At 43.2% G+C, this 144,179-nt stretch overlaps 1 protein-coding gene across 1 annotated transcript; it reads left to right on the plus strand.

Moving 5' to 3' along the window:
* The first annotated feature begins 51,949 nt into the window (after positions 1–51,949).
* SLCO4C1 (solute carrier organic anion transporter family member 4C1) lies at positions 51,950–89,995 on the plus strand. Its single transcript, XM_028749298.2, has 13 exons — positions 51,950–52,462; positions 58,016–58,279; positions 66,786–66,983; positions 68,490–68,586; positions 69,081–69,202; positions 71,339–71,448; positions 72,265–72,409; positions 74,240–74,435; positions 77,454–77,610; positions 79,544–79,725; positions 83,070–83,134; positions 84,675–84,812; positions 86,588–89,995. Exons 1-13 carry the CDS (start codon positions 52,225–52,227, stop codon positions 86,710–86,712), a joined length of 2,037 nt encoding a protein of 678 aa, XP_028605131.2. The 5' UTR covers positions 51,950–52,224; the 3' UTR covers positions 86,713–89,995.
* The last annotated feature ends 54,184 nt before the right edge of the window (positions 89,996–144,179 follow it).

Genomic DNA, 144,179 nt, shown 5'->3' on the forward strand with positions numbered 1-144,179 from the left:
CTGCCGCGGGGATTCGAACCGCCGACCTTTTGATCGGCAACTCCTAGGCGCTGAGGCTTTAACCCACAGCGCCACCCGCGTCCCCACACTAGAGAAAGCTCTGCCCAAATCAATGGGGGAGCAAGATACGTTGGAGTACTAATACTGTGAACCCTTTTGGATCAGAAAGGCTTTCCCAGCTGTATAAATAGGTCTTTACCATGAGTGTCTTACTTTGTTAGGGTTTCAGCCTTGTTTTAAATGTATTTGCTGTTTGGTTTTTTTTTTTTAAATGTTTTTAATATGTGTAAATTGCCTTGTGATGGTTGTTTAGAAGGTTGTTTAGAAGGCGATTAATAAATCCATGATGATGATTGTCAGAGCTGCCCGAGGTCCCAGCTCACAAAGGACCAACGCCAGTTCGTTGTTATATACAAAAGTCTTTATTGAAGTTCAGTTTCGCTTTCACAGCCGCGGCGCGCAGCTCCACGTCTCAAACTCTAGACCGCCGAAGCTCCGTCTGAATCTCCTCCCCCCAGACACCAGTTTAAGACTCTAGCCTTGCTCCACCTCTTCCTTTGCTCTTTCCTCCTCTGGTTCCGCCTGTCCGCTGGGGTCTTGCCCTTCCTAGACTCTTCTGACGCTGAGTCCCCTGAGTCTTTCCCCTGCCTCCGGCGGGCTTTAGGACCTGGTTCCCAATCCGGGTTTTCTGCTGTCCCGCGCGCCTGTACATTCGAACTTGGCGCGCGCGCCCAGCCGGCAACCTTCCTCCTGACCGTTACACTGCTCCTGTCACTGCTTCCCCCTTCGGTGAGGCTAGCTGGACCTGACCTCCCCTCCGTTCCCCCACTCTCCGATAGAGGCGTGGTCAGCCCTGACTCATCTTCTCTCCCTGCTGGAGGAGACGCTGGCCCTGACACATGGGACTCTTCCCCCCCACTATGCTCTGGTGGGGAAGCTGGTCCTGATCTCCCGCTGCTGCTTTGGGAGTCCCCGCTGGCCCCTTGTTTCTGGTGCGTCCCCCCTGGGACCCCCCTTGCCCTGACCATCGGCGCCCCCTTCTGGGAATCTTCTGATTCGCTGGAGAAGCTCATGGAATCTCTCGGGTCACTGTCATACTCCCCTACGCTGCCCTCAGATTCTTCTCCTTCGCTCTCCATTTCCTCTCTCCCCTGTGCCTCTGCTCCTGAGCCCCTGACAATGATGAATTTCATCTTACATGCAGCCTGTGAATAGTGTAAATAAAACCTTATATCCTAAATATTCCATTGGTCTCCAGTAGGGATGTAATCTGATTTTTGGTACTGGTTTGGATTACGATTCAACAGACACGTCACACATACGGTTTCCCTTCACTTCTCACGTCACTTTTTAAAAATTATTCCTGATCCAGTGCTTTGCTTTTTGAAAATCATGCTATTGTTTATGTTTTTGACAATGATTTCAGAGCTGTCTGCAAACTCAGTGAGCTGGCAATTGCCTATTGAAGTATGCCTCTTGCCTCAGGGTTACTGTCTGTTCAAGTGAGCATGAAGAGGTGATGGACCTCGCCACTCTGGAGTTACTGTTCTTTGTCAAATTTTTTCTTGTCAGGTAGCTGGCATATTAACAACTTACAATGTCAGGCAAATAAGTGACCCGTTGCATTGATTGTTGGTTTGTATTTTGCAAAATGAAATCCCCACACCTTCTCCCAGCACAGAGACTGACTCTTCCTTGAGAATGACAACTAAAGTCGGGCCTCCCTTGCACTCTCGTTCAACGTCAATATTTTAGGATAGAGAGATTTCTTCTTTTGGTCATTGCACACTCAGTCACTAATCATCATTGATATTTCCCCTGCAGTTCTGACCAGAAAGAGTGATGGCCACAGAATGTGGAGGCTCCACTGGAAACAATTGTTTTTAAGTGGTACTACTGGAATGGTAATGAATTGCAGGGAGAGTGGCTTAATGGCTAGGAATCTAGTAGGGTGATTTGGGGAAATTAACATTGGCTGAATTTATATATAAAAATGATTGCGGGCAGGAGAGAGCACCTCTCGGAAATTGTACTGATTTTGAGGATGAACTAGTGGCAAATGAGTGGTGGTGAAGAAGGCAGTAAAATGAATTTTATAGGGGCAGGGCAAGTGTGTTCCCTTCACCCCCGCCCACCAAAGAAACCAATTAGTTCTAGAATGAGATAAATTTCAGGGTCCTGTGTGTTTATGATTTCCCTCCATATGCCCCCGCTACCACAAAAAATCAGTTCACATTGTTCAAGTATAGCTTGCAAGGTATGCTTATGATTCCTGACACAACCCATTGTCAAACTTTGCACAGAAAAAAAGAACAACCCCATCACCACCTCAGTTTGTATTTTTGCATGGATCAATAGTGAAAAGTAATAGTTAACCATTTATTATAATGTTAACAGATTATAATATTATAATGCTAACAGGTGGCGCTGTGGGTTAAACCACAGAGCCTAGGACTTACTGATCAGAAGGTCGGCGGTTCGAATCCCTGTGACGGGGTGAGCTCCCGTTGCTCGGTCCCTGCTCCTGCCAACCTAGCAGTTCAAAAGCACGTCAAAGTGCAAGTAGATAGATAGGTACTGCTCCGGTGGGAAGGTAAATGGCATTTCCGTGTGCTGCTCTGGTTCGCCAGAAGCGGCTTAGTCATGCTGGCCACATGACCCGGAAGCTGTACGCCGGCTCCCTCGGCCAATAAAGCGAGATGAGCGCAGCAACCCCAGAGTCGGCCACGACTGGACCTAATGGTCAGGGGTCCCTTTACCTTTTTATAAATAATGTAATAACGTTACTACAAAAGAAATGCATCAGACCTTCATTTTAACACTCACAAAACCCCCATAAAACCCATTTCTGGTTACATTAACAAATATCAAAGATTCACATTAAGACATAATACGATGACTACGCTTTCTGTGAGCGTTTTGTTAAGTCACAGGGGACCAAAAAGGAGAGAGAAAGGTTAACAATAAAACGATGAATGTTAATGGTGGTTAATGGTTAACATAATCACTTCAACAGTGAATCAATGAGACAGAAGTTAGCGAATGCACATTTCAGCAGTACCTAGTTAGCACAGTGAAGAGCAAACATTGATGATGATGGTAGGTGACTAAATAGTATTGAAACAAATGGAATCATATTTGGAAAATCCCCTTCCCCTGCAACTTCTCTACATCCCCTCCCCTCCTGGAATTGGGAATTACTCAGAAAGTCAATGCACGCAAGACCACTTTGCAAAGAGAGTGGGCGAGCAGATCATGGACCAGTTTGATGTTGCCTTCTGTTTGCAGTGAATTTTTCCACCATCTCTTGTCTCCAGTGACCTTCATTCTAAGGAAAGCAATCCAAGGGATTGGGGTGAAATCCCTGGAACCTGCTACAACTTGGAGTCTGGTACACATAATAATACAGAACAATCTCTCTCTCTCTCTCTCTCTCTCTCTCTCTCTCTCTCTCTCTCTCTCTCTGTGTGTGTGTGTGTGTGTGTGTGTAAAACCAATAGCACCTTTGTGTGATTTCTCCTTTTTCTTCAGATCCTCTATACTTCCCCTTCGTCTTGATAAAAAGTAAAAACACAGTGACAACAAATACACATTTTGGGAATCCTCTTGCAGTAGGAGTGCTTTACTTCGCAGGGACCCATGCCTGCTAAAAGCCTCCTGTGTGACAGGAACAGGACCAGTGTGTGCCCTTATCCCTCCAATCCCTGTCATAGCTCCTTCACATTTGGATTGACCTTAATGTAATACAATCCTTTAATGGAACTTTATCACCTCACAATTGATGGGTGAGATTGCTTGTATGAAAGCAGCTTTTCATCCCAGTCACACACCGGGTGAAAAGCTTATATGGCGGACAAACATTTAGCCTTCTCCCTGATGTATTTATTTCAGGGTTATGATTTTGACTGGGGAATGAGGGTGTTATGAATCAGTTTCTTTAGCTCCTACCTTCCTTGTGAGGTAGAACCACTGGAAGATGCAGTTTATAAATGATCACCGCCCACGTTTTATTGCAATAGACTGAACACATAGAAATTCAAGCTTACTGTGTCTTAAAGGGAGGAGAGACTGGCCTGTGCCAGCTCTCCTCTTAGCAGTTCAGTTGGCAGAAAAGTCAGTGTGGGTGAGATTGCCCAAGTGAAATCTCATTACTCACCTCCAGGTTTCTGATTTAAGGCATTTATTAAAGGTTCACACGCAAGGCAGATGAGAGAAACAGTTGCACTGAAACAAACAAAGCAGCCCTTTAACGAGCTAAGCAGAATGCCTTTTCGGTAGTGGTGGCTGCCCTGTGAAACGTCCTCCCAGCGGATGTCAAACAGATAAACAACTATGTGATTTTCAAAAGACATCTGAAGGCAGCCCTGTACAGGGAAGTTTTTAGAGAGTGATGTTGTATTGTGCTTTTGCTGGTGGCTGGGGCAACCCAGTCAGATGGGCAGCATATTATTAATGATGATGATGATGTTCTAAAATCAAGTTGCTTCCAGATGGGGGTTTAACACTGGTTCTGAAACATTTGGCTCAGTGTCTGAATCTCCATTATCCAATCCTCTTGAAGTCAGATTATCCTGTCATTGGCAGCAGGTTGTGTGTGTGTGTTTTTAAATCAGATTTCCCCCGGAAAAGGTAAAACTGGAATAAATGGAGTGGTGGTGGTGATATGGGCTGCTACTTTGATGATGACAACATAATGTGGATGCTGCAAAAATCTTGCATGCATGGGGTTCAGCAATCCCACAATGAAACCCATCTGGAAGCACCCTCAGTTCCTGTAATGTACAGACGGTTGTAGCCAATGTTCATCCAACTCAGAGTAGACCGATGCAAAATCAAATATTTGTCTTCCAAGTAATGTTTCCAGTACTTGTACTTTGTTTAGATGAGGGATGGGGAACCTCTGGGCTTCCAGATTTTTTGACTCTATATCCTATCTGCCCCAGCCAGCAGGGCCACTAGGTAAAGGTAAAGGACCCCTGGACGGTTAAGTCCAGTCAAAGGTGGCTATGGGGTTGCGGCACCCATCTCGCTTTCAGGCTGAGGGAGCTGGCGTTTGTTCACAGACAGCTTTCCGGGTCATGTGGCCAGCAGGACTAAACTGCTTCTGGCGCAACAGAACACCGTGATGGGAGCACGGAAATGCCGTTTACCTTCCTGCCTATTTATCTACTTGCACTGGCGTGCTTTCAAACTGCTAGGTTGGCAGGAGCTGGGAGAGAGCAATCGGAGCTCACCCCATAGTGGGAATTAAAACCGGTGACCTTCTGATCAGCAAGCCTAAGAGGCTTGGTGGTTTAGACCACAGCACCACCCGCATCCCCGCAACATCAGGAGAGCTACAGATTCCCCACCCTTGTTTTAATCTCTATACCAGATGTGCAGTTACAATGCAGATAGACTTTTAGGACATCTGAATATAAGAAGAGCCCTGCTATCTTAAACCAGACACCAATCTATTCCAGCATCTATTCTCACAATGGCCAACCAGAAGGCAATGGGAAGCTCACAAGTAGGAGATGAGTGCAATAGCCCTCTCCCATTCTCAGTCCCCATCACCTAGTATTTAGAAGCAATATCTTCTCTGATAATGGAATTAATATTTAAATATCATGACTAGTAGCAATTGATTGCCTTATTTTCCAGTGTGGTGTAGTGGTTAAGAGCGGTAGACTCCTAATCTGGGGAACCGGGTTCGCGTCTCCGCTCCTCCACATGCAGCTGCTGGGTGACCTTGGGCCAGTCACACTTCTTTGAAGTCTCTCAGCCCCACTCACCTCACAGAGTGTTTGTTGTGGGGAAGGAAGGGAAAGGAGAATGTTAGCCACTTTGAGACTCCTGAAGGGGAGTGAAAGGCGGGATATCAAATCCAAACTCTTCTTCTTCTTCTTCTATGGTAAAGGTAAAGGTACCCCTGCCCGTACGGGCCAGTCTTGACAGACTCTAGGGTTGTGCGCCCATCTCACTCTATAGGCCGGGGGACAGCGCTGTCCGGAGACACTTCCGGGTCACGTGGCCAGCGTGACACCGCTGCTCTGGCGAGCCAGAGCCGCACACGGAAACGCCGTTTACCTTCCCGCTAGAAAGCGGTCCCTATTTATCTACTTGCACTCGGAGGTGCTTTCGAACTGCTAGGTTGGCAGGCGCTGGGACCGAGCAGCGGGAGCACACTCCGCCACGGGGATTCGAACCGCCGACCTTTCAATCGGCAAGCCCTAGGCGCTGAGGCTTTTACCCACAGCGCCACCCGCGTCCCTTGACTTTGTCTAGTCCTCATTTAAAGCCATCCAAGGTAGTAGACATCACTATATCTTGTGGTGACAAATTCCAAGCGTGTTGTGTGAAGAAGAATTTATTTTTGTCTGTCCTGAATCTCTCAACAGTTCTGGCCATTTGTGGTGTCTCATTGAAATATGTTTCTGAGTGAGGCTGGCCAGTGTAAGACTGCATATGCCAGAATAGACTCCACCACTTGCCTTAGAACATTGTTCCTCAACCTAATAGGTCTCCCTGGCTGGCAGTCCCCCCCCCCCTATAGTAAACTTACATTTACTTTACAATTTCTCATCAGTTAGTTTCATGTTCAGGATCTTAAGCTGTTTCATCCTGTTCCAATATTTACTTTTCAGATTTTTCAGGGGATTGTTTGAAGCCAACAAAAAGACTCATCAATGCTATGTAAAGGGAAAAAAATTAAGCAATGTCATTATTATTTGTTTTTAAATTACAATATTTGGATTTGTTCTTTTAACTTCTCCAACTGTCCTTTGCATTCTTTGTATAATTCTAAATAGCAAAATTGGTTCTGCCTCCCGGATTATCAGGGTGAATTTAAGAAGGCATATTTGACCAGGTAAAAAGATATAGGAAAAGTACTTTACAGTGCGCACAATATTCTCGATGCTGCTTGATGTTGGAAATTACTTGCATAAAACATGGACACGTTCCATCCATACCCAAATGGGTGCAGCTGCACGAGGAATAAGGAGGTGGCCTTCTCAGGCAGCAGCTGTGTATGGAAGGGGAGGTGGGAAATTGTCCAGCTCTTCTTTGCAATGGCAATTGGCCGGCTGCGGGCTAGCTCTGTTTAGCACATGTGGGGTAGATGGGGAACATCAGCTAGTTGATGGAGCTGTGTTCAGGGCCTTCATTATCCCTTGAACAGCAAGATTCAACTGCTAGTCCAGTCGGCTTCTGTATGTGGAATGAGAAGGAGGCACCTTCTTCACAGCAAGCAGCAAAAAATCTTGGGCAGCCCGGTAGTTAACACATTGCTAATATGCTGCCAAGAGATAATTATATTGCTAGGAGTGTCTTCAGTGAAAGCCTTTTGTTGAATTCAGCTACCTGATGGGCAGATGGAGAGGGATTTCGGTGGTACAATTAAAGCCAATAGCAGACTGCAACAGGATCATGGCTAAGCTCAATCTAAAGAAGCCACAATTCATTTTCAGGATATTTAATGGGTTACTTTGCATTTAATTTTAATACTCAATTTGAATAATGTATCATGGTCTGAGAGAGTAATAACAATCGGCCTATTGATCTTCTTTATCTGGATGGAATAAAAATGCTGCAGCTCTTTGATTATGAGAATTGCAATTAGGAGTGGGTTTGTGTGTGTGTTCCTACTGGGACTTCAGACACTGAGAATTATATTGCTTTTATGTTAAGCAAATCAAGTGACACGATATTTATTGCACAGTTGGTGACAAGAGGGAATTTATTTGAAACATTTGTTGTTTTAGAATGACTGTATTGTTCCTTCTGGCATGACTGATGGAGTTCAGATAAAAAATGGTTCCATCCGTGTTTAGTTTGGGTGTAAGTGTCATATGTACAGATGTTATACAGTGGAAAAAAAAACCCACAGCCTTAATTGCTGTTATTATTGTCCTTATCATTTTTAATATCAGCTGTGCTTAGGATTGGAGCGAAAGTTAACTTTGATTCTGAGCACAGATCAACTCTGTAGGAAAGAAAGAAAGAAAGAAAGAAAGAAAGAAAGAAAGGGACACATGGAATCATTTTATTACCAATATTAGATGTAAATGATAGTTTTTATCTTGTAAATACAGAAAACTTGTTAATTTGCCCACAATTATAAATAGCATGATAATAAAAAGAAATTTTCATGAAATGCAGTAATAAACGTGCATGGTGTTGCGCACAATTCTAACAAATAGATCTCTGCTTGCAACTCCCCAGGGTATCAATAGATAAAAACAGAGCAAAAAGAAGGGAAGAGTCAAGTTGGTTCTTGAAACAGTTACCTTCTACCCTTGCTGAAGTCAGCAGCAGGGTTTAGGAACTGGCATTTCTTCGGCCATTGAATTTCAACTGCCAATTTAGGATTGCTCTGCTTGTATTTAAAAAGGAAGTTGGAGTGAGCAAAAGTTGTGGAAAGGAGATTAAAGACAGCCTTGGGGAAATACAGGAACGAGATACAGTGGTACCTTGGTTCCTGAACGGCTTAGTTGTTGAGCAAATCGGCTCAAAAAAGCTGCAAACCCAGAAGTAAGTCTTCGGGTTTGCGACTGCCTAATGTCTGACGTGGCTTTTGCGGGTTCTGCTTGAGCACAGGAAGCTCCTGCAGCCAATCGGAAGCTGCACCTTGGTTTTCGAATGTTTTAGGAGTCGAATGGACTACCGGAATGGGTTAAGTTCGAGAACCAAGGTACCACTGTATATCAAGGAGCTCACTCCATACTTTGGAGTGGCATGTTCATATTGGTTTGAAGGACTGGAGGAAAAGGTGCATCTACATCCCTAGCTAGCTAGTTGGATGAAATAAGAGTCTGGGTTTTTTGTTTGGTATCACTTTGCTAATTGCTGCCCCAAGCAACAGTCTACACCAGGGATGGGGAACTTGTTGCCCCACAGATGTTGGTTGAACTACAGCTCCCATCATCACTGATCATTGGCCATGATGGCTGGGGCTCATGGGAACTGTAGCCCAATATCATTGGAAAGGCCACAGGTTTCCCATCTCTGGCCTAGACTTTTCTAGAGGGCATTCTTGCCTTGGTTCAATAAACAGACTGTCATTTGTATGCATATGTGATCATTGTGGAATGGGTTTTAATGGGTAGGAAAGGATATACAGTATTAATTGCAATTGATTCCTCCAGGTGCTCATGTGTGGGGCTTAAAGAGAGTTTTAAAATCCCACGCTTGGCAGCAAAGTTGTAAAGCGTAGGAATTAGTCTGCAAAAGTTTGTTTCAGAAAGTCCAACCATGAAGTTATTTCTTACCCTGCTTAACACAAAACCAGGCAACAACTTAGGAAGTAAGTTAAAAAATATAATTCACTGCATTGGTTCACAGCAATGGCAGCAGTAAAATCTGTGCAGGCTAAATACTTATATTTACAGTATAACTGGCTTTAGGCATGTGCCTGGAGCTGGAGCAAGCACAGGGCACATCTGCCCTCCTGGCTGGTCAAAAGAAAAGAGAGTGAGAGGAACAGGAAGTACTTTATGCTCATTTCGCTCCAGGAAAGAAGGGGAAATGACATCACACAGAGCCCTCTCTACCAGTTGTATTTCTATGGTCTGAGCAGCTGCCTATCAGCAATTCAGCTCTGTGGACTTAACCCATTCTCATGCTAACTAGCAAGAACAAGCATTTAAGTTTGGCTGCTAATCTCCCTCAGCAGTTGTACATATTGAGTGCATGATCCTTTGTCCTATACATATTAATTCATTTTAGCTGACAGTCACACATTAGTATATATGCTCCTCGAGAATGAGACTGTTTTAAGAATTCCGCATCAAATGAAAATCAAATCTATTCACATGTGGGTATGTTGGAGTTCAAAGCTGGTGGCATTTTATTTTCTGTGTTGCCAGATGTTTGAGTTGAGCTGAGTACTCATTATCCAAGGTAACAGTCTCATGTATACTCAATAATAGTGACTGGGCAGCAAAACGTACCAGATTGTTCAAACCTAATGTCTCCTTAGACAATTCCCTAGTACCCCAGTGGTCACTCTTAAGTATCAAGCCACAAATATTGCTTTTAAAGTATAAGACATCCCACCCATCCATACAGGTGCCAATTTAGGGTCGTCTTCTAAGCTATTTCATTGCTGCACCAAGACCTATAATTTGAAGGCCCTCTACTGAGCTTAATCTCTAATATTCCATACAAAGGGGGCTCTTTGTTTTCAAAACAGTGATATTCTGCAATAACACTGGCTTGGGGCTGCCGAGAAACCTGGTTGTCCTTTGTGCAAGTCAGCTGAATTCAAGGGGTTTACTTCTGATTTGCATCTGAATAACGCTGGATACGTATGGCTGCATTTTCCATTGTAATTTGACTTTTTTCAAAGCTACCATACTGTGGCGGAAGATGTGGAAAACTATTTTGTGAATGAATTGGACAAACGTGGCCATTCCACTTTTTCTCTTCCTGTTGTGATTTGTTTTTTGTTTTAAGCTTAACGTGGCTCCTTTACCTCAGAATTCTTAAAGGAAACATCCCATTGTGGAAATTTATATGGAGTATATATGAGAACGGGACGCGGGTGGCGCTGTGGGTAAAAGCCTCAGCGCCTAGGGCTTGCCGATCGAAAGGTCGGCGGTTCGAATCCCCGCGGCGGGGTGCGCTCCCGTTGTTCGGTCCCAGCGCCTGCCAACCTAGCAGTTCGAAAGCACCCCCGGGTGCAAGTAGATAAATAGGGACCGCTTTCTAGCGGGAAGGTAAACGGCGTTTCCGTGTGCGGCTCTGGCTCGCCAGAGCAGCGATGTCACGCTGGCCACGTGACCCGGAATTGTCTCCGGACAGCGCTGGCCCCCGGCCTCTTGAGTGAGATGGGCGCACAACCCTAGAGTCTGGCAAGACTGGCCCGTACGGGCAGGGGTACCTTTACCTTTATATATGAGAACAAGGGCCTGTATATTCTAAAAGCACATGCGATTCTGTTCATGAAAGCTTCTTCTCTCTGAAGAGGCCCCTGGCTCTCCCTTGCAGGTTTGACCAAGACACTGAACTGAAAGACAAGCAGAATTGTTGATCCAGAGAAGTAGAGTGAAGCCAACTTCCCAATGGTAGCCTTGACCAGGTGTGGACAGAAAGTTGTTTGGGATCCACTGGTATATCTAGGGGTGATTGGCAGTGTAGATTGGCAGTGTTTCCGACTCCTGATGGCTTAACAAAATCAACAACGCAAAAACTCCCTCCCATATTAGATTGCTGAAATGAAGGAACTTTCAGGGTAGAGAAGCAGAACTGTCTGTGAAAGGACTGAGAGAAGAGTTTGGATTTGATATCCCGCCTTTCACTCCCTTTCAGGAGTCTCAAAGCGGCTAACATTCTCCTTTCCCCTCCTCCCCCACAACAAATATTCTGTGAGGTGAGTGAGGCTGAGAGACTTCAGAGAAGTGTGACTAGCCCAAGGTCACCCAGCAGCTGCATGTGGAGGAGCGGAGACGCGAACACGGTTCCCCAGATTTCGAGACCTACCGCTCTTAACCACTACACCACACTGGCTCTCTGAGAGATCAGTTCTTTGCTTGAAAACCAGTTCCAGGGCTGACTATGTGCTTGGAGGCATCATGGTCTTTAATTTTAAGCATGCAGACATTTACAGTGTATTTATAATATGCATATTTAAGGTAAAGGTAAAGGTACCCCTGCCCGTACGGGCCAGTCTTGACAGACGCTAGGGTTGTGCGCCCATCTCACTCTATAGGCCGGGGGCCAGCGCTGTCTGCAGACACTTCCGGGTCACGTGGCCAGCGTGACAAGCTGCATCTGGCGAGCCAGTGCAGCACACGGAACGCCGTTTACCTTCCCACTGGTAAGCGGTCCCTATTTATCTACTTGCACCCGGGGGTGCTTTCGAACTGCTAGGTTGGCAGGCGCTGGGACCGAACGACGGGAGCGCACCCCGCCGCGGGTATTCGAACCTCCGACCTTTCGCTCGGCAAGTCCTAGGCGCTGAGGCTTTAACCCACAGCACCACCCACGTCCCAATATGCATATTTAGCCGGCTTTAAATATTTGCAATATACACATGCTTTATATTGCACATTTGCGTTATTATTATTTTATTATTATTTAGTGAACTTATAAGTGGCAACTTACAACAATAAATAAAGCAATTTAAAAATAAAAATAAACACATGCATTGAAACAGAGAAAAGTCTAAAACAGAGAAAAACAAGGCAGAGGAAAAAAAATCTAAATTTTGTGTGTGTGTGTTTGTGTGTGTGTGTGTGTGTGTGTGTGTGCGTACGTATATATATATATATATGCATATTTGCAGAACAAATATGTATCATTCTCCTGGCAATAAGACACTTAATTCTGATGGCTATTTTCTACCACCCCTGGGAGTGGCTGCATGCATCTGAATATCAGTTGTTGTAAACTTCAGGAGGAGGTGCGCTCTTGTGCTCATTTCTAGCCTATGGGCTCCCCCTGGGCAGCTGGTTGGCCACTGTGAAAACAGGATGCTGGACTAAATCCAGCAGGCTCTTCTTATGTTCTTATGTAAACAAACAAGTGGGAATGAGAATATAGGTGACAGAATGGACCGTGCTATTTTAACCTGTACGTGGGGAGACCACATTTTTAACGACTCCACATGAAAGGAAGCCATTTGCCACCCAACCACACTTAAAGCAAATCGAAAATTTGGATCCTTGGAATTCCCCTTCTGATGTGCAGCAGTCTGAAATAGTCAGGATCTAACCTCTCCCGGCTTTATTTGCGAATACTGAAGCTTTGAAAACATTGTGTCTTCTATTCAGCACTCCCAAATTTTGTAGAATTTGGCAGGGGGTGGTGGTTACACCTAACCTCCCCACTTCCAAATGAGGCAGTAGGGTTTCATTCACCAAGCCTGTGAGTTTCACCTGAAGACCTTTTAAGACTTAATAATATGTTGCCATCTTGTGGCTAGTAATGAAAGTTCAACCCTTTGTGTAGCCCTTGTTCAAGTCTATTTTGTTGTTGTTTAGTCGTGTCCGACTCTTCGTGACCCCATGGACCAGAGCACGCCAGGCACTCCTGTCTTCCATTGCCTCCTGCAGCTTGGTCAAACTTATGTACACTGTCCAACCATCAAGTCTATTTACATATAGAGGGGGGGGGGAGAAGAGCAGTGCTTTAAATACTGAACTAGGAAATCCCCAATTGCTTCTCTTCCCCTAAGAAGAAGGTGGTCACATTCCCGTTGGGTAAGGGGAGTACCAAAGGTTGGCACTCACCAGCAGCTGTTTCAGACTGCTCCCAATTGGCAGATTACTACCGTGACACTTGTGGAGAGAATACCGTATTTTTCGCTCTATAGGGCGCACCAGACCATAGGGTGCACCTAGTTTTTTTTGGGGGGGGGGGACTTCCGCCGGTCTCCCAAGGCTTGCGGATAGCTTCCTGAAGCCTGGAGAGCGAGAGGGGTCAGTGCGCACCGACCCCTCTCCCTCTCCAGGCTTCAGTGAAAGCCTGCATTCACTCCATAGGACCCACACACATTTCCCCTTTATTTTTGGAGGGGGAAAAGTGCGTCCTATAGAGCGAAAAATACGGTAGTTCATTGATGTAAGGATTGTGGTTTGAAAACCTTAGCTCTAGACCAGGGAGAAGGAACTTGTGGCCATCCAGACGTTGACAGATTGTCATCTCCCACCAACGCTGGTTATTGTCCGTGCTTTCTGGGGCTGATGGGAGCTACAAATCCAACCACATGTGGAGGGAAACAGCTTCCTCTTCCATGCCGACTGATGACGATGTTAAAACTCATGGAGGACCAATAAATGGAGCGGGGAAGTATGTGTAATGCCTCCACTCCTCATGATGTTAGGGGGAGGAGCTGTAACTCAGCCTTACAGTGCAGGTTTTGCATGCAAAAACTTTCAGGTTCAATCGTCAGTATCTCCAGGCAGGGCTGGAAAAAGACCCCTGTCTTAAAAGTGCTGTATATTTGTTAAAAATAAATAAATCTAGTAGTAGAAGAAGAAATCAATCAATCAATCAGCAAATAAATAAATAATTTGTACCCTGTTCATCTGACTGGGTCGCCCCAGCCACTCTGGGCAGCTTCCAATATACAGTGGTACCTCAGGTTACATACGCTTCAGGTTACATACGCTTCAGGTTACAGACTCCGCTAACCCAGAAATAGTACCTCGGGTTAAGAACTTTGCTTCAGGATGAGAACAGAAATCGTGCTCTGGCGGCGTGGCAGCAGCAGGAGGCCCCATTAGCTAAAGTGGTGCTTCAGGTTAAGAACAGTTTCAGGTTAAGAACGGACCTCCGGAACGAATTAAGTACTTAACCCAAGGTACCACTGTATATAAAAGCATTAAACATTTTTTAAAAAAACTTCCCTATAGAGGGCTGCCTTCAGGTATCTTCTGAAATTTCTATAGTAACTTATCACCTTGATGTCTGATGGAAGGGCATTCCACAGGTTGGGTGCCACTTCTGAGAAGGCCCTCTGTTTGTTCCCTGCAACCTCACTTTTTGCAGTGAGGGAATCCCCAGAAGGTGCTCAGAGCTGGATCTCAGTGTCTGGAGTGAACGATGTAGGTGGAGATGCTTCTTCAGGTATACCGGGCCGAGGCCATTTAGGACTTTAAAGGTTAGCAACAGCATTGTGCTCAGAATCATACTGGGAGCCAATGTAGATCCTTTAGGACCAGTGTTATACATATCATATTTCTGTTCTGAAGCTATTTGAATATTGCAAATGATTTACTCCTTTCTCTTTTAAGAAAAAAGATGAATAGGGGAGTTGTTACTCCTTTATGGTAGTATATATCCTTCCACCCGTGTACATAGAACCACCTGCTTTCCTTAAGGATGCTTACCAACTTGGATAGCTTTAAAAGAGAATTAGACATATACATGGAGGACAAGCCTCCCAGTGGCTACTAGCCATGGTGTTCTACCTCCACTGTCATAGCGACTTACTTCTGAGTGATATGCTTATTACGCTTGTGATATGTAATATTGTTTTATTTTTTTTCATATTTTTACCCCGCCCTTACTCCCAAAGGGAGCCCAGGGTGCCTTACGGTAAGAACCAGAAACAATATTAAAATCCGTAAAACAAGTAACAGTGCGACACATCTATAAAGCCATAATTAGGAAAAGTAATTGAAACAGCAGCAGAGTGCATACTGTTACATTCTCCCCAAATGAGCAATTTGCATGTACATTTAAACGGATCTGTTCGGATGACAGCAGTAAAGTTCTTTGAGGATACAGCCAGGCACTTCTGGGTAGTTAAAAGCATACATGCACCTACCACTGCAAAGTGTACACAGGGAGGAAGCGAAGAAGAAAGGAAGGAACAGAACAAGAAAACACAAATAATCATCAAGCCATGGTCTACTAGGCTTTTTCTGTCAGGAGCTTCTGTGTCTTTTCACAGGCTGTGAAATTTAACCAGTCACGACAGTCTCAATCTGGATTTATAAGTACAAGCCGCAGTACAGAAGATTGAGTTTCTGGTGCTATGGCATCAGTAAACTGGCTGAGTTAATTAGATCTTGGAGTATTGGCTTCTGACATGTGGTAGCTTGGGAAACCAAATTAATATCGCCTGCTAAACACTGATAATGTGTTTGAATGCACAAACCAGGAAAACATTGTGCTGAAAAGCCCAGGCTTCTGAATCTAGATGTACCGGAAAGGTAGTGGTAGGTTTCAAGCAAATCACAAGAAAATAGCTACTTCAATAACATTCCGTCTCTCTGTACTTGGTGGGGTAGGAAGGGTATCATAAATTGTTAAAACACCTGCTAAACAAGATAAAGCAATGTGAAAGAACCAAAATTATGTCTGCGCCTTAGTCAGATGTGTTTAATAGCATGCAACTGGAAAGAGACTTTGTTGTTTTATTTATTTCTGCAAAGCATAAACCTCTCTTTTATTAGGTGATCCTTTAACTGGAAGTAAGAGTTAAATCTGTCATTCAATATATTTTTTTTTATATTTTTTTTACAAAAGGCTAAGAAATATGTAATTAAGCAGAATCACTCTTTTGCCTTTTTGTTTTTGTAAAAATATGGTCCAATTTGAGCGTTTTACACCAACCCATGAAAGCATCTGGGTTCTACTTACTACTGTGACAAATCTAACCTGATCGGGCAATTTCTGCTAGAAGATGGATAATGCCACATTTAATCAGGAACTTACCCATGCAAGGGCCGACTAGTGGAAAGCATGGTAGAAAGTCTGGGATTGAGAGATTTGGTGACTTGTATATTCAGAAACAAACAGTTGCAACTGGGGAACGAGCAGCAGACTAAAGTTGGGCATACTTCTGATGACTATAACTATAACATGCAGACTTGGACAGAATATCGATGACTGTTCAAACGTACCTGTGGTGTTCTGAAATTTCTTGCTTATCTACTAAGATGGAATCTACACACATATAAAAACCACATTTTAAAAAGCGTTTTTTTAAAAACACATTTAATTTTCCATAAGGCTCACCATCGCCATCTGGTGGCACATTGTATATTGCACTTAAAACACACTTAAAATGTTTTATTTGCAGCTGTATAGCTGAGTCCCAAGTCTGCTTGTCATTATGTATCAGTATCAGACAGTACTGTCTTGTTCCTTTTAAAACAGACTCTGGCTGGCTTATGCACTATGTAAGCATTCTGATCTGAAACCCATTTCACAACCTGTTTCCTACTCAGTGTTTCATGCTGGTGTTTTGCTGAATGAAATAGAGGGTTCACTCCTCCAAAGCTTCCAGCCTCCCAGGTGCGTAATATATACACTTTAGAATGTCTTCATGCTCTGCCACATTGCTTTCTGATGCAGATATGGACACATATGATTAAAACAAACCATTTTTATTTACCCATATGTTAGAAACACACACATGATGTTTGCAGCTTTCAGGGCTCACATGAAAAGCTGTCCTAAAATAACCACCATTTTCTCCATGACTAGTATTCTGTTTCAAACTTTTCGGGTTAAATCCATAGGTTCAAATCCTGCATTTTATATTGTTATATAAGCAGGTGATGTACCCAGGGGTCCTTCGGAGAGTTCTTATTCCTCTTTATGCCTTGGTAGTCACTAGGAAGACCAATTTGCCCAGGCATCTCAATGCCCTACCGTTGATACGGAAATGAAACCCACAGTTTAATAACCTGATCGATTGTTAGCTGCCACCATCTACGGATTTTAGAGAAGTTGGTGAAAAGGTCTGGCACAAGGATGTGGGGTGAGATAGCATCTGGGTGTTCTGGCTGCTTAATTTTTGCATGTTTGTTTTAGTCTTGGATAAACCAAGGGCTTTAAAAATACATAGAATAATACAGTAAATGAAGGGAGTTGGACTAGTGCAGGAGTGGCTAACGTAGACTACAGATCCCATAATCCCTGGTCACTGGCCATGCTGACTCAGATTCAGACTGATGGGAGTTGGGCACAGGTCAGGCATTCCTGCTATAGTGGCTTGGCATGACTGAGGACATCTTGCGGCTTCTAGTAAAAATAGGACATATAGTAAAGGTAAAGGGACCCCTGACCATTTGGTCCAGTCGTGACTGACTCTGGGGTTGCGACGCTCATCTCGCTTTATTGGCCGAGGGAGCCGGTGTACAGCTTCCGGGTCATGTGGCTAGCATGACTAAGCCGCTTCTGGCGAACCAGAGCAGCGCACGGAAACACCGTTTACCTTCCCACCAGAGCGGTACCTATTTATCTACTTGCACTTTGACGTGCTTTCGAACTGCTAGGTTGGCAGGAGCAGGGACAGAGCAACGGGAGCTCACCCCATCGTGGGGATTCGAACTGCCGACCTTCTGATCGGCAAGTCCTAGGCTCTGTGGTTTAACCCACAGTGCCACCCGTGTCCCTTAGGACATATAGCACTGGTGAGAAATGACTGACTTAATTGCTCCACAGCTTCATCAGTCATGTTGTTGAAGGGAGTTTACAAAAAGTTGCACCCATCACATGTCATGGCCTGATACTCACCAAATATTGCAGTTTAGATTCCTAGCTACTAGGACTTCTAAGGAAGAACATCCTTACCCCTCCAGCATTACTGCAGGATGACACATGCCACTTTTGGTACAGAAGCTCTCTTCTCAAATTGGGTGTTGTCATCTTCCGCATGCGGTTCGGCTCAATTGTTGCTGTTTTAATTAAGTGAAGTGTTTTGAAACCACACGGTTGTGTTTCCCTTTCATCTGCCTATTATTTCTCTGAGCACCTGTGCTATGTCATTTCTAGATTGTTATTTTCACAGATAGGAAACTATCTTTGCCTCATTGTTGTGATGTATCTGGCTTATTTTTTACACTCAATATACTCGCGGTGATTTCATCTGCTTTTGCTCGAAGTGGCCCGTTTGTTTAATTCTTTGTGGCATGATTTTGTTACCAAGGAGCTGTTTCCAATCTTCTCATCATCAGCAACCTATTTAGCAATTTTAGTTGTAGCTGGGAAGGTTCAGAAAGTGAATGCACTGACTTTGCTTCAGCTCTAAATTATCCTGCATGAATGGTGCTCTGTTACGGCCTATAGAATCTTCTAAACTCTGCCATTTACTCCCCAGATTCAGTTTCCCACTCTTACGCCTACCCACATATTAGCTCTATGATTCACCCATCACTCTGTTACTTCTTTTACACCCACTTCTTTTTTTGTTATGAAGGTAGAGACGGTGATACGGTGACCTTTGAGGAGATGAAAGCAAATTGAATCAGTAATCCCTGGTCATAATGTTTCTGAAGTTTCCAATTGACTGTGGCAAACAAAGCGGCTCAGGCTTTCATCTATCCTGTCTAAACATATAAATTGTATTGGGACGGGGAGAAATTCTAGCTAAAACAAGGCAACTAGTCATGGCGGCTATTCTTTACTTCCAGGAACTGAGGCAGCATTCCTCTGAATATCTGTTGCTAGGCGACAGCATCACAGAGGCCTTTTGCCATTTTGGGAAACAGGTGCTAGACTAGATGGGCTAATCCAGCAGGGCTCTTCTTTCTTATATAATGTTGCACCCATGATTCGGAATCTACCTAATTCTACCACTTGGAACAGCCTTCTCCAACCAGGCAGCTTCCAGATATTTTGGGTTACAACCAGTGTTCCCCCCGCTTAAAGAAAAATAGGTGCCAGAACTCACCATAAAGTTCAGGGCAGCCCTGAACAGATGCCGGTTTGACAACAGCCTCGTTCACCACCCATGAAGGTGCTAAGAACTAAAGCAAGCTATCTCCCTAGCTGGTTTGGGGGTTGCTCCTGGCTCTGACGCAGGCCAAATAAATGTACTCCCACTGCCTTCGTTAGATTCTGGCAGGTGGCTAGGGCAACTCGCCCCAAAACTCATGTGTCAATGGTAAAGGCATGGTTTGAAAAGTTAAAGCCCACCGCTGCTACATTGGAGACAGATTGAAGAGAAGGAAATATGAATGGGCCCCACCCCGTAGCTTGACCAATCACAGTTAGGTGCAGCTAGGAGATAGGTGGAGTCATAGATCTAAAAAAAAGTGCAGACTTGCATAAGCTGGCTAGCCTCCATTTTGACTTGAAATGTTTGTTTGTTTGTTTTGGGCTTCTCAGAGGTACGTAAATGCATGAAATGGGCAGGGGGAGTGCTGGCCTGCAACAGTGTCCACCTGAGAGTTGCCAGAACTGTGTTCTGGTGTGCTCCGGCTAACAACAAAGCACTGGTTACTACTCCCATTGCCTCAGCCAACACAGCCACGCTGGCTAGAGCTGATGGAAATTGTAGTCCAAAACATCTTGAGGAGGCTAAGTTGGGGAAGGCTGCTTTAGACCTATGATTCATGAATAGCTTTATTTTTTTAAGTCGAAACCTGTGGCACACAAAACTAATGAACACCTGGTGAAAGTGTCCTCCTACCTTTTCATTGCAGATTCTGCTCTGTTTTAATACTGTAGCATGAACTTGCCTCTATGCTCATGGGAAAATAAATGACTGCCCCATGTCCCTTTTGTTGGGTTTGTCTTCAGAACAAGAGACCCACTAATTCCTTTCTCTTATCTGAAAGGGGAACTTTCATGGCATACCACAGAAAAATGAGGGAGTCGCAGTTCCTTAGGGGATTCTTCTTTATTCTTTTGACCTCTGTTGTCTTTCTGTCTTCAGCATCCAGGCTCTTGTTTATTCCCTAGCCAAGCCAGTCTGTTACAGCAAAACCAGCAAAGGATCTTGCAGAAACTTAAAGACAACGGGTGATCATTCAACTAAATGTAGGCTTACTGAAATTCTTAATCATTTTAGTGCAAAATTCTTCTAAAAAAATCATTTTTGACTAATAAAAACATGCAAACAATTTCTTCTACTAAAATGCATTTCTGTATGTTATTTTCACAACTGTATTCAATTTTACGCACACTTTCCACCAATATATGTAAATATTGGTTGGTTGGAGAACTGCATCGCAAATTTCGGACATTTGCGAATTTCAATCGTTGGCTGTGTTTTGGTTCTCGTATTTTTTCCAGAATGTGCGGATTTGATAAATCCAGCTCTAAATGAGAACTGCTTTTAATTTATTCTGCATTCCTACTCCGTTCCTTGCACAACTGTCTCTTGCTCCCAGGAATCCGTTCCAGAAGTCCGTTTGTCTTCCGAAATGCTTGGGAACCAAGGCACGGCTTCTGATTGGCATGGCATGGCTTCTGATTGGCATGGCAACTGGAAGCCATGGAAGCCATGAAGGACGTTCAGGTTCCAAAGAACATTTGCAAACCAGAACACTAACTTCTAGGTTTGCAGCATTTGGGAGCCAAAACATTTGACTTGCAAGGCGTTTGGCTTCCGAGGTACGACTGTACTACTTTCCTGCTTTGGCCACTAGAGGGGAGTGAGAGGATATCCACTAGCCTGGTCAAAAAAGCAAGGTAAAGAAATGTTGGTAGGTTATGGGACACCCCAGGTTTCCAAAAGTTTTGTAAAAAAAATGTTTAGGAAAAGGAACCCTACAGAGGTAGGAAACAATGTGGTGTAGTGCTTAGAGGGTCAGACTGGGACCTGGAAGATCAGGTTTCAAATCCCCACTCTGCCATGAAGCTCATTTGGTGACCTTGGGCCAGTCACTGCCTCTCAGCCTAACCACCTCACTAGGTTCTTGTGAGGATAAAATTGGGGGGAGGCAAGACCATGTACATCATCCAACGTTCCTTGGAGGAAAGGTGGGATACAAATGTAACAATAGACACATGTTCAGTGGCTGAAGAATGTCAACCAACAGTTTTGGGGGAAGGATAAGAAAACAGGAGGAATGGAGTGTAGTATTTTAGAAAATACTACACTTGAGAGTCCCATGGACTGCAAGAAGATCAAACCTATCCATTCTTAAGGAAATCAGCCCTGAGTGCTCACTGGAAGGTCAGATCCTGAAGCTGAGGCTCCAGTACTTTGGCCACCTCATGAGAAGAGAAGACTCCCTGGAAAAGACCCTGATGTTGAGAAAGATTGAGGGCACAAGGAGAAGGGGACGACAGAGGACGAGATGGTTGGACAGTGTTCACGAAGCTACCAGCATGAGTTTGACCAAAATGAGGGAGGCAGTGGAAGACAGGGGTGCCTGGCGTGCTCTGGTCCATGGGGTCACGAAGAGTTGGACACGACTAAATGACTAAACAACAACAACAACAATAACAACATTTTAGAAAAGGGTGTGACTGGCTGGCTGGGATTCTGCATAGACACTCAGCACTACAACATTTTGTTGTTTGCCGGTCTCACTTGTATACCACTAATACCAATAATGTAATATGCTCGAGACAAACACACTCTTTTGCGTTTCCCCCGGAATCAATAATCAGCAAGTTGCCCCTCTGTTTTGTGTTCCTTAAGTGCACTAGCATTTCACACACCCAGTGACAGAATAATGCACTGAACCGCTGACATAATTCAGGAGATGCTATTTGGATAGCATTATTGCAAATCCTGTGAGACAAAAGAGAGTATTCCACCAGCAGAAAGGATGACATTTGTTCCATTACTGCTGACAATGTGACGGCAGAAAGCCAGGCACTTCACTCTCTTGGGAATGGTGATCTATGATCTCTGCAGCAGAAAATATTTCCTGAAACTTTTATTACTGCAAACTTCTCACTCTGTACAATATTGCCTTGTCGTGCAGTCATCATTTATACTTGCAGGTCATGTCTGCATACCAACCATCATGTTTATCCTGTTCATTATCATTCTTATAAATAAAACATCCTGCCAACAATTAACCCATTTGCCACCAAAAATAACGAAGGAAAACACCATCAAATGTCAAAACTGGGAAAACTTGACTGCAGTGAGACATTGCAGGATTGGATTACTGCAATACGCCTGATTCTGAACTGCAGTTAGTGCAGAATGCTGTGGCACAGTCGCATATAACACCTCTGCCCAGAGATGTGCATTGGTTGCCAATTTGCTATGGGGTCATAGTGTTATATGGTCCTGGTAGCCATTCCCAGTCACCGCCCTGGCAGATTAATTGTAGTTTCCAAGTCACCTTCAAAGGTAGCCCCATGTAGAGCACATTGTAATAATCCAAGTGGGAGATAACCACATAATGTATCACTCTGGTGAAGAAATTCCTAAGCCCCATCCCTTATTGTTTCAGGGATGGGTTCAGGGCAGGTGACATAGGGCAAGTCACCCTGATCCAGGGGCCACAGATCAGGGCTACAGGGCAGATAGTGGGGTTCCCTGTACAGCTTTATCATGTATGGAGCTGTCCAGGCTGCCATTAAGGCCTCACTTCACCTCTGTATTGCTGAGGATGCTGCTCAAAGCACAACACAGTGTGGACTTCTTCTGTTCAGGGTTCCAACTACTCCATTCCATTTCCCTTCCCTCTTGGTTTTCCATTTTTCCATTAGCCCGCTGTGTCCACTCATCACATCTATTATTGTCCAGCCATGATGCCACCATCAGGTGCCTCTCCAGCACAACTTTAAGAAGATTGGGAAATGACAAGCTCTGGTACTTGAGCGAACTGGCTTGGTGCTTGGAGCCAGGGTGGAATAGCCCACACTGGGTAGACAATGGAAGTGTCTATTAGCTTGTTGCTAACATGCTTATTACTTGTTGTAGATCTTGTTAAGTTATGTTGCCCAATTACTCCATTCCATGTTTCAAGTCTTCATTCCTGTTATGGAGGAAATCATGGAGAATCTGGAGGTGATCTTTCTCCAAGGAAAGGTGTTTGTAACAAGTATCATACCTACATCTAGTCCATATAGGGTGCCTCCAGCTGTTCTTTTTATTTTGTCTGGGTGGCCCTGCAAGGCTGACCAGCAGCCGGGGTAGCCCTGACAGAATTCCTCGCCTAGGGTACTATTTATCCTAAGGCTACATATATTTGGTGTGTGCACTGGGTTTTATTCTTCTGCGGTCAGTTATTTTTAGAAAATCTAAAATGTAAATGATACATTTTGGGCTTACAGGCTTCACATCTCTGACCCAAGGGAAATGAGAAGGAAGAGAATTTAGCTTGAAGTTAAACACATTGTGATGAAATATTCTGAATCTTAATTGAGAATGATTATCCCAGATAGCTGGAGGGATCTCCAAGTTAGCCAACATATTCGCTTTTCTTTTTGTATCCTAGCAGACAAGATCCCAGAGGAACGATGCAGGCGAAAACGGCAGCATCATTAGTGGTTTTGCTGCCTAATGAGTAGCTGAATCACACGTCTGTATTTTAAATACCACTGTTTGTCACAAATACAATATCTACTGCTCTGGTATTTTAGTGTGATGGAAAGTATTTTATTTATTATTGACAACCAACGATCCTTGCGGTACATGAGAACCTAGGTTTGCTTTTATTATTAGTCGCAGAGGAACAAACTACTGTAATTGAACTTGGTCATTCAAGAAATAGAAGTTATTGCTAATTTAGATGTAGTTTAGTTCCCCACACAATTCCTACCAGTTCTAAAGGATCATATTAAAAGGTAAAGGTACCCCTGCCCGTACGGGCCAGTCTTGACAGACTCTAGGGTTGTGCGCTCATCTCACTCTATAGGCCGGGAGCCAGTGCTGTCCGCAGACACTTCCGGGTCACGTGGCCAGCGTGACAAGCTGCATCTGGCGAGCCAGAGCCGCACACGGAAACGTCGTTTACCTTCCCGCTAGTAAGCGGTCCCTATTTATCTACTTGCACCCGAAGGTGCTTTCGAACTGCTAGGTTGGCAGGCGCTGGGACCGAACGACAGGAGCGCACCCCGCCGCAGGGATTCGAACCGCCGACCTTTCGATCGGCAAGTCCTAGGTGCTGAGGCTTTAACCCACAGCGCCACCTGCGTCCCTAAAGGATCATATTAGCTGCAACCTATTTTCCTAGAAAAAGAGGTGCTGGAACTCACTATGACCACCTCCCTTGTTCTCTTATAATGGCAATGGTGCCCACCTGAAAGAGGTCAGAACTGAGTTCCAGTGAGTTCCGGCTGAAAAAAGGCCCTGGATGTGACTTCTATAATCCCATTTTAGGTTCCAGCAAATTCTTAAGGGTTATCTACTATTTTCCCATTCCACTTCAACTCTTCCACCAATTACTTATTTGTTCAACCCTGCGTCCTGGCTGCCTGCCTGCCTGCATTTAAATTACCAGTTAATAATAAACCTCCATTCACCCATTGGGAACTGTCCTGCTCTCTGAAAAGACCAAGGCCGACTGACTACTATGACCAGATCTGAACCCAGATTGGAATAGAGCTAAAGAATGTGTCATCCCAAAATACTTGCAGCTCCTCCACCGCAACCCTCTGCACCCACTTCCCCAACGATTTGCTAGGCAGAAGGAACAAATGAAACAGTACTGAAAGGATTTGTTGGGGTAAAGGCGAAGTTTTTAGACGTCAAGTTAGAGATGTTCTAATGAACAGAGAACAGCATGCTTTAATAGATAGGGAAATAGACATCTGCATTGGAGAGAAATTTTGGTATCTGCTAAATTCATTTTCTTTTGTATAAGCCAGTAGTGGACAGTGGTCAGTCACAAACGAGGCAGCAATGAGGTCAGTATGGTGCAAGCACACAGGCAGAGTCAATTTGGTGCTCCTGCTGTTGCATTTGCACCACACCAGCCTTGCAGCTGCTTTGCCTTTCCCCCTCTACCTCTTGGTAAGAAGCAGCAGTATGACTGACTGAAGGTCAGGTGAGTGGTGACCCCACCACACTGCTCCCTGCTACTATGAAATAGGATTTATTCATTTTTTATTTTACTGTGGTGATGAAAACTTATTAGCATAGTTACTGGAAATTCCATTGGGGGGAAAATGAGACTTATTAGTCATCCATTTGCAGCAAACATAAACATGCACTTCCTAATTTCAGTAATGATTTGAATGAGATACAGTAGATTTGCATAAATGAGAAAGGGTGGATAATTACAGGGGATTGCTTGATATGATTAAATCATTGGGCACTAGTGTGTGTGTGTGTGTGTGTGTGTGAGAGAGAGAGAGAGAGAGAGAGAGAGAGAGAGAGAGAGAGAGAAAGGTTTGATATACCGATTGTTTGGTATTCTTCATTTTAGACTTAAGAAATATTCCCAGATATTGTAACTTTTAATCTTGTCGCCTCTCAATGACATGTTAAAATATTTGAATGACCATTCATGTTGTCCTCTGCCCTTCAAATATAAAATAAAATAATAATAATTTTTTAAAATTCAGGAGAATTTCATGGCTTTATTTCTACATTAAATCCATCTGTGGAATAATGTTCTGTTTTCTCCTCTCACCCTCTTTCAGCCCAGCAGCTTGACAGAATTCTTTGTACTGGCAGATGTAATGATGTTTCAAAACATCCTCTAGTTAACTTTACTTTCAGTTTGCTAAGTTTTTACTCTGCCTGCACTGACTTGGTTGGTACTGGCTGGAATTTGCAGATATATTCAGAGCTTCCCCCCCTTTTAAAAAAATATTTAGGGGTACTCTCATTTTCCTATTCATATTGAAATACTGCTCCTCAACGAGGCCAAACTTAGATTGACAGAATGTTTAGGGGTATGTGTAGCCCGCGTCCTCCCAGGAAAAAAAAGCACTGGTTATATTACATATTTGCCCAGAAAACCGTAAGAGCGATCCCATGGCAGTGGGGGTAGGAGATCCTGCCACAACTGCTGGAGCAACTGCCACATCTGAAAGCCTGCCAGCTAACTGTGGCCAGGATGAGATGTGGGTGGTGTGTCCTTTTCTCTCCCCTTCATCTTCTTCCCCTCCTTTTTCTCCTCTCCCCATTGACTCTGAGATGCCCTTAGAAATAAATACTGTAAAGACGTACCAGATTTTAACACAGCTGTGATCAGTTTGCCCACCCCCAAACAAAGACTGCCAAGATAGCTCAGTTGGTAGAGCATAAGACTATTAATCTCAGGGTCATGGGTTCAAGCCACACATTGGGCAAGAATTGCAGGGGGTTGGACTAAATAACCCATGTGTGCTCCCTTCCATTATGGTGTAGTGGTTAAGAGCGATAGTCTCGTAATCTGGTGAACCAGGTTCGCTTCCCCGCTCCTCCACACGCAGCTGCTGGGTGACCTTGGGCTACTCACACTTTTCTGAAGTCTCTCAGCCTCACTCACCTCACAGAGTGCTTGTTGTGGGGGAGGAAGGGAAGGAGAATGTTAGCCGCTTTGAGACTCCTTCGGGTAGTGATAAAGCGGGATATCAAATCCAAACTCTTCTTCTTCTTCTTCCAACTCTACAGTTCTATGATTCTATGACTGTGGTCCCTGCTCTTTATAACTCCAGTTAACTCTTCCCCTCCCACCTGCCAAATAAATGTCACACATAAAGTAGGGAGGAGGAGGTATTTATTTGTAGAAAAAGAGATGCAGACAGTACTTGCGTGCTTCATATCCCTTGTACAAAGCAAAGCTTATCAGTTATTGATGAAGAGTTATGAGTTGCACTGTACAAACATTAACATAGACCTGTGCTTGGAAGAATGTCTAAAAGTGTGTGGGGGGAATACCTTAAAGACAACTTCAACTGCGTCGCCTACTAGATCTTGTATACCCTGTGTGATGCGATTCCTATGCATGTTTTCTTGGAAGGAAGTCCCACTGTATTCACTTGGGAGTTTACTCGCCTAGTAAGTGTGCATAGGCCTGCAGCATCAGTGACTGGGGCTGCACTCCTAATATCCACCTCATTCAATTGAGCTTCTTGTATAAAGTGGCCATCAGATCAATGTTTCTGTTTTGTTTTTGGCTTTTTGCCAGTAGGTTTACCTGTCAGTGGCTTTCTTTGAGGCGAAATCCCAGATTATTATTATTTTTTTAAAAAGTCTATCAGACAACAAAGACACATGGCAATTAAAAAAAATAGTTGAGAACTAGCTGACCTATATAGTGTAAATTGGGGTGGGACCTCCCCATTTGGTCCATGAGGACATTTTGCCAAGCTACCCCACCTGCCCTTATATCAGGTGTGGGTCAGGTAAGCGCAGGGCTTGACTGAAAGAGTATTTGCAGGCATTGCTGACAAGCTGGTTGAAAGTGTTTGCAAAGGCTCTTTCAAATCGCAGAGCAAGATAGTACTTTGAGAGGGTCTTCCAATCACCTGGTGTCAGCTCACTTGTCAAACTTGGCCCAGGAGAAGTGGGGTGTGTGTGTGTGTGATAACAATCTGGATTGCTGGGCTAGAAAAGTTCTCCATCCCAGTGTAAGTGTAAGCTCAGTTCAATCTCAGTTTTCAAACGATGCTCAAAACAGATGCTACGAAAGGAAAATTGACTTCCCTTTTATATGATTCCTCTTTCTGCTGCTGTTTAAGTAGGCTTTTGCGAAGTAAGCTGGTACTTGCAACAGAGATATATTGCGGTCTGTGCAGCAGAAAGCCAGGAGCTATATCTGAGACTTTGTTTGGCATCTATTAGGAGGTCACTTCCCTGTAGCTAGAAGATTCTGACTGCACAAGATTCAGTTTAACAGGCAGAGAAAGACAAACCTGAGCACTGTGTGGCGTTAGGCAGGAAGATAGATTAAGAATGAATGTTATCTGTTTTACTCATGTCATTCTAATCACTACTTAGGACCTCTCTCTCAAATGGAAATAATTTATTAGAGATAAGAGTAGGTTAACAAAGTACAATCTTTTATATTTGAGTGTTTCAAGGAGCAACACAAAGCCAAAGATCTTCCAGGGGTTGGCATAAGTGGATCTCTGCCTGGGTTAGGGCCACGCCAGCTGAAGTCCCTCATCCCAACTCAAAGATATGCCGGCATAAATCCTCCATCCTAGCTCAGCTGAAGGAACCCTCCCTGAGCTGAAGCTAGGGTAGCCAGGGTCCTAAAAGAGCAGGATGGGCAATGGAAATTGCAGAACACACAAAAAACATGTATATTTCCACACTCCTATTCCAAACTATCTTCAGCTTGGTCACATGACCTAGCAACTCAGTGGAAGTTACACTGGCAGAACAGGTGGTATAAATACATTTTTAAGAGTAGCTCCATTCCTGAACATAGTTTGCAACTGAGGTAAAGTTACACATAGTTTAACTCAGTGTAAATTTAGTTGGCTTCCTATAGTTTGAATTGTTGTTTGTTGCCAAAGTTTAGTCACCTGCCAGTGTGAGGGAGCCTTGAAGTATCCAGGAACTTCATTTTTTTTTTTTTTACCCTGGAGGTACATATGCAGAAAGAATAAGAAAGAACTTGTATCTAAGATGACAAAATTTACACAATCAAAAAAGTATGTTAACTTTGTTAAGAAAATATCAACATGTTAATCTCTTCTTTTACAAAATAGCTTCTCATTATGCTGAACTGCCAGTACTATTTCATAAAGGGGATTACTAGAAGGCAAAAATTGCTTCATGTCTTTTAAAGGTTCACCTTTCCCATTGGATACTTAGGTACAAAATTATATTGTACAGTCGAAGAGGGGAATGACTTTTGCCTAAATCTACATGAATGAATAGTTGCAAGAGCCTGGAGAGTGGATTGCACAAATATACTTACAGCAGTGCCATATCTTTCAACTTGTCAAACAGGGCAAGTTTGTCCTGCATGCCAGTTTGAAACCTCATTATAAAACATTATTGCTAAATGTTAGGTGTGTCAAGTTGTGCCAGTGGAGGCAACGCAACCTACTCATAGACTGCATCCCAAAAACAATCTCTTCACCACAGCTCTTGTCTCCCAAATGTCTTACGGCTCTGCATTCTCTATTGCATCATCCAGATGATGAATGCATTTATGCAATTCATTTGCTAACATAACACTGCATAAAAAAATGTCAATGGGTGCCAGTTTTTCTTGCTTTTGAAGCAGCTACTCACAGTAAGCTTGTAGGTAGTTGAGGCACACATTTCATCCCTCCTTGTAAATGTCTTTACCTAAACCACATCTGGCATTTGGTGACTCAATCGACAGCACAAATGGCCTGCTCATATTTAAGCTGGTTAACTACAGTTGACTTACATTTAAAATCTTTTTACCTGCTTCCACACTGGGCATTTACTGTGGAATAGTCATGCTTTATTCATTCTCTTTTACAGGACATCTGAACAACACTGTGAGCAAAACACAGCCCTCTCCCAATATTTTTTTCAGTTATCAGAAAATTCAACTTTTAATTCAACTTTGTATCTTAATCTTTTAAATTGCATTTTAATCAACTTGTTTTTATTATTGGTTGTTAGCCGCCCTGAGCCCGGTCTTGGCTGGGGAGGGCGGGGTATAAATATTTTTTAAAAATTATTATTATTATTATTATGAAACTGAAAGGAATACTGTAGTTATGGAATTTCCTCATGGGTAGATGGCTTAATGTGCTGCTATTCTGGTGGATTCTAGCCCTTTCTTTCTCTGTGGTCTGTCTCTCTTTTCTAGGAATCAACACCCATCTGGAAACAACTTCTATCAAGAACGGGTAGACTTTCACAAAAGTTATGTATATATATCTCAGTAGTTAAGATTGTTGTGGCATGCATCTGCCTCAAGGGAGAATGGAGTGCACCCTCAGGGGTGAAGTCAAACCGCTGTGTTAACCGTACTGAAGTGAACTCCCCAGGATGCAAGCCTGGGCAGTGTGTATGGAGGTCCTGGGCTGCCCAGAAAAGACCCCCCCCCCCTTTCAGTCTTGCTGATGTGGTTTAAAGGAAAGCAGAGCAATAGGCTTAGCACCAGCTCGGCTGCAGAAGTTTCCAGAAGGAGGCATACAAGATGCCATCCAACTGCCTGAGGGACTCCACTCTGGATTTGTGTAGGGTTTATTCCTTAGCCTTTTCTTCCCCCAAAGATAACCCGTAAGCAGAGGAGGTTAAGGATCAGAGTTTTCCTTCTCCTAAATAGGCCACCTTCCCAGTTTGCAAGCCCCATTTGTCACTCATTTCCCTCTACAGCACATGCAGAAACTACCTTCTTGACCACTGGTCCCACCATAGGGTCCATCCATCAGAGCCTGTCATTGCATGCAGGGGAGGTCCTTAACGCATCAAGGCTACCCTCACCTGGTTAAGCTGGTCAGTCAAAGCTGTTGCCAGGATGTGGCCACTGTTGCATGTTGACAATGTCTAGGAGTCACAGGTGAGAGCTGAGTGCAAGGAGGGGACCAAAGATAGACAAATTACCCCAGAAGGAGCACAACATGTCCCCCACCAGAGGTACTACTCCACAGTGCTGGATTTACATATAAGCTAAACAAGCTATAGCTTAGGGCCCCAGTCCCTTGGGGGCCCCCAAAAACTTTAAAGGAAAAAAACACACCCTGGATATACATTTCCAAAATATAAGATAAAAACAAATAAAATAAAACCTACATACAGCAACAGTGTTTTGTGTTGTGTAGGCTCCTATGATGATGTAAATAATGGGCCCCGCCTGCTAGCCTGCCCCCTAAAATATCACTGGTTTGCTCATTTCTATATATAGGGTGCCTACATTCTGCATGGACTGGTTGCATGGTGACATGTGCAAATGGCTTTAGATACCTATTAGGTCCATAATTTACCATATACAGTGGTACCTCGGGTTACAGACACTTCAGGTTACAGACGCTTCAGGTTACAGACTCCGCTAACCCAGAAATAGTACCTCGGGTTAAGAACTTTGCTTCAGGATGAGAACAGAAATCGTGTAGCAGTGGCGTGGCAACAGCAGCAGCAGGAGGCCCCATTAGCTAAAGTGGTGCTTCAGGTTAAGAACAGTTTCAGGTTAAGAACGGACCTCCAGAACAAATTAAGTTCTTAACTTGAGGTACCACTATAGCGTATATTCAACACAAAAAACAGTGACAATTTGTTGATGACAAAGAACAGGTTGACATATAAAGGGCCCCATTACCTTCAGTAGCTTAGGGCCTCATCAAACCTAAATTCGGCCCTGCTACCTCTCCTCTAATAACCCATACATACTATAGTGTGTGCTTTATGACACAACTCTACAGGGGTTTTAAAATGAACCAAAGATTAAACCAGAGGCTTTTCTCCTGGGCATGGTGGGCCAATTGGTGCCAAGGAAGGACAGAACTTTTTTTATGTATGCTACCACAGCAGCAAGAATTCTTCTGGCAAAGTATTGGAAGATGCAGCAGCTACCCACTCTGGAAGAATGGCAAGCGAAGGCGATTGACTACATGGGAATGGCAGAGATGACCGGCAGAATCCGTGACCAGGGGAGTGAGACAGTGGAAGAAGATTGGAAGAAATTTAAAATATACCTTAAAAATTGTTGTAACATTGAGGAGTGCTGAGATGTTATGGTGTTAAGAAGCAGAGAATTGCAGCTGTAAATCATGAATTTAAGGGAATTATAAAGAAGATGAGTTAATTAATTAAATGGAGGGTTGCTGTTAAAAGGAAAAATAAGGATGCAGAAAAAGGGAGGTATGGGGAAGTCCGGGAAATAAGGTGAAGGAAAATGAGTTTATGAAATTATACATGTTTATTTGTTTGTATGTTTTATTTTGTTTTACTGTTTGTTGTTATTACATGTTTGGAAAATTAATAAAAATTATTTTAAAAAAATAAATAAAATGAACCAAAGATTGAAAAGCAAAACGAATAAAGGAGAGGCATGACATCGAATACTTAAGCAACTTAAGCTACAATATACATAAAGACAGAATTTTCTTATAAGGGCAACAGCTATTTTGTCAGATGCATTTTAAACATGACCTTCTGTGCTTTTACTAGACTGTTTCAGAAAAGTGACATTTTCATGCTTACTGATATAGATCTAATTTATTGGCAGATGGGCAGGATTATAAGAGGTGACCTGCACCGCTTACTGATTTGCCCTTCTTACTATCTAAGTTATATTAGCTGGATGGTTACAACAGTGCCATTGATTTATGCAATGCAGGGTGCCAGCACATTATTCACATAAACGCATTGCTTGTCACTGGACATTCAGACACACTGAACATAAAAGCCACCCAACAAGTTTGCTCAATACCTCTTGCTGTTCTTCCAATGAGGAACTTGATTTCACCAGCTCTTTCTCTTGTCAATGCCAATGAACAGGGCCATCTTATCCATAGGTGCTACAGGTGCGGGGCACCCGGGCGCCGGGCTGTCAGGGGCGCCAGGCCGAGAGTCCGGTGCCTGAGAGTTGAGTCCAAGGAAGAGCCCGTCTGTCAGTCAGAGCGCCACGGCGGGCTCTTCTGCTGCTGCCGTGATTTCAGGGGCGACTGAGCCAGTGAGGTGCTGAGGCGGCTGGCCGGTTCCGCCCTCCTGTGTGCCTGGGACTGGGCATCCTGGGGGGGGGGCGCCAGGTGGATCTTTGCACCCCGGCGCTGCATATGCTTAAGACAGCCCTGCCAATGAAGAAGAGTTTGGATTTGGATTTGATATCCCGCTTTATCACTACCCTAAGGAGTCTCATAGAGGCTAACAATCTCCTTTCCCTTCCTCGCCCACAACAAACACTCTGTGAGGTGAGTGAGGCTCAGAGACTTCAGAGAAGTATGACTAGCCCAAGGTCACCCAGCAGCTGCATGTGGAGAGCGGAGATGCGAACCCAGTTCACCAGATTACGAGTCTACTGCTCTTAACCACTACATCACACTGGCTCTCAATGAGTACTTTAAATCTGGTAGAAAGGGCAACATTGTGGTTTTATTCCTTTGCACCAGTGGAAATTGAAGGCTCAGGGTGGGGGTAGCTCTCAGTGTGAACTAGTTCAAACCAAATGCAAGTATTGCTTTTCAAACCCTTTTTGTATCTTCCCAATATTTAGCTGTAATTCTTGCATCGCAGGGGGTTGGACTAGATGGTGCTTGATATCCCTTCTAACTCTACACTTCTCTGAGTCGTTGAATTTTGAAGGATCTGTAGGGTTGGTCAAAGACATTTTGTTGACTTGAGGTGAAGTTTAATCTTACTTCAATACTGGAAGCATCTTCCACATGTATAGGCCCCAATGCTCCTAGGGGCCAAGGCAGTTTCAGCTCCCCTTTGTATTTTTTTGAGGGTGCTGGGCCCCTCTATGATCAGAGGATGTTCAGCTCCACCCCTTGGCTCCTCATAATGTTGCACATGCAATATCACAACATCACGTTAGAGCCCCTCAATCAACTAGATGGATATCAGGTTAGTGTTCGGGGCTCAGGAGAGCATGGTACACACACCTCTCCTCTGATTCCTTGCTACTGTTCCTTCCCCTCCCCAAACATCTGGCTAATGGTAGAGTCTGCCTGGTCTCTTTGCCACCTACACTTGCAGTAACTTTTTTGTACGGGCCACAGTTCCCAAGATTATACTGGATGGATTCACTTCCACAATTCTGACCGAAAATGAATGAATTTGGCCAAGAACAGATCCAAGCATGTGTTTGTTCTGTACTTATAGAAGCAGTTTTGCCATACACAAATTGTTCTACAATTGTACTGATGCTCAGTGGATTACTGCAATCCTAGAAGGCAAAGCAATTTCAGTGCACTGAACTGGCAAAAATATGAGTGTTTTTCCATATTGGGGGGAAAGCAATGTTCAAATTGTTCACTCAAACACCTGGATCTTTTCCCTACACCTTTTTTAAAAAAAATGAAAATGCCCTATTAAAAAAACTCATTTCCTTGAGTTTTAGGGCTCGGCTTAAAAGTTTCTATAAAATGCAATATTTCAAAACAAGCTAAAACATTTCCCACCTTTCACCACACTGCGCTTGTGAGGATGAATCATGTCTGTGTGCTATTTTCATGCATGCCCCTCCTCTGTATTGCTTTAGCAATGTTCTCCAGCCTGTGTCTTGGACTGTGTGCAGATGTGACATTTTCCTTGTGATATGAATGTGTCACCATTGCCTGCAGCAGTTCCTATTTACATTTTTTTTAAAATCATCTTGCTGTGGTGTTTCTAGCATGTTTCAAGCACTGCCTGCAGTATTCTGGTTCATTCTTCCGGAAGAAAGAGGAAGTTTGCAGGTGTCTCTTGGTTAGTGCCTGTGACATCACTGCAGCTGAGAATAAGGAACATTGAAGGAGCAGTTTTGCAACTGTTTTAAATAATAAAATAAAACCCTGATTCTTTTTTTAAAAGTAAGATGAATAAATAATACATATGCATTATAAAAGCACCGGGCCTCCTTAAAAAATGGTACTAGTGCAAATCTACCCATTCCTCAGAATGCCCTGAAATTTTTTCATTTAATTTCCTAAAAACTACAGTATATTAACTAAGCAGACTATGTTTCTCTTCTCTGAGACTAGAGCAGTTGTGGGGCTTGCTATAAGGAAGGAAGGAAGGAAGGAAGGAAGGAAGGAAGGAAGGAAGGAACTGGAAAATGAACAAATGAACAAACTTTACAGCAAGAATCTCCTGTATTATGTTTGCCTAATTACCCAGGTAGGGGTTATTAGTAACTAGGTATAAATTATTCTTATTCATCTGTATGACTCTGGTTTCCTTTGGAAAGCAGGCATAGACTGGAACTGTACTGTTTTCTGATAAATCTTTTTAAGTTGCCTGCCAAGGTTGTTCTTACTTATTTATAAGCTACAGCACACAATAGACCCAGAATTTCAGACTCTAGACCTGAGAAGAGCCAGTGTAGTTGTTAAACAAGGACCTGGGAATGTGGGGTTCAAATTTGCACTTGGTCATAAAGCTCACTGGATGACCTTGAGGCAGTCACTGCCTTTCAGCCTACCCTACCTCACAGGGTTGCTGTGGGAATTAAACCAGGAGGGAAGAGAACCATGAGCGCCACCTTGAACTTCTTGAAGAAAAAGATGGGCTATAAATGCAATAAGTAAGAATTAGAATTCCCACCCATTCAGGCCTTCTTCAAATAGCAATTATGTTTTAATAATAATAATAATAATAATAATAATAATAATAATAATAATAAACTTTTATTTATATCCCACCCTCCCCAGCCAAAGCCAGGCTCAGAGTGGCTAACAACAGTAAAAATAGCACAACTTGCATAAAATCACAGTCAATTAATTAAAATACATTCTAAAATCAATTCAGAATCAAATGAATGGCAATCATTGGGCTAGAGTTCTATGAGGATTACCGAAGGAGGGAGTCAGACTGTGCCTTGGCCACAGGCCTGGTGGAACAGCTCTGTCTTGAATGCTCCGCAGAAAGATGTCAAGTTCCGCAGGGCCCTAGTCTCTTGAGACAGAGTGTTCCACCAGATCGGGGCCATGGCCGAAAATGTCCTGGCTCTGGTCGAGGCCAGCCTAACCTCCCTGTGGCCCGGGATCTCCAAGATGTTTTTATTTAAAGACAGTAAGGTCCTCCGTGGGACATACAAGGAGAGGCGGTCCCGTAGGTACAAGGGTGCTAGGCCGTATAGGGCTTTAAAGGTTAGAATTAGAAATTGCTGCCTCTGTTGAGGTGCTGCTTGACCTCTCACTTCCTTGAATGAAGCAAAAGGGAGGAGGCTGATACTGGGTGGTAAATCACATACATTTTCATATGAAACTCTCAGGCTCAGCCCCTGACTTCCTTGGGAAGGGCTGGGCTGCCTGAAACCCTGGAGAGACAGTGCCAAGTCAGCGTAGACAAAACTGAGCAAGACGGACCAGTGGTCTAAGGCAGCTCCCAATGGTCCATTCCACCCTACTTGAAACCAGTTAGGACTACATGTTACTTCTTGACATGAGAGGACCTCTGGATGCCTCTTCATTAACCACATTTCATTGTGTGGTTCTTCATCATTGTATTAAGTGTTTCTGTTTCAGTGCTGCATGTGCCAGTGGTAGATACTGCAGATGTGTTGAGATGGATATGCTGATCTTCCAGCCAGTGGGGGAGCATTCCTTGCTGGTGCCCAGGGCAGGTGTGTGCATGTGGCACACCATGGGGGCAGAGTGCCATGGAGCCATGGCAGGTGTGCCACCAGAGAAACCCCTGTCCAGTGGAGCTGAGTGGGGCTGCACCTGGGCCCTCCAATGCAGTCTGTGCCACCCTGCTTTGAGGGATGGACTTCTAGCACGCTGCGAGATCAGCGCCGCTTTGGGAAACTTGCAAAAGTGGCACAGGGTTGGCAGGGCACATGCCTGTTGTGTCCTTCTCGAGCCGCCCTCCAGGTGGAGAGAAGGATGCCACAAAGGAATGTGCCCCCCAAAAAACCCTGTGCTGTGGGTGACATCCCCCCTTCCACACTATGCCTCTGTGTACATGGAAAAACCACATGGAGGCAGTTCTAGCTTGCAACACCTGTGCACCTGTGTGATAATGAAATCCCTAAGCTGACACATATTCTTCCAAGCTGAATTCTCAGCTCTAACTTAATAGCTAATTAGTCGAGTTGCTGGATCTGCCCAGTTGAGGGAATCTCCATAACAAGTTGAACTAGTGCACGTGCAGTAACACTGACCCACCCCGAATGTGTGTCAGTGAAATGGCCCAGCAGCGCAGAGGCAAATTTCAATAACCCATTGCTACTCCCTCTTGATTATCCCCTTGTGACTCAGTTTTTGGTTTCAGTATTTTCATGCATCTTTCCATTTCACCCTTCTCTTCAGTACTGAGAAAATGGGGATGGAGGAAAGAGAGTTTCTCAACCTCCTCCTCACAGATTATCAACACCGTGACTCAGCTAAAGAGTGCCTGTTCCAAGGCAGTGAGGGTGGAAGACTTGGGCAATTGTGGCAACTGCAACAAAATGCTTTCATTAGCCTCACCCACTAAGAGAATTCCAAGAAAACGCTGATGAGCTAGCCAGCTAATCAAGCACTCCATTAATATATGACAAACTTTAAGGGACTTGAGCCAGTGGTGTAGTGTGGGTTGCCAGAGCCCAGGGCAAGGCAAGTATTGTTTTTTTTTTTTTCTTTTTTTTTTTTTCCTTTTTCTTTTTATTCCGTAAATACAACATGCACACAATTCATCAACAGAACACAAACATGTAAAGAAAATACAAAAATTCTCAATCGCAACAAACAAAAAAAACACACAAACTTCTTATTTCCGTAATTTTTTCATAACATATTTCTTTCTTTTGGGACTTCCTTCAGCCTGACCGCGAATCATACGGAGTCAATAGGTAAGGTCACACGTTTCATCCTTTATATTGTCATTATATCCATTATTGATCTCTATTTTCCTTATACAATAACCTTAGTCTATCACAATACTCTAAACCCCCTTAGCGTTATTTGCCCATCACTGATGTTTTCCAGATAATTTACATATTTTTCCCAATCCCTGATAAACACTTGGTCTTTTATATATCTGATCTTTCCCGTTAATTTATCTAACTCTGCATATTCTGTTAGTTTGCATCTCCACTCCTCTACTGTTGGGGTTTCCTCCTGTTTCCATTTTTGGGCTATTAAATTCCTTGCTGCCGTAGTCGCATAGTATATCATTTTGCAATCCTCCTTCCTTATCTCTCGTTGTAATAATCCTAATAGGAAAGTTTCTGGTTTTTTCCTAAACGTGTACTTTAATATTTTTTTCAGTTCTGTGTATATCTTTTCCCAGAACTGTTTTACCTTTCCGCACTCCCACCACATGTGGTAGAACGTGCCCTCTGCATCTTTACATCTCCAACACTTTTTGCTAACCTTATACATTTTTGAGAGTTTTACAGGTGTCAGATGCCACCTATAAAACATTTTCATAACATTTTCTTTTATCGTCGTACACGCTGTGAAATTCAATCCCTCTTTCCATAGTCTTTCCCAGTCCTCGTATTGTATACTGTGGCCTACGTCTTTTGCCCAGCAGATCATCACTGATTTCACCTCCTCATTTCCCAAATTCCAGTCTAACAGCATCCTATATGCTTTAGATATATTTTTCACCTTACTGTTTATTATTTCCGTCTGGAATTTTGAGTCATTGTCTGCGTACCCTCTTTCTTTGATATCTCTGCTAAACATCTGGTTAATCTGTTGGTGACTAAACCAATCGTATACATATTCTCTAATCGTCTCGTAGGGTTTAATTCTCCATTTCCCATCCACTTTAGTTACTAGTTAGGGCAAGGCAAGTATTGTGCCCCCTAACCCTTGGGCAGGTAGGGATAGAGGAGCGAGACTATCTAGGTGCCCATTGTTACGTGGCAACGTTTATTTGCCCCGTCATGTTGAAAAACTATATAGAATGTTCAAACATTTCCATCATGAATGGGAAGAAATGCGGAAGGGGAAGTGATGTAGTATGGAAAGTGAAAACAGACTGCAGGTTTCTTAAGCGGGGAGGTGGGGGGGCAGAATGACTAGGAACACGAGGTTTTATTTAATAGCAACATACTATTTTTAGTTTTAGCTTAGGGTTCCATGTAATGATGATGTCTGGACATAGAAATCAGGGAAGTAGAGAAGGAAAAGCTAGGGGCTTGGGAAACATAAGCCAAAAGTATTTTATTTTTTTAATGTAGTTTGGAGTTGGGGTGGGGGACTTGAGAGAAGCAAACATTTTAACTGAGGATACAACAGAATGGCCCAATGGGATTTACACATGAGAGCAAGAGGTGGGGGAAATCTAATATAGAAAGCAACTCACTGTCCCCAAATGATACTAAGGAAGTAGGATGATATAGGATCTGTTCTTAAGTGACAAACAGAACAAACAGAGGCGAGAGGGAATTGGCTAATGTGTAGCATACTTTACAGGCTGCTCATTTTCAACTCTTTTCAAGGCTCCACGTCCTTGGAGGAAAGGGCAGGGGTCAGAAACTGACTATATCCACTGTTCCCTCCCCTCCATCTCCCATCTGCCACTTCTCTACCTTATTAGCTGTCTTCTTCTTTCTCTAACCACTTTTCTCCCACCTTATCACAAACAGTGCTTCTGAGAAGTCTTCTCTGTCATACGCACAATATAATGAAAGATACTAGCCCAATTCAAGTGTTCTTTGAAAGCATTCTTCTTTCATTGACTTTATCTATAATTTGGGTTTTTTTAAATAATAATAATAATAATAATAATAATAATAATAATAATAATAATAATAATAATTTATTTCTACCCTGCCCATCTGGCTGGGTTTCCCCAGCCACTCTGGGTGGTTTCCAACAAAAGATTAAAAATACATTAAAACATCAGTCATTAAAAACTTCCCTAAACAGGGCTGCCTTCAGATGCCTTCTAAAAGTCAGATAGTTGTTAATTTCTTTGACATCTGATTGGAGGGTGTTCCACAGGGCTGGCGCCACTACCAAGAAGGCCCTCTGCCAGGTTCCCTGTAAATTCGCTTCTCGCAGGGAGGGAACCGCCAGAAGGCCCTCGGAGCTGGAACTCAGTGTCTGGGTTCTATGATGGTGGTGGAGACGCTCCTTCAGGTTACATAAATGTAACTTCTTATATATATATATATATATAGATAGATAGATAGATAGATAGATAGATATATGACAATTTTAGGGGGTTAGGCTGAATGGCTGGATCCCTTTCTAATTCTTGGAATAGACAGTCTAGTTTCCTGGTCAGGTGGTAGCCTGGGTGATGGGTCATTAAAACAACAAAGACAAGGGTTCTGTGCAAGATAGCAAGTAGTTGGGGGGCCCTCCCTCAACTCACATTGGTTAAAAGGATAAAGGCAGAGTTTAGAGAGGAGAGTTTTGGAGTAATGTGAGCAAGATGCAAAGCAGCAAGTTGGGGGAGGGGGTTGAGAGAAAGCGTGCATTGATTGATTTCTGTCTGAATCCAAGGCTGCAGCTATGGGGGAAACAATACTCTCTTGTGGTTTTGGTGCTGTGAACTCCTCCACCATAGGCTCAGGTTGTATATATGTGTAAAGAAACCACATATCATATGGTGCATGGCATGCATCAATATATATTTGTAGACTTTAAATGTTTTTTATTTATGCATTCAAAGTGTTAGTATGGTGTACTATGGAAAATATGTATCTGTTAAAAATAACAGTGTTACCCCAATAACGCATGACTAGATAACATGCATTAACGTTATGTCCTCTCAGATTTGCTGTGAAATTTGTCAGCTTCAATAAAGTCCAAATGCAATTTATCCTTTGGACGGTCTGCTGGAAATTTCTGTCACTTCAAATATTGAAAAGAAGCTATTTGATTTTTGTTTTTAAGATGCCCTAACCACCTCACCTGCCCGCTACAATGAAAACTGATTCTGTTAGTGTTTGATTGCTGATCATGCCTCCATTTAGCTGAACACTTTCTGCTTTAGCACATTAAAAGAAAAGAAAATAATTCATGTCCTAGTCACCCAGTCATGTGGTTCAGACATAAAGCCAGATGCTCACTATAGTTTAGTGTTAGGTGCCTACAGAACACAAGCATAAATGCAACAGTTTGAAAGGTCTCCTTGCATGAAACACAGTACTGTATGATTATGATCATAGTCTTTCTCTTTTTGGAAGTAGGTTATTCTATTTGAAATGTTGGGGTGCTTCTTTTTAAGCCTGATTTTCTGATGACTGATTTTCGTTTCTCAGATAGTTGAGCATATGACAAAAGAATTATACACAACCTGTTCATAACCAACCTATTTTTTGTTTTTGTTTTCGCAAGGTAATTATATTTGGAACCCATCCAAAAGTTGGTTTTCAGTAGAAACATATTAACTTTCAATGTCCCCATGCATAGGTTTGCATCTTTCATTGTCTCCTGACCTGTCTTTGTTTCTCAATAAATATGATATCCCTTCAAAAGCTGTGAGATTGGCAGAAGAGGCAGTGTGGCATGTTTCACAGGTACAGCTTTCCCCCTTTGCAATGCCTGATGAAATTCTACTTGTTATGCATCTGTTACACAGGAATAGCCAACAATGGCTACAGTGGTACCTCAGTTTTCGAACAGCTTAGTTCACGAACAACTTGGAACCCGAACACTGCAAAACCAGAAGTAGTTGTTCTGGTTTTTGAACTTTTTTTCGGAGGCCGAATGTGCTTCGTTTTGAGTCCTCCGTGTTTCCTGTTGCACTGCTAATTTGCACCCACCCCCCTGTCATTCAAGCCTTCCATTTCCGATTGCAATGTTCTGAGGTGATATTTGGAGCTTATATTTGGTGCGTTTGTTTTTGCTATTTATTTTGTGTTTTTTGTTTTGAGGCTTTCTCAGTTAATTTGTTTTTGTGACTTGTGTGGATCCCAGTTCAGCTACTGATTGATTGATTGATTGATTGATTGTATGACTGCGGAAATGGATAAAAGCCCCCCATCCAAACAATGACTATCATCAGTACAGGTAAGAAAAATTTTTAATTTTAATTTTCATCATCTACAATACTGTTTTATTTATTTTATAGTACAGTACATTGATTATTGCTTTCATTTTATGGCTCAATGGTCTCATTAGATAGTAAATTCATGTTAAATTGTTGTTTTAGGGGTTGTTTTTAAAAGTCTGGAACGGATTAATCCATTTTGCATTACTTTCTGTGGGAAAGCACGACTTGGTTTTGGAATGCTTTAGTTTTGGAATTCCAGAACAGATTAAGTTTGAGAAGCAAGGTACAGTACCACTGTACTTCTGTGTTAGAGGAACACCACTAAACCACTAAACAGATTGCAATTTACAAACCTATATAACCTACCCTTTTCTTCCACACCAATGGGCATGTTAAGTGAACAATCAGCATAAGACAGGGCTCATCCATAGCCCTTTTTGTGCTGCAATTTATTCCAAGTGTCCTGCAATTTCTAGGCATGGGTCCACGTGGTTTTTCTTTAGTCCTGCTGCTTTCCCTGGGAAAACCCGCTGTTTACTTCTGAATCGGAACAAATGTCAATTGGGTTTTCCGTGGATTGATGCTTGTTCCAATTCAACAGTAAACAGTGAGTTTTCCCGTAGCTAGAAATCACAAGGCAAACAGAAGTGGGCATGAGCCCATACTTTCCACACAGAAAAGGATGGAATGTGCTAGAAATCCACAGGCAACTCTTTAAAATGGAGAAGTTGGGGTCCATTTTGTGAAATGCATATACTGAGTCTGCAGAAGCAGCTATTAGGAAGTTGATTGCACAGAGAAAGAGACTTTTCTGAGCCAGCCACATTTGAGTAATCTCTCCGTAACAGGCTGTTATAATGCAAGTCACCACAGAGGAAACCAACTTACCTGAAGCAGGCTGCTAACTAACTGGATGTTGGCCAGCACCAGATGTTGAAACTGTGGCTACTGACCTTCATCTGAGCTGTGCAGTAACTCAGCATTTGCTGGGAAAACACTCCCTGAGCTGTTTTTGGCCAGAAAATGCTGTAAAGTTGAGAGGGTAAAACCTTTTAGTCACAAAGTAAGCAATATGGGGGAAATCCCTCTAAAACACCCAGATGGTCCCAGCAGCACTGCTGTTAAAAAGTCATTGAACTACATTGACCTTATTAAACTTGTATTAGAGTTGCAGATGAAATTTTTTGATTGCTTGAACATACAAAGCAAAGAACCCTCTCACTTGTGAAAGAATGTTCAAGTAGAGTTGACTGAAGGGGAAACATATTTTCTTCAACTCTTTAAAGATAGCAGCAAATTTGTTGTGCCGTAATCCACCGTGAAGCTTACATGTCCTTAAGCCCCACTGTTTTCAGCTGGGATGCATCGCCTTCCTAACTTTTGGCCTCCATTCTGATGCAGCAGATATCAATTGTCAAAACTAAGGCATGCTGAATGGAATGGAACTTGAGGCTGCAATTGTAAGCATGCTTACTAGAACAGGTCCCACTGAAAGCAGACATTTTGAGTAAATGTACCTATGCTTGCACTGCACATTTAGTATTCTATCTTGTTCCATTATATTGTTACACACAAGCCATGTCGGAGTGGCAAGAGACTTCAGGGGTCCCAGGCACTCACCCAGGGTTTGGTTTCCTTGGAATGAAAGTTACTAAAGACAGTGGTGTCTTTAACATATGTGATTTTATTTATGCATATATTTCTTTACACATATGTACACGCACATAAATATTGAACATAGGACTCACATAATTAACACTCCAACAGATTGTGCTTCCCCATTAAGTTTCCATGGGTGCTGCTGCTGTACAATATCTACAGTGGTACCTCGGGTTAAGTACTTAATTCATTCTGGAGGTCCGTTCTTAACCTGAAACTGTTCTTAACCTGAAGCACCACTTTAGCTAATGGGTCCTCCTGCTGCCTCCGTGCCACCGCTGCACGATTTCTGTTCTCATCCTGAAGCAAAGTTCAGGTACTATTTCTGGGTTAGCGGAGTCTGTAACCTGAAGCGTATGTAACCTGAAGTGTATGTAACCCGAGGTACCACTGTACTAGCCTTTGGACGTGTGTGTGTGTGTGTGTGTGTGTGTGTGTGTGTGTGTGTGTGTGTGAAAACCAGGCCTTGGAATCGTTTGGTATAGAGAATGTTTGCGTGCTTCATTTCAGACCTAATAAATATTCCTAGATATTGTAACTTCTTGTCACCTCTCAGTGACATGTTAAAACGTTTGAGTGACCATTCGTGCTGTCCTCTGTCCTTCAAAAATAATATAAAATAATAAAATTCCAGGGAAATTCCCTGGCTCTATTTCTGTATCAGACTGATCTGTGGAATAATTTTTCTGTTTTCCCCTCTCACCCTCTTTCAACACAGCAGCTTTGCAGAATTATTTGTACTGGCAGATGTAATGCTGTTTTAAAACATCCTCTAGCTAATTTTACTTTCCGTTTGCTAAGTTTCCCCCCTGCCTGCACCGACTTGCTTGGTACTGGTTGGAATTTGCACAGTTATATAACATCTTTGCCCCCAAAATGGCAAGAACGATCTGATGGTAATGGTGGTGGGAGAGCTGATGGAGAAGCAATTTCCACATCTGAAGCCTTGCCAGCTAGCTGTGGTCAGGATAGATGTGAGTGGTGTGTCCTTTTCTCTCCCCGCTTCATCTGCTTCCCCTCTTTTTTCTCCCCTCCCCACTGACTCTGAGCTGCCCACCCAGGGTGTGTGTGTGTGTGTGTGTGTGAAATTTTTTGAAACAGAAAGTCAAGATATGTGTGCCTTTACTCTTTTTATCTCTCTTAGATCTGTATGGGAAGTATGGAGATGATAGAAAAGGCAGAGACGGCGGTAAGAAGAAAGAGAATGCATGCAAGAGTGCTAAAAGGAGGAGAGAAGAAAGCAGGCGGAGAATGAGAAAAAGCAGGGAGGAGGAGGTATTCATTTGCAGAAAAGCAGGTGAAGTCAGTATTCAGTAAGGTATGAAGAGTTATGAGTTGCACCATGCTAACATTGGCATAAGCCTGTGCTTGGAAAAATGCCTCAAAGTGTGGGGAGGAATACAGTGGTACCTCGCAAGACGAATGCCTCGCAAGACAAAAAACCCGCAAGACGAAAAGGTTTTTTGTTTTTTGAGCTGCTTCCCAAGACGATTTTCCCTATGGGCTTGCTTCGCAAGACGGAAACGTCTTGCAAGTTTGTTTCCTTTTTCGTAACACCGTTAATACAGTTGCGACTTGACTTCGAGGAGCAACTCATAGCACGCGGTGTGGTAGCCTTTTTTGAGGCTTTTGAAGATTTGGTGATTTTTGAAGCTTTTCCGAAACTTTCCCGACACCGTGCTTCACAAGACGAAAAAAATCGCAAGACGACAAAACTCGCGGAACGAATTAATTTCGTCTTGCGAGGCACCACTGTACCTTAAGGACAACTTTAACTGTTTCATTTACTGGATCTTATATACCCTGAGTAAGTAAGTAAGTAAGTAAGTAAGTAGTAAGTCCCACTGTGTTCACTTGGGAGTTTACTCACCTAGTAAGTATGCTTAGGTTTTTAGCATCAGTGATTGAATCCGCACTCCTAATATTCACCTCATTAAATGGATCTTATTGTTTAAAGTGGCCATCACATGAACAACGGTGTCTTTAACACATATGGCTTTATTTACGCAAATGTATAAGGGACCCGGGTGGCACTGTGGGTTAAACCACAGAGCCTAGGACTTGCTGATCTGAAGGTCGGTGGTTCGAATCCCCATGACGGGGTGAGCTCCTGTTGCTCGGTCCCTGCTCCTGCCAACCTAGCAGTTCGAAAGCATGCCAGTGCAAGTAGATAAATAGGTACCGCTCCGGTGAGAAGGTAAACGGCGTTTCCGTGCGCTGCTCTGGTTCGCCAGAAGCGGCTTAGTCATGCTGGCCACATGACCCGGAAGCTGTCTGCGGACAAACGTCGGCTCCCTCGGCCAATAAAGCGAGATGAGAGCCGCAACCCCAGAGTCGGCCATGACTGGACCTAATGGTGAGGGGTCCCTTTACCTTTATAAGTGCATACGTACTGAGCACAGGACTCACAGAATTAGCCCTCCAGAAGATCATGCTTCCCCATTAAGCTTCCAGGATTGGGGCTGCTGTCCCCAAAGCCATAGCCTTGGACTCAGCACAGACCGCAGCTTACACCTCTCTGGGTCTTTCTAGCCTACAACTTCAGACACCCTGGGAAACGGCCAACTCCTGACAGAACTAAAACAAAAAGGCTAGTTCCTGGGCAATTGTTTTCCTACCTGCAAGACTATGTAGCTTCCAGCTGTGTGTGTGTGTGTGTTTGTGTTTGTGTGAAACAGGCCTACTTCCTCCTGAAAGAGCCTAACCAGCCAGCTGTTCCTATGGCAATGCATATGTACTTGAGCAGCTCTTTAGAAATAGAAATAAGTGCCTAACAGACTTGGCTAGGCCCATTACTGTAACAAAGAAACTGGTTTGACCACTTCAGCAGTTCCTTCCACTTGATGAATTCAGTGGGATTTACCCCTGAGAAAATGTTCCTTGGATTGCCTGAGCATTTTAGCTGGATGAGGGCCAACAGCTGGGGTCAATAGTTCAGTTTCTAACTGAATTTATTTATAAATTCTGGTGTCAATTATTACATATGTTGGGTGCACAAAACTATGCAGCTGAGACGTATGAAATCTGCAAGCTTTCTTTTTCTTTTAAGGTAAGCAGTACCTTTTTTTTGTAGCGTATTGCTATCAAAATGCTGGATCCTGGTTTCTAAGGGCTTATCCACACTTCCTCTTGCCCTGTTGCTTTCTCCCAGGGAAAACCGCTCTTTAGTGCTCAGTCGGCACAAGTGGCAATTCAGGTTTTCTCCAGATTGATGGTTGCTCTGATTTAGCATCAAAGAGCAGGTTTTCCCTGGGAAAGGAGTGGGTCAAATGGAAAACTGCTTGGACCCATGGTTTCTAGGCACGGGGCAAGCTGAAGTGTGGATGAGCACTAATTGTTTATATACTTTTTTTGGTGGAGCATAACATTATTTAGCAGGCATATTTATCACCATGGGTGTCTCATCGATTCTGAGCACCTGGAGGAGTCATGTACTGATCTGAGGATGAACCATAACAAAGTGCTTTTAAGATTAGGAGCAGAGATAATAAAGCAAAGTTCAAAACGTGCATGCAGTGAACTGCTCCTTACAACATTCCTGACTGGTAGATAAAAAAAACACAAAAACAGAAATAAGGTTAAATGTTTACTCCCATCCATTAGAGAAGGGCATTCACCTCGTCTTCTGTGCATGTATTGTTGTGGTTGTTATTTATTAAATTTGCATATCAACCTTCCTCTGTAGATCTCAGGGTAGTTTACAGCATAAAAATACAAGATAAAAACACAAAATACATAATAAGAACAAAAGCAAACCAGGCAGAAACAATATAGGGTGTTAGTCAGCCAGAAGCCTGGCTGAAGAGGTAAGCTTCCCTGGAGAGAGCATTCCTCGAACAGGGAGCCACTGCAGAAAAGGCCCAGACCTCTCATGGAGAAGAAGAAGAAGAGGAGTTTGGATTTGATATCTCGCTTTATCTCTACCCGAAGGAGTCTCAAAGCGGCTAACATCTCCTTTCCCTTCCTCCCCCACAACAAACACTCTGTGAGGTGAGTGGGGCTGAGAGACTTCAGAGAAGTGTGACTAGCCCAAGGTCACCCAGCAGCTGCATGTGGAGGAGCGGAGATGCGAACCCGGTTCCCCAGATTACAAGTCTATCGCTCTTAACCACTACACCACACTGGCTCTCCACACTGGAGGTGGCGCATGAAGATGATCACAGGGTCTGGGTAAGTTATGCACATCCAGGGCCCCCCCCCCAGCCAGAGTTCACAGAAGATCAGCTGAGTGCCATTGCCATTCTAAGAGAACAAGAGAGAAGTTCGTGGTGAGTTCTGAAACCTCTTTTTCCAGAAAATAGCACTGTGCACACCTCAATTCTCTTAACAGTGCTTACCTGGATTTGGTTTCCTTTGTAAAAGGTCACAGGAGCCATATTGGCATTTTGCAAAAGTGATGTTTATTTACAGCATTAAACACCCCCCCCCCCCCCACACACACACAGAGAAAAGCCCTGCTGCTCCAACATCAGACCTTCAGGGAAGCAGCTGGCACCAGGTTCTTGCAGAAAAGAACTGAGTTCTCTGTGTCTCTCTTGAGCCTCTCCCCGGATTGCAGGCATTTGAATCACAACATTCCTTAACAGGGAGGGAGGCACCTTACTGGAACATTCAAACCACCAGCCAATATTCAGTTTCATTGGCAGCCCTTGCTTGGCCAAACATTTGGCAAACAATGTCCCTTGAACAAATGATGTACCTGGGCCAGACCTGCATGGCTAATTTCAGGCTCAATAACTCTCAGAATCAAGAATTGGAAGGGATCCTGAGAGATCATCCAAGCAAGCAAAACAAAACAATGCTGCTTTTCCCTGACAGAAATGAAATGTCAGGTGTTTGTCACACATATTTCCATGTGCTGTGTTCTTCAATCCTGAGATCACTTTTATAAAAGATTGGACAAATCCGTAATCATGGAGGGCAGGTGTGATATTCCTAATCAGCAGAGGGAAGCCTTCAACCTGCAGGACAAATTAGGCCCACTAAGCCACACGAGTCTGGCTTTTGGGGAAGGGCTAGGCATGGCCACTTTCCCTCCCTTTGTGTCATATTGCCTCAGGTGTAGGACAGGTAAAGCCACAGCAGCAGAGGAAAAACTTGGAACATACAGACCTGGCTTATCATATGACACTTCAGGAGCCATGGATGGCCAAAGTGGGGAAGGAGTTAACACTGTCCTAACAAACCCATTCTCTTCCTTCCCAGCCTCCCTTTCTCTTTCCCCAGGCTCTGGAATGGGACTGGGCTGCAGAGGAACTAATCCTACTTTATGCAGATGGGGATGGATGTGCAAGAGACAGCTGAAGAGGGCTGGACAGAGAAGGGAAAACAACCCTCACATACCTACTACCTTCCCCAGCCCTTCCTAGATATATGTGCATGTGTTTGCAAGTGCAAAAACCAAACATATATTATACAGTGCCGGATTTATGAATAAGCTAAACAAGCTGTAGCTTAGGGTCCCACTCTCCCCCCCCTCATTTTCACTATTAATATACTTCTTCTTAATTGTATTTCAGTTCAACAATTACTTCGATAAAATACATATTTTGTTATGTGCAAATGGCTTTAGATACCTATTAGGTCCATGTTACCCTATAGCATATATTCAACACAAAAAACAGTGACAATTTGTTGTTGACAAAGGATAGCTGGATATATAAAGGGCCCCATTACCTTCTGTAGTTTAGGGCCTCATCAAACCTAAATCTGCCCCTGCATATATATCTATTCAGTTCCCATGCTTCCGATTAATAAAAGGTTATATATGTGTAGTTTGCATGCAAGCCTGCAGTTCTCATATGTAACCATATGACACCCATTTTAGGATCTGATGACACTGAGACCAGGGCATGTCCAGAAACAGAAAGTTTAAAGATTTATGAAGTCAAAGAATACCACCAATTAATAATTCAAGCAATTTACTGTAATAAAAGTGAATCAGCATATTTATTTAAATGATGTAAGGCAGAATCAGTTAACACAGATATTCATAACAAGTAGCTCAGTTGGTAGAGCATGAGACGCTTAATCTCAGAATTTTAAATTCAAACCCCACATTGGACAAAAGGCCCCTGCATTTCAGGGGGTTGGAGTGGATGACCCTAGGCGCCCTTTCCAACTCTAGAATTCCATGTTTCTTTGATTCTACGATAAGCGATACATGACCAAACAGGCTACGTTTCAAAGGAGTGAAGCTATCAGCATCCACGCAGAAAGGAGGATGCTGTGAAATTGCCCAGGGAAAGATGGGGGAAGCGACAGAGATGTTGACAGGAAGGAGAGGGGAGCCTGTGGCTGAATGAGTGAAGGTGTTCTCAGAAAGAAAATGGACATTGACTTGAAACACTTGCTTTAGGAAAAGAAAGGGAGATTGCTAGAACAGGAGAAAGAGAGTAGATCACCCCGAGAAAGGAGCTTGTGATTGAGCTTGAAAGAAGAATATAGGAGGAGAGGAAAGAGAGTGGGGGGGCTGACCTGTCAGTGAGAGTGCGTGCAATATTTGTTCATATTTCTGTGAGTTTTGCATTTGATGTAGTAGGTGGGTTCCTCTTCAGCGATAGAGGAGAAGGATGGAGGTCCTGAGAAGAGTTCTTGTATTGGAAAGAAAGTCTGTTTTCAGATTGAAAACATTCCTAGTTGTTATGGTGGAAAGCAACCGATTTTATGCGTGTTTAATGATTAAAATGAAAGCAAAGACTAAAAAAAAGTTGGTTTCCTGTCTTATCAAACTCAGGGTGTCTATATAACTGGGTTGAGAGGTGATAACCTATCTGAAGAGCTTGTCCCTTCCTGATCTAACAATAGGAAGCTAAACATTAACTGTGATCATACCTGTCTGTCATTTCTAAGTGGGAGACTTAATTTTCCAGTTTAACAAGCAACCCAAGAAGGGTCACAGCGGGCCACAAATTAACAGCTGCCAATCAACAATTATCCCCTGGGAGGCTTACAAGCACAACACCATTAAAAATACAATGCGTATATAATATTTAAAGTCAACAACCAACAGCAAAAGACAGAAAAGAAAAATCCACAGGAAAAAAGCCCTCACAAGAGACTTTGCTAGCATCCACCAGTGATACAAGCAAATTATGCCTATTTTCCATGTTTAGAAACATAGAATTGTAGAGTTGGAAGGGACCAAGAGGGTCATCTAGTCCAACCCCCTGCAATGGAGGAGTCTTTTGCTCAACGCGGGGCTCGAACCCACCTGAGATTAAGTCTCATGCTAGTAACTGAGCTGAGCTGAGCTGAGCTAGTAACTTGAAGGATCAGATACAATTTGTTTAAAGTTTGAGTCTTGCCAACGCTTAGATCAAAGTGGATATCCAACACATCTGATAACAAGGAGGGGGGGAGAGAAAAACATACCGGTACATTTATTAAAGCATAGCAAGCTTCAGTATTCCTCGCATCTGTCAGTAATTCCACATGAAATCAGTGGAAGTAGCCATATTGTAAACCTGGACTCCCTTTCTTCCCAAAGGTTAGAGGTGATATAGCATTGATATCTCATGATCATATTCAGAAGGAATGTGGATTGCAGCAGTCGAGAACCTCTGACCCTCCAGATATTTATGAACTACAACTCCTGTCAGCCCTAGCAAACATGGCCAATGCCAGGGGATGATGGCACTTGCAGTTCAGCAACACCTGAGCGCCAAAGGCTCCCCATATGTCATGCCTTGGGCTGTGTGCACATTACTGTTTACTCTGGCCCCATTGTGCTCCCACCACTGGCACCTGCAGCTGTATGCATATGGCGTTAGCCACAATCCATCTATACCCTGTGGCTTCTTGAGAAATACTCAGGTACTTTCCCTCAAAGGAGCTGTTGAGCCGAGGTGCATACATTTCAGGCAGCTGTTGCGCATGCGCAGATGACAACACGTGCACAAATGGCAAGAGGAAACAAATCAAGTATTGGGCAACCAGATGAAGATGCCCCCTCCATCTCTCTGGTATGTTGAACATGGTAAGAAAGCGACTTGAAACCAGCAGGGGCAGGGAAACTACCTCACTGTGTTTCAAGCATCAAATGTGCCCTCAGCCTCACTCCTGGTCCAAATCAGCCTGGTTGCCATGGCGTCCCTGACCAACTGCCACTCTTAACTGTCACCAAGCAGGCTGCCTGCGACATTCCAGAAGGGCTCCTTCTCCTGCAATAGTTAATTTCTTCTTTTTTTAACCCATTCTGCTTGCCATTTGTGGCAGCTTTATTTATTCATTTAAAAAGCTGGATTACGTTTTCCCCTGGCCCATTGATTCCATAGGAGCTGAATAAACAAATATATCTTAGGCATGCCTATACTCGCATACCCGTTTGCAACATGTTCACATGCGCTTCACCTGCTTAGGGATGTGGCAACATGGCAAGGGCTGTGAGTTTCATGAGGAAAGAAATATGGGGAGCTGAGTGGCAGTTCTAAACAAAAACAAAAACACCTTAGGAGATGCAACATTTAGCGTGGACGTTGGTGACACCTACAGGTTCCCTGTTCTTTATTTCTTTTATTCCTTGAAGAATCTGAAACTATTGGAAGGCAGTGTGTGTGTGTGTGAGAGAGAGAAAGAGGGACGTCCACCAGGAAGAAAGTGGTTCTGTTGTTCTTATTTGTGGCCTTTTGCTCCTCAGGCTGCGCCCTGCGCGCCTTTTCCTCACGCGCAGGTGAGCCGAACGAGGACAACCGTCGCCTTGGCCATGTGAGCGGGGGAAAACGCGCGCACACACAAAACTGGTCATTCCAGCAGAGCCACGCTCGCTCGCCATCTCTCCCCAAGAGGTCCCCACCTCCCGGGGAGTTTCATCCTCGGGTTTCTGCAGCTCCTCCCGGTTCCTTAAACCGGGACGGTCTCCTTGCCACACCGCCTCCTGTTCTCTTTCCATTTCTCTCCGCGCGCTCTCTGATCTTGGAGCAGCCGAGGCTGCTGCTGCTGCTGGGACCCGGCGGCCTCGAGTCTCCGGAGACGGTGGTGGGTGGGGAAGTCGGTGGCAGGTGCTTCAGGTCCTTCCTGGGCTGCGCGCCATGAACGAAGATGGCGTGGACAACCCGGCTTTCGAGCCTTCCAGCCCGGAGGGCGCCGAGCACAAGCGGGCGGCGCTCTCCCCAGGCCGCCTCGGCCATCCGGCGTTGAGCGCGTCCTGCAGTTTGGACCCGGAGGAGCACCTCTGCGGCATCGGCAGGTTCGCGCCCGCCGCGCTGCAGGTCTGCAACAACCCCAAGGGCTACTTGCTCTTCTACAGTCTCCTTTCCGTCTTCCAAGGTGAGGAGAAAAGAAGGCAGAGGGGTTTTCTCCCCCCCCCCTCCCAGGAAACGGAGATCCCCTCGCAAGGCTTCCAAGGCGTGCGTGGTCAAGTGCGCCCTTGTGGCGCATGGGTTACGGTGGTGTGGAGGAAGGCGGATGGAAAAGAAAGTGCAAGTAGAGGGCGGGGGGGGGGGAGGATTCAGATCAAATGCCTGGGATAGCTCAGTTGGTAGAGAAGGAAACTCTTTATCTCAGGTTTCAGCCCCATGGTCCCTTCCAACTGTACAATTGGATGGTTTGATGAAACCATAAGTTCCTCCTCCACCTGCACCCCGACCACCTCCCCAAACATAGGAGCCAACTCCTTGGGGGACCAAGACCCCTCGAATATTTATTGATGGGCATTGCCATTCAAATGGTATGTGTGCACCATGTCTTGTGATCTATGATGTGGGGTGGGGTTTACCTGCCCTCCATATTTAAGTTGGCAGCCCTGCCCCCAAATCATGGGTGTCCTTCAAGGTTGTGCGTTGAAGGGATCTCTCGTATTTCACTCTGGGCAAGATTTTGGCAATGGACGTGGTTGGACTAAAATTCACTAGATGACTTTTGGGGTCCCTTCCAACTCGATGGTTCTATAATTATATGCACATCACTGGTTCAAGGTTTGGGGGCACCACAAACTGAATCCGGCCACTGGTCCTTCTAGTAGGCTTAGTGTGACCTATACCAGGAGTGGCCAACCTAGATTTATAGAGTTGGAAGAGACGCTATGGATCATCTAACCCAAACCTCTTCAATGCAGGAATATGCAGCCATCCCATATTGGAATTGAACCTTCAACTTTGGCTTTATTGCCACCACACTCTAATCAACTGAACAACCCAGATGTTGCTGGGCTCTCAGCTCCTACCAACCCTGACATCACAGACCATTTATTTTATTATTTTTATTTATTTCATCACATTTATACCTCACCTTTTTTCTGCAAGGAGCCAGAGGTGGCAAATGGGGTTCTCCCTCCCATCTCATTTAATCCGCAAAACAGCATTGTGGGGTAGGTTAGGCGGAGAGGCAGCGATTGGCTCAAGTGAGGTACGTGGCTGAGTGAAGATTTCAACCCTGGTCTCGCAGCCCCTGGTCTGACACTTTAACCAATACTCCACTCTGGTTTTTGTCAGGGATGATGAGAGGTGTGGTCCAACCATATCTGGAGGGCAGTGGGTTAGCCCCCTGCCCCAGCCTACACTAACTCCAATGTTTCAGAGCGAGTTCTTTCTTTCCATATGTGGAGATTGAAACTGGGATCTTTTGTGTTCTCCCACTAAGCTAAGTTGGCTCCAATTTGTCCCTGCAGCAGCAGCAGCAATGTGAGTGAGCAACTCAGCCACTGCTCTTTATAGTCCTCTATTCAGAGGAAGCAGGCAGGTGAGGGGTGGCTGCAACTGCTCCTTGTGGCTGTGGCCGCTGCTTGCTCAATCCCCAGTGGTGGAGCTCTCTGTTACCCTCATCCTGGATAGCTCGGTTGGTTAGAGCAAGGTGCTGAAAATGCCAAGATGGCAAGTTTGATCCCCACATGGGATGGCTGTATATTCCTGCATTGCAGAGGGTTGGACTAGATGAACCTTGGAGTCCCTTCCAACCTCTACAATTCTATGATTCTGTGAAATGTATGGATGGACAACGTGTGTATTATCTTTATGTATTTGTTTCATTTCTGAATGAACTCCAATGAACTCACGGCACTGTACATCGTTCTCTCCCCTCACCATTTGTCCTCACAGCACCATTGCAAGGTAGTTTATGCCGAGAGATCGCGACTGGCGAAAAATTACCCCGTTCGGTTAATGGCTAAGGGGGAATTTGAACCTGGGTCTCCCAGGTCCTGGTTCAACACTCTAACCAGCAATCCATCCAGGCTATAACATCTGTGATCTGTAAAATAAAATGAGACTGCAGTCCTATTTAAAATAGGCTGCATGCCTATTTAAAACCAAGAAAATGGAAAAAGGCCTTTATCTGAGAATATACCTCTTCATATGAAATATACTAGGAATCTGTGGGACAAAGCTCTTAGTGAGAAGGCCATAACTTCTCCTTACCACCACCACCTACTTCCCTACCTGCCAGAGAACCAACTATCTCTTAATCCTTTACTGACACCCTGTGGGAGGCTGAGCAGAGGGCCAATCCTTTCAACTCGCTTGCCTAGTTTAAGTGTGAAGGAGAAAAAACAAGGAAGCTCCCACTGCCTGGGGCAAAGACACAAACACAACACAGTGGAAGATGCAACCCACGCACTCAATGGTGGCACCAGGGGAAAAAATTTGGGGGATGGAAGGGGGCACAGAAATGGCAAAGCATATTTCTAGGTGGGCAAGTTGTGTCCCAGAAGTTAACATAAAGTAAAACAACAGTATATTTTAATGGGAGTCCGGCAATGGGAGGGCAAGTGTGGGGGTGAGCTGCTTGTCCCCTGTCCCCCCTTCTGGCATCACCCATACACCCACTGGAGGGAGATTCTTCCAGAAGCAGCGGGAGTCACCCAGGTGTTGGTGCCACCATGTCTTCCTGAGGCCCATGCCAAGCCTGCTGATGGTGCCAGCCTGTTACCACCCTCCTGTGTTATGTGTTAATTTGGCTAACAGTTCAGGAAGTGCTCTGGTGTCCTTTCACAGTTGTGGAGATGAAGGTACTTTTCGCAGGCACAACTTTCCCCTGCCAAGTCCTGGAATGACCTGCTGAAAACAATGGTTCAAGGTGCAGGAGGACGGTTGACTCTCTGAGCTCAGGGACACTCAAAGCTATTGGGTTCAGCAGAACCACCTCCCCAGTTTTATAGCCACAACTTTGGATTTGAATCCTCACTATGTTTACAGATAAGACTGGCCATTTTTATTAGTCTTCCAAGGTGGTAGTAATGCGATATTGAGTATACACCAGCAACTGACTGTCTCTTGCTAAGAGATCGAATTTCACAAGGACAGTTCTTGCGTTACAATGGCAGCTTTGTTGCACTTCCTTGTGGCTCTGTCCCATATCGCTCTGGTAACATTTGTATGCAGAAAATCACATGAGGTGGATTGATTGAAGATAAAGTTCCTTCCATCAGTCTGTTACACACATTTTCTGTATGCAAGACATGGCAGAAACAGTGTGAGATGGAGCCATAAGGCAGTGTCACCCACACCAGAGATGATGGGACCTTGTGTTACTTGAAGTAGAAGTGAATTGGAGTCTCCCATCCTTCTCTCATATTGAGTTGAGGTTGTGCTGAGGGATGGGCTCATTTCTTAACCCTGTCCCTTCCACCTTCTTTCCTGCTTTTAAGGGTTCTCTTCATTGTGGGTGTGGATGAGCTTTCTCCCACACATTAGATTAAATGTTAGGAAAGCGAACAACACATAGGCACGTTTTTGTTCCTTCAGGAATCATACATAGCCAAAGACTTTCTACAAGGCATGATGTGTCACATCAGTGGGCAGAGGGCCTGAAAAACAAGTTCTGCCTATTGGCCTAAGCAGTTTTTAGAGATTGCAATTCATTTACAATTCTACATCTGTAACTTCAAAAGAGACAATTTAGAACTGGGCAGCTGCATGACCAGAATGAGGCTGACCTGAAAAGTTGCAGTACTAGAGCTGCTTAACTGAGTTGTATTACAGACCAGTCTTAACTGAGTTGTATTACAGACCAGAAGGACACTGACAAACTGGAACGTGTCCAGAGGAGGGCAACCAAAATGGTCAAAGGCCTGGAAACGATGCCTTATGAGGAACGGCTAAGGGAGCTGGGCATGTTTAGCCTGGAGAAGAGGAGGTTAAGGGGTGATATGATAGCCATGTTCAAATATATAAAAGGATGTCACATAGAGGAGGGAGAAAGGTTGTTTTCTGCTGCTCCAGAGAAGCGGACACGGAGCAATGGATCTAAACTACAAGAAAGAAGATTCCACCTAAACATTAGGAAGAACTTCCTGACAGTAAGAGCTGTTCGACAGTGGAATTTGCTGCCAAGGAGTGTGGTGGAGTCTCCGTCTTTAAGCAGAGGCTTGACAACCATATGTCAGGAGTGCTCTGATGGTGTTTCCTGCTTGGCAGGGGGTTGGACTCGATGGCCCTTGTGGTCTCTTCCAACTCTATGATTCTATGATTCTTTGTGATCTTTTGGGCTCAAAGTTAGATGGTTATATTCACATATCTTACAAAATCATTTAAAAGTAATATAATTAATTAGGAGCTCAATTGGACTTTTGAGAAAACTTCCATGTTATTGGACTGACATTGCAGTACAGTGGTACCTTGGGTTACGAACTTAATTCATTCTGGAGGTCTGTTCTTAACCCAAAACCATTCTTAACCTGAGGCACGCTTTTGCTAATGGGCCCTCTTGCTGCCGCCATGCTGCTGGCACGCGATTTCTGTTCTCATCCTGGGGCAAAGTTTGCAACCCGAGGTACTACTTCCGGTTTAGTGGAGTTTGTAACCCGAAGCGTTTGTAACCCAAGGTACCACTGTACTGCATTCCAGAACAGATGGCATGAAATCATGTTGGTCTTATGGGGCTTTGGAGGGAATAAAACTTGCTAATTTTTAAGATTATTAATTATTCTTTAGTGGGAACCCTGAATATACAAAATAATAGAGTAGTTGCCCATGAAGAGCTAATTGCACAAGTAATTTGTTTAACAAATGAATAATGCAATTTGAGAATTCTTGCTTGCAAGCTTTGAAGTCATAGTCCAAACTTTCTTTTAATCCACCAAGGTGTTGGACAGTTGGACAGCAGTGTTTTTGAAGACAGCTCTGTGTACATACCATACATTTAAATATTAAAGAATCTCAGGAGCTATAGTTTACCCCTCACAGAGCTATAGGTCCCAGGACTCTTTAAGAAATCACAGCTCCCAATATTGTTTTCTTGGTGTGTGTTTGTGATGTGCTTTAAGTGTACAGGGTGTATGCAACTCTTAAAGTGACAGGACAACCACAGCAAATGGCAAAACTGACAATAGGCAGCTTTCATAGGAAATCGACTCAGACCATGGGCTGAATAACTGTCTGCAGTGACCGGCAGCAGTGGCGGTAGGCAAAGGTGTAGCGCAGAGGAGGGAAGAGGTGGCAGTACCGGCATGTGCCGCTTCAAAAATGCACTGGTGGCAACTAATATGGGTGAATTTGCCCTATTATAGTGAATGGCAGTACTTAACAAAAACAATTTATCTCGATTCTGCCCCCCCCCGGCATTTATATACTGCTTAATCATTTGCATTTCTAAGCAGTGTCTGAAATGGTGAATCGGTAAATAACACACACGCATACACCCCAGCTCCCACTACTTCACTGTGTATATTTTGGCTCAAATCATTGTACCAATTTCACAATAATAAAATACTTTGGGGGAACAATACTGACGTATAAAGAGCAGAACGTTACCCAGCCCATGTTGTTGTTGGTGGCATCTGTCTGTCTTGCGAGACAAGGGAGCCCATGTAGAAAGTTGCTATCATTATATATATAAAAAAATCAATGTATCCTTCCATTATCTGATTTTATTTCTCTTTTCTTTTAGGCATTGTGGTAAACGGACTGGTAAACGTGAGCATTTCCACCATTGAGAAGCGTTATGATTTGAACAGCTCCCTCACTGGTATAATCTCCTCCGGCTATGACATTTCCTTCTGTTTGCTCTGCCTTTTTATATCCTTCTATGGAGAAAGAGGGCACAAACCAAGATGGCTGGCCTTTGCATCTTTCTTGATAGCACTAGGAGCACTTGTTTTTTGCCTGCCACATTTTACTGCTGGACCATATATATACGGGGAAAAAGCAGAAGGTAAGTTCTTATGTTTTAAATGTTTCTTTCATTGTCCTTTTGAAGATATGGATCCTGGATATACAGTGTGTGTGTGTGTGTGTGTGTGTGTGTGTGTGTGTGTGTGTGTCATCTATCTATCATCTATCTATCTATCTATCTATCTATCTATCTATCATCTATCTATTGATGTATCATCTAAACCAGGGGTCAGCAACCTTTTTCAGCCATGGGCCAGTCCACCGTCCCTCAGACCATGTGGTGGGCTGGACTCTCTCTCTCTCTCTCTCTCTATATATTTTTTTAGGGGGGGATGACTGAATTCCTATGCCCCACAAATAACCCAGAGATGCATTTTAAATAAAAGCACACATTCTACTCATGGAAAAACACCAGGCAGGCCCCACAAATAACCCAGTGATGCATTTTAAATAAAAGGACACATTCTACTCATGTAAAAACACACTGATTCCTAGACCATCCGCGGGCCAGATTGAGAAGGTGATTGGGCCGCATCCGGCCCACGGGCCTTAGGTTGCCTACCCCTGATCAAAACACAAGTTGAATTTATACATTTCGTATACAGACATACCTGGGATCTCAAAAGCCTTGCGAACAAATCGGCTCCCAAATGATTGAAACTCGGAAGTGAGTGTTCCAGTTTTCGAACAATTTTCAGAAGCCGCGCCTTGGTTTTTGAACGGTTTCCCACCCCCTCCTTTTTATACCTGAGATTGACAACATTTATCTATGGGGTTTTCTTGTTTTGCTTAGTGTGCAATTTACCTTTATGTAAAAGCCAATAGATGGATTCCACCATGCTCATAAAATAAGACCCACTGAATGCTCTGTCAGTAGAGATTCAGCAGGTGCCTTCTGTTTCAACCTTTAAATGCCTGCTGATAAATTTTCTATGCTGCCCAGCTTTATGCAGGCAATTTAGATGAAACCTGTGTGGTTTTCACTGTATATCAGTATCATAGTCATGAACCGCTTTGTTGTTGTTTTTAGGATATAGCAGTATTTGAATAGATTGATACATAAATACATAGAATGATGCTATCATAATCAATAATGTGAACCTAAGGTGGGGCTATGCAGAGGAAGGGGTGAGGCTCTGGAGATTTGGACTGCTTTCTACTCTGAGTTATTCATGATGAAGTAAACAAATTATAATTTGGCACGCGGTAGGAGTGGTGAGGGCATGACAGCAGGGTTGAGAGCACACATGACACCCACTCCACTGTTTCCTGCTCTCACACAGCAGTATTTATTAACCACAGGCTCTCCTGCCAGGGAGTCTGCATCCCAGGACTTTGTAACCAGAGACAGGCCTGAGAGACTCTGAATGCGCACCTTTGTCTAACTCCAGTGAACTCCATCTGCTCCTATTACTTAGAGTTCCCTTGAATTGTCTACCTGCCTGGTTTTGTCTTAGTGGCTTTCTACCTTCTTTTCCTTGTTCCTCTTAAATTTCTCTCTCTTTCTCTCTCTGGCCTGTTGGCTTTTGTAGTTCCTTTCATCAAACTCGCTTTTAAAACTAAAAGCAGTTTGCAGCCCAGACTAGGGAGAGCTGCTGGACGACAATAAGTGCCAGAAATGGGTGCAGATTTTTTTTTTAAGTGTGTTGCACGCAGTGTTTGCACTTGCTGAATTTTAAAAAATTAGATACCCTTTTACGTATTTCTGATTCTTAAGGGTGTATGTAATATATGCATTATCACCTAAATATTTAGCATGGTGGTCCTTTAAGAGACCACTTTTCTTTTCTTTTTAACCTTTAAGAGAAACAGCTATGACCCAGAAGGCCAGCTCAGAGAGGTAATGCCTGGGTGAAGAAGTTAAATACCTAGTCTGTGAGAGCTTCCAAGCCTCATCAAAAATAAAAATGGTCTTCTGCCATTAGCTGACTTGTAGTGAGTTTCTACATGAAGAGCAGAAGACAACACAAAGCAGGGATGGCCCACCCGTTGCCTCAAGTGGCAGATCCATCCACTGGTGGTGGATCCACTCGCCCTCCGCCCGCCCACCCACCCACCTGAATGCCACGACTGCCACCCACCTCCCTTTACTCGCCAGGCCACCTCAGGTGGTGTGAATGCGTGCGGCAGCATTCTTAATTTTGCCTAAGGTGGCAAAACACCCTGGGCTAGCCCTGACACAAAAGGTGTCTCAGTTAATTCTTAAAGTTATGTTTTAAGATGCTCCCAGGGCATAGCTGTCAACTTTCAGATTTGAAAATAAGGGATCAGCAGCCTCAAAAATAAGGGATCAGCAGCCTCACCTGTCCTGGGGACAGTCTACAGGATATCAAACAATCTGGGATAGCAGTGGGAAGCAGCGGGAAATGGCGCTGGAATAAGGGAATTTCCCGCAAAAAAAAGGGAAGGTTGACAGCTATGTCCCAGTGTTATAACATATAAATGGCATAATTGTACTATTGCATTGCATTATTAGCACCACCATTTTAACCAAGGCTATGGAGCCTCTCTATGGAGGTAAAAGCCTCAGCGCCTAGGGCTTGCCGATCGAAAGGTCGGCGGTTCGAATCCCCGCGGCGGGGTGCGCTCCCGCTGCTCGGTCCCTGCGCCTGCCAACCTAGCAGTTCGAAAGCACCCCCGGGTGCAAGTAGATAAATAGGGACCGCTTACCAGCGGGAAGGTAAACGGCGTTCCATGTGCTGCGCTGGCTCGCCAGATGCAGCTTTGTCACGCTGGCCACGTGACCCGGAAGTGTCTCCGGACAGCGCTGGCCCCTGGCCTCTTAAGTGAGATGGGCGCACAACCCCAGAGTCTGGCAAGACTGGCCCGTACGGGCAGGGGTACCTTTACCTTTACCTTATGGAGCTTCTCTATCCCATAACAGAGGGGAAAAAGGGAACCCAAACGGTTGGAATAGGACACTTCAATCAGAAGCATCTCACTTCTTGCAGTTTAGAGACCATTACGTTTTCGGCTGCCTACCAGCAAACCAAAGCTGTTGATGTAAATGAAAGTTAACCTCCCACAGTTGCAATGAAATATTGTTTGTGAAAGAAGTGGTCTCCATAAGGGTGTTTCCCGCTGCTCCTCTTTAGCTCCCCTTTATTTTCTTGTTGGTTCTTTTTACAAGTGGATTGTCGTGAAATTCTGTAATCTTCTTATTCTGTGAGAATCTGGCAGAAGAAAACATAATCCCATTACTCTTTATCATAAGTGGAGTTAATGAGTGCTGGGAAAGGTTGCCTAGTAGGGAAGGATCCAACGTCTTTGAATAGGTGCCTGACAGAGAGCATTGCAAACACAGCTCTGTAGTCAACCGGCTGCTTGGAAGGAGGCCACGTTGAGTTTCAGAACAGGTTGCCCCACTGAGAGGCTCGTTGGCTGAAGAGTGCGGGGAAAAATACTTGAACTGAACTAAAAGAAATTATAAATACTACATCTAATGGCTGGCATTCAAGATTCTGGTCTATAGGCTGTGTACACACCATAGCTTTAAATCATATTCAAAACACATTCTTTCCCTCAAAGAGTTACGCTAAGTGCAGTTTACCCCTTGCAGAGTTGCAATTCCCAACAACCCTTAACAAACCACAGTGCCCATAATTCTTTGAGAGAAAGAATGTGCTTCAAATGTGCTTTAAAGGTGTAGTGTGTACACAGCGTAAGTTTGCTATAGCTCCTTAGCTAGTGTTAGGCAGTTGGTATGGTAGATATCAATAGGGTTTCATATATTTCAGTCACTGAGGAACACCTGCCGCCCCAAACAAAGTAAATGAAGTGCAGTAGAACGAGGCTTTAGTAGACTTTCAGATGGGGAAGAGTCAAATTAATACGTCTATTTGAGGCATCATCTTTTAGCCCAGTGGTCAAGCACGTTTCATCTTCATTGATATCGGATGACACAGACTCGCTTTCCCCCATTATACATTCAAACTGGCAAGGTTTTTAGGAGGATAAATTGCCACACAAATGAGTTTAGCAGAGCAGGGTTAGAGTTCAGGCACTCTTCAAGACAACCTCACTAAGGAACTAAGGAGAGCTCTGCTGGATCAGACTAAGGCTGATCTCGTCCAGCATTCTATTCTCACCCTGGCCAAGCAGATGCCAAGCAGAAGCCTGCAAGCAGGACCTGAGCACAAGAGTGAACGCCACAGGTGGGATTCTCAGTCACTCAGAGGCAGATGACTCTGCTCTATCAACTAAATATCTGGCAGCGGAGGTAGACCACAGCCATTGTGGTCAGCAGCTGCTGATAGCCTTATCCTCCATGAAATTGTTTATTCCTTTTTCAAAGCCCTCCTAGTTGGTGCCCATCACTGCCTCTTGGGGAGAGTGCCCTCTTTGTGGGCTTCTCCTAGGCAGCTGGCTAACCACTTTGAGAACAGGATACAGGACTAGATGGACCTTTGTCCCGATTCTGAATCTTCCAGCATCCAACTTCAATGGACAGCTGTGACTCTTAGTATCATGAGAGATGGAGAAAAACTTGCTTTACACTTTCTCCATACCATGCAAAATTATATACATCATTATCATTTTCCCACTTAGATTTTCTCCAAACTAACCCCCCCCCCCAAGAGAACAGTGTAACCTTTCCTCATAGGGGACTTGCTCTTGGACGTTGTTTCAGCACCATCATATACTTTTTGAGATGCAGTGGCTGGAACTATGCACAGTATTCCAAGTGTGGTTGCACTCTAGATTTGTGTTATGTCATTACAATTTTGGCCGTTTTATTTTCAATCTTTTCCCTCATGATCCTTAGGATGAAATTCACCCTTTTCACAGCTGCTGCACACTGGGTCAACATCTTCAAGCTATCCACTGTCACCTCAAGGTCTTTTCCCAGTTCAGACCTGATAAACATACATGAGAAATTAGGATTTATTCTTCTTATTATTACCCCAGTGTGCATCTCTTGCTTACATTGAATTGCGCTTGCCATTTTACTTCCCATTCACTCCGTTTAGAGGGATCCTTTTGGAGTTCCTTACAACCCCATGCGATTTTAGCCACCCTATTTTATTTTATTTTTGTATCATCAACAAACTTGACTGCCAAAGCAGCATCCCTCTAAAGCTATATAACAAAATGAATTGTTAATCAAAGCGGACATTATGGATTCAGTATTGAACTAGGTTTTTTTTTTTTCCCATCTTCCTCCCCTTTGCTTAACATATCCATCTTGATGAAGAGTTTTGGTGGACTCAAAAGTTTGCCCGCTATTTTGTGACAATTTGATTGATCATAATAAGGCACTTGGGATTTTTTCAAAATAAAAATGATAGTTTAACCTTTAACTATGCAAGTTAACACAGCCCACCCTTTTCTTCACTTGGCTTATTTGGTGGGGTTCTTTCCCAGAAAAGTTAGTTACGGTAGTTAGTTAGTTAGTTAGTTACCGTAGTATTTGGCGGCGGGGACATGCAGAGGATTGGCAAATACTGTTTCGCATCTTTGACACAGGCTGGTCTGCTTTAGACTTAACAATGAGAGCTGTTTTCCCCTGCCTTTCCACTCTGGAACCCTTAAAATATGAGGCCTTTCTTTCTACCTCTTGCTTGCTATGATATAGGCATACATTCTTAGCAATGTAAACACTTCAGTGACTCACAAAGTCGCCCTTTTTTCCCTTGGCGGCCAAAAAGATCAGAAAAAAGACCCTGGACAATATAGCAGTGAACTGTAAGGGAGACGCAGAAATCTAAATAGAGACCATTATTTGTGGTGTGACACCCCTTTTGCTTGTATTTATTTTTGATTCAGATTTGTCATGGCCAATGGCTAGTACAATACAGTGGTGCCCCGCAAGACGAACACCTCGCAAGACGGAAAACCCGCTAGACGAAAGGGTTTTCCGTCGCGGAGGCGCTTCGCAAAACGAATTTCCCTATGGGCTTCCTTCGCAAGACGAAAGCCCATAGGGAAATCTCCGGGACAGCGGGGAAGCGCAGCGCGTCTTCCCCACTGTCCTCGGACTTCCTCCAAAGGCTGGCGGCGGGGCGGAGAGACCTCCTCCCACCGCCAGCCTTCGGATGGCTGCTCTGAAGGCTGGGGGCGGGGCGGAGAGACCTCCTCCTGCCGCCAGCCTTCGGATGGCTCCTCCGAAGGCTGGCGGCGGGGCGGAGAGACCTTCTCCCCGCGCCAGCCTTCGGATGGCTGTCCTGAAGACTTGCGGTGGGAGGAGGGTTTTCCTTCCCACCGCCAACATTCAGAATGCTGTTCTGAATGTTGGCGGTGGGGAGGAAAAACCCTCCTCCCATCGCAAGCCCCGGGAACAGAGGAGAAGCGCTGCGCGCCTTCCCCTCTGTTCCCGTACCTGTCCTGAAGGCTTGCGGTGGGGAGAAAAGCCCTTCTCCGCACCGCCAGCCTGGCAAGCGGTCTCCATAGGAACGCATTAATTGATTTTCAATGCATTCCTATGGGAAACCGTGCTTCGCAAGACGAAAAACTCGCAAGAAGAAAAAACTTGCAGAACGAATTAATTTTGTCTTGCGAGGCACCACTGTAAAGTTATTTGGATTGGAATAAACATAATGAATGATACCAGCAATTTGTGACTTCATTTGGGAAAAAGATGTCTAAAACAATTATGTATTCTCCCTCTCTCTTTTTAAAAATCCTACATTTCTTCAGGTGAACACTGTTTTGATAGATGATTCTCATACTTCAGATTTATTAAATGGGAGCTCCCTCTAGTGGCATTTATTATTATACCTCCTTTTGCTAGTGAACGTGAATGGCAAACACCACCAGGACTGTAGTCAAAATGGGCTATAATGAAACAAGAGGGAAGGAGCAGCGGGCATGAGGGATTCTGAAAGAATGCAGAAAAAAGAACTTTATAAGTTCCCCTCAAAAAAGCAACAGCAGCTCAATAAAAACTGAGCAATATCAATAGCCATAGAATGACATGACAAAATGGGACACCCTGGTTAGAGGAAATAGCTGGACTGAAAAATACTATTTTAGATAGGAGGATACACAGCAAAATTTTGTTGCAGATTCCACTTGCTATGCTACTAATGTGCACCCATAATAATTCTTAGAAAAACGTAGGAACATTAGAAGCTTCCTTATGCAGAGTACTGGTCTGGCTAGTTCAGTATTGTCCACAATTACTGGTAATGGCTCTCCGTGATTCCGAGCAGGAAAACTGCAACCTGGGACATTCTGCATGCAAAGCAGATGTCCTACCAATGAGCTATGACCCTTCTCCAAGGAAGAACTTTGTTCCATCTGAAAGTTTGCCTTCCATATTTCCATACACATTGGGTCAATAAAACCTGCACTGGTTATGGGATATGAATATCCAAGCTGTATCAATACAGTACTCTTTCAATCGAGCAAAGTTAAAATATCCCCACAAGATAAGTCAGTGATCTTCATGGAGCAGTGCTGACATTATGCACAGTGAATATTTTGCAGCGCTGTGAAAGGTATTTCATACATGTATGTCGTGTTATTTATGATGATCGGTAAAAATGCACCATATAATTGTATATAATAATAACAACAGCAACATACGTATAGCACTTTTGTGTGTGTGAGAAGGTGTTCAAAGTACATAAGATATTATTATTTTCGTAATCCTTACCCACCACTCTGCAATGGTGATATTATCTCTAATGGCGATATTATATAAATTGCAGGTGGGCGAAGCACAGAAGTTGGAAGGTAGTTTCATTTTAACATTTAACTTTTCGTTGTTGTGATTCATTCTCACTCGCTTCCAGTGTCACGCTCTGTTCCAGATGTTGCTGGCCTACAACTCCCATCAGCCCCAGCCAGCATAGCCAATCATCAGGGTTGATGGGAGTTGTAGTCCTCACATGGGCTACCCAAGATTATTATTTTTTGAACAACCATTGAATGTTATCCTGAACAGCCCGCATCTTCTCCCCATGTCAGCTTAAAAGCTGCTTTGCTACTTCTTCTCAGGGACTGGGCAGAGGAGGAATGGTGGAGACCGGCTCCCTGGCCTGACCCTTCCGGGGAGGAGGAAGAGGAAGACAAAAATAGATTTACAACAGGGGTTGGAGGGAGCTGGCAGCTCAGAGGCAGATGAGGGGGAAAGCTGGTAAATCATGGGAGAGCTAGAACAACACTCAGCTGATACCTTGTCATTAGAAAGCATTCCAGACCCTCTGTCTCCCAGAACCCAGTGAGCCTTAACAGTAGGAGAGTAAAGAGCTCAAATACAGTGGGCATGTAGCAGCACCCATAGAGGAGACGATGAGAATGATGAATGAGGAAGTGGAAGAGAAGGGGGGGTGGAGATTCACTCGGGACAATGCCGTTATCCAAGAGGCTGGGTTCTATAGCCTCTCTCTGTAAAGATTGAAATAAAAAAGGACGGTAAGAAACTTTTCCTTGTCTTTATACTTTCCTGGGCAACCAGCCGGGAGCCACTGACAGCAACCTGACATTTCTTCAGCATTGTGCACCATTTGTTGGGTTCAGTGGTACCTTGGACAACTGAAGACCTATGATAATTCATCTGAAAGCAAATAAAATTCATTGATGTAATAAACTTTCACTTCCAGATACCTGTCCAGTAAACCTGGCTGCAATTAAGAATGCCACATGCAAACCTGGCTTAAAAAAGACTGAACTCTCCAACTACTTCTACGTTTTCCTGCTGGGACAGCTGATAATGGGAGCAGGTGGGACTCCTCTTTACACACTGGGAACAGCTTTCATCGACGACAGTGTCCCCAAGCACAAGTCTTCAGTCTACATAGGTAAGCTTAGCTGAAATTTATTTCAAGAAATGCCCATTTATATTGATTATCCATCAATATTTGGAAGAATGTCCATAGTACCTCTTGTGCCTTCTGTTTGTTTACTTGCAATTGCATACACGCCTACAAGGGATGTAGGCCCTGCTGAGTCCAATGGGAGTCCAGTGTGTGCAGAACTACAAGTGGTTGAACACGCGCTAAAAATATTAAAAAATGACATAGTGGTTAGAATGCTGGACTAGGACCTGGATTCAAATCCCCACTTGGCCATGAAGCTCATTTTACCTACGGGACCGCCTCTCCCGGTATGCCCCACGGAGAGCCTCAAGGTCCATAAAAGCAACACCCTAGTGGTCCCGGGCCCTAAGGAAGTTAGATTAGCTTCAACCAGAGCCAGGGCCTTTTCAACCCTGGCTCCGGCGTGGTGGAGTGCTCTGCCTCATGAGACCAGGGCCCTGCAGGATCTGATTTCTGCAGGGCCTGTAAGACAGAGTTGTTCCGCCTGGTCTTTGGGTTGGAGGCAATTTGATTCCCTTCCCCTCTTTCTTTTTCCTTTTTCCTTTCTCCTCCTGTGATGAGGCTGCATTTTAATATTTTAATGTTTCAATATTTTAATGTTGTATTTTAATCTTGTTTTTAAGTTGCATTCATTCAACTTGTTTTTATTATTGCTTGTTAGCCGCCCTGAGCCAGGCCTTGGCTGGGGAGGGCGGGGTATAAATAAAAAGTATTATTATTATTATTATTATTATTATTATTATTATTATTATTATTATTTGGATGATGCAGTGATGTATGGAAGTGAGAGCTAGACCATAAAGAAGGCTGATCGCCGAAGAATTGATGCTTTTGAATTATGGTGCTGGAGGAGACTCTTGAGAGTCCCATGGACTGCAAGAAGATCAAACGCATCCATTCTTAAGGAAATTAGCCCTGAGTGTTCACTTGAAGGACAGATCCTGAAGCTGAGGCTCCAATACTTTGGCCACCTCATGAGAAGAGAAGACTCCCTGGAAAAGCCCCTGATGTTGGGAAAGATGGAGGGCACAAGGAGAAGGGGATGACAGAGGACGAGATGGTTGGACAGTGTTCTCAAAGCTACTAACATGAGTCTGACCAAACTGCGGGAGGCAGTAGAAGACATGAGTGCCTGGCGTGCTCTGGTCCATGGGGTCACGAAGAGTCGGACACGACTAAACGACTAAACAACAACAAAATTATTTGGATGCCCTTTTGCGAGGATAAAATGGGGAGGAGGGAGAACCAGGTATACCACCTTGAGCTCCTTGGAGGAAAGAAGGCGTGTAAATGTCACAATGGATAAAAATAAATAAGTTGAATATATGTGGGTCTCGCCCCTGGGATCAGCTCCAGTCTCCTGCATACTTACTCGGCATGCTTTCAGTGGGCTTCTGTGGAATCTAAAAGTGATCAACCTGTTTAGGCATCTAGGCTAAATGCATTTTGGATCCTTGCGATGCAAACTATTATCTTTCTACTCTGCAGGAATTGGTTATGCCATGTCATTGATGGGTCCAGCTATCGGTTATGTATTAGGAGGACAGCTGCTTAACATTTATGTTGATTTCAATCGTCACCCGAGGCAAGGAGGTTTCTTCTTCTTCTTTTTTTCTTTTACTTCCATAGTGTTACCCTAGAACTCCGTTACACCCCCCAACAACAATGTTACTAAACTTTACATTTTAGCTTTATGCCAAACAGATAAAAAATATACCCACTGAATGTGGAACTGGACTTGGGGGAACTTGCGTTAGGATGTCAGAACAGCCACAGAGTTAAGAGGCATTTTCTTTAGTTAACTTACTGTTTATTTGCTTTTGATCAATGAAGTAGAAAAATAAAACTTAGTTAGTGAACCAGAACTGTAAAAGATAGCAATTTCCCCAGCTGGTGAGGCAGCAGTACCATTGTTTATATAATTGTTATTACGTTGGATCATAAAGGGCTCAGTATGTGATGAATAAGCCGGAGGTGTATAATTTATCTTGCAGAATAGCCTGGCATAATGTACTGGAAACTGACTCAGCTAATCATGTCTGTATTAAAACTGTGTTTGCTAAATTACTATCTTTCTAGACATGACATCACTCCAGAAGATCCACGTTGGGTTGGAGCTTGGTGGGTAGCGTTTGTTGCATGCAGTTTCTCTACGTGCCTTTTGGTAGCACCGTTTTCATATTTCCCAAAGCAATTGCCAGGTAAACACATTTTCTGAAGCAGGAGAGAAGTGCCATCCCGAGTGGTTAGGGCCTTGAATATCTAGTTGGAAGCTCTAAGGTTCTATATGAAAGGGGCTTGGAATATATACCCTGCCTTGGCCTAATCATGGCTTCAGTGTTCCTGATTTATGGTGACCTAGATTTTGTGAGGTGCTTGAGAATCATTGCGTTAGTTGTTTTAGCCCTCGTTGCAATCAATGGAGAGATCAGAGTTACGTCTGTCCACTTGCACATGAGAAATTCCACTAGTGCAACGGGTTTTTCCTTCTGCCTTCCAATGCCTTGCCCCCTCAAATCTGCTCCAGAATATTCCCTTATCCTCCAGAGTAGATGTGGCAGTCCTTTGTGGGCTGAAGGTGGAGAGGAGGACCAAGAAGTCCCATTGTGCTAGCTCATGCTATGTTACTTTCCTCTAGGCTTATCTGACAAGTAATATTACAGAAGTACTGAAAGCAACACACACATATGAAAGCAGGGATTCCAACAGAATCATGAAGCCACCATTTTTCATTTTTGGATAGAGACAGATATAAATCTGAGACTTCTATGTCATTTACCTGCACTGCTCTACTTTAATCATCCGTTGGGGATTTGGATTCATTCATATATTTGTATGCATGTGTAAAACAAACAAGAACTGCCACAATCTAGCATTTTTAGTTACTGGTAGCTAGAATGCCCAATATTTAGAAATCACTTGGATGTCTTATAAAATAATTTTAAAAATTATGAGAAAAACATAACTCTTCCTTGCACATTGGCTAACAAGATGTGGAGCCCAGGTGCAGATGAACTATAAAACTGAATCTGTTTTAGGGATCAGATTTTTACCTTTAGAAAGGTAAAAAGGTATAAAGGAAGAAACTTTTCTCAAACACCTGGGCTATAATGATTTTGGCCAGGTGGACCCCAAGACCTTGTTTGCAGGAAAACTGTCATCTTACTCTAACTTATCTCAGAAAATGGCCACAACCTTATGTCTCTCAGACAAAATATTGAGTCCCCTCGTGAATGGCAGGGTGTGTGCTGACAGGGTAAGACTTTGAGGCAGAAGTCCAGGGCCCCACTTAGCAGAATGAGGCGGTGGTCCCCCAATGCAGCATGGAACTGGCTTTTCCTGTTTTGATCCAAGGTTGTAATCCTTTACCCAGTTTCCTGGCTAGGCCACTGGGGAAGTTCCCTCTGACGCATAAAGAGATTTTCTTTTTTCAAGCATGGGTGGAATCCTCATCCTCAAACTTGGGTGAAGTGATGCATCATCCAGTTCTGATGCAGCGGCAAATTCAGGGTAGAAGGGCTTGGTGGAAGTCTCTGCCCAGAAGCCAAGCGCGGGGCAGATGGGCCATAGAGCTTCCAGCAGCGACCTTAGGACAGCCACCTCCATAGATTGGCATCTTGGGGAGGTCATAACCTTGGAACGACCCTGCAGTGGTTTCAGCCCTCCTGCAGGAGGCTGAAATGGATATACAGCCAATGCCTGAGCCATTGATTCACCTACACCTGTAATCAATAAAGTTGTGGCCATTTTCAACCCAATTAGTTTTCTGCCCAAGCCTGTTCTGCCACAGGTTATCTCGTTGCCGGCAGGCCGGGGGTGGGGATGGCTTTGTGACTTGGCCCGCAAGGGATTTTCTTCTTTTAAAAAGCAGAGCTGTCTTTTAAATGTCCTGGCTGTGCTTTTTAAATAGACAAACCAAATATAAGCCAATCCCTATCAGCCACAGTTGTCAGGAAGGAAGGCTTGTGTGAGTCAATTAGAGATGTTGAAAAAGAAATTAAATGTGCTGAGTTTTTCACACCAGAGATGGATAAGAGTGTCGGACTCCTTGTAACTATTTATACTTAACAGCACATGTTCAACAGTGTGGGGGAGGAGGGAAACAGACTCCAGTTCACAAAGGAATCACATACACACACGTGCCCATCCAAGCAAATTGGCTGCCTCCAAATGGTCCCAGATATGGAGCTTTGTGAAGTTAATTTGTCAAACATTAAAAACAGCAGCTTATTTCCTTGTGATTTCTGTTCTCTAGTGCCAGGTACAGCTATTAATCATGCCTTTCTGTTAATATATATATATATATGCTTGATGAGCTTTCTCCCCCACCGCCTCAGGTACACACAAAATACGAGCCGAAAAGATTTCTGAAGCACATCATGGTGGAGCTGACATTCAGTCTGAATATGGTGGGAGGAGTCTCAGAGACTTTCTGCTGACACTCTGGGTAATTATAAGCAAGGAATCTGGAACAGTTTCCTCAGATTCATGTCATTGCCTATCTGTGTGCTTGAAGTGCAAATAACACTTCCATAGACAACATGACCCTGTTCTCATGTTTCATTTCTGGTTGGGTGCTAGGTAAGATTGGCTGCCTGATCACGTTATTTAATTCATAACTTTTGGTAAATGGGACAAAGTAAAAAACAGAATTATAACCCCAAAGCAAAGGACAAATGATTTAACTAGGAATAATACAGTTTATCAACACATGCATATTTTTTTAAAGCAACAACACCCACAAGTAAATCTGCTTGTCAATGCACAGTCACTGATTATTATCCCTCAGAATTGTTTTGTGTCCACCTCTTCCCCTAAGCCCAGGTTACACACAACATGAATGCAATTAACACGCACAGTTTGAAAAATGTAAATAGTAGCTTCAGGGGGATTGCAAGCTGAGAGTTTAACCATTCTCTCCCTGCCTTGGTCTGAACAGAAATCCCTGCTTGGAAACTGCCATTTGCAACAGAAGGGAAGCCTGCGTTTAGGCCAGTGGTACCCCAGGCTTAGACCATCTCAAAGTGACATTATTTTTAATCCCTCCCCAAATAATGTAAGAAGGAGACAGAACTGACTTTAAAAAATGAACACATTACAAAAATGCTGCAAACCAGAATTAGACTTACCCATCCATTCTTAATAATAGTTTTGTGACAAAAATCCATATCAGTTCCAATATTTGCATTATCAAATTTGTTAATTGCGAAAATATAAGAAAATGTCAGAAGTCACAAAATAATTCCTCCCCTTTTTTCCCTAGATGCTTCTGAGGAACCCAGTGCTGATGTGTCTTGTACTCGCTGCCTCAATGGAAGCCTGTGTTGCCACTGGCTTTGCAACTTTCTTGCCCAAATTTATAGAAAACCAGTTTGGATATACATCTAGCTATTCAGCCACCTTAGGGGGTAATTTATTTCTCTTATCTATTTTACAGAATATGCCCTTAACCTGTTTACTGCTTGAGTTTAGTAACAAGAGCAGAGTAAAACTGGATTAGTAATACACAGTCTGCAGTTCTAAACAGGTTTACTGGGGAATATGGTCCACTGAACCCTGTGAGGCTTATTTCTGTGCAAATATGTTTTCCTAGTGCATGGCTAAGAACATACCCTCCAAGTGTCCCTATTTTCTAGGAACGGTCCCGGAATTACAGAAGGCATCCCAGTTTCTGATTTGACCCCAAAAGGTCCTGCTTTTCCTGAATAGGATGTCCCTATTTTCATTGGAGAAATGTTGGAGGGGGATGTAAGAATTAGCTAGGAACTGAGCTGATGTCTCTTGGTCTGCACACTGATCCCTTTGAGAGGAATCAGGCAAACTAGCCCCAATGACTGTTTATACCTCTATGTCAGAGACAGTATTTCTGAATGTTGATTGCTGGGAATCACTATTGGGAAGAATGCCTACAGGCTCACCTGGGCATGGACTTGGCCACCTGGAAACAAAATGCTAGAATTTGACAGCCTTTGGCCTGATCAGGGAAGAATGTTCTTATATTCTTAAGCAGTATGAAACTCCTGTTGGCTAGATCTTAATTTAATTGCTTCTGCATTAGCCCTGGGTATGTCAGACACTGGTCTTGACTAGGTGGTTATTTCAGATATTTCTAAACTGAGGCAGAAATGTCCTCCTCAGATTTGCTTCCCCACACAGAAACAGTGAATTGGAAAGGGGACATATCATCTTTTTGTGCTGCTGTGGGAAAGTTTTTCTGAACATTTTAGGGTGATAACAAATTGGTAGTAGCAGCAGCTTTTAAGAAGTCATCTTTTTTTCTACTTTCCATGTGTGTGACCACAATTCTATCCCCTGCCCCAAATGTGAAGACACGTTTCCAGAATATGTTTGTGTGGCTCTTAGGATGAGGCTGTACCATAAAGAGGCTTTACTGGAGACACAGCTTGAGTTGGCATGTTTTTAAAAAAGGGAGCCTACTTAGCGTAACATGTAGTTTGGCACTGAGAGAGCATGCTAGCCAGAAGAGAAAGTGCAGTTGAGATCAAAGATATATAACCTTCGGCTCTTTGTGTGTGGCATTAGACTCATGCATAACAGTGCAGTTAGGTTCACTGGCCCTGTGATGCGCAGCAAAAGTTGACTTGCAAGCCACATGGGTACAAAATCAAAACGATTTGAAGCATGTGGTAAGATGGATTTTGGAGTTGCAAGCTAGGGTGGTGCAGTGGTTAGAGTGCTGAACTAGGACCTAGGAGAGACACATGCTCAAATCCCCACTCAACTGTGAAACTCTTTTGGTGACCTTCTGCCTCTCGGTCGAACCTACCCCACAGGGTTGCTGTGACAATATGGGGAAGGGGGAATATCGTGCACACTACCTTGAGTTCCTTGAAGGAAAAGGTGGGATATAAATATTATAATAATAAATAAACTGATTTAACGGTTGTTTTAGATATTATTTAGCATTCAAGATAGTCTTAAGTCCTTTTTGTGTGTTATAGTCATGTAGGTCTTTCATGGGTAGAAAGGGAAATGGGGCCTAGCCTTGCTTCAACATGATGCACTTCACAAGTCCTGCCTCCTTGATGTTGGTAGCTGTGCGCCATGTTGGGGTAGGATTAGCATTATAACCCACTTTTGCTTCTATCTGTGAAAGTTTTATGTGCATGTACCATTTCTATATGTTCACTGTTTTATATTTTCTGAAACTATTGATGACTGCTATTATTAACAATAAATGTTAATTCAATCTCTGTTGTCACCTTGTTTTCCTGCAGGACTTGTGTTGGTCCCAGGAGCAGCAATAGGTCAAATCATAAGTGGTATCTTAGTTTCCAAACTCAAACTAAATTGCAAAAGCATACTCAAGTTCATCGTCCTTACTTGTTCAGTGGCACTTGGATTCAATATGGTCTTTTTAATTGCTATATGTGGGAATACGCCATTTGCGGGTGTCTCAGAAAATTATAATGGGTAAGTATTTGTTCAAAAGAATAACAATGAGATGGGCCTGACTGTGTGTATACTGCTATGAGTGTATACTGTGTGTATACTACTGATGACAATGCTCAGAGGATGACCTCCAAACCATCTTAAATATATTTGCAGAAGCTTACAAAAAGTTTGGCCTATCGCTCAACATCCAAAAACCAAAGTGCTGCACCAACAAGTACAAAATAACCCCTCTGCAGTGCCACAAATCCAACTCAATGGTGTAATGTTAGAAAATGTCCATCACTTCTAATTGGGCAGTTATCTTTACACAAGGGCCAACATTTATGCCAAAATCCAGCATTGCCTGAGCTCTGCGAGTGTGGCTTTCTTCCGATTGAAGTGCAGAGTGTTTGAGAACCAGGACATTCGAAGGAAAACCAAAATGCCTGTTTACAAAGCTGTTGTACTACCAACCTTACTGTATGCTTGTGAAACATGGACCACTTATAAACACCTTCTCCAGCTCCTTGAGAGATTCGATCAATGGTGTCTCCGAAAATTTTTACACATCACTTGGGAAGACAGGTGAACTAATACCAGTGTACTGGAAGAAGCAAAGATCAACAGTGCTGAAGCAATGATTCGTCAACATCAACTTCGTTGGACTGGTCATGTTGTGTGGGTGCCTGATTATCATCTTCCAAAGCAACTACTCTATTCCGAACTTAAAAATGGAAAGCTTAATGCTGGTGGTCAACAAAAGAGATTTAAAGACTGTCTCAAGGCAAATCTAAAAAAATGTAATATGAACATCAACAATTGGGAAACACTTGCCTGCAAGCACTCCAATTGGAGAACAGCCTTTACCAAAGGTGTCATGGGTTTTGAAGACACTTGAACTCAGGACGCAAGGGAGAAACGTGCTAAGAGGAAGGCACGCTTGGCAAATCCACACTGTGATCAATTCCCTTCCGGAAACCTATGTCCCCACTGTGGAAGGACGTGTGGGATCCAGAATCGGCCTCCACAGTCACTTAGGGACTCATTGCTAAAACCGTGTTTATGGATGACAATCTTACTCGGCTATGAATGATTGCCAAAGAAGAAGAAGACTCCTATGAGAACAAAAATCAATGCAGCTAGTTCTTGAGGGTTAGGTGTTCTGAGCCTAATTATGCATGTATCACTTGATAGCTAATCAGGGCTGTCACAACACACAGTAGGATTCATGAGCAGTTCATTAGTCCTGTCACATTTGACGGAGCTTATCATCTATTAGTCAGTACATATTGGGGGCTTATCCAATATAGCAACCCAAAGGCAGCTTTCTGTTCATGTTCTCTAGTTTGGAGCAATGGATTTTGATATGATTCTGGCTTCTAGACTGAAGATTGTGATAACTATTAACTATTGACAAATATCTCCTTTTGGGACAAGGAATAATAGAAAGTGGTGGTAGTCTTACTCCAAGTGTAGTCGGATGAAATGGACTTTCTGGACCCATTTCAGTCAACACCATGGTCTAGCGTTGAAACAGCCTTGGTTTTGATGGATCACTTTTGTTAGAAGAGAAGCAGAAGGAATGTGACCCTACTGATTTCTCTTCTCGGTGGCTTTTGAAACTGTCAACCATGGTATCTTACTGGACCAGTGCTGTGCGCTGGGAACCCTCCTACTTGGAAGGTTGGTTCACTGCACTGTTTAGATACCTACTGAAAACCTCTCTCCCCAGGAACATGATTTAGTTAGCATTTGTTTCAATTATATTAATCATATTATCTTTGTTCTTAATGATGGTTTTATGTATATTTATTTTTAACTGGTTTGTGTCTTTTAGCAATGTTTTATATATAATTTGACCTGTGCACCATTTGGAGATTTTTTTTTCTTTTTTTGAGCAAGCAGTTTATAAATTTCCTAGATAAAATGGTAAATAAATAAGTATCATGGGGGGACTTCATCTCCATACTATGTGCCGTGTAATCCCACAAGGTCCCACCTTGTCCTCTATGCTCTAAATCTATTTGAAGTCCTCAGAGGGTTTGGATTGAAAGGTCCATCGTCTTGTTTGAAAAACATTCCAGGTTCATTCTCTGGTATATCTAATTTTAAAAGAGCTTTCACTTTCCCTTTATTTCAGATTTTAAAACTGCTTGCATGGTTTTTGTCGTATGATTTTTTTTTATATATAATTTTTTTATTAATTTTCCAACATAAATAAAACAATACAATAAACAATACATAAACACACAAACATATAAACACGTATAATTTCACAACCTCCTTTTCATAAACCTTACTTCCCCGACTTCCCCATACCTCCCCCTTCTGCATCCCTATTTCAAAATTTCTTCAGCAACCCCTCACTTCAATTAACTGATTACTCATTTTCCTTCCCCCCATTTCTTCTCTTACTTAATCAATTTACAGCTGTAATTCTATATTTTCTTAACCTTGACATTTTAGCACTCATCAATTTTACAACAATTCTTAAGGTAAACTTTAAATTTCTTCCATTCTTCATCCACCGTCTCTTTTCCTTGGTCTCGGATTCTGTCGGTCATCTCCGCCAATCCCATATAGTCAATCACTTTCGTCTGCCATTCTTCCAGCGTGGGTAGTTCTTGTGTCTTCCAATACTTTGCTAAGAGAATCCTTGCTGCTGTGGTAGCATACATAAAGAACGTCCTATCCTTTCTTGACACCAATTGGCCGACCATGCCCAGGAGAAAAGCTTCTGGCTTCTTATGAAAGGTACATTTAAGGACCTTCTTAGGTTTTTGTCGTATGATTTTAGGTTTAACTTTCGGGAACCGCTCTGATATTTTGTTTGAAACCAGGCATATAAATATTTTGATAAATATCATGTCTGCGTGCGGGATTCCTGACAGCACTTGGCTGGCCACAGTGGGAAACACAAGGCAAGACTAGATTAGATTTTGGTCTGATCCTGTAGAGATCTTATGTTCTTACTCTTTAATTGTTCAGAATATGTTCTTAGGAGATACCAAAAGGTGTGTATGCTCAGCTCCTTTGACTTTTATCTCTCTGTTTCAGGACAGGCACATTATCAAACTTAACTGCGCCTTGCAACTCCCACTGTAGATGCTTGCGTTCAAACTATTTACCAGTCTGTGGCACAGATGGAGTCCAGTATTTTTCTGCATGTTATGCAGGATGTACCTCTGCTGTTACTATTCAAGATGGTTCAAAGGTAATGCTATTTTATATCGTGGGTTGACAATGCAGAATTTACCTTAGGTCTAAAGGGTGGCAAAATGAATTTGGCTGGCAGGCAGGATCCTAATTTTCCCCATCCCCTACAGGACAGACCTGTCAATCACCTGATGCCACCTGCCAATCAACTGACAAATCTGCCAGTCTCCTGATAACACCTGACAGCTTCAAAGGGGCTTGCTCTGATAGGGAACTAAGAATGAGCCCCTTTGAAGGTGCACAGTCAGCTGATTGGCAATGAAGACACATATTCAAAGGGACTTGTTGTAGCTGCTGATCAGCTGATAACACTGGTTAAAGTCTATTTGGAGGCATAGTCTGCATTCAGACCGCCTTTGCAAGTGAAAAACTTCAGTGGGGCTCACTGTCACTGCAGATCAGCTGATTGGATGCTACACTGAGCCACTTTGAATGTGCACTGTCAACACCAGTCAGCTGACTAGTGCTGCTAAGCAAGCCCTGCTTTCCAAGGTACAATCAGGAGCATACTTAAGCTTCCAGTTGTTCCACTGCAGCCTGCCCCACACCTCATGCTACATATGACATTTGTGTGGTACAGGTGAGTGTGGTTTGTCAAAAACAGTTTCTCAGGCCAAATTCGGCCCACTGGTCTGCCTCTGAGTTCTGGGTGCTAAAAGTGCTTACAGTGGTACCTCTAGTTACGAACTTAATTCGTTCCAGAGGTCCGTTCTTAACCTGAAACCGTTCTTAACTTGAGGTACCACTTTAGCTAATGGGCCTCCCGCTGCCGCTGCCGCACGATTTCTGTTCTCATCCTGAGATAAAGTTCTTAACCCAAGCTACTACTTCCGGGTTAGCGGAGTCTGTAACCTGAAGTGTTTGTAACCCAAGGTGTTTGGAACCTGAGGTACCACTGTATTTAGCAAACGTGTCTTTTTCAAATGTATATTAATTCATTAATTTACTTAATTATTATTAGCATTTGTACAACACTTGTATGAATAGCATACAAGAGAAGTTATTTTCTCAAGACAAATTTATTAAAGCATGTTTTGGGGGTTGGTCTGGTAATCTGAACTCTTCACTTCAGATAGATCTTGATTCTTCCATGCTCATCACTACATAAAATATTTTCATATGATGGCATGACAGGATGGGATGGGATGTGGGGCTAGTCCGCTCATGCATGCCTCTCCATGCCTCATGTGTGTAACTATGGTGATAGTTTTCAACTAAAGCAGGGATCTGCTCCTCCACACAGCAAGATAGTTCTCATTATATTGGTACCTCGGGTTACGAACTTAATTCGTTCCAGAAGTCCGTTCTTAACCCGAAGCGTTCTTAACCCAAGGCGCACATTCCCTACATAGGCCTCCCGCGGCCCCGGAAGCGAATTGCATCCGTATCCCGGGGCAAAGTTCGCAACCCAGGACACCTACTTCCGGGTATGTGGAGTTCGTAACCTGAAGCATTTGTAAGCAGGACTGTTAGTAACCCGAAGTACCACTGTATTACTTGGATCATAAGGCAAGTTAGCTTAAGGAAGTTCGTAGAAGGAAAGTTTGCCACCCCCCTCATCTCCCCAACTGCCAGTTATGTCCCCACTGAGAAGCCATCTTGAATAATGTCGGGTTGGGCATGGGCGGGATGCTGGGGACCAGGGAACTTTCCTTCCTGCGAGCTTCCTTACATGGACATTCTTAGGTTCTAAGCCTGATTTCCTCCTCCACCAGCTCTATGTCCAGGGTAGTGCTCCAGGTGCATTGCAGAAGTTGTGGATTGACTTCATGGTCCTCCCTTTCCTGTTGAAATGAAGGCAGTTCCATAGAAACATCTTCTCTGTTTCTGCTGTAATTGGTTAAGAACTTTGTTATTCAGTATTGCTAATATTGGAAATAGTGATTACTTCATTTGTTGTGCTCATATTTGTATATATGCACTGTTTATAGGTCTTCACCAACTGTGACTGTGTTGTGAATCCCAAATCTACCATTGAGAATATCATCTATGGGGCTACCCCTGGGAAATGTGCATCAAACTGTACATCCCTGTCTCTGTTCCTTGGCTTCTTCTTCTTCACTATTGTTTTTACGTTCATGGCAGTGACACCAACAACAGTGGCCATTCTAAGGTAGTTTTCATTTTGTTTCTATCCTCCTTACTGATCACTGCAAAATGCTATAAATTTCCTCTCTAAATTTTTAAAATAAAAAAAAATAAAAACCACTCATTCTTTTTACCCCCCTCTGTCCTCCTTCTCTAGCACAATTCAGAAAGGAACAGAGGGTTACATCCAACCAAGTTATACTCAGAGTAGACACACTGGAATCAACACAGCTAAGTTACATGCCCATTCATTTCAATGGGCAGTATTCAGCTAAATAAATGTGTCAACAGAATGACTTCTGCTCGTCCAATGGGCCTTTCCCTGCTCTCCTCCTCATGTGTGCTTCCTATTCTCCACAAACCCATTCTGAAGCATTGGGGAAACCCCCCAGAACATTTGGGGGGGGGTAAAATCCTGGTTGTGTAAGTGGAATTACTTCCACTTGCACAAAGTGCTACTCAGTGCTAATAAGTCTACTCTGAGCATGACTAACTTTGGATACAATCCAGAGATATTCTGGGTAGAGGTGAAGGATATTGACTATGTTGTAACTTTATTTAACTTCCTTTTAAATGATGTTAAGAGGGAGGAAGTGTCATACATTACGTGACTAATGTGTGTTTTAGTGGAGTGGTCATCTGTAAAATTGTTTATGAATATAACTAGCAGTATAGTCGATTTCTATTGATGATGAAGTACAGGTAACAAACAACTTACGTGGATTTAGATTTACGAATATATATATATATGGTAAAAGGGACATGGGTGGCGCTGTGGTCTAAACCACTGAGCCCCTTGGGCTTGCTGATCAGAAGGTTGGCGGTTCAAATCCCCGCAATGGAGTGAGCTCCCGTTGCTCTTTCCCAGTTCCTGCCAACCTAGCAGTTCAAAAGTGTGCCAAGTGCAAGTAGATAAATAGGTACCACTGTGGGGGGAAGGTAAATGGTGTTTCCGTGCGCTCTGTTTTCCCTCACGGTCGGCCTGAAAGTGAGATGAGCACCACAACCCCATAGTTGCCCAGGGGTCCTTTACCTTTTACCTATATTTATATATAGTAAATGGGGGTGGAAATGGAGTGGGTGTCTGGAAAAAGAAGACTTTTGCTATTCTACCTGCCATTAAACCTAATGCGTTCTGACTATATATGATTTTGGCTTTAGGTGTTATCTCTGGAACATAACCCCTATTTAAGTTGAAAGTTGCCTGTAAGTTCAATAGCACAAGCAAGCTGAATATGGGTGGGGGGAATCTTATAGGGGAGAAATCTGATTCAGTTACCAAACCCTTACTTTCTGAAACAAGGTACAAACTGAAATACAGCCATCCCCTAAAAAACCCCGCAATTTTCTAAACTTTGCAATGCAGTTCTCTAGTCAAGCTAGCCAAAAATATACATACAGCAGTACCTTGGTTTGTGAATGCCTTGGTAAGTTTTGGCTCCCAAATGCCACAAACCCAGAAGTGAGTGGCTGTGGCTTCCGACTGAGGAAGCTCCTGCCACCAATCAGAAGCCGTGCCTTGATTTTCAAACTTTTTCAGAAGTTGAATTGACTCCCAGGACGGATTACGTCCGAGAACCAAGGTACGGCTGTATTAGGGTGAAGGGCGTGTTGGGATTTCAGCCCCCACCAGTTGCCACGCTGGCAGGAAACAGCGAGAGCTGTTTACATCAGGTGATGTCTCACAGCGTGGGAAGGGAAGTAGCAGCCAATTCTCAGGCTGTTCTCAGCGTAGCCTGGGAGGAGTTTCTCTTCCGCTCTCAGGATGGAGCTGGGTTGAGTTGGAGAACTCAGAGCTGGATTGCTCAAGTCACACAGTCATGGACAATGTTTTTTCTGTGCAGTTAATAAAGTAGTTTGAATCTACAAAACTGCCTTTTCCCTTCTGATGCTTTTGTCAAGGGAAAGTTGGTATGCATTCCTCAAAAGAGTCAATGATGCCTATTTTGTCCGTTTCTGGTCTGGAGGAGGGTTCCTGAACGGCAGCCTGAACAGCCACCGGACTTCGCCTTTGGAATGCTTCGGGAGGCTGGCACTGCATATATTAGTGGACATAGCATGTGAAATGCATTTACTTGGGAAAATTGCTTGCAAACATGCATATATTTTCAAAACTGCATATTACGTATTAAAAGAAACTTGCACTAAAAGGCTGACACATTTTCGTAAGGTTTTTCCGATGCAAATTGCTGTTAAATTTAAGATAGGAAAAATTAGAAACTGAGATAACAGAAAGTTGACTGATTTGTCCATCTGTGCTTGAATGTATAGAGGGATAGAGAGGCTGACTATTCCTAATAATAATAATAATAATAATAATAATAATAATAATAATAATAAATCTATAGTAACCTGAATGTAAAATGTATACTGAAGCAGGGCTTTTCCCCAGGTTTGAAGGGCCCTTGGCAAATAGGTGGGCCCTTGCCTAAACTAGGATTCCCCCACAACTGATTTATTCATCCGTGGGCAGCAACAGGACTCAAGTTTGAAGTCATTTGGTCTCCACTGGAAGCTAACATTTTAATTTCCTGCACTATAGCCCAGCACTGGGAAAAGGACATTTATTTAACAGGGACCCAAGTTAGGCACCAGTGGTAGGCACTGTGGGTTTTCCAGAGCCCTGGGAGCTGTCCGATGATTCTGGGTGCTGATATCAGGCCGGACGCTAATCAGTATTGGTTGGAGCTTATGGTGGCATTTTTTTTGCCTATTCCAGAATTCACACCAGCAGCCTGGATAGCCAAAACGGTTAAGATATTTTGTAGGCAATGTATTGCATAACAACATCTTCTTTGTGGATAACAGTATCCCTTGGTGTATGTGTGTTTTGGAACTCTCATACGATGCAAAAACTGTTCTTTGATGTTGTAGAATCACATAATAATTTTGCCTTTCCTTTCCTTAAAAACTAGACACCAGCATGGAACAATTTACAGATATATTGTTGAATTTGATTTTCTTGTTTTTCATGTTTTTTATTGTGTCTCTTGTTTATTCTTAAAGACTGCATTTTTCTTAAGTAGGCATTGTATCTACAAAATTACAGAATGAAAACAAAAACTGTTTTCATACTTCTAAATGAGAAGTAACAAATGGAAGCATGATTTGAAAATATAGATGAACAGAAGAAGCAGTAGATTTGAAAGTTACATTGCTGCCATTTCCTTAAACTTCAAATCTTAATGTATTTTAAAATTGGATGAGGTTTTCGTACCAATTTTGGTGCTCTCCCTCACTGCTGTTTTAACATTTGTATTTTTAAAGATAGCTATGCATGTTTTATACTGTCAACCATCCTCATAATTTCTGCTGAAGGAAGGATGGTATAAATCTCTATTAAACAATAAATCAAACTTTGGTTTACAGGTGTGTACCAGAAAGGCACCGATCATTTGCTATGGGGGTTCACATGCTCTTTCTACGAATTTTGGGTATGTTTTCTAAAACCTGTATACTTAAGTAGGAACTAGGAACAATGTTCACAGTTCTAAGGATCACAGGTGCCCCGAGGCTCCATAGTTATCTATGGAAAAGGATCAGGATGTTACCTGTACAAATGCAGGTAACAGGTGACTCAAACATGGCTGATGTACACTATCATTAACTTTATTCAGGCTGAAGTTTAAAACATATCTTTCTGAAGTTGATATTGACTCTGGAGGAGATACCACTGATAATTTATTGCTGCTGATTTGTGTTTATTTTTTATTTAAAATACACATGAAAGGCTTATTTCATTGAATATTTTTAGATTTCATTAAATTCTGTGTTACTAGCCACCATCTCTTTTGAGCAAATAAATAACTTGTAAATGAATAGGCTTCTGGAATATTGTTGATTTCTAAATAAGCAATATTCTTCTACATCCCATAACTCGTCTATATAAACTGTCACATATAGTGCTCCAAGCAGTACAATCTTGCCATATTTCCCTGATTCCTTATAATAACTCACAGAGTTTTGCTCTGAAGCACACTTTGTTACTCTGTTGTAGCTCTGGAGCAGGGTCGGAGACATGGAACAGACTAGTGGGACAGATGCTTAACTCCCATATAGAGATGGGAAGGCCTGGAAAAAAACCTGGGAAAATTGGGGAAACCCCCCCCCAGGTTTTTTTCCATTTCCCCCCGTCCCCCCCCCGTCCCCCCAAGCCATTTTTCCCCAAATAAATGAAAAAACAGTTTGATATAGTTTGAATATTCCACACAGTTTTTCCCAATTTTTCTGGGGAAAAACAGCATTGCAAAACAACAACAACAACCAAGGGGAAAAAAATGCCCCCCCCCCATTTTTTCTGGTTTTTCCCAGGCCTTTCCATATGTACTCTGCTACTGCTTATCAGCCAAATTTGATCAGTGGATTGGGCCCCTCAGAGTGTCACTGTATTACTGAAAATGGGTGGGTGTGGGGATTTGCCCTCCCTTGCTTCAACAGTTCCAAATTTGTCTGATAGTTGTGTGTTAAGAACTTTGCCAGGCTCTACGTTTCATTTCCATTTTGATTATTTATCAAGCGAGAACTTAATAGAGATTGAGGAAAACCATCAATATGGTGATACTGGCTAGTCTGTACATTCAGAGGGCATGATCTGGAGGCATGAATGCACAGAGAAATGTTCTTGTTTGAGAGAGCACATTGCAGAGGTAACTGAGAACAGGAGGATCTGGATCATAATCTGAATCTTAAAATATGAATTTTTTTTTGACAGTCAATTGATAGCATAGGGTTTATTCAAAACATTGCTATTGCCATTAGTAATAGTTTTAGACATATAAACTACGTCTTTAAGTCTTGCAATCATGCATTTTGTTAAAGGCAAAAATATATTTATATTATTTTGGAATGCTTGAAGAGCCTTCTTTATTGGTTATAGAAGTCCACTATTGGTGCAACACCTCTCTTTTACAGCATGGTTTTGGCATCTGAGTTTGCATTTTCAGTTATTGTTTTTCACCATTCCATTTTCTACAGGCAGCATACCTGGGCCAATCCTCTTTGGTGTTTCAATAGACAGTACCTGTACACTTTGGGATATAGATAAGTGTGGACGTAAAGGATCATGTTGGACCTATAACAACCACAGAATGGCCTATATGCTAGTGGGCATAAGTAAGTATCTCTCCAAAGCCTTGTGCTCCAAATAGTCTGAGTCTGAACAATTCCAGTGAGGATATAGGATGGGGGAGGCACCTTGTAGTTAGAATTAACTGTTTTGTTTCTCATTTATCTGGTATGCTAAGCAAACTGAATACAGTGGTACCTCTGATTACGTACTTAATTTGTTCCGGAGGTCCGTTCTTAACCTGAAACTGTTCTTAACCTGAAGACCACTTTAGCTAATGGGGCCTCCTGCTGCTGCCGCGCCGCCGGAGCACGATTTCTGTTCTCATCCTGAAGCAAAGTTCTTAACCCGAGGTACTATTTCTGGGTTAGCGGAGTCTGTAACCTGAAGCGTATGTAACCCGAGGTACCGCTGTACATGGTCTGAGGATCAGCAGTTTCTTATTTTTATTGCTCGCGAGGGGCAACCTAACGTGCCCTGATGCTTGCTGGAAGTTATTGTGACAGACATGGACAGATGTCGGTTTCCTACAAATGCAGTGATGAGACCATAACTGGCTGACAACAGATGTGAAAGAGGAAACTGGAAGTCATCCCTTGTCCGGACGGACTCACCTGGTAGGGTGGGTGGAGCTGCAGCAATAGCCTCCCAGCAGAGGTGTCACTGTTGCTTACCAAGATGGGGGGTGGGTGGCTACCCAATGGTGAGACTTGCACTTCGTGGGCACACTGTTTTAATCAATCAGCTGTCCTGGTTGGTATGGTCACACAGCCTCAGCCTTGCACATTGGCGGAGGAAGGTGGGTGCAGGGAGGCGCTCCGGGTGTCATTCCTAAGCAGGGGTGACATTCAGCGCTCCACCCAACCACGACTTGGACTCCCACCCCTACTGTGAGCTATTGGAGGAAGGGGCAGGGGGAGCTGCTGCGCTGCTTTGCTGGTTCCTTCCTCTCCCCTTCCAGCTCGCCTGCCTCTTTCCCACCTTCTCCTCCAGCCAGGAGTCACGGGCAGGTGGTGCGCTGTTGTGGGTGGTGCGCAGTTGCCCCATGCTCCCGGCTGGAGGAGACAGGCAGGCAGGGGAGAGGATGGGAAGGAGGTAGGCAAGCAGGAAGGAGAGAGGAAGGAAGCGGGATTGGTGGGTGCGCGTCTGGCTATCCCACGCCTTGGAGGGCACCCTCTATGCCCCTCGGGTATGCGCCCCTGCGCCCCTCAGGAATGTGCCTGCCCTGGGCCGCACGGGCATATGCTGTGCCACTGGCCTTGCAGTCTTCCACATGGCAGTCTGGCAGGCCTCCCTCTACACAGAGCACTATTTCTGCCTCTTTCTTGAGAGCCAGTGTGGTGTAGTGGTTAAGAGCAGTAGACTCGTAATCTGGTGAACCAGGTTCGCGTCTCCGCTCCTCCACATGCAGCTACTGGGTGACCTTGGGCTAGTCACACTTCTTTGAAGTCTCTCAGCCCCACTCACCTCACAGGGTGTTTGTTGTGGGGGAGGAAGGGAAAGGAGAATGTTAGCCGCTTTGAGACTCCTTCGGGTAGTGATAAAGCGGGATATCAAATCCAAACTCTTCTTCTTTCTATAGCTCTCTCAGCTGGCCCAATGCCAATTGTAGACTGCATCTTAATTGGCTGCCTTTTAACTTATCAATAAATCAATCAATGTGTGGAATATCAAAGCTTCAATATAGGTTATGTTGCTGAGATCTCCAAAGAGGTGTGAAATAAATCTACAACACGATAAACCGAAAGCTATCACTAATCGCTAAATTAGCAAAAGGGAAATTGTTAGAATGCTGCAAATCTTCCTTCTTTTCCTTTCGCAGGCGTCATTGCCAAAGTCATCTCCATCATTTTTACTGTTACAGCAGTTTTCATATATAACCCTCCACCAGAGCAACTGGAGTCTTCAGAGAAGAAAGAAGAAGCAGTGACTTCTGTACAACTTTAACACAGCAAACCCCTAAATTTTACATAGAAACTCTCACGCAAAAACTAAGACTGAAGCGATGGCTTTCTAAGAATGTGTCATAGCAGCTGGCTCTGCTAAATACGAATCATGCCAGCACCAGAGCACATCTTGAGCAACTGTTTCAAGTTTTTTTTTTTAAAAAAATAAAAAATAAAATAAACACAGCCTGTCAGGTTTATTTCAGTCACCTCAAACAATGTTTGATTCAGGAAAAATACCACGAGGTTGGATCCAGACCTTCCAGAAATGCAACTCCATTAAGAGTATTCTTCCACTACGTGAGAAGATGGGGAGAAGAGGAAATATGCACTGATTTCCCACTTCCTTCCTCAACATCCTCTGACAACCTCCCAAATTTGTACCAGCCTGGGAGGAAGAGGGGTTGGGGGTTGCAGAGGAAAGAGGAAACCGACAAAAATTGCCTCCAGAAATAAACCCCATGTGAATCTCTTCTGCAAACAGAAAAGGCAAATCTGGATCCAACCTCCTAGAATGCTGCAGAATATAAAATAGCACTTTGTTTTAATCTTATGTCGAAGAGATCAATCATTCGGAGGCACATTTAAATTTTATGTTGTTTCTTTCCAGTCATCAGCAGCTATGTGCAATTGGCTTTAGGAGCTTGTGTGCCACTAGCAGATTTATGACACTGCTGAACCCCACAGAAGCACTTTCTGTATGAAATAGCAGATACATGTAACTACTGCTGTTTTGCAAATAATGACAGCCACATGCATAGACCCCACTTATTCATGCAGTTGGTATTTCCACAAGCCCAGCAGTTGCCCCTATACTCCTGAGCGTCTGACCTGACCTGTCAGTGAACTGTGATGCACTACAGAGAATTAGCCACCTAAGAGCTAATTTTACTTGTTTAAAGCTCTTGTAATGTTTTCTACAAACCAGGCACACTGTGCAACAATACTGTTGGCTAGTTGACCATAGATGCAAAGTGCTTTAAATTTATTTGCACCTCTGTCTCTCAAAGGATAAATGTGGATTGTTTACATAGCTTGCCAGGTTGACAAAACTGAGTGTCTGTTTTGTAGGCTTTCTTTGACTTGTAGGCTTTGACTTGACAGAAACGGTACAATTACACAATGTGAAAATCTTTCTAGCGATTTCCTTGAATTCTTTTGTTGAGCCACACAAAGAAAAAAATGCTCTGGCAAATGCCTCTGTTGTTCATATATATATGAAATTATATATATGCTTTTATATATATGAAAGCATATATAATGTTATACAACAGAGGCATTTGCCGGAGCATTTTGTCTTTGTGTGGCTCAACAAAAGAATTCAAGAAAATTGCTAGAAAGATTTTCACATGCAGGACCCAGTACCATTGTTTACGTGTGTGTGTGTGTGTGTGTGTGTGTGTGTGTGTGTGTAACCATAGGAATACTAACTCAAAAAAACTCAATTCAAGAAGGTTATTTTAAGCTCTTTATGTTCAAGAAAAATGGTTGCTGCCATGTCTCCAAACCCATTTGATGTAACTGCCTGAACCTTTGGCCTATGCCTGTTTATAAACAGACTAATTTTAGTCAGGAGAATCATATATATTTTATCTACTATTTAAACCTGAAAACTAGTTAAACCAATAACCTTACACATTTTTATGTACCTTACAGTGCCATTAGGTGTATGTCACCATTCGTATATGAATAGTGGCAATCACAGATGAATTATTATTTTTTGTATGTCTGAACACTCAGATACACAACTTTCACTGAAGTGTCTCTGAGAAGTGCAGAAATAATATGTCTATATTTCGACATTCATAAAATTAATTTGTGATTCTTGTCATTCCAACGTCAACTTAAACATTCTCATGCGTTCTCAATATTAGTGCCATAAAATGGAGTGCGTTGAATCTTAAACGTCTTCATAAACGCTAGGATATGTGAGGATGTTATCATTTCCCACCTTATTTTCTATCACATGTTTTTCCATTAATTCCAAAATAATGGTGTGGAGGGGTAAATTAGGATGCATTTACAGCATCTTATGCCCCCAGCAGTCATAAAAATATTGCCATTTGAATGTAGGTGCAGCTCCAGTGATTCACAACATGACTTGTCTGTTTTTATAAGGGTATCATAAAAGTGGTCCTTGGGATCATTGGCAGTAAAAGGGTGCTGTAATAGATCACCAAAAAAAGAAGCCTGCACAAGTTAGGATCTCTGCAGCACAAGCAAGTAATATACTTTACTCTTCCAGCTTTTCAAGCTTTTTCAGTTCTACATTTTAAAAAAGTTTTGTCTCAGTATTTTGATTCACAAGCAATGTGAATCATAATCTCTTCATGCAGTGATCTGGCCAACGTTATCAACTGTACTGTTTGTGTCTTTTTTTATATAATGCAAATACATCCATAGGGTTAGAAAACACCTTTGGTTTTATATGTATGTTGTATAATTATGTTAAAGGGCTGATCATTTTAGAAGCATTAAAATGCATTTCGAAAGAAATAGTTGGGGGGAACCAATTAACTTTCTGCCATTTTAAGCCAGCCTTATTATGACTGCCAGAACTTTTCTTAAACCAAATGCCTTAAAGAGTTCAGCCACAATCCAAAATGTGGGTGATCAACACAATGGAAAGATTTTCTTTTCTTTTCCTCCATAGAAATCTGGTTCTGTCAGATTGCTTTTTGCAGCTCCCCCTTGTGAATTGTGGGGAGTACTTTATTGCATTTAGACAAAATGAAGTTGCTTGCACAGAGCTACTTACATAACATTGGCAAACACATTTCTCTAAATTTTGGCAAGTAGGCTATGGTCCTGGACCCATTTATGTGTAATTTTCCTGCAGAAATCACTGTGCTCTCTTTCAGATACCTTTCTATACATACTACTATTTGGGTGCAGGATTGTATATAAATCCTCTTTCAATTACAGTGCGAAGACCTTATCAAGATTTGTTTCTGGTTTTTTTTAGTGTCAAATAGTATTTTCCAATGGAAACCATCTAACAGAGTTAGGTATGCTCAGGCTCTGTGAACATTATGATTTTGCTGTTTGCAAGCTAACAGAATGCTCTTTTATATTGCCACTGAGTGCCAGATAATTGCACTATTTTGTTGTATCAATAAATGTATTTGTGTGTACATATATGCATATCACACAACTCTATGCAAAGATCCTGAACAGACTGTACTCCTCTTGTGTTGAACAGTTTCACATAATATTTTGAATGAAAGAGTATTTATTTTAGAGCATCACACCAAGAGGTAAATGCCTTACAATTTTTATTTTGTTCAAACAGATTATTTTTAAATATTTGACTTGAAATAAAGTTTTATTTCAAATGTATTAATGTTGTGGATTCTTCTTTCCTTCTGAATGATTTAATAATGTTGTTGCATTTGCTTATTAGCTTAAAAATTTTAAACCAAATGTTGCATTCCAAATATAAGGCAAGACTTATGCAAAACCTGTTATCAGGAAGAATTTAAAGCTGCTGTCAGGGCTATTTCCCAGCTTCTAGGTTCACTTACCTGTTTTGAGTCATGTTGCTGGAACAACCCCACTAGTGCCACTTCCACAGTTTTATGAGTGCATATAACATCTTTTTGCTTACATCTATGAAAAGCATGCGTTGTGTGAAGAAGAGGCTCATATTGGGCCATGAGAAAAGAGGACCAAACTTTTTAGCGTTATTCCGCCAACAGATGGTGCTGTTGTTTTTCGCAACACCACCTCTCTCAGAAGCTGAATAAGGTTTTTAGGCTTTGCTTAGTTTTTAAGAGATCAGAGCAAAGAAGCTGCAACAGATTCAATCCTTTATTACACAAAATGCAACCACCATTTAAAAGGGTGGAGTGGTTATTATTATTATTATTATTATTATTATTGACTTCTAATGGGGGTAATGACAAGTCAATCTTGGAGGGTGGACTGGAGACATTGACTCTTCCTGTACATCTTCCTGTACATGCAATAGGGAAGAGATAATATGCATTGTCTTTAAAATATTTATATACTGTAATATTTACTGAAAATTTGACAGCACATAATACAAGGAAAACAATCAAACCTAAGATATTTTGACTTCACAGTTAAAGTAAACAAAACTATGGAACTATGAGTATTGACAATTCATGTAGTAACTCATATTGGACAGAAAATGATTTCTTTCTCTATATAAAAGCACATAGAATATTTCTGTTTGAAAAAACTAATGGTTTTACCTTTCTCTTCCAGCAGGCACAATCAAATAAGGTTGGATTTGTAGGTTTATGCTGTAGTTAGATCACTGCATTTTCTTAACTCGGTTTTTTAGTCTCACTTTTTTTGTTAAGGTGTCTTCCTAATAATGACTTCCCTCCTAAACAGAAAGAACAGCAGAGAAGTAACAATGCCTTACGATTAGGGTGTCCAAAGGTTTATATATAATGGTATTGGTCACCCTTGTTTCTTCTTATTTTTGTGCATGATAAAAATTAAACACCCATATTTTGACCTGTTTACTTTGTCCTCTAGACACCTTCATAACTTGGGTCAACCGTTCCCTAAGGACAATTTGCCACACCTGTCTGTGCCACCTAGCTGCACAGACTTCCCCTAATGTTTTCCATGTCAGAACTATTGCTACTTCTGCTGCCACTGAAAAGTGGCTGATCAATCCTCTGCTCTATGGACCTTCATTCCCCACATCAAACAAAGTCCATAATGCTACATCAAACAGTAGCATAACTATGGTTTGCTTTGTAATGGCTTCCACCTCTAACAAGATCACAGTCCAAAAAGTTTCCATCTGTGGAGGCCTCCACATACGGTGATAAGAACACATATTGGGACAGCTCCTCTAACAGATTGTTGTGGATTCACTGGAAATGAGTGGCAATCTTCTTGGAGTTAAACCCCACTTGTGTATGTGTTTGGCCCCCTAATTTGAGTTAAAGTAGTCCGCAGGGCCGCCTTTAGCAGATGCGGCGCTGGGGTGCAAATATCCGCCCAGTGCCCCCAAATTACCATGGATAGTGGGGAGGGGGAGCTGCGTACTGCCAGCCTTGGGTGTGTGTGTGTGTGTGCACAACTCTCCCCCCATGCCGCTGCAGGAGAGCAATCCCCACGGAGGGTTGGGAAGGAAGCTGCACGCCTTCCAGCCATATAGTTGGTGTGGCACAGCTTCCATCCTAAACTTCTGCAGGGATTGCTCTCCTCCCGCAGAGGCTTGGGAGGCAAGCTGCACACCCGCCAGCCATATGGTTGATAGGGTACAGCTGGCAGGTGTGCAGGGAAAGGGGAGGCCGTCAGCAAAGCCGCGCAGCTCCCCCACTCACTGGGGTGCCCTTGAGAGGCTGGTGCCCTGGCGCAACGCACCACTAATCCCGATGCAAAAGACGGCTCTGGTAGTCCGCATTGTACAAGTTGGTAATCCCAGTGGGTATGAACACTCCTCTGCAGTATCTTCTGTGTATGATTTGTTTCTCATTATACCTTCAGTGACCATGACTTTACATTTTTTATGCTATTCCTCTTGAGATTGTAGTATGCTTTGTCAAAAGCAATGTCCTTTTCTGTAAAGTAAAAAAAGCCCACACGAATTCCATTTATAGAACATATTTTATTACAAGGGCCTTTAATTGCATAAAGACATCCACACATACCAACATATCACAAATCAACTCTAGGTGGTCATCTTGAATGGAGGAGTTGGCGGATGGGATTTCCATCCCTGCGGATGCCTTTTTCAGCTCAGAAACTACAGAAGGTAAAGAAAGAAGAGTGGGGCTGCTTCTATCAGGAGGCAAGGAAGAAGCCAACTAGATGGCAGGCAATGGAAGTTGTAAATATGGATGACAGATGGCCGAAGAGTAGATGTGAGACATTGGTGAGTAAGACTATACTCTGTCAGGAGATGAAATATGGAGCTTAGCCTTGGATGGACCTTTGCGAGCAGGAGAAGAAGGCCCCATGGGACTTGAAAAGGAGTGGCTGCACATGGTTTGCATGCTAGGCTGAAATCCTGGAGGGCCACTGCCAGTTAGCATAGTGATATTGAGCTAAATGGACCAGTGGTCTCACTTGGTTTCAGATAGGACCAGGTACGATAATGGAAGACTGGACAATGTCTGCTCCCATATACACATCCAAACAATTCTCAACCTGTTCTGTGCTACTGAACCCACTGATTCTCCGCACTTAAATACACTAACTAGCCTAGATTAAAATCTCCACTTCGCCTACAGGCAGGGGTGCCAACTTGAATAAAATATTGGGGATGGGACATAATCGATCATAAGACATGGCACACACAAACCATTTGAATGACAATTCCCATCAACTTTTGGGGGGGTCTAGCCCCCTGAAATATTTTATTGGGGGGCGCTGAAGGGACCTTGGTCCCTAGGAGTTGGCTCCCATGCCTACAGGCATACAACAAACACAAGAAAAGAAAACATAGACTTAAGTCTGAACAGGAACTGACAAAAAGATCAGGCCACATAATCCCATTACTCTATCCAGAGTCTCTTTTTGTTTCTAACCAAGGAGGATTTAAAAAAAAAAATTCAGCAAGCTAGAGCAGCCCGCAGTGCAGATGACAGGGGCTCAGGAACTCCGAGCTAATTACCTACAGTAAGTGAATTGGAGCTGTTCAAGTGAGATATTGGCGAATAAGCATATTAAAGCAGCCATAAGAGGAGACGTGAAATGAGACAAAAGAAATGAGGGATGAAACTGTAATGCTTGGAAGGAAAGGCTTCAAGAAGATTAAGAAAAGGACATTACTATTGTGTTTCGGTCTAGTCAAAGTGGGTGACCTTCATCTGAAATGTTTTGTAAGTCAGTTCTTTATGCTCTAAGAGCATGGGCACATATCAAAGTTGGTTGCACACAGATTCAACTCCATTCCTGGGGAAGTGTTTAAAAGTTGGGAGGAATTGCAGCAGAAACCAACCACCTCAGCAGATCACAACCTTTCAGAGACATCCTCGAAGAAACGGAACTAATATTCAGATGAGTTCACATTGTAAGCTTGTGTTATGTGAATTTATGTTAATATCATGTATTTTGCCTAATTATTGCTCATGTCTCATTTTCCTGCCATGCCACTAATTTGTTAGTGATATTTCCTTGCTATCAATCTGAGACACTGCTTATAGACAACCACAGTCCTCCAAATTGTTCTTCGTCACTCTTAATTTTCTCCCACCTTCCAGGCCTTACTGGATCCCAACTGAATGCCTGCTCCATTCAGCTTACACAAAAAGTAGCCAATTATGTTCTTAGAGTTGTGTATATTCTCTTAGCATCGCTCTCCATTTCGATGCATGCAGCATCACTGTGATTCTACGGGTGTTGTGTAGACACGGTAGGTTGTATTCAATGTAGTGTGAATTCAAGGTCTTGTTAGTGCAAGGGTTACTGCAAATGCAATGGGACTTTCCATCCTGTCCTTCTTTCACACACACCCAAATCTGTTCCAGGGGTTCCAGGAGATGTGGTCCTGCTTAAAGTCCTAGAGTTCCATGAGGAATTGAGTAAAGATTGGACCAGTGGCTAACCAGTGGCTAACCAGATGCCTATGGGAAGCCCAAACGCAGGGCCTGAGCGCATATCTATTGTGGCCTATTAGCCATTGGTAGCCTTGTCTTCTATGAATTTGTATTATCTTCTTTAAAAGCCACCCAAGTTGGTGGCTTGCAGAAAGTCCTCATGGGATGACATTTTGCCAAGGGCTGCCCCAAACTAGGAGCTGGCCCTCGGTTGGGCTGCTCTACGTTCCTTCCTGTAGTCCTCAGTCCCAAAATACAAGAAGCCAAGATCCTGTGACACCAAGCATGCAGTTTCCTTTACCATATCTCCAGGATTCCATTTCATAATTCTGCCTGATCGTATTTTGTATTCTGTACTTAGGAGTTTTCTCCATGTATAGCATGAGGAGCGCTGAGCTCAACTCACAGTTGCCATCACTTCTGCTGATAATGCACAATGATCGCGTAGCTCACGAGATTGTATTGTTCGACTGACCTTTTGGGACAATTGATCAAAACATTTGCTTCAGATATATTCCAGAGGAAGCAAAAGAAGAGCCACAGAACAGGTATTGAAAAAGAAATGAGATGTTCCTTTGATAGAAGAACCTTCATCTTGCATCCCTGAGGAAGGTTGTCATCAGCTGAAAAGTGCTGGGAATTTTATGGTTTCACAAGGGCTGTTATTATTTGATAAAGATTTGCTTTTCAGTACCATTTAGCAGCTTTGCCTGTTCTTTGGATTGCATTTGTTTATTTGTTTGGTGCTTTCCCCACTTTTCCCTTCAGCATTGATTTCAGAGCACAATGAGCTTTGCTTTTTTCTAGCTCGCCTCCACCCCACTGATTTTGGCAGGAAACAGGAAAAGGAAACTAATTTCTAAAAGCAGACACACCACAATGTGTTTTGGAGAGGTTTGAACCTTGCCAAGACCCGTGGACCTAATAGAGATGCCAATCTCTCTACCCCCAGGTCATAAAAGCAAACACTGAGCGAATGCTGTTAGTGTGATACACTCTTCCTTAGCTGATCTGCAGAGATGAGAAGCAGCGGGCTGTGTGTCTGTGTGGTACAACCCTTCTTCTTGAAGTTTGGGCGGCAACGCCCACTTCTGGCGACACCTATTTCTGCATGTGGCCCCCAGAGGGTTGGTGAATGGTGAAAGTGGCCCTTAGGCCCCAAAATGTTACCCACCCCACTTGTACAGGAATTCCAGGGAATTTTGAGTTTGTAAACATCTTTGTATTTTTGATGGGCAGAGAGGTGTGGATTATTCATCCTATGTGGAATATATTATTATGTTAATTTATTATTGCCAGTGTGCTGGTTGATTTCAGGATACATACCCAATACCTACCACAAAACCTGCCAACATCTGTAATCAATAAAGCTGTGGCCTGGATAAGCCCATACTGCTGTCATGGCAGGATCTCCAAGGATGTGCTGTATGGATCAACTCTGCATTATAAAGATGCCTGCAAACATGACATGAAGGCTGGTAACATTAATCCCACTGTGTGGGAATCCCTTGCAGACGACCACAGTGACAGACAGTCAGGTTGTGTATCCACAGCAGTGACCAGAGAAGAAATGATCACTGGGAGGAGCACAGAGAGAAGAAATGCCATGGCGCAAACTGGACACCTTCATTTGCCCCAGCTGTAACATAACATGTCTCTCCCATATTGGTCTGTACAGCCACAGCAGGTGCTGTAATTTTCAGTGGTTTCACTTTATCACTGATGGCACACTCCTCCATCCATTGGATGCCAATGCTGTCATGTGTCTTATAATGATAAATGAACAAAACCCACCTGTGTTGTTTTCAGCTTCCTTCTGCCCTTGGCTCTACTGCACCTGGGCCCTCAGTGGTATAGCATGGAGAGAGCCCACAGGGGCAGTTGCCCCGGGCACAACAATTTTAGGGCACAAAATTTCAACACCTGGGGCTGCCTCAATACAGCTGTGCGCTTCCATCGCTGGGCTCCATTGAAAACGGCTTCTCCATGCAAACCAGGAAGCGGCCTTTCCAGACAATGGAACAACTCTTCTTTTCTTAGCTCTGCAACTGCAATCTCCTGGGTGATACGGATGCCGTTAGGCAGTTGAATGTGCATGTGTACTCTATCCATTTCCCTCCCTTTCACCCCATCCCCTCTGCACAGCCCCGGGCACTGGCAACCCACGCTATGCCACTGCCCACAATAGACAACATCTACATATTTGGAGGGGGATTCCTTTTCTTTTTAATTATATTGTAACAGACAATGGGAGACTTTTCTTTCAACTTTCTTTTATGCCTCAGAAAACACGAGTGCAGAAAACAGGAAAGTGCTTCATGGAATTGTTTATAGCATCAAGCCAACTTTATTTAAGTTTTGCAGGGCTCAGTCCGTGATCTCTTCCTCTCGCCTCAAGCCAGAGGAAATGAGTGTTGCTCTTAATTAGTTCCTGGTTCATTCCAGGAAGCTCAACACACCCAGGTTGCATCTTGTGGCTCTTTGATATTGTTACAACAAGCAACTGCTGCGCTCGTGGTTTGAAACATTTCTGGCAGTGTCACTGCTGGGTTGCAAATGGTGCATCATATAGAAAGATGATCTGATGTGCCCACAGAAAGCCCCCAAGCTATTGTGCAACACTTTGTTGATACTAGAGGATGGTAGGAATTACAAATGCCTGGAAGATCAGTCCTGAATTCTGTACCATCTTGGTATCAGAGAAAAATGAGAAGTGGAGCAGGATCTCATATGCAATAGTGTCTCATACAGTTGGGTATCCTGATGAAGATTCTTTTCTAATCATGCTGCGGGTTCACATCAAGTGAAAATGAGTAACGGCCTGTGCAGATCTTCCGCATTTAACATGAGGAAGGTCTGGGATTGTGCACAAAGAGCTTGCATTTGTGCCCCCTGTCCTTGGACACAGTAAGAGCTCACATGTTCAGGCAAATGCATGAACAGGCTTGACTTCTGCTGGTTTTTTTGGTCTTAGGGCAGGCAAATTGGAAGGTCATCTAGCACAGTGAAGACTTTCCTTCACACTCACAATAGAAAAGGATATGTGGCAACTCTTGTTTGTAGTCTCCGTTCAGTCTTCTTGCAATTATAAAATGAGATAACCGTATAACTATCCCACCTTAAACATATCGATGGAAGGGCAGGATACAAATGTATTAATTTGCTTCATATCTCTCCAGAAATCTGCTGCATTTCAGCATCTGTGACCAGCTTTTTTTGCTAGGAAGGATATCCCCTCTTACATTTTCTTGGCTCTAGAAACCTGGACACGCATCAGGAAAAGTAAACAACCTATATACTCTTTAGGTGTGAGAATTCAACCCGATTATCTGCAGGGTCTTTTTCTGCATTCTGCAAGATATGGTGAAGATGGCACTTGCGCAAGTTCTTCACTGGCTAATATGGAATTTGGTGGTTGTATAAAATCTTCCCCTGGAAACTGAGACGTCATTTTAAGATTTATTCCACATGGGAGAGAATGTATTCTTCGCAGTATATATTATTTGTCACCACTGGCAAGCTGGCAAGACTAGAAGGTAATACGGTTTCACCAAAGAACAAGAATATTCTGAGCTTGGGGAAAAAGTGGAGCGATTCTGGATAGGTTACAGAGTGCCCAAGAGATGGATATTTATTATACTATTTTAAATATATATATTTATGTCCCAAGTTTATTTTTCAATGTTGAAAAAAAAAATCCAGGCTTCAGGCATAGAATACAAATTGCTAAAAGTTGGCCAATGGAAGGGTCCTTTGATGTTTCTCCTGCAAGGTAACTGACAACAGGTGGAGACCCCCCATTGCAGTTTATATCATCTCTTCCTAATACAAAAGAAACAGAAGACAGAAGCATTCAGATCAAGAAGAAAGAGCTTAGCTATTTTTGCATTCAGCAGGACTGAAGGTTTCATATTGTGGTTCCAAATAAAGATATCCAGTTGGAAATCCATGACTAGCTTTTCTGCTTTCATTCACTTAGGGGGAGGAAACCTTAGGCCTGGGGGCCAAAAGTGGCTTCCAAACCTTTCTATCTGGTCCTCAGTACACTCCCCAGACTTGGGGGTATTGTTACTACAGTGGTGCCTCGCAAGACGAAATTAATTCGTTCCGCGAGTTTTGTCGTCTTGCGATTTTTTTCGTCTTGCGAAGCACAGTGTCGGGAAAGTTTTGGAAAAGCTTCAAAAATCACCAAAGTCTTTAAAAACCTCAAAAAAGGCTACCACACCGCGTTCTATGAGTTGCTCCTCGAAGTCAAGTCGCAACTGTATTAATGGTGTTAAGAAAAAGGAAACAAACTTGCAAGACGTTTCCGTCTTGCGAAGCAAGCCCATAGGGAAAATCGTCTTGCGAAGCAGCTCAAAAAACAAAAAACCCTTTCGTCTAGCGAGTTTTTTGTCTTGCGAGGCATTCGTCTTGCGAGGTACCACTGTATTTGTTACTGTTATGCATTTTTGGGTTTTTAAAAATTGCAAACTGCCCTGTGATCCTCAGATGAAAAGAGGCATAAAAATTTGATTAATAAAATAATAAATGAACAAACCCTATTCCAGACTTCCAAGTGTCCCTGTTTTCTAGGGACAGTCCTAGCTGTCCCAGTTTCTGATTTGATCCCAGAATGTCCTGCTTTTCTTTAGGATGTCTCTATTTTCATTGGAGAAATGCTATCCACCTCAAGGACTAAAGTTACTCAAGGATATTGCGGATCATTACTCAACGATAATGTGAACAAAGGTAATCTGTTCTGAGGAAATGTGCGTGGATAGCTAGCACAAGATAAATTGTATGTAGCGTAGAATATGTATAGAATAAAAGGTAAAGGTACCCCTGCCCGTACGGGCCAGTCGTGTCCGACTCTGGGGATGTGCGCCCATCTCACTCAAGAGGCCGGGGGCCAGCGCTGTCCGGAGACACTTCCAGGTCACGTGGCCAGCGTGACATCACTGCTCTGGCGAGCCAGAGCCGCACACGGAAACGCCGTTTACCTTCCCGCTTGTAAGCGGTCCCTATTTATCTACTTGCACCCAGGGGTGCTTTCGAACTGCTAGGTTGGCAGGCGCTGGGACTGAACGACACCCCGTCGCAGGGATTCGAATCGCCGACCTTTTGATCGGCAAGCCCTAGGCTCTGAGGCTTTTACCCACAGCGCCACCTGCGTCCCTATGTATATAGAATAGCAGCATACAAATGTTAATGTCCTAAGCCTTTAAGATAGCAGATAAAGTACAATCCATGCACTAATCAAATTAAGATGAGATTTTGCTCTTTCAAAACAAAGAAACATTACACTGCAGAGAGGTACAAACTGTACGGATAATTTATGTAAATTGTGGATTCAAATTAATTCAATTGTTTTGTTCTTTTTGAGAAAGCCTTATTTTATCTTTTTTTAAAAAAGTGGATTTCTTTTATTCTGTAGCACAAAAACAGGGGTGGAGAACCTGTGTCTCGCCAGATGTTGATGAGTGACAACTTCCATCAACCCCCGCCCATTGGCCATGCTGACAGGGATGGATGGGAGGTGGAATCGAACAACATCTGCTAACTCCAGTGAGAGAACAAAAGTGAAATCTCATTACTAATTCATTCTAGGAAAATGAGATAGAACTGTTTTAGGAAGCAATCTGTGGAATCTAGGAGTACAGTGGTTTGAATTGTTGATATACTGTGCAATACATTTCAGATTATATGCATAACGGGTGCAATTATGAAACTCACACTTTATCTTTTTGCTGCAGTGTTTCAGGGAATATTGAGTTTTATTCATTGCCTTATGGCATGGTTGCACTCAGTAATGAAATTGCTACTAGTCACTATGAAATGTCCTTTTTATACAAGGATTGCAACATTACATTTGGTATATGCAAGTCCCACCCCTCATTCCTCACACTGTTTAAAGGCTAAAGAACCCAAAAACTAGATGGACAAGGCCAACTTAATGAACTTTTTCTTCCATTTAATGAGTTGTGTGCGTTTGTGTTTATATATATACTGATTGCAATACCAATGCATGTGAAACCTTCAGTGGCGCATACAGACTCCTGGCATTAGTTATAAAGGAAGAGGCATTTAACACAAAAAGAAAGTCTTCAGTAGATAATTTTCTAAGTCACTCATTCCTTGTGTTATTTTAGTCGGCCCCTAATGATATGTTGACGACATTTATTGGAGTATAACCAAAAGCTGTTGTACTCAGCACCAGACTAACCACCTGACTGGTTCAATATTGCCCACCCCAGGGGTATGGGACTTCCAGCCAGGGGGTCCAATTTGGCCAATTAGGCAATTTCCCCAAGGCCACACCCACCTGTCAATCAGCTGGCACCACTGGGTTCCTGCTGGGAACTGGTACAATGACAAAGGAGCAGGATTTCACTCCCTTCTCATCAGCTGATGAGTAGAGAGTTCAGTCCTTCTGGGTACTGCTTTGCCAACACATATGCTGCAGGGAACATGCTGTAGGAGCAGAGAGCAGGAATGAAGTCTCCACTTATCAGCTGATGAGTGGTCTTAAACCAGGGAACACTGTGGATCAGATACTGGCTTCCTTGGCTATTGTGACTGTTGCTCAAAGGAGGCAATTAAATATAATTTCAGCTGCACATCACAGCCCATATCCTCCTGGCTTGGGAAATAAGAGGACCAATCTGATGGCCTGGCTGGCTGCTATAAGACTCCCAGATTTGCTCCCTTCCTCCTACACTGGGAAACTTGTAGCTGAAAGAGTCTACCAAGTCTTCCCGCCATTTCACCAGACCACTGGGCTTCATCCTTTCTGATTTCTGCCTGCAGCCTGCCTACATACATCCTACCCGAGGTAATTGCTCACATTTGTCCTGAGTGTCTGGCAATATTATATTTTTGATTCAGATTTGCAGCTAGGTGCATAGAGAATTTGGGGAGCTTTGGTAACCATAAAAATCCAGGCAATAAGAAACATTAAACTCAGCTCTAGAAACGATACATTTCCACAAGAGAAAATATATCTGAAACTGAATCACCACAGCAAGGCCATGAGGTTCAAGTGTTGTTGTTTTTAGCAGCATATAATTACTTGCAGAATGAGCTGCGCTCTCTATTTTTTCCTATTTTCTGCCAGTGTGCCATTGCTAACTGGAACTGGTATAGTATGATCGGCTGATGTTTTAAAATACATATCATGATTGCATACGCAATAACCAGTTGTGACTTGCAATACAATTTACACAGTTCGGTTGTTCACCTTTATGTGTGAGAGAAGCTTCCTACGAACAGCTCCCGATATATTTAATGGAGCCTTTCAAATTCTTGCTTTGCATCTTCTCCTTTTTTACTGTGATGCCTCTGAACAACTACTGCAGCAAAACAAGTGGAATCCTAAATATAATGACCACAAAATGTATTTCATTTAAAACAATGGTACTGAAATACCATAGACATATTAAGAATGTGACTGGCAATCAAAAGCAAATTAGAATGTAATCAGGAATTAATGGTGTTAATCAAGTGCATTAGTTCAAATATTTTCCTCAGAAAGGAAAATTACAATGAAGCAACAGAAGGAAGCCCTACTGAGCTCAATGGGCCCTACTCCTATGTAAATGTGCATGGGAATGCAGCATTAAATTCCACATAATGTCAATAAGTAGCTACTTTCATCCTTGACATTTTAAAACTGGACACATATCAGCAATAGACTCTACTTGACAAATCAATGCAACTGATGATCCAAAATGGCAGTTAGAATGGAAAACAAATCTAGAATGTTCTGTTTCTGTATAAAGAATGGCGTCAGGCTGAACTTATTACAAGAACGGATCAATAGGGCACTTAATACTCCACTTTTTGCCAGTCTATCTCATAAAACAGCTAACAGAAATAGAAGAGCTACATAGGAACAGAGTAAAAATAAGAAAAATGGGAAGACCTCTGGATGGAGGCTAATAAGAGAGGCCATTAAATAGATATATAAAACCATGAAGAATATTGAGAAGATCAGGCTGGCACTTCCACTTTCCTTTATCCAATAAAGAGCAAGGTGACATTCTATGAATCTGAAAAGTGTTAATAGAAGAATACTGTGGAACTCATGGCTACACAGATCAGGTGCAGGGAACCTTGGTTTTCCTCCAAATGTTGATGAACTACAATTCCCATCCGTCCCAGGAGGCATGGTCAAGGGCCAGGGATGATGGGAGTTGTGGTTCAGCAACATCTGGGGAGCCAAACGTTGCCCCCACATCATTTCAGCCAGGTGTTTACTTCTGCCTGTTATCTATTGATTCCAACGTACATACGGAGTGTGTGCCCATGGGTGGACATGTTCTGTTTGGGAATATCTTCATTTACAGCCCAGCAAGGAGAATGTAACTGTTTGGCTGTGATAGTTTCTGTTTATTGTGGCCTTGAAGGCCACTTTGAATGCAAGGTTGGCATTTGTGTCTGCTACCAGTGCTGATTGGTTATTTATTGGCCGTTGGGATTGTGTGGCACCACGTGTTGTGATTATATAGTTGGAACTGGGTGTACAGAAGTAGTTATATAACCTTCAAAGTAACAGTCTCCTCTGGTATAGAGCCGGGCCCCTCTCAGCTACAATTCCCAGGGTGGTTTAACAATAAATTTCTCTTCCCAAGGAACTCTGGGAATTGCAGGTCTCTGAGGGGAATTGGGGTTTCTTAACAACTCTCAGCAGGGTGCTTTGAGGGAAGGCATGACTATTTAAAGTGGTAGGGTACTACTTTTTTAAAATAAAAGAACTTTGCTTCAGGATGAGAACAGAAATCGTGCTCCAGCGGTGTGGCGGCAGCTAAAGTGGTGCTTCAGGTTAAGAACAGTTTCAGGTTAAGAACGGACCTCCAGAATGAATTAAGTACTTAACCCGAGGTACCACTGTACAGTACAAAAGAAACTAATCTAGGTATGATACTAGATCCATTGTTCAGCCCAGACACTGAGGTCCAGCACCGAGGGCCTTCTGGCCGTTCCCTCACTGCAAAAAGCAAGGTTACAGGGAACCAGGCAGAGGGCCTTCTCGGTAGTGGCGCCCCCCCCTGTGGAACTCCCTCCCATCAAATGTCAAGGAAATTAACAACTATCTGACTTTTAGAAGACATCTGAAGGCAGCCCTGTTTAGGGAAGTTTTTAATGTTTGATGTTTTATCGTGTTTTTAATATTCTGTTGGGAGCCGCCCAGAGTGGTTGGGAAGGCCCCGCCAGATAAATAAATTCTTATTCTTATACTACTTTAAATGCATAGTGTAGATGGGTCCCCAGAGTAGCCCTTTGGGGCAATGGACTTTTTCTGTGGGATACTTTGCCCAGGGAGGCTCATGTCCTGCAAATATTAGACTGGAGATATTTCAGGCTGGAGATATTTAAGCAGAGGCTGGAGAGGCGTCTGCTCGGGAGGTTGTAGTTGTAGCTTGCATTGCAGGCATACCACTAAGTTGTTGTACTCAACCACCACCAAGGTAGCTTTCAGTTCTGTGATTCTGTCCTGACCAGCATGGTGATGTGAGAAGAAGCAGACACAATGTGACAGATGAACATTATACCATGAGATGGACAAGCTCCATTGAGGGGGGGGGGAACTATATATATATATATATATATATATATATATATATATATATATATGTGTGTGTGTGTGTGTGTGTGTGTGTGTGTGTGTGTGTGTGTGTGTTATTCAATGAATTATTACATTTTTCCATCTATAAGAATCCCCATGTATAAGACGCCCACTATTTGGGGGGACTCCAATTTAAGAAAGAAATTGTATATTTTTTTACTATCTGTGTACAAGACGCCCCCAAATTTTTGACATTATTTTTTTAGGAAAAAAACCTAGCCTTATACACAGAAAAATACGGTAACTTTTGCTATTACAATCATAACGGATCTTTGCACACAGCAATTGCTGGTGGCAGAATTCCTCTGAATAACTGGAATAGTCCAAGATTCATTTGAAGGCCATCAACTCCTCCCAGCTGGTCATTGAATCAGGAAGAAATCTCCAGAAAATCTTAAATAGTCAGTGCTGTCTATTGTACATTTTAATTCAATTGTTTCTTCTGCTTAAAATATGCACTTCCTAACTTCAAAAAATAAAAAGTTGTGTAGGGAAAACCCAACACAAAGGTATTTGTCTACCTTATAATTTACCTATTTATTTAATATTCTGCCTGTCTTCTAAGACAAGGAAGTAAATAATACCAACATAAAAGCAAAGTGAAAACAGCAACAAACAATAACAATAATATAAATGGTAACATTCGATAATCAGTCAATTCCAAGGGCCTCCCACAAAAATAATGTATTGGTCAGGCAGTGGAAGATGCTGAACAATGGCTCTGGTGGGCTACCGTGCATGATATCCTTCTGAGCTATCTAGCTGGGAGGAGTATAAGTGATGTTCCATTCTTTTGAGAAAGGCATTTGGGGGATACCAAATTGTGGAGACCACAATACTCTCCAGGCTAAACATACCCTAAACCATTCTTTTAATGCTTACAGACATAACAAGTTTGGTATGGCATGGGACAAGGATTTTCCTGTCAGCCAGCCCATTCACTGGCTGATCCCAGGTCCAGCCCACATGATGTTTCTGTTAGTCATGTCCATTAATTTCAGTGGTTCTACTCTGAGTAGGATTAGCTTTGGGTACAGCTGGATGTGAATGTCATAACTGGAGATGCTTTGGCTTTGTGGGTGGAGGAAACCTTGTGTAGAACATGCAAGGAAGCTCGTTCAGTGACTCAGACAGCTTCGCCAAGTCTTAGCCTTTCAAGCAAGGGTTTCCAAACTTTTCATGCTGGTGAGACACATTTTAGACATGCATTATTTTGCGACACAGTAATTCAGTTTTACTCGCAAACTGGAGGTTAAACTAACCCCTTTCCAGCCCTGGGAGGAGCTTTCGCGTAACACACCTACACACTGCAGCTGACACACTAACGTGTTGCGACACACAGTTTGGAAAGCTCTGACTTGCTGACTGCAACCCAGCTCTTGAAGTAAAATCTGAAATACTTGACACAGAAATTTGCCCCCTAAGTTGTGAGTCAGGGGTGGAGGTTGTTCTGCATAACCCAAGGATCTGATTTTTCTGAGCTCTAAATCAGGATAGGTCTTTATATATGCTAGATGCAGATGTTCATGGCCCAGGAGTCATTTGCATGCATTTTGTCCTCCATTTTCCTGGGTTATGCTCTTTATACTTGTGAGTCTGTGGGTGGGGAGTGAGGTTGGGAATGTTTATTGCATTGAACTTCTTTTGTGTTTTCTTCTTCGACTGGAACAAGTTTCCCCAAAACAAAGGATTCTCAAGCCTAGCTATCTGCAAAGAACATGGATTTAGAGTTGCAATTATTTACCCTGGAAGCCTTCCTATGTGATTTACCCTTGAGGGAGCAGACTCCTATGATCTCTCTAAGTGTGCAATCAAACTATTGTGTGCACACTCCAAGATAAAATGGCTTAAGCATAATTTCCATGCCTGCCTTTTTGGAGAGATTATTTGGCAAATAGTTTTATTGTAATGAATAAATTAACAAAAATAAATCTTTATCTCCCTAGGCAATGTGATGGGCAAAGGAGAAAATCAAATGACGAAGTTAGTGACTTGTTTATAAAACATTTACCCATGTGTGGAATTCTTGGGTTTTGTCTTATGAGGCTCAACTTCCTAGAGTATAGCATTTAAGTTTAAAAGAGTAGATTGTTGTAAAAATGTTTAATATTTGTCTCTGATCATGGATTACTCAGGCAGGGAGGTTTAAAGGAAGACATACAAGAATATTTTGACAAGCCTTTTCTTTTATGTTCATAGATTCTGTACCTCCTCCCCCATCTGTTCCTCTGTCTATAAGGAGAGAAGATTTCTAAAGAGAGAAGGGAGTGATCTTAAATGAAGTCTTTTGTTGCTCTTTGAAACAGCAATTTAGAAAACAAGAAATACCCTCATTTCTGGGAGTAGTGTCTTTGTTTACTAAATTTCACAGAGCCTTTCAAGTGAACTATAGGGTCACAGAGCACTTAATACTGTGAATCCTTTGGGATTGGTGGAACTGTAACATCATCTGCCCAGCAAATAGGAAAGTGCATTAGGAATCGCTTTGTTTGTTCATCTGAAACAACCTAAATAACATTTAATTCAATTGAAATAAGAAAATTGTAATGCAGAAGGGTGCAAATATTTATAGGCTGCTTCTTAGGGTCAAGCTCTCCCAAGACATCTTTTGCTAACAGATGCCTGTAGATGCTGACATGATGCTCTGCGCCATGGTTCCCTCTGAGCACTCTGATTCAGACTAATTGGTAGAGGCCGTTGAGGGTGAATGACTGGAATGGGAGGAAGGGAAGGGGATGAGACTATGCACTAGAGGCCCCTTGACAAAGCCTCTCCCCCAATGAGTGGAGTATTATCTCTCCTCAATATGTAGAGAACCAGATTCTAACTGCTGCTGCCATATATTTGTATTGTGCTGTTAACCAATGCCTTTAAAATACTAGTAGCTGTGGTAGATTAGACATGGTACAAAAGCAAGCCAGACGCGCTTTGTAAGTAAATAGAAATGATGAAATATTCTCCAATTATTATTAAATAGAAAAGTGAAACAAGGTAAATACTATACTTTGGTTACCTGTTAACGATTTATGCTTGCTTTTAGAAGGTTGTTGTTATTATAACTGGCTGTTGTTTGCAAATACAGGAACTTACATGAGACTCAATGGTGAAGCACAATTCCTATCCATGCTTAACTTGGTTGCCAATTACCCATAGCAACCAGTAGGTTCTCACCACTGTGATGCAAAAAAGGCCTTGGGCTGGTTCTCCTATAAGTCAGGTTTGCAGGCATTCTCGCTCTGGTCAGCTCCAGGAGGTCCTTGCTGAACTCTCCCTGACTGCTCACAGTTCTTTAATTTGCTTAAGCTGGTGGTTCAGCTCTTTGGATGCAGAGGATACTCCCAGGCTCTCCTCAACCACCTCTTGCCTATCTTCCTCTGGCTTCTGCTTCAACTCTAGACTCCTACGCTCTGCTTTCTCTCCCAGTTTCTTCTTCTTCTGGTCAGCAATCTCAGACTCTCACACGCTTCCTAAGCTGTGCTAGAACTAGCCTATTTATGTTCCAACCAGCCTACCCTTCAGCCAATAAGATTTGATTGGTATACAGACCACACTTTCTGTCCAGTGAGTCACCAAGAGTTTCTATCTAGCAAGCCAATCAGAAGAGCAATTTTACAATCCTGTAACTCAGCATTAAAAGAAGCCAGCTTACCCACAATCGGCTTTATGCTGCTAAGTAACAATCAGCTGCCAACCACGAATGGATATTCAATTCTTCACATACACAGCAAACTCTTATAAGTGGTATTTAAACCAAACATTGTCCCAATTAAGCATATTTTATAATGTGATTGCTCCTCAGTGTGTGTGTGTGTGTGTGTGTGTGTGTGTGAGGGAGGGGGGTGGGGGAAGGAACCTACTGTAGGTGGTGACACATAGGCACAGATAAGAAGAAGAAGAAGAAGAAGAAGAAGAAGAAGAAGAAGAAGAAGAAGAGTAGTTTGTATTTGATATCCCGCTTTATCACTACCCTAAGGAGTCTCAAAGTGGCTAACAATCTCCTTTCCCTTCCTCCCCCACAACAAACACTCTGTGAGGTGAGTAGGGCTGAGAGACTTCAGAGAAGTGTGACTAGCCCAAGTTCACCCAGCAGCTGCATATGGAGGAGCGTAGACGTGAACCCGGTTCCCCAGATTACGAGTCCACTGCTCTTAACCACCACACCGTGCTGGCTCTCAGATAACTGACTATACATGCAAATTCTGGTGAGGACTAGTTTGCAAACTCCTAAAATAGAATTTCAAGCCTTTTAAACTAGAAGCTGCTCATGTCAAGTCTGCCAAATCTTACCTATCGTGGTTAATATAAATCAGTTTATCGCAGCGACAATAAAACAGACCTGTCATAATGAAGTTAATAGCAGGAGATAGCAGTAAAAAATAGCTGACAGCTGGCCTGACTTCAAAGTACTCGTTTATACCTATTTCGAACATACAGTCATGATTTTATACTTTATTTAGCTCCTCTGGAAATATATTTCTAGCCTAAATGTAGGTTCTCATGAGAAAACCCAGTGGTTGTACCATAATGTTCCACATTGCATAGCTGTCAACTGATTGAACAATTTTAGTTGATTAATCACCTGCTATTTGACCCATTAACTGAACACTTAATTACATTTAAGAATATTTGCATATTGCCCAACAATGCCCTTTTGAGACAATGAAGGTATGAGAGAACTTTCAGTATAATAAGCAAAAACTACTAGCTGCTTCTAAGAACAGAACCAACGTTCAATACTTTTGATTCATTCCATATTATAGTAATAACACCAGTACCAAAAGTAGGTACAAAAATACCCTCAGCTCTCTGCCTTGCTGATGAAAATTGCCCCCTCCAATTAATCAACTTCACTGATTAAATTGATTAAAACTTGCAGACATAATAAACACAATGCAAGGTGCAAATCTGCTGTTTAATTAAAAGCAAAAGAGAGAGCCTTGAAACAAGCAAAGACTCTTTCTTCGCCGCAGCTGTTAAATTAAGGTAGCAAGAACTCTATATTCTATATTGCAAACCAGATGGAGAAGATTGGGATGAAAGGGTAGAGCACATGGTCTCTAGATCAGTGGTACGGGACCTCTTTGCTGGCCTGTCCAAGGAAATTGCCTCATACAGCTAAAGAGCCCTTTTGTTTCACACCAATGAAAAGAAAGACCAGGTGTCCAGGTCCAATAGCAGACAAGGTCCTGACTGCCATTTTTTTGGCAGGCAGCAAATATTTGGATGAAAGAAGGAAAGCCCAGTGGCTTCCTGCAGCAACTGAGCACAGGAGATCTTGGAGATTCCTTGTGGTGTTAGTGCTACATTTTCATACCACCCCCCTGTGGAGAGAATCAGAACTTACAGGGTTAAGAAGTTCTGAGTGACGTCTCACATTCTGAGACGTGGCTCCGTACACAGAGGGGAGTGTTTTCTCTGTGTGTCAGTGTTCTTCCGTTTTTGTACTAGCGGAGAGACGCGCAAGATGAGCGCTCTATCACCAGGAGAGTTATGAGTTGTTTTTCTACACGATTAAAGACTGGAAAGAGATAAGCAAGAACGCTTGAGTGCAGCCTGATTTATTACACACACACACACACAGCAATAGCTTCTACGCTGCGTACACTCTGCTACAGGTAGCTGACGGGAGAGCTGAGGGGAGCGCGCAGAGGAAGTGTGTGGACTCCAGCCAAAGGCTACATACTTCCATACCCCCCCCCCCCCATCATCTTCAGAACACTAACCTTTTAATTCTTATTTTTACATTTATTCCAGATTTTCTCTTACGGTGGAAAGTTACCATACTTAAAAACTACCGGCCATGCATCTACAGTCATCACTTGGTTGCAAACTTGTTACTGCATTCTTTTTGTTGGGTGCTCTCTCATGGGTGTGGTGATGTTTCGATAGGTGGTCTGTACTACCCCATTCCCAGATTCTATTTGCCCTTCATCGGAACACAACCTCGCCATTTTGTTTCTGCCAACCAAAATAATACAAGTGTGCTAATTTCCATTACCTGCAGCATTTTGAAAGCATGCTGGAAGTTCAGCAACAAAGTTTGGAGGTGCTATCCTGTCAAGACCTTAGCACATCTGGAGGGAAGGTATCTTGGTGAACTTAAATGCAGCACCTACATCAAGACTTTTTTCTTTTATATTCTTTATTGAAAAATAAAAAGTACACAATTTTACAAGTGCCTAGAGTAAAAAAAGAAGAATCAAGAAATAGTACCCATGTAGAAAACAAAACAGAGCCCCCCAAAAATAAATAAAGAAAAAAGGTATTGTGTACATTATAAAAAAGGGGAAATGTTATTGTAGTTAACCAGACCTTAGCTGAATATGGTTTTTTCAAAAACAAACATATTTTTAATACTGAGATCTTGCATGAAACCTCTTTATCAGAATTACAGTACAGTGGTACCTCAGGTTAAGTACTTAATTCGTTCCGGAGGTCTGTTCTTAACCTGAAACTGTTCTTAACCTGAAGCACCACTTTAGCTAATGGGGCCTCCTGCTGCCGCCGTGCCGCCGGAGCCCGATTTCTGTTCTCATCTTGAAACAAAGTTCTTAACCTGAAGCACTATTTATGGATTAGCGGAGTGTGTAACCTGAAGCGTACGTAACATGAAGCATATGTAACCCGAGGTACCACTGTATTGCCACTCTGAGACATAGTGAAAAGCTGGGTATAAAATGACTAAAATGAATAAATAACCAATAGCTATATATCAGTCTTGCACAATATCTAATTACTGTTTGATTGTTTTGTTCTAAATAAATAAATAAATAAATAAATAAGGTTGTTGACCTTTCTCCTAAAAAGTACAGGACTCTGTTATGCCCAAAGCTTTTAACATTTGCTCTTGGAAACATCCTGATTTTTTAATTTATTTTTTTTTAGTGTGTGAGCACAAGTACAGAAATACCGGCATGCATCTCCAGTACAGGAAAAGGTTGTAGGGCAGAGGAGCAGTTGCTGAGAGGAGAGGTCAGAACACACATTATGGTAACATTCCATTAAGGACTGCCCAGTGATGTGGTCCAGAAACAGCATCATAGCTAAAGAATTAAACACAATACTCTAACCACATAGTGTGTCAGTCTTGCACACAGTGACTGGGGGATGATGGAAGTTCAGGCCACCCAGATGTTGATGGGCTTCCCTGGTATAGATGTTTGATCCCAGGGTTTCTGATTTGAGACCAATCATGTCTTGAAACCTTGGTGCAGCGGCAAATTCATTATCTGATGCGCTACTGTTGCTTAGGGCTAACCCAGAAATGTGATGTAAATGTGTGAATCCATCAGTTTAACATTTTTTTTTTTTTGCATATGCCAGCTGCAGAGGCAGGTGTGAAATGGACTAGGTCTTCCTCCATGTTTTCCAGATAAAATTCTGTCTCACCCAGCCACTATAGATGCACAATCATTTTATACGGGCCTTTTCACACTTGACATTTCTAGTATAATTGCTGGGTTTCCCATATATATATATATATATATATATATATATATATATATATATATATATATTGCATGCTGCCACACAACACTGTCTATATTCAGCGTTCCAGAATAATGAAATCAATAACCAAACATTTCCCCTTCTACTGCAAAAAGAAAGAAAGAAAGAAAAAGCCTGACATGTATACAAGCATCAACCTTGTTTTTGTGTGGATGGCGTAGGGATTGATTTGGGAGATGACTGTTTCATTCCACTTCCTTCTGACCGGTTTGAGCTGTCATTCTGCAAACTCAGTTCAGAGGAGTGATCTGACAGATTGAGACACTGGTGCTGAGTCAAAGTACTGCCCATGGCAGCAATCATTAGCTGCTGACAAAATGTCATCACCATAACGAGGTTCACCATAGCTCAGGCAGACTTGTAGTTCCTCTTCTCATCATCTATATTCCCATGAGATTAGAATTACAGAAGACTAGGCATTAAGGGGGTGGGGAACCCTGCAAAAGAGCTGTCCCCATCTCCATGCTCATAATTCTGACATATACAGTGGTACCTCAGGTTAAGTACTTAATTCGTTCCGGAGGTCCGTACTTAACCTGAAACTGTTCTTAACCTGAAGCACCACTTTAGCTAATAGGGCCTCCTGCTGCTGCCACGCCACCGGAGCCCGATTTCTGTTCTCATCCTGAAGCAAAGTTCTTAACCTGAAACACTATTTCTGGGTTAGTGGAGTCTGTAACCTGAAGCATATGTAACCTGAGGTACCACTGTGCTGGCTGAGAGGAACATAAGAGTGCATTAGGAGCGTAGCTAGAGCCACAGCACTTTTCTCAATTCAGGCCCAACCTACCATTAGTGTGGCAAGGAAAGCGCTGCACTCACTCTCTAATTACGGTGACATGTGACCAAAGGTGCAAACAACCAGCTACAAATCCGCTCTTAAAAATGCTGCATCAAACAACAACTATACTGCTATAAATGGGGAAAGCCGCTTGAAGAATAGTTGTGCGAATGAGCTTGTAGTGGATGCCTTTAAACCATCTGAGAAGCCTGATTTGGAGGGTTTGAGGCACATGCTTGCTGGTGCTCAACATTCCCTCCGTATACATCTCATCACAAGGTAATTGCAAATTCATGTTGTCTAAATGCAGCTCTCATTTTCAGAGGCAAAGAAAATATTCTGAATTCCATTTTATAATAATTTATTCTGTCCCTTCATAAACTCTTGACTTTTCTATTTGCTTTATTTGTACACTTTACAATATAGTTCGAGTTACTGTCACCATGGAAATTCTGCATTGTCTTTTGTAATATCTTTTCCCCCTTGGTAATTGCTTTTAGCTGATGGTTGTGCATAAAGCACACTAGTATGAAAAAACCACAACAATTTCCTTGCCTTTTATTTGCTTTCTTACTACAAAACACTCCAGTTCCTGATACTCTGAACACTTAGTTCTATTTTCTAATAACTGAAATAAAATATATAAACACTCCCCCCCTTTTTACATAATTTTTTAAATTTGATCTATATCTCTGTCCTGATTTTAGCAAGTTCCACGAAGGCTTGTAATTTTCTGTCTCATTTTGCGCACCGGTGTCTAATGCATCATATTAGTGCATACATCAGCAATACCTCTGGCTGGAATATTGTATTAAATCGTGTCACACTTCAGAGTCTTTGAAATCCCTCATTAACCTTTTGGTAATGCAGCTCATTAGATTTAAAAGTAAACTTGTCCTTTCTGACTTTCATCACATGTCATCAGAAACCATGGCTTTAGGCCACCCTAAGGAAGACAGGTTTTTTTTTTGGGTTTTTTATAGAATTTTATAGCATTATTTTTCAGCATTCAGGATTTTCTGTGTTCCTGCTCTGGTAACTTGCATTGCATTTAGTTTCTAGCATTATTTTTCAGTTACCTGCCCCAATGAGTATGGAGTATGTGTCCAAGCACAATTCAAAGTGTTGGTGCTGACCTTTAAAGCCCTAAACAGCCTTGGCCATGTATACCTGAAGGAGCATCTCCACACCCATCGTCCAGCCTGGACACTGAGGCCCAGCTCCGAGGGGCCTTCTGGCAGTTTCCTCACTGTGAGAAATGAAGTTACAGGGAACCAGGCAGAGGGCCTTCTCGGTAGTGGCACCCACCCTGTGAAACACCTTCCTATCAGATGCCTGTGAGATGAGTAACTACATAACCTTTAGAAGACATCTGCAGGTAGCCCTGTATAGGGAAGCTTTTTAATGTGTAATGTTTAACATATGTTGGAAGGCACCAAGAGTGGCTGGGGCAACACAGTCAGATGGGCAGGATCCGAATAATAATGGGGAGAATTAGAGGGTATGCACACATAACATTAATCTTTTTCACTGACGAGTCTTCTATCTGTTCACAAAAACAGATCCTGTACTCAGTGGCAGGGTCTCAAATATTCAGATGCTTGCTCTTGTATATATTTAAGATTACTTTAAAAATAATAATCAGTTTATGTTCAGATATGGTTTACTTTAGCTGTATCAATGCAGGGTAAACACACCCACACCCCCCATTTGTGTTCAGTAAAGCAATTTGCATCTTTGTCATGACCGGTGAGTACCAAGTCCAACACTCCCATTTGGCCAACTTGAGGCAACTGCCTCAGGCAGCAGATTTTGGAGGGCTGCCCCCAGCTGCTGCTCTTGAGCCGCCCAGTTATTATCCCCTCTGTTGCCACATGGCCTGTCTTAATGCCCCTAATCTGGCCAGCTGCCTCAGGTGTGCTAGAGGACACAATTCCATCACTGGTGTTGAAGTAAGATGCAGCTGTTAGTCCAATTGACTTCCACATACAGAACGGGGTGTGTGCCACCTTGTCCTTTTCCTCAAGAAATAAAACATCTTGGACTGCCCTTGGTTACTGCACAGGCCAGTAACCTGTAATTATTTGGAAAACACTAATAACCAAGGCTGCAACACTTATTTAGGAGTAGGTCCTGATGAACTCAGTGGGACTTACTGCTGAGTACACACAACTGAGATAATTCTGCTGATGTCTATAAGTAGCAAACTCAGTAGAAAGGTAGATGTTATTAAGAATTAATTAAAGACAATCTAAGAAGGAGGGTTATATTCCACCCCCCCTTGCCTTCTTAACTAAGTCCCTGCTTTTTTAACTTGAATAAACTAGATTGATTCCTTATAGCCTTCCATTCATGAAAATGAAAAACCCTGTTCATAATATTCTTTTGCTAGCCACATGCAAGGCAGTCTATCAAATATTCCAATGCAGATACCCTAGATTATTTTTCTTGTCGCTCGTATGTTCATAACCCCCGTGGGATAAACTGAGAAATAAATGTGCACAAAAGCAGGTTAACATTATTGAGCTGTGAAATACAGGGTTGTTTTTTTTACTTGACATCTTAATTATATAACTTCAGAGTTCATGCATCTGAAATACAAATGGCCTATACAGGTCACATAGGCTAGTCCCAGAGATCTAGTAAATGCTTCAGATCTTGTAAATGATCACTGTTGAACGTCCAAAGCTGAGAGAAGCATCTGATTTATCATATTGCTATGGTGAAAACATTCGAATTTATACACAGGCCAATAATACATTTGACGATTGGATGCCACTCTTACTGCTTAAGAGAGATAAAGTTGAAAGAGAGCTGTCTTGGATGAAAAATGTTCTTCTTCAGCAAGAAGATTTGCAAATCATTTTCTGGGATTCATATTCATTTTACCTAGTACTGCTACACCTATTCCCTCCCCATAGGAGCAGTAGAAAAATGGGGGGGGGGGGGTTGGAGAGTAATTAATCTACGTAAAGGGGAGGAAAACACTGTGGATAATATGCACTTCATATCCAGATTAATCATTAATCTAACCCCCCAAACCTGTTAAATGCTTTCAGTTAAGAATTTATTGACCATATGTTTGATGCATTTTTCTATTTTGAGACCAATTGTCACACAAGCCTTTCATTCAAAGTTGGCTCAATTTTAAAGGCAATAAATGGTTACATTTTGGCCTAAGACCTCTTGAAAAGAAGGCAGGGGTTTGGGGTTTTTTTTTGCAAGAGGCATGTGGATAGATGGAGACTCAAAAATATTGATTATTTTTTTTTAATTTGGAGAAGAAAATGTTTCCTAGTCTAACAACAACAACAAAGTTGCCAAATAAAGGCAGTATCCCTTAACCTAAATCCAATGGGTGATAAGATGGCAGAAACCCAGTTTTCAGGTCTATCCTAGCAGGACAGCCTTGAGGAACCACAGTAAAATGGAACCAGAAACCTAGATTAAACAAAGAAGGGGTTAATGGATGCAGAGTTTGAGAATGAAGGACATAGGTAGTTGGATTTCCAGATTGCATGTTGACCCGCCTTGCTGGAATGAGGCCTGCAGATGGTAGACAGGGCTAGTGAGGAGTTAGTGGTCATAATGCATGTTGGCACCAATGAAGCGGGGAAACATTATGGAAGCAAAATTTAGCTTGCCAGGTAGGAGGTTGTAAGCCAAGGCCTTTCTCTGTAATGCTATCGGTTCTGCGCACAAGGCTGGCTAGATGGGGAAAGCTGAATGCATAGTTGAGACAGTAGTTTCAGGAGGTGGAATCTGCATTTGTTAGGCAGTGGGAAATGTTTGGGAATAAGAGAAACCTGCTGGGTCAGGCCAATGGCCCATCTAGTCCAGCATACCCCTAGCCAGTTCATATTCCCGATAAATAATTTCTTCTGTCTCTAAGCTTAGTGTTTTCTACACTGATGATTGGCAGTGGCTGTTCAGGGTTTCAGGCAGGGGACATTATCAACCCTACTTGGAGATACCAGGGATCAAACCTGGACCTTCTGCATGCTAGGAAGATGCGCTGCCACTGAGCCATGAACTATGATTGCACCTTAAGACAATAAAACAAAACCAAAAACCATGCTATATAGCAACAATGTGCATTGACATCTGAGATCTGCAAGACAAAAGAAAAGAATAATATTGGTAATTGTGTTTCTTGTTTGTAGCAAAGAGAGGCAGCAAGCATACTGTGTAACTCTCCTTTTTCCTATCCTATAAACAGCAATTACATGGCCTGTGAACAGCTATGCCTAATGGCTGTAAAATAAATCTTCAACAACAAACTATTGAAGTCTTCTGTTCCCTTACCAAGCTAAGAGGAACTGTTAATGGTTGCTTGTAATTCAAGGGAATGGCTTAATGTATGCCCGGGAGCTGGAAATATTGGCAAAAGATCTCAGTGTCATATGTTGAAATATAAATCAAGGGCAGGGACCTTAGCTGAGTAGAGCACACCAAGGGCCAGCGTGGTGTAGTGGAGCAAAGGTAAAGGGACCCCTGACCATTAGGTCCAGTCGTGACTGACTCTGGGGTTGTGGGGCTCAGCTTGCTTTATTGGCCGAGGGAGCCTGCGTACAGCTCCTGGGTCATGTGGCCAGCATGACTAAGCCACTTCTGGCATACCAGAACAGCGCACGGAAACGCTGTTTACCTTCCCGCTGGAGCAGTACCTATTTATCTACTTGCACTTTGACATGCTTTCAAACTGCTAGGTTGGCAGGAGCAGGGACCGAGCAACGGGAGCTCACCCTGTCACGGGGATTCGAGCTGCCGACCTTCTGATCGGCAAGTCCTAGGCTCTGTGATTTAACCCACAGCGCCACCCGTGTCCTGACCATGGTTCAAATCCTCACTTGGTGACCTTGGGCCACTCACTGCCTCTCAGCCTAACTTACCTCACAGGGTTGTCATGGGGATTAAACAAGGTGGGCAAGAATCGTGTATGCCAGCTTGAGCTCATTGGAGAAACATGCGGGATATGGATGCTAAAATAAATAAGTACAAGGTTCAGTCCCTGATAGGTAAAGGTAAAGGTACCCCTGCCCGTACGGGCCAGTCTTGACAGAATCTAGGGTTGTGCGCCCATCTCACTCAAGAGGCCGGGGGCCAGCGCTGTCCGCAGACACTTCCGGGTCACTTGGCCAGCGTGACATCGCTGCTCTGGCGAGCCAGAGCCGCACACGGAAATGCCGTTTACCTTCCCGCTAGTAAGCGGTCCCTATTTATCTACTTGCACCCGGGGGTGCTTTCGAACTGCTAGGTTGGCAGGCGCTGGGACTGAGCAACGGGAGCGCACCCCGCCGCGGGGATTCGAACCGCCGACCTTTCGATCAGCAAGCCCTAGGCGTTGAGGCTTTTACCCACAGCGCCACCCGCGTCCCTTCAGTCCCTGATAGGTCCATTTAAAAAATATGCCAGGTCTTGATCCAATAGCTTTCAGAATGCAGATAAGGGATTTTGTGCCTATTCTCCTCCCAGAGCTAAAATTATCTCTCTTTTCAGAGAACTCTGGGAAATGTATCTCTGGGAAGGACTACAGCTATAGGCATCTGGGAATAGGCATCTCCTAGCAACTCTCAGCACCCCAAGCAAGGCTACAGTTCCCAGGAATATTTTCAGGTAACCACGACTGCTTAAAGTGATATCATAGTGCTTTAAATGTAGAACTTGCACTGAGGAGGACAGAAATATTTCTTCTAGAGATTAAAGAATGCTTTCTTTTAACTCTGCTTCCCCTCTTAACATTCCTCAAAATCTTATTATCCTAATGTATTTTTGGCCACAGGGAGAGGGACACTCTCTAGCTTTCCTTAGTTCAGCATTTGCTTGATCCAAAATTTCCCCTCTGTCATTGCATGAGCTTTCTGATTTATAGTTTATTTTCACGTAGCCCTCTCAAGAGATCCCTTAATAAGATGGTAATAATTTCAGAGGCCCTCGAATGGTGATTGAGGTTCATTGCAGATTTCAAGAGATAGCTGGTATAGAGAGAAGATGACTGTGCTTTTCTTATTTACAATTGTACAGAAGCAGCGACAACTGGCAGCTAGTCAAAATTAATTTCATAATCCTGTTCTTATGGGACCCAGGAGACCTAATGAAAAAGAAATGAATTGCAAATCAAATGTAAATAAATGTTTCTAATGAGTTGGTAAATTGCTTGCTTTTCTCTCGGATATCAGACCACCAGCACTTTGTCTTTTAAGAACTCACTGGGCTGATGTTGTCGAAAGAACCCAATATTAACACACAGTCCGGTTATTACTAATCTTTCCTCTTCCGCACTTCTAATATCTAGTCATAATCAGAGTCTATTTTCATTTTCTTGTTTTATTATTGAAGAAGGTCTCCACTCAGGGCTGCTCTAAATTTCCATAAAAAATTAATGAATCTAGAGTTTATATTAAAGTCTTCACAAGACGACAAGTTATGATCAGTGAGTTTCCTTGGATGAGGATTGCTACAGAAGCTCAAATTTATTAATGCTAGCAGGAGGTCTTGGTGTCCTGCTGCTTCATTAATCAGTTTCTCTTCAGATGTACACTAGGTTTTAATTTTAAAAATGGAGGATTTCCTCTGTGCTCATTCCATCAGCCTGATGCCTACTAACATCATATATAATGATCAGGGTGAATTCAGCAAATCTAAAATGAGCAAGGGATAGAAATAGAGTAAGGGCAGGTTTCTCACAATGCACTTGGCCTATTCAATGGATCCACAATGTGACAACACTTGCAACTTACGAACCGAATGCTTATAGATGTAGACTTTGGATAAATATGACAATAGTTGGCGATCAATGGGGTGACAGATGTCGCAGCCAGATCGCCCTCACATCCAAAGATATATGTATCTTTGTTCTTTTTGCTGCTCACTCCCCCCCTTCCTCCCCCCTTTGTATCACTTTATTTCTTTATAATTGTAATTCATTCAATAAAAACATTAATATTTAAAAAAATGCATTCTTGGTTTCCTCCTCAGAACCAGTGAGTAGTAATGATCCTCACAGGCTCTCCCCAGATTATTTTGGGATTTTTATATATTTTTCCCAGTCGAAATTGGGAACTTCCCTGAGACCTGCAGCTGTAGGGGATATACCAATTTTAATAATAATAATAATAATAATAATAATAATAATAATAATAATATGCTGAGCCAGTCAGACTGACTTGGGGAAATTTCCCCTATTTAAGAAGAATCCTGCTGGGTCAGACCATAGGCCTTTCTTGTCCATCCTTCTGTTCTCACAAGCGACCAACCAGATGCATATGAAGTTTCCCCTGCCAATGCCGTCCCCACCACCTTCCAAAATAGTTTCCCCTTCCCTTCCCTTCCTTTCCCTGGACTTGCCCCTCTTGGCTCTTGGCATTTGATCCAACCACAGAGAAGAAATTGGGGGGGGGGGAGCTGGGACACTTGCTTCCCATTCTCCTAAGCAGGTTCATTTCTGAACCCCACTTAGAAGAATTCCTGCCACATCCCTTACTGCTGAAGTCACAAGGACAAGGACTGCTTACTGCCAGCTTGCCCACAGCTGCAGTCAATGACATGAGAGCTAGGGGGTGAGGTTTGGAGAGAGGACCAGAGAGAAAACTTCTTCCCTCTGGACCGTTACCTGCCAACATAGCCAGTTACACTCAGGACTCAGTTACAATGAAGGGATTGTTCCAGGGCAAAGCATGTGTGTTGCATGCATGCCTGATGACCCAGACTCATTCACCCTTTCCAGATGGATAGGATGGTGGAAAGCTGACTGTGGCGTTAGTACGGAGCCCCCGGTCGTCTCATGGACTATTGACCCATACACCATTAATCCGCTGCCAACAACCAGGTCCTCCCTGGTAAAATCACTTCAGTCTCAGTCAGCTTTTCAATTAATAAAGAAGAGTGTATTTTATTTCAGACTTAAAACAAACTACTACAGCATTCCAAACAGTGTTCCTCTTTACTTTCTTAGTCTTATGTTCCTCTCTCTATCTCTGCTACCACCCCACACTCATGGACCAACTGTCCTAACTGTCTCTCTATTACCAACTGTCTTTCCCAACCGGCCAACCCACTCAAACCAACCAACTACCCACCCACAACTCCCAACGAACTAACTCCAGAACTCCTCTCAGTACTCCTTTATAGACCCACTGACTCCCCCTGGGTCCTGTCTGTGCAGCCTATTTAACTATTTCCCCTCCAGCACTCTCTCATATGTGGTAACGTCACACTGACCAATGGAAGAGAAGCTTGAGCAAGCTATCACAGTCTCTAGGGATGATAGCAGTGGCACTAGAAGCAGTCTTATCATCCTAGATTAGCTTCACTGGGGCACTTATTTGCAAGAGACCGTTGACTCCCTGCCACTGTTAGAAATAAATTTTACACCCAAGAGCTGAAATCACATCAATATTTTATGGTGTGAATTAACTCCTAAATTGAATCTGAATGCTGTCTATCAACATTCATGAGAAGACGTTTTTGAATCTTGTTAAATATTGGCAACCCCTGTACGAAAAGGAAGTTTTCATTCTCCCTATAAAAAGTGAACATTCTGATTCACAAGGCGTTCGCTACAACCTTGTTAAAAGTTTGCCGAGGTGCCAGGAGAATTTATAATCCTGTAATGATATTAAAATTCAATTATCACTCAGATGTATTTTTAGTTTAATTTAAAATAAAAAATACACGTTACAGAGGTTACAATACAGATATAATTGAAATAGTTCTGAAATCCTCGGTGCTTCAAGAAAAGAAGTGCGTCACAAGACGCTGCTTTAGATCCTCGTGGGAGAGCAACTGTGTGTCTGCAAAAAACATCACTGCATTTGCAGGGAAATGTATGAGAACTACTGTGTTTATTTTTCATTTACACCATGATTCAGGGAGCAAATACTTCCCATTATATATTGCTTTTTGTAGTGTAGCAGGGTCTAAAATAGGATGGATTCCATCACCCTTTAGTTAAGCTGAACAAATCAGGGTACCCCATTAAAGGGGTCCAGGGGGAGGTGTTTGCTTCCATCCTGACACCCAGACAGCTGTTGATGGGACAGGATGAATCCCCAAATGACGATATTAGATGAAGGCCTGGCCAGGATGCAGGCCGGTCCTCCTGTTACATCCTCTCGACTTTACAAGGCCAGTGACCCACACCTGAGCTTACTCCAGCCGAGGTATCACAAACCTACTTCCCAAGCTACCAAGCCCCACCAGGGCTATTTCACTATTCAGGTCAACTTTACAAGGTTTCATTTCCATTCCTCTCACCAAACCATTTTTGGCAGGTCTGCTATAATTCTGATTCTGGAGCAAAGCACACAAGCCCCCACCTAAATCCAGCCCCAATCTCCCCACATACTCTTTTCCCGCCTTCCTGTTTGTGGTCGTACTTCTTCTAAGCCTGCAATGGGAAGACTTACAAATACAGCACAAACAAATCAGGATGGATGCTGATTGTTGTAAAAGCTGAGGTGCAGATCGTTTTCCAGCTCTTACTTTCTGTGGAAAACTCCAGCAGAAATGCCTCCATTTTACAGTTTGGTTGCAAATATATATATTTATTTGTGCACAATTATGTCTAATTAAGGGATGCGGGTGGCGCTGTGGGTAAAAGCCTCAGCGCCTAGGGCTTGCCGATCGAAAGGTCGGCGGTTCGAATCCCCGTGGCTGGGTGCGCTCCCGTTGTTCGGTCCCAGCGCCTGCCAACCTAGCAGTTCGAAAGCACCCCCGGGTGTAAGTAGATAAATAGGGACCGCTTACTAGCGGGAAGGTAAACGGCGTTTCCGTGTGCGGCTCTGGCTCACCAGAGCAGCGATGTCACGCTGGCCACGTGACCCGGAAGTGTCTCCGGACAGCGCTGGCCCCCGGCCTCTTGAGTGAGATGGGCGCACAACCCTAGAGTCTGTCAAGACTGGCCCGTACGGGCAGGGGTACCTTTACCTTTACCTTTTTATGTCTAATTGCATCGAGAAGAGAGAAAATGGAGGCATGTGATGATTGCATCACAACAACAGGCATTTGCTTACTATGTTTCTATGCAGAGTTCTCAGGGTTCTTTTCCAAGTGGCACACTATATTTTGCTTGATCATTTTTATTGGAGTCGAGCACAGCCTTGTAGCCAGAAATTATGTTCAGGAAAGGAGGGCTGAGGGTGAGGAGGAATCATGAAATAGCAGGAGTCTAAATACAAGGAGTTTAAAGGAACATCTGATTTAAAAGTATTAACTTATGAAACGTAATTGCTGCAAAATTAATACGTGTCAATTGCCCAAAACATTGCCAATCATTCCATTGTGTCACAGGAGAGCTTCTTTGTATTTGGGCTTATTTGCCAAAGTATTAGACAAACAATCTAATGGCAATGACAGCCTTTGACAATGTGCCCCTGACCCCCAGAGGCTTTTCAGGCACTGATGGGGAATAGTAGGGATGGGCAGTGGTGCTCAGCCCAGCACTCAGATAAGAAGCACCAGGCAAAGCGGCTGCAGGCCATTGTTGCCCTAATATTAGAGATGTTCAAGGAAATTTTCCCAGTTCACATTTATGCATGGATTTGGGGTGTTCTGATACCCTGACGTCCATCTTGGAATGAAACCTACATATTCATGGTGAATTACTACGTGTTTCTTGACTCTGCCAAAAAAGGTTTTGGTTTTGTAAGATAATCAGTTTTGTAACATCATGAATTTAGTGGACATTATGCTGATATTGTGGGACGCGGGTGGCGCTGTGAGTAAAAGCCTCAGCGCCTAGGGCTTGCCGATTGAAAGGTCGGCGGTTCGAATCCCCGCGGTGGGGTGCGCTCCCGTTGTTCGTGTGAAGTTTGGAACTTAACTGGTTAAGAAGTTCCCATGATGCCTCAACATTCTGACGTCAGCTGTAGAAGCTGGGAGGAGTTCTCTTCTGTCTGACGGAGAAGACACAACTACTGGCCCTAATGGGTCAGTAGGGTATCAGGTCACAGGTGCGTGGAAAAGTGCACAACTACTGGCCCTAATGGGTCAGTAGGGTATCAGGTCACAGGTTATGGGTACTAATCACCGCTTGTAAAACTGTCACTGGAAGTGCCGGAATGCGTTTGAAGTTGGCGATCTGAGAAACGGCAGCTGGCCGGAGGTCGGAGGCTGCTTTCAGTGAGTCCCGCCTGATGTCGAGGATTTTGCCTGGTGTTAAGTGGCAAGGAGAGCTGTGGAGCTGAAGGCAGCAAGGAATCGCTTCTCCACGGGTGCCAGAGGAGCTTGTGAACTGTAAGTACAGCTTGGGGCCCCTTGGGAGAACGGAAGAGGATGGCAGGCTGCCAGGTCTTGGAGGACATTCCATGCTCACTTTGAGAAGTTGGGCAACCTGGCTGCTGATCTGAAGTCTACTGTTCTGGGTGCCAGGAAGCCAGAGGCCGTTTGGCTAGTGCTCCAGGGAATTTGTGAGGCTGGAGGCGGACAGCACGGGCTGGGAGATGGCTGCTTCAGAACAGGAAGGCAAGATGGCGCTGACCACCTTCGTGAGAGCCGGTGCACAGCTGCGAAGGGACTTTTGGCACTGTTGCTGTTGCTGCCAGGTTTGCAGAGTCTAAAAGGGCTGTCTGGGAGTGTGCTGTGAAGCTTCAGCAAAAGGCCAGAGCCCTGGAGAAGGAATACAAAAGCCTAGAGACGGCTGGAGCCCCTGTCCCTGATGCTTTAGCCACAAGGAGTGCTGCTGAGCAGGTGGGGGGGGGGTGGACTTTTCCAAAGGCACGTTTAAAAAGTTTTCCACTGTACGTGCTGGAATGAAGTGGAGGTTCAGAGGGGGCAAAGCTGGCAAGGAGTGCTTTTCCGGAAGAAGGAGAAGGAGGCCAGCGGGAGGAGCCCAAGGCAGTGTTTTTCCACTGGAGTTCAACATCTGCGTGAGGAGCTTGGAGAGAGGCAAGCTGCTGGGAGCCCTTTACCTACCACTGGGGGTGCAGGATAGCGTCCTGGGAGCCCTGGGAGCAGTGGGGGGGGGGCGGTGAGCAGTAAAAGCACAGAAAAGCCTCTTTTTCCAAAGGCTGCCAAGAGATGTTTGCGTCGAAAGTCGAAGCCTGGGAAACAGAACACAGCTACAGGCTTCAAGGCCAGCCATCTGCTGCAGAGGGAGATACGTGCTGCAGAGTTGTCTGGGAACTCTGAGATAAGTCCAGTCTTCAGAGCAACGCAGGATGTTGCGGTTTCGGACGCTGCCAAGGACAGAGGCAGCGGGACGTTTGTTGCTTCTATGGCAACTGTGAAGAACAACTCCAGCCAGGACACGGTGACACGCTGGGTGTTTTGGATTCTACTATCAGGCAGTACCTGATAGGCAAACCTGCTGGCAAAATGCGGAACTGCAGGGCTGTTTCAACAGGATTGACTGTAATGTTCGCAGACGGAGCACAAAAAATCAGTCTGTGGTGTGGCTAACGTGTTTTTCTCTCCCTTTTACAGGAGGAGCAAGAGGTCTACGTTGTGCCGGGACTGAATAGTTGTCGGTTATCTGTATCTGCTCTAACGAAGCAGGGGTTCAAAAATGCTTTGAAAATGACACCTGTTCCATTTTCAGAGGGGGGCGACAACGGGTCAACATGACGAAAAGGGAGAACAATTTCTTTGTTCTGGAGACACCTCTGGAGGGTGGTGGGAATGCTGGTAAAGCACAGGTGCAGTGTGCTAAGGTTCCCAGTCATGTGCAAAAGTTGCACAGGTGCACAAAAGGGTACAAACTCCGGAAATGTGGGAGGTCCCAAGGGTGCAGGGCATGCAAAGGTGCACAGGTACACGGTTTTCCCGGGTTTGGGAGGGTAGCCAAAGAAGCCCTTTGAGCTTGTTCACACACAGATCTGTCAGGACCCATGAGGTGTGAGAGTCTGGGTGGGGCCAGGTATGTGCCATCGCTGACAGATGACCACAGCCAGGTGGGCTGGTGTCTCTCTCTCAAATCACAGGGGGAGGCGGCGCAACTGATCAAGGATTGGGTTGCGGAGGTGGAACTAAGGTTTTCCACCAAGGTGCAAGGGTTCAAGAGCGACCGAGGGTCACAGTTTACTGGGTCTGCTCTGGAGGAATTTTTCAAGGAAAAGGGAATACGTCACCAGGTGACGGGTGCAAAGTCTTCTCAAGGGAGAAGGGAGGCTGTTGCTGAACCCGGTGACGGGGGATCAGGTCCAGAATCAGGGTTCAAAACCCGGTGATGGGGACCAAGTCCAGGGTCAGGGTTCAGAGCAGGTTTGGGCATCTCCAAAGGTTGTGAAAGGAGTGTCCAGGTGTGAGGCTTCATCTCCGGTAATGGAGAAAGCTCACAAACAGGGTGTCAAGTCAGAGGGGGAAGAGTCTGACGGAGAAGACACAACTACTGGCCCTAATGGGTCAGTAGGGTATCAGGTCACAGGTGCGTGGAAAAGTGTCGCACAGTGTGATTCTGGGAGTGTTGAAGGGGTTCAACAGGTGCCTGGGAAAGATGCCGGGAAGGGGCACAAGGCAAAGGGGAAGGTGTTGAACTCAGAAGGTCTTGTCAGAATGGTTTCAGCAAGAGGGGGTGTGAAGTTTGGAACTTAACTGGTTAAGAAGTTCCCATGATGCCTCAACATTCTGACGTCAGCTGTAGAAGCTGGGAGGAGCTGGGAGGAGTTTCTGTTCTCTTCCTCCTGGGTCTTTGAGGGGGAAAGACGTAGCCTGTAATGGCGGAGGTGAGCCCAGGAGATCCCTGGGGAATGTCGGAATAAAGAACTGAAATTGGACAAACCTGGACTCTGTGTGTGTTTGTCAAAGGACGTGACAGTTTCATCACCGCTGTGTTTATCTCTGCTAAGGCGTGACTGAGAGCTACCGGACGACGGAGCTGAGTGGCGCAGCTGAGGGAAGCGCGCCGGACCGGGCTGCCATAAATAGCTAATTGAGGACCAATAAATCAATTAGCGGGGTCCCAATATATCTATTGTCACAGTTCGGTCCCAGCGCCTGCCAACCTAGCAGTTTGAAAGCACCCCCAGGTGCAAGTAGATAAATAGGGACTGCTTACTAGCGGGAAGGTAAACGGCGTTTCCGTGTGCGGCTCTGGCTCGCCAGAGCAGCGATGTCACGCTGGCCATGTGACCCGGAAGTGTCTCTGGACAGCGCTGGCCCCCGGCCTCTAGAGTGAGATGGGCGCACAACCCTAGAGTCTGTCAAGACTGGCCCGTACGGGCAGGGGTACCTTTACCTTTAACTCTTTCATTATGCATACAGCCATTATCCCAACAAAAGAGAAATGTGCCAGGCCATCTACTTAACAAAAGAGATTTGACCATATTTGGTTCTTTTCTGCAGACGCAGATCATATGCCCTGTCTCCCGTCCCAGTGCCCTTATGTGTGAGTAAGTAAGTAAGCTTTATTCAAGGCTTGTAACAGTACAGATCAGGCTACAGGTCATCTATGCTAGGGCTATGGAGTTCAGGAATGACACCAGGGACTGGATGAAAGCCATAGCAATGTATCACTGACTTGCCCCTTCTGGCACCTTTTCAAAGGAAGATGACCATGCTTACTCATGAGACTCTCTCTCCTTACAAGAATGGTGGACTTGGAGGTGCACCTTTCTGCAAGGAGTGTGGGTCTGCTGTCAATGACAGAAGCAGCACCAAGTTCCTAGTGATGGGAATGGGAGTCAGCTTCTCTGGTTTATCCTCCAGCTGTCTAGCTACCCCTCCTTCCTGGCTGGTCCATTCCCCCCCCCCCTTTGATCCTCTCTGTGGATGGGGCAGGACAACGTAAGTACCAACAGGCTTAGATTCATTGGGACACTTCACCCATGATAACACCCTCTTTGTCTATGGTACCCACAAACATCTGTACATCTGCGGCTGAATTTTAAAAAAGAGGGCTCAAGAGTCTCAAGAGGCAATTAGTACTATACTGTCATTACCTCTTGCAAGTGTCATCTCAGTCTCTGACCATTAGCTACTATGGCAACAAATCATTTATACTTGGCCAGTCCTTTAGTTATGCTAAGCCCATTCTTCCAGCGAATGGGAACGTGACAAAATTACTTGACAAAATTAGCCGGCTCTTCAGCGTGATTCCTTATGTAATGAAAATGTAAGGAAGACATTTAATTGGATGTGTACAGAAACAACAAATGTTTGGCCATGGAAAAAGAAGAGGAGACAGGAAAAATCCTGCATTTGCATTCTAGAAAGCAAGGTACAGATTCATGCATCCCTACTCGCCCAGTAGTATTTTGAGCAAATTAAGATAGCATCTGTGTCCACACACAGCACCAGGCTGATGTTTTTAAAACAGATGAGAGAGAAGGATGCTGCTAAATTTGTCAACCATAGTACATCCTCACTCTCACCAACATATCCTGCCTGCTCTCCAATGAATTTCATCCGCACGCACTTCCAAAATGTAATATAGCTGAACATAGAAGTTACCTGAGTGTTAGGAATCTCTCTTATACCAAGTCTTCCATCTAGACCAGTATTGTGTAGTTTTGACTGGCAGCAGCTCTCTAGTGTCTTGGCATAGGGCTTTCACATCACATACTCCTGATTCCTTTTTCTAAAAAAACCAAACAAAACCAGGAGGAGCATTTAACCTGGGATCTCCTGCATGCAAGGCATGTGGCTCTTTCTCTGTGCAAGAAAGCCTTCCCAGGTTTTAAACGTGACAGTTTTTGCATCCTGTGAATTTATGATTCACTGTGATTACTTTTGCCCATAATATTTTAGCTCGGATGCCTTAATTATATAGATGATACTCCTTAAACATTTGGAAATATTTTTTCTTTTGGTAGAAAAATAAAAACTCTGGATTTGAGAGTCATTATGGGCGATTCTGACCCAATATGTTGAGGTAATGAAATTAAATTGAATATAATTGCTAGATATGCATATATGGATATTGGAACACAAGACTCCATCTTACACCAAGTTGGACAATTGGTAGACCTAGCCTAGTGTTTGAAGTTCTGAGATTCAGTTCCTGGCAGCCCCACACCCAGGGGTGTGAAAGACAGATGTTTGAAATCCTAGAGTGCTGCTGCCAGTCTGTGTAGGCAACAGTAGCCTCCTCTGAAGTTTCAAACAAGGATATTTTCCACCCCTAGAGGTATGTGTGTCAGGAATTGACTCTGGAACCTTCTACATATGAAGAATATTCTCTACCCCTGAGCTATCGTCCTTCCTTCATGATTTCCTACTGAATACAAAAAAAGCATCCCTAGTTCCTGTCAGCCATCCCTTGGGCAACTTTATATAACAAATATCTTTTTTACTGGGAAAAAGTTTATGGGAAAAGCTTTGATGTGTGCTCCCCTCCTCCCATATTTCTGAACAAATTCATCAAGGCAGTAAATACACTGATGGACAGAGTTTGAACTAAAAAAAAAAGCAAAGCTGTGATTTAAGGGAACAATGAGCATTTAGGGAGGAGGAATTAGAAAATAAAATAATTCCCATTGTCCCATATATTTTATTTTATGACGAGGTGGCTCTTTTTCCATTATGCATAGGCACACTTCCATGTAAATTTGGGTTGTTTGACTATTGTTTATGCCTAAGCAACATGCAAGGGTTTTTGGCTATAAAAAGTACCTTAAATACTTTTTGCATATTCCATAAGCACTTCCCACAGAGCTTTTAGTAATAAAATACTGAGTTAAAGGTTATAGGAGTGGCGATAAATCTGTGTTAATGCTTCATTCTGTGTTCTGTAATATCATGGCCTCTAGGCAACAAATTTGTTAGTACGAATAATAGCAAATAGCTGCATATCCTCATCTCATTAGGAATGTTGAAGAAGCAGCATAATACTAGCGCATGCTTAATGTAGCCACTTTTGAATAATGCTTTGATACATCATTTCCAGAATTCTTTTCCTATGTATATAGAAGTACTAAGTCTGAACATAAGACCCCCCACAAATTTTGCTGATAGGCATCATGAATCTGTAAGGACAACAAAGAGTTTCTTCTTCAACTTGGCTATGATTGAATCACACATTTCCACTGAGCCCATAATGTTGACTTATATAGCCTCAGCTTATCTGGAAGGTGAAAAATGAGTCCCAACTTTTCTTTTAAGTTGTAGCCTGGAGCACAGTCTTTGTTTTGATTCCTCAGTAATTGAGAACTCAAGGATCTAGAAAAAGGAGTCATAGTTCAGTTCTAGTTCATGGCTGCAATGATTTACGCACCACCACCAACGTGCCTGGCACCCATTCAGAACATCCACCCCCCTGTTCCCTGACCCCTTGTTTGTTTTGAAATATTGAAAGCTCAGTTGATATTCTTTTAGCAGGGGCTTACATTTGTGGCTGCTTGATCTGCATTGGAAGCCAAACATCACAATATGGTGCTGTTCTCTGTCTCAGGGATCTAATGTCATAAAACTTGGTTTCCAGGCCCTTGGTGATCTTGGTTGCCCTCCTCTGCACATGTTCCAGCTGGTCAACATCCTTCTTAAATTGTGGTGCCCTGAATTGGATGCAATATTCCAGGTGTGGTCTGACCAAGGGAGAATAGAGTGGATTCTTTAACCGAATAGATACTTTAACTGGATATGTCAGGGACAGAGCCTTTTACTCCCCTGAGGTCCTCTTACTGAACAGATTTCAGTAGTTCAGCATGTTAATTTTTCTGATCAATTGTTGTGTTTTTAGATTTTAAGAGCCGTTATTAAGTGCTCAGTCTGGTAACATTTTTGCTTTTGGTAATTTGAGTTTGCATGTGTAGAAAAAGGGAATCGACCCACTCTTGAGTATACTGCAAAGCTGCTGGTTTTTTTTAAAAAAAGGGATTATAAAAGCCATAGGGCAACGATCAAGAATGAGTAGGGGCCAGATGAGCCTCATGAGAAAATAATATTTTTTATTGATTTTTTGAAACCCATTTTGCCCCCTTGGTGAAACAATGTATTTCAGCTTTATAGATCCTAGGACAACTCATCCTGCCTGAATTAAATCCACATATCACCACTTAAAGCCGAATGACATTGCTTGGTTATAAAGTCAATATTAAGGTAAAAAGACATTTTCAGGGAAATATCAACTATGTCTGTACATTCAGCGCAATCTTCCACTCTGTAATGCTTTGATGTGTTTTAAAATCCAAGCATCTGAGATGTTTTGTTAATATTTATTTTGTGAATGGTCTGCACTTGCAAGCTTTTATTGGCTTCCTGATATCACTCTGAATTTCTTCAAGATCTCCCAGGATAAAATTGGCAAAGCAATGTTGCACTTTTGGGAAAGGTTTTATAGCGAGGCTACATACAGAAAGATATCTTACTTGTTTTTTCGTAAGCATTTTTGAAGGGGAAAAAACACTGCAGTTTTAATGTATCGTTCACAAGATGGCTATAAAATCCAACCTCAACAGCAAAAATCTCAGCACCCAAATAATTATTTGCAGGATCAGTCTCGGGCAATTTTATACCTTTGATGAAACCTTACAATGGCTTCTTCCCCAGTTATACACCCTAGACCCCTGTTGTCCATAGAGAGCTGCTTAGACTAATGGCTTGTCAACCAGTCACATTGAATGCTCTCAGTTGTCACAGGGCAGGGCCATCAATAGGGCTGGGGGAGAAATTCAACTCGGTTCATCTTTAAAGGCAAGGTCAGAGCATGTGGGCCTTTGAAAATGTAAAGGTAAAGGTACCCCCAGGAGCTGGAACCGAACGACGGGAGCTCGCCCACCCGCGGGGATTCGAACCGCTGACCTTACGATCAGCAAGTCCCAGGCACTGAGGTTTTACCCACAGTGCCACCCGTGTCCCTGCCATTTGAAAATGTAGCCTCCTACATATGTTCAACAGGTATAAGATGGATAAGACTGGACAGCTTAGTTGGTTATAATATTGTGCTGATAACACCAAGATCTCAGGTTCGATCTGCAATATGGGACAGCTGCATATTCCTGCATTGCAGGGGGTTAGACTTAGATGATCTTCAGGGTCCCTTCCAGCTCTACAATTCTACGATTCTAGGAATGTGTGGAGAGTATGGAGTGCAGTAGGAAGCTCCATAATGACCTTTGCATGATTAGAAAATCCGCAGGGAGCTGCACCCAGCCACGTACATGTGTGCACACAAAAAGTGGTCCCTAGGCACAAGTGAACCATAGGAGCTCTCTACAAGAATTCTAATTAAGGATGTGTAGGTCAGGGTGGAGGCAGATGCTGTGATGCCCCATTCTAATCTATTGAACACCTACAATGTTGCAATTCTTGTATAACCCACCTTGAACACCATGCCTGAATAAGCACGGAGAGTGTCATGGGCTTCTCAGTTTAATCAGGACCTGGTTTGGCAGCCCCAGTTGAAACAAGAGGAGGAGAAAGGAGAATAAGTAGAGAGGGGAGCTTGGAGGCTAGTCCCCAGCAGTGGACGATGGAAGCCCTCCCCTTGTGCATCCAGTTGTCAGAAAAGAGGAAGCAGATCTTCTGGTTCTCTCCATTATCCTCCTTACAGAGCCTCACTGGGGAGGGAGAAGGACTTTGACCTGCTATTCAGAGGGGCTGAGGAAGAAGAGGTGGAGCTAAAGTCAGAGAGGCTGTCTTGTTGCCACAATCCAGGCACCACCTTCACTGGTGGGATCAAATGCACCCATTTAGCTGGAGTGTGTGTTTGAATGAGCAGCAGTCCCATAAGGTGAGAGGTCTCCTGAGTGAGCTCATACAGTCTCATCTTTTAAAGCTTGGCGGGAAGGATGTGATAGCTGTTGGGACATCTTCATTGCTTCTGTTCAGTTTTGCATCTCCTGCCTAGCTCATGTATGTTGGAATCCTGGTTTCTGGACCCAGTGCTTGCTGCTGAACCTGTACCATTACTAGCATGAAGAAGATATCTTCCTTGTCCTCATGTTAGAGCTGCTGTTGTTGTGTTTTGGGAAGGTAGTGTGCAAACAGGATTGGTGTCAGCTGATATCCATTTGGAATAGGCACAGCACAAATAAAAAGAAAAAAACCCCACCTTGTTACTATCACATTTAGGTATTAAGGAAAACCTTAAATCTGTCCATGATAGATTTTCATGAATCCCTGCTTGCTGTACTCAGGCTGTATGTCACAATTGTTTGCTTTCTCTTTCTATTGCAGACACTTTGTAAAAGACATAAGATGTATGAGCTGAACAAAAGACAAGGGAATTGATCTTATTCATCAAGGCAAACAAGATTTTTCTTTTTCTTTTCTTGGTTAACAGATGATTTGTGCTACACTCTGAATTATTAGATAGTAGCAATGAATTTATTAATGTCTTCCTTGAAGCTTTTTTAAAAATAAAAATAAAATAAAAATGTGACAGTAGTTCTTGTCAAAGCATTTATTTATCTATTTTTTTAAAAAAGAAGTGTCTCTGATTGAGGAGCAAAAGGGAGAGAGGGAGGCAGGGGCTTCTCAGGTCAAATGGTTGTTTCCGACTCAGTAATTCTTTATTATTGGGCACAGGAAACCTAAACCCCTGAGAAGTTGCCATCTCTGTTTTCCCAGTGTTCATTTGCAGTTCTTAGTGTCGAGAGGTGCTCTCTCGCTCTCTCTTTAATTGATTCTGGCTGATGTTAATTTCTGTCCCTATAGAGCATTCCTCTATAATGTTTTCTCTGGGGCTGTGTTGTCATTTGGAAGAGATGGGTAGAGACAGAAGGATGCTGGTGTGTAGATGGGGAGGCACAGAACAGAAGCAGAATCGTTCGCTTTAGCACATCACACGCTTTCATCTTCCTAATGTGCCGTTTCTCATTCCCTCATAGCAGATGCATGAGGAGAATGGCAATGAGACTCTACAAAGAGCAACACATTCGCTTTAAACTTACATTAAACATTAAATGAATACTCACGCAATCTTTTTGGAGTTTTGCCTTTTCCCCTTATTGTTGTAACCCACTACTTTTTAGCTAGCCTGGAGCTATTTGGAAGCCAAAGGCCACAAAGTAAAATGGAGAGCCCCCTTATTAATCTCCTCAGATCCTATTGAAGTCAATTGGATTAAAGCATCTTCAGCAGGCACAGTTTTAGTCTAAAGCTGTAATCTTTAGCTGGACTCTCATCCACATGCAGAGTGTATTCACATGGCAGTATATTCTATATTCCATTTCCCCGACAGTTCCCTAAGTGTTAGCTTCTGCATTACATTCGAGCTTTCACATGACATAAAACCTATTTCCAGAAATCTAATGGAATACAGAGCATGTTTAGTCCTCATTTCCATGTTGTTTGCTTCCAGAAAAGATCCGTTTGCAGCCCCCATGACCTGTAAAATTACAGGAGTAAAGTGATGAAATTTGGGGTGGCATACAGTCCGTCCCCCCCGCTGTTTTCGTGTGGGAATCATAGGGGAATAGAAGCAGGCATGTGAAGAAAGGCAGCAACATCGTCTGTTGTTGTGTCACGCCATGCCCACAGGTGTGAATGAAAATTAGTGTGACATGCTGCTAAAGCATCTAAAAAGCTGCAGTGTGAAAGGAACATGGGGAAAATGGAACAAAAGTGCTAGCATTATAATAATGAAAACTAACACCATATTCCCCATGTCTCAATGCACCCTCCGTCTATTCTTCTCGAGGGACACGACTCAAGAGAACAAAAATTATAAATAAATCTATAACTTTTTTCAGCCAGTCAGCACCCATGGGTGTCAAACCCATGAAGGTCTTCTCTAGTATACAGCTGTCTAGCCCCATCTCCTAGATGCTGACACACAGAGAGAGGTGATTTACATTTGGCATCAGCCTAAGGGCCTCGCTTCCACAAATATTCTGATATGCATATGTAGCGCTGTTCCACAGAGATGTGATCAGGGTTTTTATTTCCGTGGTGAGAGCCCTACATGCATTGATCTGTATGTGCAGGGGCCCACCTTCAGAGTAACAATGGTTGCAAATTAGCCAGCACAGAAATGGTGTTTAGGGCATGAGGTGGGATGAAGGGCAATATAAAAATTTAATAAATAATAATAATACTTGGTCATATTCTCTAGCCATTTTTTATTTAGTTAGTTACTGTTCCTTCAGCAATGGCCCCCGGCAGTCATCCTAATAGAGGAAGTGTTACATCAAGATCCTTCTCATTTGCCAAGTAAAAACTCAATCCGGCCTTCTAAAACACTGACTATTCCATTCCATTGACTATGCCCTAAAGCAACCACTCCCAAACCCCATAGAAGGTTATGGCTCAATTGTCTCCTCGCATCAGTTAAAATGGTGTCACTGCTTGTAATATTTATTCTCTAGCTTCGTGCATTTTTTCTACCATAATCAATATGCCTCTGAAATGATTGATGCACTTTTCAAAGTTTAAGCATTAGGGACAAGTAGAACTGCATAGAAGGGAATACCTTTTTTGTTGTTGTTTGGAAAATGGACAGTATCTTTGCTAGCATATGTGGCAAAGAAATGCAGCTGAAGCTCAGGGATAGTGCATGCCACTATTTGGTGTTTTTGCTGTTTATTTACTCTCTGAAAACACTTAAAAATAAATAAATATGGGGAGTGTCTAGGGAAGCGGTTCGATCTGCCATCATTCTGTGGAAGTATAATTGGCTATCTGCTAAGACCTTCACATTATAATTTGTGCAGCAATTGATATCCCACATCAAAACAGAGCAAAAATGCAGCAAGGCACACCCCAACTACTCCCCCTTTGCTTCTTTTGAGGCTGTTTGTGGCCACGATAATCCACTTCTTCACTATTCCATACTCTTTTGCAAAGAGGACCTTCCTGCACTGTGAGGTTGCACAGCAAACCTTCTCAGCCCAAGGGCTGCATTTCCCAAGCTGCCAGGGGTCACATGACAGTGGTGGGTTGGGCCAGAGGAAACAGTGGGTGGGACAATTGATGTAAATTTTACCCTTGTACAATAAGCTAGATTCTACACACACACACACACACACACACACACACACCTCTGTCCTCCATTCAGGATAGAAAGAGGCATTGCCAGAGTCCAAGGACACATTCCAGACAGTTAAAAGCACTTAAGGGACTCAGCTACATTAGTAAAGAAAAAGTGTTTTATATGCATTATAACACTGTGACACCTGATGGGGCTCTGGGGTCCCATATTTTGCTACCATGATTTCCCATAATGAAATGTGTTTTCCTGAATTGCTTTTTTGATGTGTCTAGATCCAGCCAAGGAGGCCATGAAGTAGTTCTGGTGAGCAGTGGCGTGCAGTCAGTGGACTAGGGGGACTAGGCCAGTTCCCTGAATTTTCCTGGTAAATTAGAGTATTAAAGTATTAAAGCCTGTTGCCTCCTTCCCAAAGCCTGGGAAACTTCTGCCTGGCCTAGGAAGGGAGTTGTGAGGCTCATGTGAATGATGTTACATTATCTCCGCCTCCAATCGCCCTTGCAAGCTCTCATCTCTGGCCCTAACTGTTCCCCTATGAAAATTTTTACCGCACACCGCTGCTGGTGAGAAATATGGCCCGGTAAGGGGTGTGTATGCCCTGGTAAGAGGTCTGGGGGCCAGTTAGAGAAGCTTTGGGTGGGGGCTAATTTTGCCCCCCAGGCCAGTGTTCACCACCCTTGTTCTGAGCCATGTAGCTTCCCTCACCTATCTTTCAACGCTGTAGTTCAAGTGTTGCCTAGGTTTGTTCACACGTTATACTAAGCACAGTTACAAACTCTACCCATGTGGAGGGGGTCTGCGTTAAAGTGTATATAGCTGCTGGTTTGTGCACTTCAAATTTTGTGTGGACATATTGTGCACTCATTGAACATTACATGTGAATAACTATGTGCGTGTACAGCTCAGCCGTTTGTGTATGCAAGAATACAGATTATACACTTTATGAATGTAACATGTGAATGCCCTTTGCGGCAGGTGCTTTATTATCCCTGCATAATGTGTGAAAATTGTCCAGTTTTTTTAAACCCCACAAATGCCTACACAGAGCTTAAACAGTAGTGAAAATGTAACCCCAGAATTGGCTCTTAGGAGTCTTCTATTTAAGTATGTAAATAGACTAGAGTGGGGGAAACACATTTATTCTAAGCTACTAAACTCAACTTGATTTGTGAATAGTTAAAGAAAAAACAACCTTCTGCTGTTTGAGATTTTCCATCTGGTTTTGAGCAGAATATTACGGCAATCAGCAGTGACTTCGAGGCAATCTCTGTGCACTGGGACCGACTTTAGTTTCATTTAACAGCCTTGGCAGGAAAGTCACATATTAGATGGGTGAAAAAAGAAGGGGAAAAAAGAGAAGAGGGTAGTTTGAGACTTACATAGCATGAAGAGAGACAGAAGAGTAATCAGTACATACTGCGAGGAAGCGTGGAAATTCTTTCTTGCCAGTAGGACCCGATAGGCAGGAATGAGTTCACAAAGGGGAGACAAGTCTTTTCACAACATTTTCATTTCAATTTTGGATGATTGTGCTTCAGTGAAATGGGAATACACATAAAATCGGAAATGGCCATCTTGCTAGATATTTTGCATGTCACCGTGTGCTGGGAAATTCATCTTGTTTCAGTTCCATTGGTTTTTAGCTAAAATACTACGCGCTGTACTTACCAGGAACTCAGTGGCACCTAATTCTGAGTAAATATGATTGGCCTGTTAGGGTTTTTTTATGATTGATGACTTCTATAGCATTTAAAAGACTTCTATAAGCCTCCAGTATTTGTTGTCAGAACGATCCTGTGATATAGGTAAACCTTCTACAAATAAGGAAGTGAATGGCATGAAAATGTCTTACCAATGCCCGCAGGTGAACTCACAGTTAAAGCAGATCTTGATCTCAGATACAGAATCATAGAATTGTAGAGTTGGAGGGAACCCTGTGGATCATCTAGTCCAGCCCCTTGCAATGCAGGAATATGAAACCTTGGCCCTATCAGCACCATGTTCTAACCAAACTGAGCTACATGGAGTCATCTCACTATTAAATTTAACAAGCCTCATCCTTCCTAGAGCACATTAATGTTTCCTGGACCACAGCTGTGATGGAATTTGTTAAATAAATACCCAATTTGTTCCAGCGAGGCAGTGTGGTGCAATGGTAAGGGTGGCAAACTGAGACTAGAGAGACTGGGGCTCAAATACTCAGTCATGAAGCTCGCTGGATGTCTTTTGACCAGCTGCCATCTGTCACTATGAATCTACATCACATTACGCATGTGGTGATACAGTTGGTGGGGAGGGAGATAAGCATGGATCTCATCTTCATCTCGTCAGAGAAATGGCAGGACATAAATATAACAGATAAACATCAAGCGTGCAAGTTTGCATTGAAAAGTGAGCCTACCTAATATCCACTTTCCAAACAATACACAAGTGAAATCCTAGCAATCCTCTGAAATGTGGCAATTCTCTGAATTTTGCATCGTCAAATAATGTGTACATCAATGCTGGGATACTAGGGTAAAGCACTGTCCTCAGAGTAGACCCATTGATATTAATGAACTTGACTAAGTTAGGCGATTAATTTCAACAGGTCTGCTGTAACTGGACAATAGGTCTCGTTATGGCAGAAGGGCAATAGCTCAGTGATAGCACATCTGCTCTGCATGCCAGAAGGTCCAAGGTTCAATTGCCTACATCTCCAGGTAGAACTGGGAGAGACACCCTGTCTGAAACCCTGGGGAGCAGCTGCTAGTCAGGGGTCAGGACTTGATATATACTCTGAGTTGAATACTGTCCATCTTAGGAGCCAACTCCTAGGGGCAGAGGACCCTTCACCCCTCAATCAACTATTTGAGGGAGAAGCTCCCCACAAGTTGATGGGCATTGCCATTCATATTTTTTTTTAAATAATATTTATTAAAATTTTCAAAAGTACAGAAAGTAAAGATTAAAGTACGTTCAAAGCCTTGTTTTGATACATCTACTTTCCGGGACTCCCCCCTTCCCCCACCCCTACCATATTCCCCTTTTCATATTGTTGGCTCCACAAGTTCTCAGTTCTAATTAAAACTTAATTTGTTTAAACCATTATTCAAATTCAAATTTAAATTTATACAATCCTCATATTGAAAAACAAAAGTTCTCTCCCCAGGGCCTACCCCATTTCCATTCCACAATTTCCCTTTTTTTTTAATGATAAAAACACCCCACACGATAGAAATATAAGAAATAAGAAAATAAAAGGTATAGTAGATGAAAAGAAACCAATTCAGAAAAAAGTTGACAAGCCTTTGGATTCTAGTTCTCCCCCCGCTGTCCCCGGTTTAATTTCCCTCTGATCACCAATCTATATTGTCTGCCTGGAATTGTTAAAATCCATAAATCCCATTTTCCCCCCAACTCCTTGCTGGCTTTTCTCTTTATAATTATTCTTGAAGTTATTTTTAAACCTTTTAGCTTCAAATCTTTAATCGGCCTCCCCCCATTGTTCTTTCCAAGTTGTAGTCCAGTTTCCTCTTGTTCTGCTTGTTTCCTCTTGTTCTGCTGCTAGTTTCCTCTTGTTCTGCTGCTAAAAACGTTCTTGTTCAGAATTTTAGTAAGCCTGCAGGGATTATTGTTATTCAGGAACAAGAACTTGCGTTCAGTCCCTCTTCAATAGAAAATTCTATTGTCTCCTTTAGCTGAACACCCTGTAGACACAATATTGCAGCTTTCCCAGAAGATAACCAGTCCTGTAGAATTCCGATGGTATTTTTCCACTCACGACCTTCTTTGTAATGTCCCGAAACTCCTCTAGGGGGATTGTTGTAACTTTGTTTTCTCTAGTCCAAAAGTCCGATTGTTATCCATGTTTTCGCCATTTTGTATCCAAGTTTTAACGGATTGTAAAAAATTGTAACAAAACTAACCAGCAAAGTCCTCATAATAAAGTCCTCTTTGTATTTCCGACTTTGACAGCTACTTTGACAGCTGTCAAAATCTCCTTCGCTTTTCGCCAGGCTCCCTCCTTAATCACCCCGGTTCCCAGGGGGGGGGGTTACGTTTTCCTTCTCCCTCAATTCTTCCTCCAGCACAGTTCTTGTAGTTTCCCATCGTGGAATTCTTAGTTTAATACAATTCTTTTTGGACCTTGGTTTCCCAGTCCTTGTTTTGGAAGGTTTACAATAGGGAGGGGGACTGACTTCCTTTTTGGATCCCCCCCCGATCGTATCAAATCCGAAAAAAAATTTCTTTTTTTCTCCTTTTAAACCCGGTTTCCAAATTACTCACGGGTTGTTGTTAAAAGTCCGAATTCTCAATGGAAGAAGTCAGCGCTCTCCGCCAGATGGCATGCGGCTTCGCTCGGCAGGGATAGCGAAGGACTCAAAGCACCACGCTTCTCCCCGGCACCCGATCCGTAGCCTTTAAAAAGGCTCCTTCACGAGTCGGGAGGGCGCTAGCGGTGCCAGCCGAGTCACCATGTCCACGGCCTCCGTGGCCGTGGTTTTTAAGGGTCCCCGCATCGCCGGTGCGGTAGGACCCAGCCCCTGCCGAGCAGGCTCCCTCCGGAGCTCGGAGGGAGTCCGCCATTTGGCGATGGCGCCAACCCGGAAGTCCTGCGGGCATTGCCATTCAAATGGTGTGTTCATGCCATGCCATGGCTTGTGATTGATTATGCAGGGAAGGGGCTTACCTGCCCCCCAATATTTTATTCAAGTTGAAAGTTGCTCTGCAAAAATGCACATATTAAGCAAAATCACATACCCCCATATATATATATATATATGGGTAAATTTGCACCAAAATGGTGATGAATTTTCATGAGGCCCTTAGACAAATAATAACTGCAAGCTGGTGTGGAATTTGGTGAGTTAAATTTGAAAAATGAGAAACTATGAGAAATGAAAACCAACCGATTCTTCTATCCCTAGTCTGGTCTCCCTGACAAAACACAAAACAAAACCCAAACAAACCAAAAGAAAGCAAAGCATAATGTTTAAAATAACCCACAGAACAGTTCACTTGGAAGCTTTGATGTGTGGGTAAGTGTGATACCTGAAAAAGAATTCAAAAAAAGGAGGATTTTATTCTCAAAAGCACCAACTGCTAAATTCCATGGCAACTCAGTATAATTTGGACACTGGGTTTGTGTTCCTCCCTCTTCCTCTGCATCTGAAATCCCACCACACTCAGTGTTGCTTGCACCCACCTGCACTGGACTGACCGAACGTTGACTTTCGTGTGCTTCAACATTATTTAATAATTCTTTGTTATGAATAAGATTTGTGAAATATTGAGTTGAAAGGGAGAATCAAACAGAATCAGATAGTATTGCACAGATGGCAAAGTGTTTGTCTGGGGCATGCATCTGTAAGCCTCTTAAGATCTGCTGACCTAAGCATTAGCAGGTAGATAGCCGGAATAGTCAAAGGGCATTTGTCTTAGGCTATTTGAAAATGAATTCATGTGGAAACTGCTCCCCATGTGATACTGGTCTTATTTGCATCGTGTGATCAACACTCCCACCTGGAAAAAAGAGCCTTAAAAGCAATGCTGTAGGTCGAGACCCTTCTAATGCCTGGGCTCCCCTTCTAATCATTGGAACAGCCAGAGCATCCTGGTAAAGGCCCTGTAAGTATGGGTCGTTAAGGGACCAAAGGGAGTGCTTCTCTGCCAAAGGCCAAATGGGTGATCCTCCTCCCTCAACTGTCTATTCATTAGAAATACAAAAAGGTAGAGTGGAGAGTTGTGTTGCAGTAAATGTGGGCCAGAAGCAAAGCAGCAAGCTGGAGAGAGGGTCTGAGCAATGCTTGATTTCTGCTTGAATCCAAGGCTGTGGTATTAATGCTGTGAACACCTCCATCATAGGCTCATAGGGATGCGGGTGGCATTGTGGTCTAAACCACTGAGCCTCTTGGGCTTGCCGATCGTATGGTCGGCAGTTCAAATCTACGCGACAGAGTGAGCTCCCTTTGCTCTGTCCCAGCTCCTGCCAACCTAGCAGTTTGAAAGCATACCAACGCGAATAGATAAATAGGTACCACTCCAGCGGGAAGGTAAACAGTGTTTCCGTGAGCTCTGGCACTCATAATGGTGTTCCATTGCGCCAGAAGCAGGTTAGTCATGCTGGCCACATGACCTGGAAAAGCTGTTTGCTGACAAACTCTGGCTCTCTCGGCCTGAAAGCGGAGATGAGTGCCGCACCCCATAGTCAAATTCAACTGGACTTGACCATCCAGGGGTCCTTTACCTTTTTACATTGTATATATGTATAAATAAACCATATATCTTAAAGACACCACAGTTTCTACTGTCCCTCATTTCCAAAAGGAAACTCAGACCCTGGGTAACTGCCTGGAACCCCTGGAATCTTGCAACGCTTGGAGATTGAGGTGGTGTGCAACGTTACATTTTATCTTCTAGGCCTTCTCTTACCACTGCCGCTTTTTCTTGGTCCTTTCCCAGCTTATCAATATCCTCTGTGAACCATGGTGAATGGAGTACTCCAGATGAGCTCTGCTTGAATGCCGGTGTGTGCCACAGCTAAAACAGGGCAACAGCAGATGTAAAGGAAGCAGCTGTAATGCAGATTTTTCCTGATGCAATGACAGCTCTGTGTTCCGAGAAATAGAATTTAGACCGTATGGTGTAATGGGATCATCCTGACCGTAACGTTCTCTTGGCTACTCACCACTTGATTGCCAGCCACACAGCATCAGTAGTACCCTGCTCTTGACTCCTGCTGGGCAATGTGACAGCATGCTCATCTCTTTGCAGCTGAAACTGTCACATCAGAAAAAGCCTCCCTTCCTATTTTGACACCACGAACAGTGGCAGCCTTCCCTTTGCCGGCTGCCTCCAGTCCCCTTAGTTAATTTCTTGCAAATTAGAGTTACTATTTTTTGCAAATGCTATCACAGAGGGGTCTGCAAGCTGAATTGAGTATTTGGGAGGATGCCAGCATGCTTTAGAGCCTGGGGATGGGCTGCGTTTAATTATCTGACTCTCTTTTGGACAAATCACTATCCCCCCCCCTCCGCCACTGCTCTACTTTTTGTCTGAATCTGGAAATGTCTTTGCTGCTGCAGCAAATCTTTTTGCAGAAATGTCTTGAGTCATGACTTACAAGAGCTCTCATATTTCCCAGCAGATGGGACTGTTATCACAAATAATAGCATCTCATGTTAGGTGTTTAGACTCTCTAGTATGGGAAGTGGCTTCTATCCTTTCAAACAGAATTTCATTGCCATAAATCAGGATTTCTGTTTACATTACCAGTGCATAGCGCACCAGACACATATGGTGAAATAAACAGTGGGATGTATGGGGTGTTAGGGGGAGGGGTAGTACCTCTGGTTGGGGGGCACATTGTGCTCCTTCTGGGGCAGTTTGTCCACCTTTGGACCCCACCCTGCACTCAGCTCTCACCTGTGGCTCCTAGAAGCTGTCAGAATGCGACAGAAGCTACACCCTGGGAAAACACTATTTAAGAGAAGGAATCCTTACCCTGAGCATGGTCAGGTTCAGAGTGCACCAGGAAGAGCATGGCAGCAGGTTTATTACAAAAAACTCTTGATTGATCCTTGGAAGCTTTTAGTCCAAGAATACTATGGGCCATCTCCTAGTCTAGTAACCTCCTGGACAGCTTCCCGGTTGTCCAACACTTGGCTATCTAGCTGTTGTGACTATCTAATGTTTATTGGATGGATTTCCCCCAAACTGATTTTTGAACTTTGAATTTTATTGTTATTCATGCCTTTATACTGTATTTTATGCTGCTTCTATGTTGTATTATAATTAAGTGTTTTAAATTTGTTGTTAGCCGCCCTGAGCCCAGATTTTTGAACCGGGAAAGGTGGGGTATAAATAAAAATTTATTATTTATTATTATTATCATCATCTGATTCTTGATAACATTGCTGATAGTGCTAGACAGTGTCTCTGCTGTTAAGTATTCTGACTGATAGATCACTAACTCTCAACCGACCTTGCTGGCTGGTAGTTACTCAAGCATCCCTTAGTAATGAATGGCCCTGGCGTTTACTCTGTCCCTTCCAATAAGTCACTCATGTTCATAGGTTAGATGCTCAGGAGCAGTGATACCACTGGCAACGACTATTTGCCCTTCCACACCAGATTAAGATGAGTGCTGGATGATGTCCTCCCCAGAATCCTATATTCTGCTGAACAAAACGGAAAACTGTAAGCATCTTACCACTTTCCTGTAGTATGAAATCTTCTTTCCTTGCTACTCATCCTTTTCTAGACATTATTACAATTACTTCTTGAATGCTTCTGCTAGTTCTAACACCTTCCCTCACTGTCCTATTTGTTTTAAGGCTTAGTATAAATTGCTCCCTCTATCCCAAAGGGTATACTTTTGCCTCCTATGGTAATTTGAGCTGTGCTGAGACTGTGCATGTAGTCCCTCGGTTGTGTGAATCACTCATAGCATAGCAGCTGATGAAAAACAGAGCATAAGCTTTGATCCAAAGTACATTAAGATTTCCATGGAACATAAATTCCAAGTGCAGTAAACGCATTTAGGTTTGTGGCGTTAGAGAAGCATAATCCCCACCAGAACCTGCAAACATGTCCCTAAGATATATACAAAAATAGGTTTTCTTAGACACAAAATGGCCAAACAGAATTTATATAGAAGATGCCTTCTAACAAATTTCATCATGCTGGTCAACTGGGAAAAATCGCATGGCTTAGTAGGGGGCGCAAGAATTTTGAAGCACTTCCTTTGGCATCACAATGAATGGTAATTAAAAGAATAAATTGAACTTATCACATTCTTCCAGGTGGAAAAACAGCTATGTGTTCTACAGCAAGAACTGTCGGAGAATGTTTGATAACGGTAAGACACAGCCATTTGTCCCAAGGCTTTTACCAAATGACTAATTCCTATTTGCTACAGAAAGGTACAACTTCCACATCCTGCTCCTTGTGTCACGTCAGAGGTATCATGATAGGGCTGAAATTCTTAAGCTCATCAGTATGTTGGCTGAGAGATATTATACTAAATTACTATATGAGATCATTACTTTTCATTAGAAAGCTAGTGGAAAGTTATGGCACTTTCATCCACAGCTGACACAGAGCATGAGCTAATTTTGCACATGTAGCTTTCCAAAGGCTTGTTTATTCCATACATCCCTCCCCATTACATCCCATGGCATCTGGTAGATGTTTGGAACAATACCTTTTAAGAGTTGTAGTAGCAGTTTTTCTGTATAGCTAGCTAGGAATAGGG

The sequence above is a fragment of the Podarcis muralis genome, chromosome 11, assembly GCF_964188315.1.
Source record: "Podarcis muralis chromosome 11, rPodMur119.hap1.1, whole genome shotgun sequence".
NCBI lineage: Eukaryota > Metazoa > Chordata > Lepidosauria > Squamata > Lacertidae > Podarcis > Podarcis muralis.

Coding starts and splice junctions, on each gene's coding strand:
- SLCO4C1 (XM_028749298.2), top strand. CDS start 52,225: ATGAACGAAGATGGCGTGGACAACCCGGCTTTCGAGCCTTCCAGCCCG. Junction 68,587..69,080: donor GATTTCAATCGTCACCCGAG/GCAAGGAGGTTT, acceptor CTATCTTTCTAG/ACATGACATCACTCCAGAAG. Junction 79,726..83,069: donor ACAACAGTGGCCATTCTAAG/GTAGTTTTCATT, acceptor TTTGGTTTACAG/GTGTGTACCAGAAAGGCACC.